Genomic DNA, 120784 nt, shown 5'->3' on the forward strand with positions numbered 1-120784 from the left:
TAATGAAAAGAAGGACTGGAAGAAATATGACAGCAGTGTTCCAATAATAGATGGGCTACCACAAAGATGAGGGAGTCAAACTATTTTCCAAAGCACCAAAAGGCAGGACAAAGAACAATGGATGGAGAACCAAAGAACCAAAGAAAGAAGCAACCTAGAACTAAGGAAAAAATTCCTAACCAGTGGAACGGCTTGCCTTCCAAAGTTCTGGGTGCTCCATCACTGTAGGCTTTCAAAAAGAGACTGGACAACCATTTGTCTGAAATGGTATAGAGTTTCTTGCTTGAGCAGGGGGTGGAAATAAAAGACCTTCAAGGTCCCCTCCAACTTCTATGTTCTAGAAACTATATTGAAAGTTCAGAGTAACTCTCTCTTGACCGCAGTACAAAGAAGCTGATCTCACCTATTCCAAGAAAAATAAAAATCCTACTTGATTTTTCCTATTTCTCCATTTTCTGGAGGTTTTTGAGCAGAAGCATTTGAGCAGAAGCATGAAATTCCATGCCAATAGTTGCATTGACTTGCCTTCTTCCAATTCCAACATCTGTCCTGATATGCTTTTTCTTATCTTACAGCCAACTCTGATCCTCAGCAATTTATCTCTCTTGACCTCCAATATCTCACAACACATTAATGGCCCTCAATTACTTCCTCATAAAATGGAATGCCACACCCAGAATACCATACAAGTTGCTTCTAAAATGCAATTTTGTAAATATGTCTGGAAACACCTGACTTACAGTTTTCTTCCTAGGTAAACATCTCTAACCTTAAAAAAAACTCTAGAAATTCTAGTTAAAAGTCTTTGCTTGCTTGCCTGCCTGCCTGCCTGCCTGTCTGTATTTCTGTCTGTCTATGAAATTTACTTGCTGCCCATCTCATGGTTCAAGGTGACTCTGTACAAGCTTACTTATCAAACCACAGTACACAATTATACAGACTTCAACAGGTCAACTCCTGATGTTTGACTGTGTTACACAGTTCAACATGGGATATTTTCAAGGCAGATACATCTCTGAATATTGCCTGAATTTTTAAGAACTATGGACTGTGTCTCATTAATATAAATGCCCTAATAAATGCATTTCATGTTTAAGATGCATCAAGGTGCATCCTTTGTTCTTTCTACTTTATGGTGACCTTTGAAGCCAATACTCTTTCTAAATCTTGTCAGTCTCAGAAATTATACATTTAAACCTAAGGTGTTTTGGCTCCTTAAAAAAATCCTTGCTGTCACAAAAGGCACAAGCTTAGCACTTTGCAGCTAGTTGATCAGGATTGGTGGTAGGGGTAGTGGAGGGGCCCACGATTCCTTTTGGGGGGTCTTAAGCCTTGCCTTTCAGAGTCAAACAAAAGACAAGACTTTCCATCACTTCCCTGCCTTGTTTGCATATGGAACAGAGATGGGCAAAATAGCAAAAGCGTAAACAGCTGCAAATGGGAGGAGGAAACCAGTAGCGGGGGGGGGGGCATATATTTATTCTTCCTGGACTGAATCGGGAAGGAAGTTTGGATCGTTGTTGGGGGAAAAACTCTCCAGCTCCGCACAGGTTTTCTTCCTGTTGTTTGCTTAGGGAATAGAAGGGGGGGGTGATAAAAGGAAGAGGCAGGGGCAGGGCAGAGTCGCGGGGGACCCAGGGAGGGGGGGAGAGGCCCTGAGCACAACGTGCCCAACCAGTAGCCTTGCCTCCCGCGGTCATTAACCTTGCTGGGAAAGGCAGGGGGAAGCTCCTCGGCGAGGCTTGTCATTCAGAGTGTGAGCCACGGCAGGGACCACAGCAGACACGTTTCCGGCAAGCTGCTCCTTCGCTGCGAGGTGAGATAAAAGAGCGGGTCCCCGTGCGTGCGTCCGCCCACCCGCCCGCCGACATGAGATTCCCGCAGCTCCTCCTGAGCTGGGTTTTGCTGCTGACGGGGCTGCTTCTGGTCAACGGACAGAGGCCAGGTAAGACTTGGGGGTTTCTTGCCTGGCTCTCCCCGGTCAACGGGAGAGTAAGCTGAGACAGTAGTCGCTGCTCCTTCTGCACGGCAAGCGCTCTCGCAGAGCGCTCTTTGCTTTTTCTGCCCGTTGGACGATGGCAAATTCAGAAATCATCCCGGGTACATCAGCCCCCTCCGATACCTGCGCGTACCCTGCCTGGTGGGGGTTTAAGTACGAGAGGTTTGTGGAAACGGTCGGTTTTAGATCCTCTGCTCATCCTTAAGCTCGGTTGCTCTCTTATGACTATGGAGCTTTTAAGAAAATATCTTAGTTGTGTTACTAGCAATATACATAAGTGATTTTTCTGCCCAGAACCTTTAAGGGAACGTATATATATATTTTAAAAGTGCTGTAACTGCATGCAAATCTGTATTCGAAGTTTCTAATGTCTTGCAAGCTTTCTACTATTGATTATAAATCACCTGTGCTCTTCAGATAATATCACCCGGGACTGTTGCTTTATTGCTTCCTGTGATGGCTAAACCCTATTAGGCTGGTCAATGTCAGTGAGAAGTGACTTAATTTGAGCCTTTCAATTTATTTTCTTTTGCTTATTCAAATTCACTGACACTCTCTTGATTTCTATTGCTCAACAAAGCAATAAGAAAACAGCAAAGGTAACATGGTTTAGATATATGGATTGTCTGACAGAGTAAGCTAGCTCTCTAGCCTTCTGCTGACTTTCCAGCTAAAAAAAAATTCATCAGTCAGTTGACTTTTCAGAAGGGAGTTTAGCAATCCTACAACACTGACTCCGGTGTGGTCTCATGAACTCTAAATAAAACAAGAATTTGAAGATGCACCCTTGAGGCTGCATGGAGACATGGGACTCCTTTAATTCCAGTTGGTGACAACTTACATTTCCAGTTCTCTTTGGCTGAAAGAGAAAAGAAAGCAATAAGACTGGGAGCGGGTAAGGGATATTTAACTATTACCACCTCCCATTTCATGCACATATGAAAAGCATTCCACAGCAGGTGAACCAAGTTTGTTTCTACAGGAAAAGCAGAGCTATGTATGCATATTCTTCTTTTAAGATAGTTCCCCATAGATCTGATGAAGTGGACTGTGCTCCATAAAAGATTAGATAGTAGTAGCTGTAAATGATTCTGGGATGTCACAAAACTTTTCTGTGTTTTTCAAAGGAACATATAGTCCATAAGTCATTTGGTAGTCTGATCCAACAATGGGTAAGAGAATAGAAAAGAGCCTTTTAGTCTCTCTCTCTCTCTCTGTGTGTGTGTGTGTGTTTGTAGAGACAGAGACACACAGAGACAGAGACAGATAGAGATGTAGATACACATACAGACATAGATACATAATATATCATTGCACCTGTAACTGTCCAGAGGGCTGAAAAATTATAACAATGGCTCTCTTGCTGTCTTCAGAATGGGGTTTTAAAAAAGGCAATATGGCAGCCACAACAGTGCAGTAGAAGCTCTGCCTATTCTTTAGGGGCATCATGTGCCCTGCAGACACTCTGGATACAGGGCAAACCTACAAAGGCCAGAGCAGCAATATGGTGTGGATTCATGTTCTACAGGATGTTGGACCAAATTGTCACACTATTTCTATAGTCCAGCTAACATTTGAAGAATGCTTGATTATGATATGATGACATTATTCTTGGCTTAGTTTCAAGCATAGAAAAATATCAAAAAGTTCAAGCAATTGTTCATGCATCTTTATATCCTTGAAAGTATGTCCATTGGCTTTAGGAAAACTATTACATTTGGATTTAAGCTTTTCTTTAAAAAAAACATGGCACAAGAGGCAGCAGCACCTAACTTGGCCTTAGCCATCTAAAAATTGCTAACAAGTGAGATGTGGCTAATCCATTGGAAGGAAGATCATCAGGAGATTCCAGGTATAGACCAATTTACCAAAAGAAATGGCAAAACATTTCCATATTAGTGCAAAGAAAAAAAAATTAAGTGTGTAGTCACAAGGAGTAAAGTTGACCTAAGAGAAACTTACTTTAATTAATTATTTATATAAAGAACATAAAGAAACATTTTAATTACACAATTCTCTTGAGAGAGGAGAAGTTAGCAGTTGATGAGCATCCAGGCAAAACAGGACATACAGTATTTCTGTCTTCATACAAGATTTTTAGCAACTTAAAGCTCTTTGCAATGCATTTTGCTTTCCACTCATGATACACCAGCAATTATTCTTCCTAAATGTTTAGATATGCTTTGCATATGTTACAAAAAACCCTCTGAGGCAGACCATTATTATGAGAGGCTGAAGCAGAAAGAATGAATAACTGTCTGCTCATTGCTTTTCCAATTGTGAACAACTGTCTGCTTAATACTTTTCCAATTGCATTGAAATGAAAAGCTGTTCATGCCTTAGGATATAATCCAACATTTCCTACTCTGGACCTTTCCAACATACATTAGATTTCATCTCCACAGACAGAATACTGGCTGAGATTAATAGAGTTTCAGTCTAACACTCTGGGAATGGGAAGGAATCAAACTGGAAAAGCTTGAAGTTTAGAAATTAAATCAAAACAATTTGCAGGCTTAGGCCATTTATATTTTCAAAAATATTTGAATTTATTTTACACAGTGTTTTTTTATTCATGCAAGAAAACCAAAGAACACAATCCAGCCACACATGCAGTCTCTAAAGCTTATCCCATTGCACTATACTGGCTGTTTACTCTTTAATGTAGTTACACATCATGTACAAATTATGTGGGAGTTGAACACCATGGGACATACTTTGGTATATCCAGGCATTAATTATATAATAAGGCTGCTTGCTGGCTCATGTTTTTAAACAGGTGATAGGTCTATATATTTTACTAGTCTAACTAATGGTTTTATTATAGGCAAGTATTTATAAACACACAGAGAAACATACACCCATACTTTTGAAAGGGAAGTTTTGCTAGAGGTAGCCCAGTGCTGTGATTCAAATATATGAACGACCGGTTCTCTGTGTGGATGCCACTTCTGGAAGTCCATTCTGGCCCTGGGCATCAAAAAATTAGCTACCAGTTCTGCCGAACTGGTACGAACCGGCTGAATCCCACCACTCAGGTAGCCTATTATTTTAACAGGAAATTTGTCTTTGGACTTGGAACAAGCAGACACATTCAATGTTTCTTCTAAAGTACTTCTGATAGCAAGCTGAAATTAGGATTGCTTCTATCTTGTATTAATCCTAATATCATGATACTGACATCTCAATACTCTCTTTCTTGTCTTCCAGCTAACTTGGCCAACAGACGAAAACTACACAGACATCACTGTTCCCACAGGAGATGCATGCCCCTTCATTCCAGAGTGCCCTTCCCTTGAGGTATTTCCAGGGCTGGGACTCAATTTAGGCAAGGAACAATCAACACACATTTGGTAATGAAACCAGGTGTCATTAGGGTGCAGGCATCAAAGGCTGCTTCTCTCATGTTGGAAGGACTGGCTGGGTGGCTGGCTGGGTCACCAGAATATTTCTCTTTGCAAATTACATTTCCATTTTCAAAACATTGTGTTTATGGGGTTGGGGGGGGAGGAGAGATTTGATTGACCCCAAACCACGAACAATTTCCTTTGGGCTGCTCCCATTGTGTTTTTATTTGCTCTGAAAATAAAGTAAGGAAGAGGGAGTACTGGGGGTAGGGTGGGGATGGGAATAAACTAAAGGGAAGAACAGAACAATAAAAGTACTTGTTTTATGTGAACCCCTGGGCACAGTTCCAAATGATTGAGTAGCACTGGGCTCTCTGTCAATTATTTCACTCTCTGAAGCTGCACAGAGAAAGAGACTCATTCGAAACCCTGCTGTCCTGCTGAAGCTTTCTGCTCACCAAAGGCCAATATTTCCTCTTACAATGAAAATGCAACTATCTCATCCCTGTTAATGCTGCTATTCAAATCTCTCACATATTGGTTCATACAAGATTTTTAAATAATAGCATTGGGTTTACATGGATATTGATCAAATGTAAAAATGTTTTATTCCTGTCCACTTAGAGCAGGACTCATATGTAACCACGTACAGATGAAATGCTAGCTTGAGAGGACTGTCATTAAAAAGGACAGAATCGTTTTGTCCTTTAACTTCAGGCCATATAAATACAGCAGCCAATATTTCTAGCTATGTAGTACAGACAATCCTTGTAATTTTAAAGGTCAACCTTATCAAATAAAGTTTCTAAACAAATACTAAATGAAAAATCATAAGCAGAAGTAAATTTCTTTGCCTAGTTGGTCAAGGAATTGCATTGGAGTTTGCTTCATTTGTCATATATTGCTCTCTCAGTTTTGGAAACAATAAATTTTAGGATGAAAGGCTTTAAAATCTTCTCTTAAATCACTAAGGGAGTCTTTTGTCCTGGAATGCACGCGGTGCTCACAAGCTAAGTAGTAAACTAATATCGTATTAGTTATTGAATGGCAATTTAACATGTATGTGTGTTAGTTAACCAATCAGGAAAAACAATATTGATGGAGCTTCTTTTCATCTTCTTCCTAGAGTTGGTTTTTTTTCCTAATTGTGTCTAAATACCTCAACACATGGACTATGTTAATGGAAATACTGTTACAGCAAATCCTTCATCTAATTAATTCCCTTATACTAGATTGTCAAAAACAAAGTGACATTATTATTATTATTATTATTATTATTATTATTATTATTATTTAAGACTGGGAATTTTTGTAGATGTTGCTAATCTAGAACTCCCGATCACTCTGCTGATTGTGAGGGATATTGAAATTTGAAGTTCAAGAGCATCTGGATCATTACAGATTTTAATTCCAGAAAAGCTGAAATTTGCTGATGACCATCTGTTCAAAGTTTCAATTTCATGACAATGTCAGTAATACTGAAACAATAGATCTGGATATGGCTATGAATTATTTAGCTAATAAATTTAATATCTAATCTAAGTCCCCAGAATAGATGCACATTTAATTTAGGTGTCAACTCTTTGTGGCCCGTGACAGCAGCTCATGGGGCATTTTGTTCAGAGAGGTCACTAGCAAGCTGTTGCCATGAGGACCTGGGAGCACTTTAAATTTTAGATTGCATTCCAGCAATGTATAAGGCTAAACTCCTGAACCCAGTTGGGGTCCTGCAGCTTAAATAATGGAAAGTGCAAAGAAGCAGGACTGCATTCTGTGACAGCATATAAATGCAAACAGTCCAGAATGATAGAATTAGGACATACTACTAGAGCAAGGATCAAAAGAACGCTAAGCTCTTTTCTTAAGGAAGCATCCCATCTTCAGATGAATAAAACATGTGGTCAGACACTTTGCATCTGGAAACATCTTTTGTTATATGTAGGCAACTACACGGCCTTTGATACTCTAGCTGCAATAAATAAATTTTAAAAAATTACAGGGGTTGTAATCCCTGTCACTTCCCCTAAAGGCTCTTTACAATGAGTAAGACCCACCTCTGAGTAGTTTTAAGTGGTTTTAAGTTATCTTTAAAGGAATGTTTGCTTTTTCTAGGCACTTAAAAAGCCAAACAAAGACCAAGTACTGAATTTAGTCAGTGCCTCTACTCCTTTGAATCCTGTCTGTCACAGGGTTGGGAGAAAATGGCATAGCAGAAACCTTTGCTATGGTACCTCCTGAGTACATATGTGAGTTTACATGGTTTGTTTCTTTACTATTTATTTGCATTGCAGAATTAGTGAATCACTTCTCTGCCTTAGAGGGAAATTAGATTCTAGATCTTGGATGTAAGAGTTCAAAATAATTCAGAGAACTTTAGCTCCTGGGTGACATCTAGCAGCTGTATGGATTATTGAAGCCCAGATCTGGTAAGGCAAGCTGCTTCTTCTATCATATTGGTTCAGTAGCAAGTAATCTGGGATGCTGCAGCCAGCGTTTCCATGATGAAGAAAGCTGAGAACTGATTCCCGCTCCTAAGTCTGGACTTGTTCATTGAGAAAAATCAGTGAGTGAACTCACAAAACATACTAAGCCATCAATGTTTCACTAGCCCTACCCAGCAAATCAGATAATTGATTTACCTTTTGTACCCCCTATTAATTGATACAATATAAATATTTAGATTAAGGCAGGCAATGAATATTTCTTCTGTTCCAAAGCAAACCCTAGTGGGAGCTTTCTCCCCAAGAAATTAAAACATAAATATCTTATTAAACAAAAAAATAATTTATCCTATGTAAAATAATAATAATAATAATAATAATAATAATAAAGTTGGAAGGGACCTTGGAGGTCATCTAGTCCAACCCCCTGCTCAAGCAGGAAACCCTACACCATTTTGGACAAATGGCTGTCCAGTTTCTTCTTAAAAATTTCCAGTGTTGGAGCATTTACTGCTTCTGGAGGCAGGTTGTTCTACTGATTAACTGTTCTCACTGTCAGGAAGTTTCTCCGTAGTTCTAGGTTGCTTCTCTCCTTGATCAGTTTCCACCCATTGCTTCTTGTCCTGTCTTCAGATGCTTTGGAAAATAGCTTAATTTCTTCTTCTTTATGGCAGCCCCTGAGACACTGGAATACTGCTATCATGTCCCCCCTTGTCCTTCTCTTCGTTAAACTAAACATACCCAATTCTAGCAACCGTTCCTTATATGTTTTAGCCTCCAGTCCCCTAATCATCTTTGTTGCTCTTCTCTGTACTCTTTCTAAAGTCTCAACATCTTTTTTACATCGTGGTGACCAAAACTGGATGCAGTATTCCAAGTGTGGTCTTACCAAGGCATTGTAGAGTGGCATTAATACTTCACGTGATCTTGATCCTATCCCTCTGTTAATGCAGCCTAGCACTGTGTTGGCCTTTTTGGCAGCTGCAGCACACTGCTGGCTCATATTTAGGTGATTGTCTACTAGGACTCCGAGGTCCCTCTCACAGTTAGTACTATTGAGCATGGTGCCACCTATGCTGTACTTGTGCATTAGGTTTTTCTTGCCTAAATGTAGAACCTTGCTTTTTTCACCATTGAATTTCATTTTGTTAGTGCCCAGTGTTCAAGTCTGTCCAGGTCCTTCTGTATCTTAAGCCTGTCTTCTGGAGTGGTTGCTAAATGCTTGTTCATCATGTCTTAGAATAGGAATATATTTCAAAGCTGCCTCAGCACTGTCCCTTACTTTTTCCATGATCCAGTTTAGTTAGATCATTAGAGTTTAAATGATAGGAGATCAAACAAAACAATTAGGACTTAGGCTTATCTAGGGGTTAAATTCAACTCATAGCAGATTAGGAGACTGGTGGTGTCAGCAGAAGAATACCTAGCCAAAGGAATTAAATCTGTTCACTCACCACATAAAGTGTAGTCACAGTGTGGAATTTAGATGGAAGGAGAAGCCTTGGGCCATTCCTGCAAAAGTGAACCAATCATCTCTTTCCTGCACATCTGGCACTTCCTAAAGTCTTTATTGTGCATTGAAATATAATGCATGTGAGTTACTGTGAAGACCTGGGTGATAAAAATGTACTTAGGTGGATTTTTCTTTCCCTACCTACCCATTTATAGAATAGCTATTTGTAACACTGAAAACTATTTTGTAGCTAGTTTCATTTATGGAGTTGCCTGCTTGTAACAAAAGGCAGAGAGCAGAAGCACAAACTCTTAACTATCACTTTGTATATGGTACATTAACTGAAGGAAAGATTTAATAGAGTCAGTATTTCTAATTTATTTCTAAAACCTTCTGTGTTGTAAACCAGTGAAAGGCAGCCTGAGATTCTACAGCTAGTTATGGCTTGATCCTAGTTTTGGTGGGTCTATGACAATTCACTGCAGTTAACTCATCACAGCCAACTCACTGTAGGACAAGAGTAACACTAATACAAAAAAATGGTTGAATAGAATCATTAAAGAAAGAATGCAAAGAAGGGATAAAATGAAATGTGAATGACAAAAATTAAAGTAATTTCTTAATTACTTTAAATAATTAAATTGAATTGTTGAACTGGCCCACAGTGGCCATGACACCATGAATGTGGTAAGTTGTCCCATTCCATGTTTCGGTAACCCTTGGATTGTCTCTCATTGAAATTCCAAGATGTAATTGAACCAAATATGGCAAGGAGATGATCTGCATTTAGAATCACTTGTAGAACATAGAACAGAGAAGGAGCCGTAGAGGTCTTCTAGTCTAACCCTGCACCCATGGCAGGAGATTGTATACCATTCCAGACAACTAGCTGTCCAGTCTCATCTTGAAACCTACACTCCCACAAGTTCTGGAGGCAAGCTATTCCACTGATTAATTGTTCTCACTATCAGGAAATTTCTCCTTAGTTCTAGGTTGGATCTCTCCTTAATTAAATTGTTTAATTAAATTAATTTAATTTTTGAATTTGATAATAATAATAATAATAATAATAATAATAATAATAATAATAATAATAATAATAAAGTAAAGTTGGAAGGGACCTTGGAGGTCATCTAGTCCAACCCCCTGCTCAGGCAGGAAACCCTATACCATTTCGAACAAATGGCTGTCCAGTCTCTTCTTAAAAACTTCCAGTGTTGGAGCATTTACCGCTTCTGGAGGCAGGTTGTTCCACTGGTTAATTGTTCTCACTGTCAGGAAGTTTCTCCTTAGTTCTAGGTTGCTTCTCTCCTTGATTAGTTTCCACCCGCTGCTTCTTGTCCTGCCTTCAGGTGCTTTGGAAAATAGCTTAATTCCCTCTTCTTTATGGCAGCCCCTGAGATATTGGAATACTGCTATCATGTCCCCCCTTGTCCTTCTCTTCGTTAAACTAGACATACCCAATTCTCGCAACCGTTCCTTATATGTTTTAGCCTCCAGTCCCCTAATCATCTTTGTTGCTCTTCTCTGTACTCTTTCTAGAGTCTCAACATCTTTTTTACATCGTGGTGACCAAAACTGGATGCAGTATTCCAAGTGTGGCCTTACCAAGGCATTGAAAGTGGTATTAATACTTCACGTGATCTTGATTCTATCCCTCTGTTAATGCAGCCTAGCACTGTGTTGGCCTTTTTGGCAGCTGCAGCACACTGCTGGCTCATATTTAAGTAATTGTCCACTAGGACTCCAAGATCCCTCTCACGGTTACTACTATTGAGCAAGGTGCCACCTATGCTGTACTTGTACATTTGGTTTTTCTTGCCTAAATGTAGAACCTTGCTACAATTTGTATTATAGACATGCAAACATTCCCAAAATCTGTTTATATGGTTTAAAATTGACCAGTAGGGTGTTACTGTTGTTTCTTAAGGCTATTACAACAGACTTTCCCAGTTCCCAGCTTACAGCGCTCCAGATGCGTTGAGACTGCAGCACCCATACTGGCTGAGTACAACTGTCAGGAATCAAAAGGAGTGGGCAAGGCCATACAAAAGTAACATATTTAAAGTTAGTTACTAAGAGAATATATATTTATAGATAGCATTCTATTTCCAATGACAGTTCATGTAGCTCTGGGCTATATTTCTTATTAACTACTTAGAAATAAAAGCGATGGAATGGGAGTTTTGAGGGAAGAAAGATGTTCCATGTCTACATAAAAGTTATTGCGACTGAATCTAATTTAGACTAGTTTAATAAGGAACATCATTTTGGTGTACTTTGATCATTTTCTGTCTAAGGAAAATACTTAAGATTTAATGAGAAAAAAACCAAGTTGAGCTCTAATATATTCAGTTATTGCACTGGCCTAATTTTAAAAATTTAAAAGATTTTTACTACAGCAGAAGATTTATCACATGTCTTAAAAATCCTGGTCTGCAGTTTAATGTAAATAGATTTCCCTCTGTTCCTTAACAAGGAACTGGAAGCCAATAAATTATATTTTTACAAAACCACTGTATACCTGCCGTCCTATATTTTTTTTATATGCTTATATATGTAATGTAAAATGCTTATTGGACAGGAAGATCAACACAGTTCCACTGATTCCACTGGACTGTCTTTTACAATGTTTTTTTTCTAACGTTCATTACATTAGCATTATATAATTCCACATTATTATATTTTATTTTGTATAGGATCCAGAATCTCCTGGAAGTTGTCAACAAATATTTTTAAATAAATAAATAGTGGTATAATTCAGAAAGATTATGGTACAAGTGCATATGAAACAGGATTTAGTAGACACAGAAAAACACATGCACTATTTCATGTTTTCCATCCTCTTATCCTCTGTCTGACTGCAATGGATTGTCTAGCATGGCAGAAAAGAAGATAGGGAGAGCATATATGCATGTAAAAATGCCATTTTTGTTTCTTGTTTGCCTTTTAAAGTGGATTCTGAATTTCAGATGGCTAAGATTTATTCTAAGCACCATACATCAGAGCACCAAAAAGTGCTCTAATCATCTTCTCTGTTTTGCCCAGTTCTTTTATTAAATCATGGAATTCCGACTGGAGAATAAAGTTGTATGTAATTGTGTAGAGAAATTTTAGCTGACCATATATAAAGATTATATTTCTTGTAAAGATAAATATACAGTGTGGGTTTTTTACAGACAGGAAATGAAGCCAAATCAGAAGTGACAAGATGTTAAAATCACAGAAGGCGCCAAATGCATATTTTCTTCCTGACAAACAAGCAAAGTCTTTGGACATATTGCAATTTACATGTTTATTCTGTATTACCCTTCCAAGGCTCTCACTTCAGGACAGCTAGACTTGTAGACTCCTCTGAGCATCCACAAAAAGAAAATTCTGTTTGACTAAAGTACCAATTTAACTAGTGGCTAAACATACAGAAGCAAATGTATCCTGTTTGCTCAGTTTTAATCACTTGGTCCAAGGAAACAGGTGGATCACAGCTTCTCTATATTCCCATAGGAATCAGCTTTCCAGATGATAGTACAATTGAGCGATGACTTTTTTCTCTTAAGCCTTTTTTACACAGCAATAAGCTGCATGATGCAAAGTTGTGCAAAACACAACTTAAAACAATGAAAACACTTGGGGTAACATCTAATCTCACATCTATTTCCAGCACAATACTGTCCTCAAACATTTCCAAACAAGCATATTTTGGTAGAGTGTCCCAAAAGTACTTTTTTCAAAGCAACTGGACTTTCTTTCACTTCTCATCCAAGAAGCTTCTTCAGTTCTGAATTGAAGAAGGTTCTTTGATGAGAAGTGAAAAAAAGTCCAGTTGCCTTTTGAAAAAGCATCTTTGGGACAACCATGACCTGGATGACTAAGAATCTCCATAGACTATTTGGTAGGGTATTTAGTGGTGAATCTGTTCTACAAGCAATAGAACTTTTTTCCATGACCAGAACTAAATCAATCTATTAAGATTTTGCATAAAATTGAATGGGTCCCAAATACTAGTTCTTCCCTGAATTTCATGTAACTGTCAACTGCTGTGTGTAAAATTTGAAAGTCGTTGCATGATTTTGCAGTTCAGACTCTCAACATTTTAATATTGCACTTGCTCATGGTGCTTTCTAGTTCTGCTGGGGTCTAAGAAACTCCGTTCCATGATCCCATATTTTTATTGATTCATCTCCACTACATTACTGAGTTTCTTTTTTTCAAAGGGAGGGAAGAATTACCCCCTACACATCTACAAAAAAAATGGTTGTTTTCCTGAAAATGTAGTATGCCTTCCTTAATTATTTATGATCATGATCTGACTACGTTGGCAGCTGCATAAATTTAATGTTAATATTTTTATGGACCATCTCATTATGATAATTTTAAATCCAGTCTGGTTCTGTCTTTTCTATAAAATAGTTTCTTCAAATTTGCTGAGGAAAAAAAAAAGCACCGAAGTCCAGATGACATTTGATAATGGCACACTTATGATCTACAGAGATATCTCACAAGCCATCATCAGGAAACAGAGAAATCATATGAGAAAACTGTTGGAGCAGGTTTTCCTGGAGCTTGGGGATTCTTTAAGAAGAAAGAAATAATTATCAACCAAAAGATCTTATCTAGAAGCACTGGAGAATCATCGGTACAGTATATCCACCACTTTTCTTGGCATCTCAACATAGCAATCTAGTAGCCAGAAAGCAAACATTGCAATGTTAGACAAATTATGTTCTTGAAAAAGTTTTTGCTGTATTAAGTGTCTCTTACTCATGTATCTTTTAACACTCTATTAAAAATATGCAAGAGTGAAATTAGTATTTGATAAACAGTATGACTGCTTAAAGCCACAATTATTTAATTGGTTTCACTATTGCTTGATGACCAGGATGCTCTGTTTTATTCCTGTTATGTCCAAACATTTCTCAGGCCGGCACTCCTTAGTATCTTGGCCTACTGTTCCAGAATTACCAACCACAACATGTCAACAGGGTGCCAGGTTAGATAATCTGGCTGTTTTTGAAGGAGGAAATTCTTAAATATTAACTAAAATTAACAGAAAAAGCTTACAAGCATGTTTGAACCTTAAAAATCACTTATACCAGTGGAAATGCACTGTATGATAAGGCTTTGTGTGATCAGATACTTAACAGATCAATACTGTAATGTATATCTTGCCATAGTCCTTGATACATATGTAGCAATTTTAACACTACAATCAATTTAGATCATATAGTGATTCAATAATTTCTTAAAGCATGTTTGTAACTGTATATGTTGTACAAAATGTATTTCAAGTAGTACTGTCACATTAAATATTCATGTATCTTTTCACATTTTTGTATGCTGTATATTGAAATCATCCACTTTTATAGAGAAGTAAATTCTTTGCTTAATTTCATTTTAAGGAATCAATATAAACAGTAATGATATATCTACCTAAGTAAAAATATACATTAAACCATTCTTTTTAAAAATGTTAACCCACAATTACTATTAGAATTTAATCAGATAATGGCACATTAAAGAAACTGTAGATTTCCAGTTCCAGCAGAATAAAAATTATATACCGGTACCTTTTTTTGGAGAGAACTGCTGAAATTAAAGATCAATATTTTTAAATATCAGTGTGCTATGTTGTGTGCCTATTACAATAATTTATCTGGATGTTAAACACAATTTATCTTATGATTAGATTAAGTGAAATAAATAAAATCATTTACACAATAAAGAATATAATTGAGATTTAAGATCTGAAGATATAGAATCTTCTATAGATCTGTTCAAAAATACAAACAACTTATTCCCAGATAAATGCATGTAGGTATTAGTATGCACTCAAGTTTTTTTAAAAAATACTATCTATGCCAGATTTTGGCAATAATTATTAAAGCTTCAAATAAGTCAAAGACATACAATTTTAAGTGTGCAAATAACTAAACATCAATGAAAGGGATTTAAAATATACAGGTTTCTTCAAAAGTAAATAGAAATGGGAGTGCAGAAAGGAAACAAAATACTTTGAAGTCCTTTAAGAAAAAAATAGAGATCAAATACTTAAATGATATGTGAAATGTCTTAGTCTTTGTGATGCTTCAAAACCTTTATTGCAACTAAGCTAGTTGCCACAAATGATTTGCTTCTTCCTACAAGACCATTTTTTCAAGCAAGAAATATTTATATGTAGTTTTTTTTTTTTAATCTTGCAGTACTTTTGATATTTGACACTGGGTTCTTAGACCCTCCTTTGCCCTGATAGATTCTGCTGTCCAAACTGAGGAATTAAGGAGAAATGCCAACAGTCCCTCTATTTGTGGTGCCATGGGAATGGGTTTAAGAGTGTGTGGTCTCTGTAGGGGCTCCCCTCTTTTGGAATAGCCCCCCTCCCCAATTGAGGATGCTTTCCATTCTTCTCATGTAAAAAATCTGGCTTTTCCAATTGATTTTGTGTGACGCATGAATAATTTTATATCCTTTCTATTAAATACAACCAATCATTATGAATTGTATAGAATTGCTGTATTCTATATTTGAACTGTGTACATGACTTAATGTCTGCCTCCAGACTGAGGCAGTAAATAAATTGCAGGGAACGAAGGGGGGTTTTGGGTGTGTGTGTGGAGGAAGGAAAGCCTGAATTCCCCTGAGCAAAAACATCTTCAGGTTCAGCCAAATACTTTAAACATATTTAATGTTCAAGACCCTTGTTTGTTTGTTTGTTAAAGTATACTCATCTAGCCTGATTCTAATCTAGTGCAGTGACCTCTGTAAATCAACTAATGTACAAGTGTTTGAAAAAACTGGGGTCAAAGGGACTGTGTACATTGTAGTTTAGTGCCAACCACAGTCCAAACAGCCAGATGTGGGAAGGAAAACTTTACCTATTGGAAAAAGCCATTGATATTTGCTCCCATTTGCATACTGATTAAGGTTTTCCCATTGTATAATATTTACACTCTGGGACAGCAGAACAATTTGTAGCCCAGTTCTGTCTCCAAACACATTGTTATGCATCAGAGACACTTAAACCAGTCAACATAAAAGGACCGTCACTGTGGGAAATGTTATCTCAGGATTAGGTTGTTGATAGCATTATCCAACCAGATTGCTTTTGCCTTTAATTACCCATCACAGTAAAAAGAAGTATTGACTCTGCTGTTTCTTTTCATGTACATTTCATTCATATTGTTTCCAGCCTTAAACATTTATGGGAAATTGATTCAGTTAACATAAATTTGAAAATTCTTAAGTGGAAAAAAGGGAATTAAAAGCAGTCCAGAAACACTATATATCAAACCTTATACTTTCAGCTCAACTTATCTTTTTTTAAAAGGAGCTATAAATATCCTTGATATAGGGTACGTACCTGAAAATATTCATTTTTGTTTACTTACATGCCATAGTACAAATATATACCAAATGCAAGATAGCAAGTTCTCTTTATATGGTATTTGCAAGAAAAGAAGTCTTTGCTGATATTCAGATCATGCCTTCAATGATCTTAAGGTGGAATGTGGGAGTACTCAGAAAGCATTTTTCAGTGTTAATTTCAGACTTTTTTTCCTTGTCTTCCCCACTTTAAGAATTATTTTGTCATTTAAAGTAATTTTAGAAGCTTGCCCTTTTTGTGAGAAATTTCGTGAACTTTTAAAGCAGATAGGATGCTCTAACACATTTTGAAGATTTTCTTGATCACCTTTAGTTTTTGTAATGTTTTTAGATGTTTTCTCTTTATTTTCCAAACACTTGAATTATATTACAAATTATACTGATGCTACTTTTTCTCCACGTGATATCAACTCATTTGTGAACTATTTAAGTACTTATGCTACTGAGCCATCAACATAAGAGATGGTGTTGATTAGGAATAATTTTGTAGTATTTTTTAAACATTTAAAATATTTGTATTTTGATTTTTTAAAGTTCACCCTTACTTTTATTTTCCATTTTTATTTATCAAATACTGAACGTTCCAAAAGAATATAAAAATACTATAAGGAATCACAAGTTACTGTGTGGGAAAGGCTATCAGAGAAGGAAGGCTAGTTTGCTTCATCATCCAGCATGGTTATATCAAATTTTATGCATTCACAATTGTAGACACTCTTCTCTATATAAAACTGCCTGTATAGAACTTAATGGGTACTCTCCTTTATACAGACTGAATTGTGACCACTTGGGAAATGGGAAGATTCCCAATCCTATAATTGAGCTATCCATAAAGGAATGGAGAATGTCAATTTATGTAGCGTCAGATGAGGCTATGCAATGGATTTGGTTTTTGAGATATTTCCTGCTATAAGCCTCTTACTGATGCACAAAAGTCATGCATCTCGTACGTCTTTATCAATACATGCTTTGGTGAGAGTCATGACAAGTAACAGTACTGTAGATACTGATCATTAAATATTAGGTGGAAAATCAGCACAATAGCCTAAGTCTTAAGACTAGATTGGGAAACTAGAAAAAGAGCAAACTGTGTCCAGATTATTGTCAAATAAAATGCATAGGTGAATCAATGTGGTCAGCAGGAATAAAGCTTGTCCTAACCTTAGTAAGAGAGCAGTTGCAGACACGATGGTTAGATACTATCACTGATAAGGCCACACTTGGAATACTGCATCCAGTTTTGGTCACAATGATATAAAAAAGATGCTGAGACTCTAGAAAGAGTACAGAGAAGAGCAACAAAGATGATCAGGGGACTGGAGGCTAAAACATAAGAAACGGTTGCTGTAATTGGGAACACTCTGATCCATTCCCCAACTGGGACGAATTGGAGACATTTTTTTCTCTGCATATTCAAACTGGTTCAACCCCATTTTAAAATCAGATATATTGTATATAGTTTTTGCAGTTTCTCCTCACTCTGGTTCAGTTATTGGAGTATTGTTTATTTATTTATTTATTTATTTATTTATTTATTTATTTTATTAATAAAATTTATATGCCACCCAATCCCTAGGGACTCAGGGCGGCGTACAAAATTAAAACAATAAATATAACAATAAAACAATAAAATAAGTGCATTCATACAGCATGTCGCAATCATATCCTGCCCCCCCCCCCGGGACATCAACCCCAGGCCTGCCGGAACAGGAGAGTTTTAATGGCTTTCTTAAAGGCTGGCAAGGTGGGAGTAGTTCGAATCTCGGGGGGAAGTTGATTCCACCAGGTCGGAGCCACCACAGAAAAGGCCCTTCCTCGAGGGCCCGCCACCGACATTGTCTGGCCGACGGGACCTGAAGGAGGCCCAATCTGTGGGACCTCACCAGTCTCTGGGAACTATGCGGCAGTATGCGGTCCTGTAAGTAACCTGGTCCTAAGCCATGAAGGGCTTTAAAGGTGATAACCAACACCTTGAATTGCGTCCGGAGACCCACAGGAAGCCAGTGCAGCTCGCGGAGGATAGGTGACACGTGGATGTACCTTGGTGCACCCACAATCGCTCTCGCGGCTGCATTCTGAACCAACTGCAGCCTCCGAACGCTCTTCAAGGGTAGCCCCATGTAGAGCGCATTACAGTAATCTGGTCTTGAGGTAATTTATTATTCTGCTAATGGATGGACAAATCAGCAGATATAAAGGAAGCAAATACAAACAAAGCATTAAATTTAAAGAAAGAGACTTCTTATATGGCTTGAGCGTTTTTATTTTATTAGAACTGCATTCCTCTCACTGGGAATTTGGTAATTCTAAGATATTATAGTTCAATGCATATCTGGGGACTCAGTCTGAGGCAGCCAATCCTTTAAATGAATTTAAAGGTATTCTGTAATGCACTTAAAACCCTTATCCCAAAGTGGAATTTACTAGGTGCCCTGAGCCAGTAAAGATATGTACTCCTAGATAAAATATGAACTTGAGGTGGAGGAGGCAATTCAAAATGTACACAGAGCGTTTGAAACAGAGAGGGTATTAAAAGCATTAATTTGTGACTCAGTTCATAGATCTTGCACAAATTAGCAAATCTTCCAAAGTACAAAGGAAATTAAATGGGAAAACTATTTACCATATCATGAGGAAAGGATGGATACTGTGAAAATAAAATAATTATAGCTGAACTGGAAGGATGGAAGCTTTGTGACTGGTAAAAAAGAAACAAAGTAAAGGTTACAATCTTTGGCATTTACCAGATGCTCCACAACATCAAGCAACATTAGCATGTTTGGCTCAAAACAACAACAGATGAAAAGCATTGTTGTACAGCTGGAATGCCAAAGGTTGCTTACTATACATTAACCCAATGGCTTTTCAAACTTGGCAACTTTTTGATGGTGGGGAATGGCTGGGGAATTCTAGGTGTTGAAGTCCACACAACTTAAAGTTGCTAAGTTTAGAAAAAAAAAAGCAGCACTCTAAATCTGCAAAACAAGTAAGAACTGTAACTGAAAGAGCCATAATAGCAAATGTTTCTATTCAATTCAACTAATTATTGGCTTAAATTAATGCACAGATGTTTATATTGTTATCTAATATTCCAGACTACGTTTTAGAATTTTTTAAAAATTCCTGTTGACATTAATAGAATCATAGAATATTAGAGTTGGAAGGGACCTTAGAGGTAGCACTTTCCTGCTGCCAATCACATTTGATAACAACATGAGTGCTTAACTAGGAAACTAGATCTGATAAAAACATAATTTTTTCGCAGGCATATTGACACAGGGTTTGAAGAATCTTTAGATACCGATTGCAATAGATTAGGATTTGTTGCATTTATTAACATCACATTTAATACAAAAGGTAGAACAAGTTACATACAAACTACAATATGTTGAAATCTAAGTATCCTTTAAAAGGAAAGCTCATCTTCTATATAAAATCTTACCTGTGCTTAAACCAGTCTAAAAGACATGAAGGAATTAGAAGCAGTCATGTTACTTTGTACAATATGCATGCATACATATGTTTCAGTAAGCAGTGGATGAATAATCAGTTTGTATAATTTATAACAGGATGGTATACTTTTGTTCTTCCCCAGATAAGATCACAGAATTATCAGATTTGTTGAAAAGTATGCCTTTCTGTAGAAATACTAACTACAGAATACACAAAAATTTGTCTTCATTGGTAGCAAAAAGACAGAGCAGGCAATTAACTGTTAACTGAGAAAAAGTAAATTAACACCTTTAGTCGAGCAGATCGCAGCAACTAATTTTCATTGAATTCAATAGGAGCTTTTATCTATTTTGTGCAACAGCTTTTGGGGGAGAAATCAGTAAGCCTGAGTATTTTCAACAATTATGATAGGTTTAAAGGACAGAGGAAGTGGATTTTAAACATCCAATAAGCAGGGATTAAAGAAGTAGCATTTCAAAATAAAGAAGCAGGTCTTAAGAAAAACTTAAAAGCCAGAAACTAATGTTTCTTCACATTATAAACAATACCACACCATAAACCTCTAGAATAGAGATAGATAGATAAAGACTTACATGCAGCTTGTTAATATCCCCCCACATTTAAAAAATATATTCACACACTTTCCCATTTTTGCTCATTTGATTGTAAGATGCTGCTGGCCCATACACATAAGCGAGGCAGAAAGGCAATATTAGCTTCATTTTGATATCCATGATTTTAAAAGGCTTAATTTATATTTCCCATATTATATCTACAATGTCTTTTCAGTTTATGTAGAATATCCTCATTTTCCTCTTTCGGATATTCCTTTGCATTCAGGATTCTATTCTATTATCACTGTACCTGCAGAAATGGAATCTCATTGATTCTGCACAGTTTTTTTTAAAAGGTTTTCCAGATGATTCTTCACTATTACCATAGTAACTGTATTCATCTCTGAGAAAGCAGAGATACTAATAATCCTTAATTTCTTTTATAAATGTATCCAATAGTTTAACTGATAACATTACAGATGTAAGGAAAACTGACACTTAAATGAAGATGTTTACTTTGTTGTATTTTTGAAAAGAACTGAATCCTGAACTACCATACAAATCTTTGGCACTTTAGAAGAACAATCTGCAACTGACATAGAAAGAGAAGTTTTCCCTACCTAAGGTCTGCTTCCTGCACTGCAAATTTTTTTAGGAGAGATAACCATTTAAAAATATATATCCTTTTAAAAAATAAGCTTTTCCAGTGAGCCAGGAGTGATCCAACTGTTATTCAAAACAGTTTTTCAGTACAACTTGGTTTTCAGAGAACGAATCAACACTAGAGATGTTTTTCTTCTACATTGCTGTCTTGAATACCACTAGCTTCTGTTCTGCTCAGACATTAATGTCAATAGTCTCTTGCTAAGCAAGGCATTGTGCCGCTGAAGGTATTCAATCACATCACCTTGCTTTTCAACTACTTCTTCCAAACTTGAGATTTCCCTGAAAAGCAAAATATAATAATAATAATAATAATAATAATAATAATAATAATAATAATAATACCATCATCCTAATTACATTGTCTTTTGCTATTTTAATAGGATTGTTCTTCCCAGCACTCTAACCCTCTAGAACAGAGGTGTCAAACAGCTGGCCTACGGGCCGGTTTCATCATACCGAAGCCGTGCCCACCCCATTACCAGCAATGCAAAGAGTCGCGATACGTCGCAACACATCAGGTGATGTGGCAAGTTTGACACTCATGCTCTAGAACAAAGGTCGGGAACCATGGTCCCTTTATGAGTTGTGGACTTCAACTCCCATAGTTCCCCAACCCCCCCCCCCGCTCTAGAATAATGAATCATGAGATTAATGTACGAAACAATCAGAGCTTAAAAAGCACAGGAGTCAGTGCCAAGGATTTATCCAAGTTCAGAAAGTTTTATACAAGTACCTGAATCCAACTTCTGAGGTAACTTGATTAGGGTAAGAATATATCTTCTCTTCTTCTATTATATCAGGTCTTGGCTTTGCTTGGTTAAAGTTGCTTACTTTCACTTTGAAAACAAAGAAAAGATAAAATGTATTCTGCTACTATCAAACTATATTCAATTAAAAACAAACTTAATTTATAGAAAAAAAATCTCTTCTGTTTCCTCTACAAAATGGAACTGTTCAAAGCATTTACCGTATTTTCCGGCGTATAAGACGACTTTCTAAACCATGAAAATCTTCTCAAAAGTTGGGGGTCGTCTTATACATCCAGTCGTCTTATACGCTGGAAAATATGATACATCAAAGTAAGCTCCCCCGTATCCTGCGCCGCATGCTCCTCACCCCTTGGCATGGGGATTGACTGTCCGGATGAGAGTTTAAGAGTCCCACGTAGCCAAATAGTCCTAGAAAAGTGTCCCTCCGAGAAACAGCTGGGAGGAAGGGGCAAGGTTGGAGCATTGGCAGACCAATGGCGGGAGAGGAGCGCTGGCGGAGAGCCAGCTGAGTAAGGGTCAGCTGGCGGAGAGCCAGCCAGTGTTGGGTCAGCAGTGGGGGCTTCCCAAGAAGTGCCCCCGCTCGCCTTGCTGCCGAAGTGCTGCTCAGCGCTCGCAGAAGGCCAGCGATTTTGCAGAAGCGTCTGCCCCCCAGGCGGGGATCCTGCCCCTCCCAGTCTAGGGTGGTGGAGGGAGGTGGTGCGAGCGGGGCTTTTCCTCCCCCGGGGAAAGCCCCCACCAGCCTCTGCTCGGGTGGCCGGCAGGAGCAGCTGGTGGGAACCGGCGCCTGCGCAGAGGGTGCCACTTCCTTGGGGTTGACCACACCCGGTGCCGTCAGGCTGAGCGCCAGAAGCCCTGGGACCCCGACGGACAGACGCTCAGCGTTTCCTCCTCCGTGCTCAGCTGTTTCTTTGGCAACCTGTCGCCGTGGCTGGTGCTCACTGCGCAGATGACAGAGCGATCCGCCCACGGTCTGGCAGGCGCCTCCACCGACGGACTTTAGGATGCGCCGCCTTTGCCAGCCCCACCTGGCGTGGGCAGCCTTGGGGGTTGGGCAAGTGGGAGTAGAGGGTGTTTTCAGATCCATTTGGAGAAAATGGATCCAAAGTCTTTACCTGTTGGACAGCTGGGCTTGGCTAGCGCCGCAACCCGCTTTCCTCCCCCCTCCCGCCTCCTGCTATCCTTTAGTCCTCGTCATATACTGCAAAGCTTCACAAATGCACCCCCATGCTTATTATGGGATGTTACCCAGCTACATTTGTCTTCAGCATATCAGGAACAAGCAATGAAATATAATGAAATGATAATGTGTTTAGGACTTACATTACTTTTATTAGAAAGTTAAAGTACCCGTATTTTCCGGCGTATAAGATGACTTGCTAAACCATGAAAATCTTCTCAAAAGTTGGGGGTCGTCTTATATGCCCAGTCGTCTTATATGCCGGAAAATACGGTAAATATAAAACAAGAAGCATAAGAAAAAAGAGAGTTGTCTTATTATTCAGACCCAGAGAAAATCAGAGAGCCCAAACGATAAAGTTAAATAAAATGACAAAATCCAAGATTAATTTAAAAGGAATTTTGTAGCATAAACAGAGAACATAAATATTCTGCTTCCAAAAATAAAAATCCCTGCACATATTTCATTAAATGTGCCTCTAAAGGTAATTAGTTATGAAAAAGAATCACAGCAACTAAATATTCACATGAATGAAAACAGTTCTTCAGAAAGCTTTATCTCAAGATGTTTAGGACTTTAATCTAAAGCAAACAATTTAGCAATTCTGGAATATACTCCATACAAAGCAAGAATAGGAAGTTTTTTCTTTCGCCTTTTCTCTAAACCCTCCCCTTCCCAAAAAGGAATAGTCACTTTAAGTCCAAACATGTCATCTTAGGGACAAGGGGAAAAAAACCCTCTACAATTGTGCAGTTATTTTTTTCTTTATATAATGCAATCACCGATCCTGTTTTACATAGCATGTTTATTGGGAAAGGGTATTGATATATTATAACAGGAAAACTGGGATAATTTTTACCCAGTCAACTGAAGAGATTTGGACTTAGTCCAAAATATCCTGAAAAAGAGCCAGGTTATATTTAATAAATTCACCAAAGAAAGAAAATTTTTTATATCTGGAAAAGAACTAGACTTAGTGGACCACTACCTATAGATTGGCCAATGGATTTCAATGGAAGGTGATACAATAAAGGAAACTGAACGGCAGGTTAAATGTGGTTGGCAGGCATGCGGTGAGCTAAGCATAATTTTCAAGAACTTCCCTCTATGCCTGAAAAGTTTTCGATCAGTGTGTGCTACCTGCTCTAATATATATGCTGGACACTAGCATCAAAACAAGACAAGATAGAAAGACCTGCACATGGATTCAAGAACAAACAAAAGTATACAATATCATCAGGAGAGTAAAAGAATTCAAATGGAAATGGGGTAGTCACATAGTAAGAAAAACTGACGGCAGGTGGACCAAGGCAGTCATAGAATGGATCCCACTTGATAAGATGTGTCCATGAAAGAGACTAAAACAAGATGGATTGACAGCATCAACAAGTATTGCGGGCCCAATTGGCAAAAGAAAGCTCAGGACCGTATTAGTTGGAAACGTGGAAGAGGCCTTCATCCTGAAGTGGATAGATAATGGCTAAAATGATAATGATGATTCTGGATGAATGGGGAATACATCTTTTGGATGACTATGGAGTGTTTGTCTTAACTGATATTATTCTCAACATTCAACAGAGATAATGTCCCAGAAAAGCCCCATGTGAAAAAGACCTGTTTTGGTGTTCCATCAGTTTTCTTCCCCATCAAATTTAAAGAAACCAGGAGCTGGATATGATAAACAGTGGCATCACTATTTTCCCCCTCTGCTCAAGAAAATAATATGGGAAATGGGAACAGTGGGCAAACTCTTCCAGCGTGCGTTGTGCCAATGGGAAAACAATCAACCAAACAAGGCTTATTTGTTATCGGTGAGCAGAAATGGGTGAACTGGCTAAGCAAGAGGATTGCTAGGTAATTTGTCATGTGAATACAATCATAATATATTATTACTACTAGGAAATGCAATGAGGAGAAAAAAATGGAGACAGGTATTAACAGGGAAATACCATGTGACCGTTTCAGCTATTTTTACACTTTACAGCAAGCTAACTATTCACTTGTTAACTCGGAGAAAAACCTTGTCAATTGGGTTATTTCTGTGATGGGATATTTTGCTAGGAAATATGGAAGTATGGCTTATGTAGCATTCTTACTCTAAATTGTTTTAAAGGGCCATGAGGTTGGAGTCCTATTTAATTCCCTTAATTTTTTTAAAGGAGCATTAAAAGGCTGTTTTGAAATGGTATGAATTAAAGTAGATATGCTTACTGAGTTGATGGGTAATGTATTCCAATACATTGTGGGGAGAGGGGGGAAAGGGTGGAAAGGATCTGGCTAGGAAAAACTGCATAAAAGTATCATCATTCACATCCAAGATTTGGTTCTGCAAATATGTTTTCAGAATGAATGCTTGAATACTTAGTCTTTAACCAACGAGGAGTTAGCGAATATAACGGAGAAGATTGTTTTTATTTATTGGTCTCACATCAACACAATGCTTCATTCTCATCTACTCAATCAACAGCTCTGTGTGAACAGAAAAACTCTTCCTATCTGTACTAGAATTGCTTTACTAGGCCACCTGCTATGTAGGAAGAGGGCTGCATGACTGATCAGAGGAATAACTAAAGCAGGTGTGTCTACAAGCTGTAAAAAGCATTAGATGCATTTAGCTCTCAAGCTGCCTTAGAATTCAGGTATCAAAGTGCAGATCAGATTACCCCAAAGCACACATTCCAAACAATTGTCATTTAAAAGGTGCCTAAAGGTGGGCAGTGGAGCAGAATCTTAAACGATGGGTAAGCTAGTGATTTTGTTACTACACCTGTAAACAAAGCATTTAACTGTGCCATCTAAAAATAATATAACTATTTCTTTCTGATTATAAGTCAGATGAAGAGACAGGTGAGGATGATTAACAGTACAGAGTGGAACCATGGGCATCTGCTGGGGCACAAAAGATGGCTCTGCTCCATTTGTGTGTTGTTATATTGCACATAGGTATGTAGGGACAGAACCTGCATTCTGACATCATGACACTCATTTCGACACTTTGTCAAAGACATTGATTCTTAATAGAACCTAGACTAATAGAGTTGGGAGAAGCTGTCCAGTTCCTTGCTCGAGCAGCAGACCTGATGCCATTTCAGACAAACAGAACTAAAGAATTGTGTGGCACATAAAAGACTAGCCAATGCGCTGCATTACATATTTACAGCAATTTGTGTGCTGTCATACACATTGCCAGTGAAAATCAGTATCACTGACCAAGAAGCAATCAAGGAAAACACTGACAAAGTAGAAGAAAGTAAAAAAAAAAAAAAAAAAAAGAACAACTGTGTAGATCATGGGTGTCAAACTTGCCGCATCACGTGATGTGACATAGCATGACTTTTTTCGCATTGCCAGAACTGTATGATGCAACCGGCCTCTGTATGATGCAACCGGCCCATGGGCCAGCAGTTTGACACCCCTGGTGTAGATGAAGAATGTAGATTCTATGGCTATGCAAAAGTGTGCATTCAAAGGGCAAAAAGGGATCCTATTTTTGCTTTTTGAATTTGGATCTCTGCACAGACTTATTATATAAAGTAGTAAAGAATTAATGGGCCAGGATACACAGCATGATTTTTGTTAACCCTTTTAAATTTTCAATATTTACACATAAATATGACCTAAATGTTGAGAATCATTTTCTTCAATAAATAAATGAACAAATGTGTTTTTTATTCATGTACAGTTTTAGGAGTTGTGTGGAGATAAGATCATGTTTTAAATCATATTTATGCAGAAATATTGAAAATTCAAAAGGATTCACAAACTTCTAAGCACCACTGTATGTATTTAGCTATTTCAAAGTGCTATTTTGCTTCCATCACATTTACAAAGATGCCTTAGAAGCTAGCTAAAATCTGTGCTTATGTTGCCATTATGTGTTAAATGAGACTATACACAAGTCACATACTTTTTTGTTGTAGGTTCTAAATTTTATTTCTTTAATTGTGAACACTGGGAGACTCTGTAATGGGTCAGAGAAACAGAAAAAGCAGCAAGTCCAATACAAAGCCACAATACTCGAAAGCCAACTCCTTTGGCCCCCACAGCAATTTACAGATTATTCACATACACCAGGCATGTCAAACTCGACTTTTCCCCCATTGCTGGCAATGGGGTGGGTGCGGTTTCATCGTGACGCATCTGGCCCGCGGGCCAGCAGTTTGACATGCCTGACATACACTTTAACTTCTTAAAATACAGATTCCCCAGCATGGCCTGAAAAATAATAGCATGGTGTCATTTTTGCCTTCTTTGCTGCAATAACTTATAACATTATCTTACTTTACTGTCAATGCTACATTCTCTTGACAGTTTAGCTTTTTTCATCCTAAGAAAGAGACTGGGAAATTTTATTATTCTTATAAGGCTGCATCTTGTGCTTGAGTTTCTCTAACACTCTCTGAATTGTGCAAATATATCTCACAATATGCATTTTGCTCTTTCCTTCCTTAGCTACCATGTGCACAGTAAAAAATAAAGAGCCTTGAACTATTCATGAAGAGATGTAGCTGCTTATCAGTGCCAGGCAAAAAGCTTCTCAAAGCAGCTGCTTTGCCACAAAAGATGGCTCTCACTGCCAAGGGAGGAATTTCTTTATCAACAGCTGCATTTTGTATGCTCTATTTTTGTGCTGTACACTGCCCCAAGCCCTTGGGATACACCAGCGTAAAAGTTGAAAGATGTAAGTGTCATGCAAACAATTGCAGCTTACAGTTCCACCACCACCACCACCACCACAAAAGTTAAGTCCAGTAACATCCGCATCTTTGTCCTCTTCTAAAGTTAACATTTTTTTTCAAATGTATTAAATTACATACTTTTTCTTAACACCGTATAGAATAACACTGAGAAGACTGGTGGTATGATTTCCTATAATACAAATATTAAGCTGATAGCTTGTAAACTTTTAGCAGCCCTCTTAACTTAATGTTAATAGTGCTTTAAAAAACACGAGAATGAGTGGCTTAGTCATCTTAACAAGGCAAAGATACAATTCTTACCTGTGTAGACAACTAGACATATCAATGAACATATCAATTCCATAGCCAAGATTCCCAGCATGAAGCAGAGATACATTTTATTGTGATTAGGAAACGAATGTTGCAATGACACTATCAGCAATAGAGCCACATTTCCTATTAAAAACAAATAGAACACATTAGAAACAGAAATCTGGGTTAGCTTCCCCCACAAAGCCACAATGATTAAAAGTCAAGGTCCTGGGGGATGGCCACTAAACAGTGAAGGGTAATCTAGATTTTTCCAAATATAGCTCAAAATTAACCCTTACTTAATAGTGGCGCAATAACTTTAAACTAAATTGCATGCAAGAGATAGCCTTGATCAATAGGCCATTAAAATAAATCCATATACAGCTCATTCTAATGAGCTAAAATAGAAACAAACAAAGAAAATGTATTAACTGTCTGCAGGGCTAGGGCTAGGGCCTGAATTCAGTTCTCCCCTTCATTATGCCTTCCAGAACAATTCAGTCAGATTATCTATGTAAGAGTTTTGGATGAATCTTTACAGTAATGGGCTAATCTTACTGGAATGATATATGCTATTTATTTTTATTGGATTTCCACCAGTCACACCATCTTTTAGGAGTAATGTTATGAACATATATAAGACTGTTCTTGGTCAAATTAATATACAGACTGATTGAGTACTGTCAAATCAATGTCAACTTTTAGTAACCATAGCTGAATTATCTTTAGGATGATTTATTTTTACCTTGGCCTTTTAGGTTGTTTAGGGATGTGATAATTTTAACAATCACTACAATCATTTGCTTTCCGTATGTATCCAAATACAAGAGCACATTACCATTGCATTCTTTTCCACAATACAAATATTTTGTTGTTGTTCTCCCCCCTTCCCCCTCACTCCAATCCTTCTTGTATCAGTTCTGTCTTACACAGACAAAACTCAACAGGTTCTGCTTTTTATACAGGTGTCTGCTCGATTTAGCTGGGCTGCTGGGATGACCTTTATATCTTGGGTGACTGTACTGAGAAAAAAAAAACCATTTTGGCTATACCTTACCATCCTTCCCAAGAACATTCACCCTATAAGAATGAGTCAGCGTAGCAGGACTTACAAGTGAAATGATTATTAGCATAGTGTAAAAGGACAGTATTTTTGTTTCATAGCAGCTTAGCCCAAGCACTAGATCTTAAAGAAAATGTATCCTCTGTTTAAATAGTTATGGGCCATCTGGCCAATTTTTCTATCTCTAGAGCTCTATCTAGTGGCCTCATTCCAGTGGTGCACATCTAACATATTCATCAATCTGTAGATCAGTGTTTCTCAACCTTGACAATTTTAAGGCATGTGGACTTCAACTCCCAGAATTCCACAGCCAGCAATGCTGGCTGTGGAATTCTGGGAGTTGAAGTCCACATGCCTTAAAATTGTCAAGGTTGAGAAACACTGCTGTAGATTGTTGATTGGTTCAAACTGCAGTTTGTGTATATATACACAAACAAACACACACACACAGAGAGAGAGAGAGAGAAATATGTCAGGTGCTTAATTTAGAAATAATACAATTTTTTCATTAGAGAAGAAATAGACTTCTTTTCAAAGGGTGCTTATTAACTTTTAATATCTGGAAAAAAGGTTTTTCATTCTACTCAGTTAAGCAAGCTTAGAATTGCTCAGTGGCAAGTGTTGGCCCTTCAAGGTAGTCCAGAGAAGAAGTGCAACCAGGAGCACCAGATTATTTTATTGCAAGGTTCCATTAAACAGAATTTTGCAAGACTGAAAATATTCCCCCCTTCTATCTTATTGGTCTCTGGAAAGCTAAAAGGGTTCCCCTTTGAAATGCTTCCCATCCTTTCCCCCCACCTGCAAACTAAGCTGCCTCTTATCAGATGTTGTCCAGGCTGCTAGTCTTCCTCTCCCAAGGTCATCCCCAACACTATCATATAACATGGGAAAACTGGGAGCCACAACATTCTTGTCTTGTTTCATAATTAGATAAACAAGGAATATAAATATAACGCATATAATGACAGGTTGAGTTAGAAATATAAATTTAAAAATGAAATTAAGCAGTACTACCATAAGAGAAAAGAATCTCTCCAGTTTTGTAAGACTGCATCTTTTAATACTTATTTAATATTTGTTTTATGTTCACAATGCATGTCATTTTCCATCTACATGCTACATGTACTACTTATTTCTACATGCCAATGAACGAACTGATAAAAGTGGACATTGTCTTACTAGTAGGCAAGATCCAAACCAACAGACCCAAGATAAAAGCTTTCAAGTAAACATTAATCTAGATAATATAAGCTATTTGACACTAGACTAGAGTATATTAAAAGTTGATAAACTTTCATCCTTGAAAGCAAGGCCAAAATCTTATTTTTCAGGGATGTTTCAAATCAATATCTTATATTTATCATGTATCAGAATAGAAGTTTCCAACTCTATTAATAGTACCCCGGCACTTGCAGTCCTAATGAAAAAGTGCCTTGGATATATGCTTGATCTCTAAAGCAGTGGTTTTCAACCTTTTTAATACCGCGACCCCCAACTGGTCATAAGTCGAGGACTACTCAACTGGTGCAGCACCGTTTGCAGAATGGGACTTTTGGCGGACTCAGCAGGGCAGAGACAGCCTGGACAATTCCTATTGGCTTTTGAAAGCCAATAGAATTGGACTCTATTCAAGAGAGTCTATTCTATTGGCTTTCAAAAGCCAATAGAATAAAAGGGAGTAGCACAGCCAAGGAAAAGGGGGGGAAAATGGCGGACTGCATTGTTTGGCGACCCCTGTGAAATGGTCATTTGACCCCAAATGGGGTCCCGACCCACAGGTTGAGAACCACTGCTCTAAAGAATTAGGACCACTGGTGTTACTGCAAATTTTCTATGCATGTAAAGAGGTAAAAATACAGATATGATACTCATATCTATGGACTTATTTACCTCATAGTGGCCCTGGTACAATTAAGACAGCACATTATCGCTTTTCATTGTAGAAAATATAATGTGACCATTACTTGGTAGTGGCTCTATTTGAAAATATGCTGCAGTGTAAAATGTATTAAATGCATGAAAAATAAAATCATATTTTTAAAAATCTTTTAAAAGTCTGAGCAAGATTTTATACTTTTTATTAGTCATAGCTATAATAGTGACTTGTTTCAATTTACTAGAATGAAAGTTTCAACTTGTCAGAATAAAATACATCACTACAAAAATAAGTCATAAAAATTTCCACCCTGGATATGTAACATCATTACTGCATACTGAAATACCTGAATTTAGATAAAAAAACATTAATTACATTGAATTAAGCATTACTTAATTAAAATAAGCAAGTATATTCTGGTTCACCTGTTGACTGAATTAGTAGGGGAACCCTTTTAAGATGTCTTGTAGTTCGGTAGATGCGGAGGTAACCTCTGCTTCTAGCTTTGCTGTGATGAAAGTGAATGTATCGTTCCAGGAGCAGATGAAGAATCCAGAGAATTACCTTGGCAATTACTATAATAGTCTGCACTTTAAAAGGATAAGTGTAGTTTTCAGGGCACGTGTCTTCACTTGAATCAGCATAAGAACAAATCACCCCTGTCACAAATGCCAACACAACGAAAGTAACCTAAAAATAGAAGATATTAAATAATTATATGTACTAACGAAGTATTATCAGTCAGGTTTCATACAAGCTATTTATTTCTATTTAAGCGTCCTTATATTGTTTTTGTTATGAGCTGAATTACTGTTTCAACTGGGAATGCTTGTATTTACCAGTTCAGGAACAATACCACTATAACCCAATTTTAAGCATGACAGAATATTCTAATGCAAATATGCACCCAAGATATAGCTATGCATACATTTAGGGCACTTTATAACCAGTTGAAGGGTCATGAAAAGTCTGTAAAATTCAGCTTTGGCTTTCTTCAAAAGAGTCACTGGGGTTGTTCAACATCCTCTTTAAATAGCACAAAGGCATTATGGTGAGTCCCCAACTTACAATTATGTATGTTATTTCATTAAACTTTTCAAGATACCAGAGTTATATTTTCTCAGTTCAGGAAGTCTGGGTGTGCACATAAGGCCGGTTTCCACCAGCCTGTTTCTGGCAAATGATATAGCCATGGGCTATATAAAGATTCTAACAGGAAACAGTAAATTGAAGATAAATTTTGAGGGTCAGAAGCTCTTTATTACAGCCAACATTCCAGTATTCAAGGATTATAAATCACTACTGCCAGTAGATGTGTATAGCCATGGGTTAAAAATTATTCAACATAAGCTAGCAAAAACACCTCAAGATTCTAGTATAGTTATCAAGAAGCTTTGGGATAATTGAAATTTGTGATACTTAATATCCAAACTGACAGATTTAACTTGCAGCATTGCATCCATTTTAACACGAAAAAGTCTATTTAGGTGACTTGCAACTTGTGGTTTGAATTAAAAAACTGTCCTGCTGAGAAATATTAGAAATATTTAAACTTTCACTTCAGTGAAATAGGAACTCATTCAGAAAAGGGGAAGTACAGCTTCTGCTTTATTATTATTTTTTCCACTTCTATTGTAATCTATCCTGAACATAATGAAGGTAGTCACTATGTTAATTCACTTGTAAAGCAAAGAGAGTTACTTAATCTGGTTTTAATATGTGTCACTGCTTCCGTCATCAAGCTCTTAGAGTTATGTTTTCTTTCTTCCCTCACCCTCTATACTGAAGCATCTCTCTCTTTTATTACATCAACAATACTGCTTGACATATGCAGAAACCGTTTTGATTGCTCTATTTCATTTTGTTAATAGTCAGTAAGGAGACATGGCAATTCAGATTCCAGTACTGTAAGAATAACAAAAGCTAGATTTATTAGTTATGGCACCAGAAATAGGAATCTTCTGCACACTCCATTTTGTTTTTAATTTTCTCAGTTGAGGTATGATCCCCACCCTGAAAGTTGACAAAACTGTAACTGTAAATACAGTGGTACCTCGGTACTCAACATTAATTGGCTCTGAGAGGCACACCGAGTACTAAAAAATACGAGTGCAAAACAAACAAGGTGACTTTCCATGTGACTCTTTGTTTTGGCCAGGAAGAACTTTCTATCTGTCCTTTTTCCGATGCCAGCAACCTTCCCAGCATGGCCGACTTCCTCTCTGCCCTCTGCAGCTGGCCCCCTCTTCCTTTTGCAGTGTGTCAAATATCAAAGAAACTATGAGTACCGATACAACATTTTGTGCATCAAAATGCATCAACTACCGGTACCAAATTTGACAGGTTTTGAAGCAGTCGAATACTGAGGTACCACTGGAATAATGATAGGGCAACACTGTCTTAAAATGATACTAGATGCCTCTGCCACTTTTAAAGGACCAAGAAGGAAACACTGATATAAATTTGTGACATATCTTTCTGCTGGGGGAGGGAGCAATTTAGGTGGCAGAGAAAGAAGTTGGTATTCCTAATTTGTAGATCAGCCAAATGAAATAGGCACACTTTACCATTGGTCTTCAGACAAGCTAAGCTGATCATTTGTAGGACTCCACATCTCTTTTTTTCTTCAACTTACATGCAAAAGCAACAAAACATTGGCAACAAAGACTGTAGGTATGGCACAGAACTCTGGATGCAGCCTGGAATGTAATGTATGGCGTGGAAGAAGGGGTGCATCAAGTAGAGGGTCATCATCCATACTCTGTGTTACCTCCAAGGACCCCTGAAACAGATGACAAAATTTTTTAAACCTGAAAGTCAAAATAACTTTTACATATGCAGAAATCAATTATGCTATTTGTGCAAGTTGTCTCACACTAGAAAGATCTGTAAATTTCAAAAAACAAAATATTTTCAACAAAATCCTATTTGTTTACTTGGATGTACCTCCTACTATGCTTAATAGGATTTAACATCATCCACAGAGAATTATAGTTATCATCTAATTTTAGAATTACCCGGATTATAGCAATGGAGGTTCGGAGTATGGGAAAAGACCCCCTTCTCCAGGAAAATGTTGCTATAAAAAACAGTATAAATCCAATCAAAATATTCACCTCAGCATCTATAAATTGCACATTGGGCTACATTATTTGAAAGCAAGCAACATAACTGAAAAGTGAAAACATGTGATGGTAAATGAAATTTAATTTTCTTAAGCTAATACATGCATCCTACAATATGTTTCTAGGTTTGACAGGAGTGTAGCTATATGTTTCACCTGTAGGGAGCAAAACCCCCCAAAGTATTCCCTGAAAAAAATGCACATCTGACACTGGAAACAGTTCCTTTCCCCCATTTACCTTCTCTTCACCAGCAATGCTTTAGCTAAGAAGACAATTCCTCAACCTTGATATTTCTCTGCCCACAGGTAAAAATAACTCAAGTTTTGGGTTTTTTTATAGATACTATTTTATAAAAATCAATACACACTAACATAATTTACTGTTTTTGACAACAAATTCTGTATGTAGACCATAAATTCTTGTTTCACAAATAAAGTTTTAATACATTATAGAATAAGTAAGTGAGCATAGAGTATCTCATGATCTGAAAAAATAAATACCTCAAAAGTCACTTTTGGAAATACAGGCATTCTTACTCTTTACATTGCATATAACTCTTGCCAGCCAGTGAGAAGCAATTTGATTTGCTTAGATCTGTATGTGACCTTAAGGAATAATACCCTAACATATTAGGAACTTTCTACTAAGAAGCATGTTCTCCCCATTTTCAGATGCTTCAAATATAACACTAACTAAATACATTTCTCCCCAACTTTGATTCTCATCCTTTCAGATACTTTTATTTTGAATTTTGCAAGCCTCCCTTTGAAACCCTAAAAATTCAGAGTTAAAATTATAATTCCTGATCAAATTTGTCAACATATTCCTGACAATTTCCTCCGTCGGGGGGGGGGGGGGAGAAGGATTTTTTTTCTAATTAACCTATTTATAATTTAAGTTTTAAGAACCTCTGGACAAAAAAATATTTAAAAATCCATCAAATACATACTAATATGTCAACAAACAGCTGACAACCAAGTATATAATCTTCTGGCCACAAGGAGGCGAACACAGCAGTTCACTTCACATTAAACTGAACACAACGCTACTTTTGTGTATATTTTTCAACATAAGATCTTTTTAGATTTGTTTACCGTTAACAATTGCAAGCATTTTTTTCACTCTTAATATATTCATTCTACAGGAACCAAAAAGACCTTTAAAACGGCAGGACTTCCGGTTTTGTGCCCACAGCGCATGGCCGCACGAAGGCAGACCTCCGCTCCCATGGTTAGTTTCTTTCTGCTTGGGGGACCTAGATGGGTCCGAAGTTGCCCCGGAGAGGTGACCATGAAGGAAAGGCGCCCCGTTGATCATGAAGCGACGGCAATTGCTTCGTTTGATTTGGGGAAAGCCCTCCGAACCCCACAGGAGAAAGGCTAGCATGAGATCAGCGTCTAGCCCAAGCTGCTTGCAGCTGAAGTCCCAGAGCACGAACCTAAACATCGGTGAATAGCGTGCTTGGAATTGGTAAGATATTGATCTTCTTCCTTCTATCTACTAACTAAATCCTTGAAAAGATCCCCAAAGCAAGAAAACCTCCAGAAGTGAAGGGAGGAGACTATATCTCCATTCCCTTACAGATGGAAGCAGCAAATTAATATTAAAGGAGGGAAGAAATATTAAAATTTGATTTAAAATACTTCAGTCTGGACAAATTTAGGAACTAAAAAACTGTCAAGATTATACTCTAAATTTTTTTTTGTTGGAATTATAAAAATATATAACAAAAATAACTTTTTGATTGAAAGAAAAATTGAAAAAAGAAATAACTGCTGACATCTAGTGGAGATTCAGAATAGAACACTAACAATAAGGATTCAGAAACTGGCAGAGTGCCTAGAAACAAAGAAAAAGTTGTTCCTTTGAATTGCAAATAACCTTGAAGACAGCTGGGAACAAAGGAAGAAAGGGGAAGGGGAAAAAAACCACCTGGACTGTTGCTTAAATTTAAGAACTGTTTATGGAAAAGAAAAACCTTGGCTTTTTGGCTAATCTTTTAGAGGAGAATCTGTAGGAAGGATTTAAAATGGCTTAACATACTGAACTGTAATTTTGACTGACTGATAAACTGACTTTTGAATTAAAACACTGATGAAATATTATTTGAAGGGGGGAGACAACACAGATATCACATATGTATCAAAAAATGACAGGATGCCATATTCAATATTTTCTCCTGAAAGATGTAGCCTGGAAAATCAAGGGCCTCCAGAAGCAATACTTCAAGGCAAGATAAATACTTCCCAGGAGGAAATATATGTAATATTAGGACAAATACAAATGACAAAATAAGAGGAAATCCGAAATAACTTTGATGATTTAAATAAGCATATTTCCAATCTAAATTTACAATTGAAAAATATCCAAGAAATAACAAAAAAGGCACAAATAAATCAGACAGCAGACTACAAATTAGAAGAGTATGATCAAATTGATGAAACAACAAAGGAAAAGAATTACAATTTGACATAAATAGGAAAAAATCTTCAAGGTTCTGATACAACAAGAAAAATGGAGTTATCAGGAGAACCATCAAAGTTTGGGAGACAGAAAGTATTTATCTTACTTACTTCATCTTTTGTATTCCCAACAACATTTGTAAAAATACAGGGTAAGCGGATTACACCTTGGAAAATTACTTGGCAAAAGAAGAAGACCAGAGACATATACCGGTACAAGAGATTTGACTCACCTACCAGATGGACTATTACGTGAATAAACATTTGTTTGAATATGGCTAAAAGAACAGAGAATATTAAACACAAAGGAGCCTTATAACAAGAAGAATAAGAGATTTAAGTAATATGTTTTATAATATATGAAATGTTAAAATAGTAGGTTGATGTAACTTATTAATATATAAGTGAAATATAAACTGATTAAAAAGATGTTGTATCTAGATATTATAAGATAGATAAAAAGTATAGTATTTTTATAATGCATGATATAAAATATTGGGAGGATGTACCTAAATGGGAAAATTTGGACAGTTAGATGACAAATATGAAGAAATTATGACTGATAAGAATTGGATTGAATATAAGGGAATTTAAGCGAACAAAAACTATAAAAATAGGATGTATACTACTCTAATGAGATGATGGTTATGAGAATATAAGCTGAAAAAATGTTATATAGAGAGATTATAATTATTTGTATAATTATAAAAAAATGCCTATATCTAATCATTTATATATTGAAAATATTAAGAATTATATTTTGGCTGAAGGAGGAGAATACAAACGGGAGAAGGGAAGATCAAAGAAATGTATCATTAATTAATATATTAATTACGGAATTATCAAATTTAATTATTATTGTTAATTATTATTGTCCTTTTTTTCTTGTTAAAATACAAACCAAGACAACACACTGTACACTAGGCTCCGGAGATTGTTATAGTTAAAAACTAATAAAATATCTGTTAAAAAACCCCCAAAAGATCTTTAAATCTTGCTTCAATTTTCCTATTCAACATGAGATGTAACAATCAGAAATAGACAAAGCAAATATGTCAAATAGATAGCTCTTTTCTGAGAATAGGTTCTCATAAATTTACTTTATTATTTATTTTTTTATGCAGCCACTTCACTCAAATTCATTTCTTTCTGGGCAGAATGTATGTATGTATGTATGTATGTATGTATATAAACTAGAAAAGATTTTAGATACTCTTGGCCAGGGAAGTATTTTCTAAATTAATACAATAGGCTTTCAGAACAAAATATTTCCTATTTGTGCTACAGTAATATGTTTTGTTTCTAATCAATAAAACAAAATATTGAATTGGAATGTAGGTATCATGGAAGTTATATTTTCAAATAAAGCAAGTCAATCCCTATTGTTGAAGAGAAACAGCATGGTCTTCAAAATCTTTGGGAAAACTGTCTGGTTTTCATGGGCATCCTTTGTATTTCAGACTTTTTAAAAGGAAATGCCAACACTGTAGTTCAATATTACCAGAAAGGAAGGTGTGGTGTTTAGTGGTTTAAAGACACTGGGGAAGGTCTGTGATGGTTCAAGTCCTAGCTCTTGTGTGGTGGGGTGAGCTTCTTCACTTGCCTCAGCTTCTGCCATCCTAGTAGTTTGAAGTAAATAGGTACCACTTTGGTGGGAAAAATAACAGTGCTAAATGCGGAAGTGTGTGAATCCAACCAGTGTTTGATCTGCCCGAATGTGACCTCCCGCTAGTTTGCTCCCTGTGATGTACCAAACAGATTAGGCAGTTAAACAACTACTCAGTATTAACACTGTTGTCTCCTGGCTAATGTACCATCACCATACGCTAAATAAAATAATGGGAAGTAGTAAGTAATTAGTTTTAAGAGTGCTAACATTGTAATGTATAGATGTCTATTGAAATGTATATTCTACCTATTGGATAAAATTTATATGTAGGCTCAAAATATAATATATCTTAATTTCACATTTGTTTCACCTTTCACAGAGAAAGAAACCAAATTATCATTCCCAATGGACAAAGGATCATGAGCCGAGGTGGCGCAGCAGTTAGAGTGCAGTACTGCAGGCCACTTTAGCTGACTGTTCAGCAGGTCAGCGGTTCAAATCTCACCGGCTCAAGGTTTTTACTCAGCCTTCCATCCTTCCGGGGTAGGTAAAATGAGGACCCAGATTGTTGGGGGCAATGTAAATATATATATACATTGCTTACTGGTGTACACCGCTTAGAGAGTGCTTGCACTTAAAGCGGTATATAAGTCTCATAAATAAATAAATAAAGGAAGGAAGAAAGACAACTCTTCCCTCAGTTCTAGTCAGCATGACCAACAATGAAGAAAAGTCAATTCTTATAACTGGAGACCAATGAATATTTAATCTGTTCAATGTATTTCACATTGTAATTTTTAATTTACAAAATTGTTTTTCAAATACATAAATTTTAGAAAACTAGCACAAGACACAGGAAAGCAATCCTTTTGACAAAAAGGTCAAGATTCTGCACAGAACTTATTTTCAGTGCCAGAATCAGCCACAGCAGATAGGCAAACAGAATCACTTTCTCAAGTATCTTTAGTTTTGTCTTGAAATCTATTATTGATCCTACTGAAATCCTAGCAAACTGTGTGCAAATTCATCCTGGGGGATAATCCTGACATTTTATATTTGTACTCTTGACCAGTTTTATAAATTTTGGTAGAACATAAAACAATTTATCTAACAGTGCTTCCTAGCACTGTAACTTCAGCATTTGTGCAGAAAGGATTTCAAGCCAAAATAGGGAAGGGAGGAAACAGAGGAGGAAAACCGGAACACCGTCCTAGGATATTAAGCAGACCTATAACTATGCCCGACACAAATTCATCCCATTGTCACATACATGCCCATTTCACAGGTCCAACGGACAGGGTTTGGCTCGCTATATTGTGAGAAAGTTATTGGGGAGATCCTAAAAAATTAACTCCCAAGAGCTCGAGAAGCGAAATGCATCCTGTCTCCAAAGAGAAATGAAAGAAAATCAGTGCCATCACATGATCGTGACGAGAAGCCTTCACGCTGGGGCTCTCCAAACCCGAGACTAGCCCTCCCGGAATCGCAACTACTAGGCTCATCATATTGGTTAGCTACGACAGCAGCTGCGGTCCGACTCATTTGCACAGCGCCGGGCTGAGGGCAATAATCAAGCGAGGGGGGTCAGGGCGAGCCTAAGCCAACTGCTGTAAACCTTGGGAAGTTGGGAGGTCTGGACTCCCAACTGTTGCAAACTCCGCACCGTCGCCACCCTCCCCGACTCAAGGCTCGCCGTTCACAGAAGCGTCCGTAGTAGCCTCCAAATACTATCACGCCAGGGAGCCCAGCACCAAAACTCACATTATCCAGCGAGCGCAACTGCCGCCGCCCTCCTGAAGCCAAAGCTCCCGCCATCGTGGGCTGTCCTGCAGCTGCTTCCGGTGGCCCGCCCCCTTCGTGGCAATGAATAAAGGAAACACTCCGCCTCCTCCGTTCTCGAGCACGACGTAGCGCATCTTCGACTTTTGTTTTCCCTCCAAAGTTCCGCCCACTTTCTGACATTGGAGACACGTGTCTCTCAAAATAACCGCCTCTGTCTCGAGGACCCCGCCCCCCACGGGTTGTCCGCTAGGCTGCCCAAGGGACAAAAGGGAAAAGTGCTATTTACTTTGCCGAAGGAGCAACTTCTTTTACCTGCTGATTACGTGTTTGAGGTGGGTGGGCTCCTTCCGATTTTCAGGAAAGGGTATGCCTAAAGCGAAGGAGAGCAGAAGGATGAATTCGAGAAAGGGGCAAAAATGCATTTCTGAAAGCAAAACAACCACCGTCTTCTGTCAGGACTAAGAGAACACGACGATGAATGCGGTGGCTGATTTATTTGTCCTACATATCTGGCAATGAGTTTAAACGTGACACAATCTTAACTTCGATCCCAGATTTGCCCCTTAGCCCCATCTCGTATCTAGCCCACGAGTTAGCTTCAGTCATCATTAATTGTCCTGGAATAACACGTTTCTTCTTATTCTGACATTATCTAAGAGTTCCCTGTCAGCTTCAAAGGGAGGCAAAATGCACTAATATTTCCTAACAGAATAATTAATCAATGGAACGAGTTGCCTCCAGAAGTTGTGGGTGCTCCACAACTGAAATTAATGATTAATGCCTTAATAGAAGAGAATTAATGTGCAATTTTGTCATATTTTTTAAAGCAGCATCATGTGTCTTTTTTATCTAACATACATTTTATGTTAAAAGTATAATTGAAAGAATAACCTGTATTTTTGTAAGCATACTAAAATCTACTGACCCAGAGATGGTGCAGTACAGCACACACACAATCATTTATATTATATTGTATGTTTAGGTGTGTGTCATGTATGTGTTTCACTTTGAGAGCAGGCAACTAAATTTCATCTTTGATGTGTGCCGTTGTGCCCACAGTAAAAAAAATGACAGTAAAGGTTATCTTATAGGTTATAAAAACATGCAATGATTTTTAGCATAAGATAGTAATCTCTATATTTTCTTATATGGAAAATAATTATTCTCAACAACATTTCAGTTATTCATTAAATACAGAGTGAAAATTATAGCAATTTTTATTTACAAACTGAATCCAGAGAATTTCAATCTTTGGGTCTAGATGGGATTGTACTGCAGTTTGGGAGTCATCCTGAATTCATGTCTCCTGGTTGAAAAATATGTAGCAATCATGACACAGCTTTAATATAAATAATGTGCCTGTTGCACCTATTACTACACTGGGAGGCCCTACTCAGAAAATCATGGCTTAGTCATCTTCCTTTTTGATTGTGGCTATGTGGATATGTTTTTGCCTTTGAAGACCATTCAGAAGCTACAGCTAGTACAGAATGTAGCAGCATAAGTAATTTATTTATTTATTGTATTAAATTTGGAGGTCACCAACTCCAAACTGATTCTAGATAGTTTACATCAGACATGTCAAACTTGCGACGTCACGTGACATCGCGCAATGTATCGGAGCTTTTTCGCCGTTACCGGCAATGGAGTGGGCACGGCTCCGGTATGATGAAACCGGCCTGTGGACTGGCAGTTTGACACCCCTGGTTTACATTATAAAATGAAAAACAAATCTGTCCTACGAAATTGCATTTGAGAATTGGATAGGACCACCTTTCAGAGAACTTTTAAGAGGCAGCTTTTTACTCAAGGCATGTAGTCATAAGATTGTGTGCCTCTCTTGATTGCTTTAGTGATATTTTTACATTAGTTGAAGTTGTCTCAGATATGTTATGTTTTATATTTATAATGTGCTCTTTGTGATTTTGTCATTCAGTGTTTATATAAATCACATGCATGTTATATAAAGTGATGCTTGGTGTTGGAAGATTAAAAATATGCTTGGGTCAATATAATTGCATGGTTAAGAGATTTTTGTTTGGAATACTGTATTTGAATGCCATTTTATAATTCCTGTTTTGGGGTATTTTGCTTTTTATGAAACAAATATGCAATTCATTGTGTTTAAATTATAACAACGATCCTATAGAATACAGATCCATATGGCACACCATTAGTTCTACCAATTGATTGTAGTTTAGTTGTAAGTATTAATCAATCATTATGGTGATAGACCAGCATAAAGAAGATGGGATGCAAACAATTTTTAAACTAAAAAATATTAAAACAAAAATTACACAAACTAAAAAAAGAACAAAAAGTACATTATACAAGTAGTCCTTGACTTAAGACCATAATTGAACCCAAAATTTATGTTGCTAAGCGAGACAGTTGTAAGTGAATTTTGTCCCATTTTATGACCTTTCTTGTCATAGTTAAGTGAATCATTGCAGTTGTTAAGTTAGTAACAAGTGAATCAGGATTCCCCATTGACTTTGCCTCTCAGAAGGTTGCAAAAGAAGATCACATGACCCCAGGACACTGCAACCGTCATAAATACAAGTAAGCTACTAAATGTCTGAACTTTAGGCAAAATCCGTCTCTAAATAATGCTTCACAATCACTTTGATTTTCATCACCCATTTGTCTCACTTCCAATCTTGACCATCTCACTGCTTACTCCAAGTTAAGATCTTGGAAATTTCAATTTGGCAGGAGTCTTTGTTTCATGTGTTTGTGAGCTTATGCAAACACTAAAAATAACAAATAAGTAACAGAGGATCCCATTGAAAGAGAAATGTTCATTAATATAGTTGTCTTGGATGCAGGGTACACCTATCAGTGTTCACAAGTGTTCATGATTTTATTTTACATTATTTCTTTTATCTATTTTTTGTCATTTATATTAGTGCTCAAAATAGGCTTATAGGTGCTTACTTATGTATTGTGCTGCACAAAATCATTTAATTAATGTTACAAAGCATTGCTTCCAGGACTTACTAGAGATTTCTCTTCTTAACTTTCCTTCATTGAAAAAAAGTTTCCTTTTTTAAAAAAAAATCAGCAATCCATAAAAGGCAAGATCCTCTTGTTGTTGTTGTTAATTGCAAAGTCGTGTCCGACCCATCGCGACCCCATGGACAACGTTCCTCCAGGTCTTCCTGTCCTCTACCATCTTCTGGAGTCCATTTAAATTCACACCTACTGCTTCAGTGACTCCATCCACCATCTCATTCTCTGTCGTCCCCTTTTTCTATTGCCCTCAATCTTTCCCAGCATTAGGCCCTTTTCCAGTGAATCCTTCCTTCTCATTAGGTGGCCAAAGTACTTGAGTTTCAACTTTAGGATCTGGCCTTCTAAAGAGCAGTCGGGGTTGATCTCTTCTAGGACTGACCGGTTTGAACGCCTTGCAGTCCAAGGGACTCGCAGGAGTCTTCTCCAGCACCATAGTTCAAAGGCCTCAATTCTTTTGCGCTCAGCCTTTCTTATGGTCCAACTTTCACAGCCATACATTGCAACTGGGAAAACCATGGCCTGGACTATACGCACTTTTGTTGGCAGGGTGATGTCTCTGCTTTTTAGAATGCTGTCTAGATTTGCCATAGCTTTCCTCCCCAGGAGCAAGCGTCTTTTAATTTCTTGGCTGCAGTCCCCATCTGATGTGATATTTGAATCCAGAAAAATAAAATCTGTCACTACCTCCATTTCTTCCCCATCTATTTGCCAGGAATTGAGAGGGCCGGATGCCATGATTTTGGTTTTCTTAATGTTGAGTTTCAAGCCAACTTTTGCACTCTCCTTCTTCACCCGCATCAAGAGGCTCTTTAGTTCCTCTTCACTTTCTGCCATTAGAGTGGTATCATCTGCATATCTTAGGTTGTTGATATTTCTCCCGGCAATCTTAATTCCAACTTTTGATTCATCTAGCCCTGCCTTTCTCATGATGTGCTCTGCATATAAGTTAAATAGGCAGGGCGACAGTATACAGCCTTGCCGGACTCCTTTTCCAATTTTGAACCAATCAGTGGTTCCGTGTTCGGTTCTCACTGTTGCTTCTTGACCCGCATATAGGTTTCTCAAGAGACAAATGAGATGGTCTGGTACTCCCATCTCTTTAAGAACTTGCCACAATTTGTTGTGATCCACACAATCAAAGGCTTTTGCATAGTCAATGAAGCAGAAGTAGATGTTTTTCTGGAACTCCCTAGCTTTCTCCATGATCCAGCGTATGTTGGCAATTTGATCTCTAGTTCCTCTGCCTCTTCGAAATCCTGCCTGTACTTCTGGTAGTTCTCGATCCACATACTGCTGGAGTCTAGCTTGTAGGATTTTAAGCATAACTTTACTAGCATGTGAAATGAGTGCAATGGTGCGATAGTTTGAACATTCTTTGGCATTGCCTTTCTTTGGAATTGGAATGTAAACTGACCTTTTCCAATCCTGTGGCCACTGTTGAGTTTTCCAAATTTGCTGGCAAATTGAGTGTAGCACTTTTACTGCATCGTCTTTTAAGATTTTGAATAGCTCAGCTGGAATACTGTCACCTCCACTAGCTTTGTTGTTGCTCAGATTTTCTAAGGCCCATTTCACTTCACATTCTAGGATGTCTGGTTCGAGGTCAGTGACCATCTCATTGTGGTTATCTGGGATGTTAAGCTCATTCTTGTATAGTTCTTCTGTGTAGTTTTGCCATCTCTTCTTAATCTCTTCTGCCTCTGTTAGGTCTCTGCCATTTTGGTCCTTTATCATGCCCATCTTTGCATGAAACGTTCCCTTCATATCTCCAATTTTCTTGAAGAGATCTCTGGTCCTCCCTATTCTGTTGTTTTCTTCTATTTCTTTGCACTGTTCATTTAAGAAGGCATTCTTATCTCTTCTAGCTACTCTCTGGAATTCTGCATTCAATTGGGTGTATCTTTCTCTTTCTCCTTTGCCTTTCGCTTCCCTTCTTTCCTCAGCTATTTGCAAAGCTTCCTCAGACAGCCATTTTGCTTTCTTGCATTTCTTTTTCTTTGGGATGGTTTTAGTTGCTACCTCTTGTACAATGTTGCGAACTTCCATCCATAGTTCTTCAGGCACTCTGTCTATCAGATCCAGTTCCTTAAATCTATTTGTCACCTCTACTGTATATTCATCAGGAATATGATTTAGTTCATACCTGAGTGGCCTAGTGCTTTTCCCTACTTTTTTCAATTTAAGCCTAAATTTTGCAACGAGAAGCTCATGATCTGAGCCACAGTCAGCTCCTGGTCTTGTTTTTACTGACTGTATAGAGCTTCTCCATCTTTGGCTGCAGAGCACATAGTCAATCTGATTTCTATGTTGACCGTCTGGTGATGTCCATGTGTAGAGCCGTCTCTTGGGTTGTTGGAAAAGAGTGTTTGTTATGACCATCGTATTCTCTTGACAAAATTCTATTAGCCTGTGCCCTGCTTCATTTTGTACTCCAAGGCCAAACTTGCCTGTTATTCCGGTTATCTTTTGGCTTCCTACCTTAGCATTCCAATCCCCCATGATGATAAGGACATCATTTTTTGGTGTTAATTCTATAAGGTGCTGTAGGGCTTCATAGATCCTCTTATCCCATGACAATTAAGTTTACTCAAGAACCTTGATGATGAATTTTGTCAAAAAGTACTTGAAAATTCAAGTGTACTTTCTTGATAGTCACCTGTATCCGCGTGCTTGTTGGCTCTCTCAAAAAACTTTATAATATTAATAGAATTTACCTTTACTTAAGCTTGTTCCTTAATGTGCTCATTTTTTTTAGTAATAAATAGTAACCACTTTGTACCTATTTGTCTGGAACAGACATTACATTGATTGGCTTGTAATTTCCTGGATCACTCCCAGGCCCATTTTAAAAATTAGAAATCATATTGGTATTTCTAATTATCTGATATTGAGCCTATTTTGAGGTACAAGTTAGATACTTTGGCTAAGAGGTCAGCAAGTTACATCTGGTTGAACTATGTGCAATGCTTTACATCTGGTTGAACTATGTGCAATGCTTCCTATGAGAACTGATGTTAAAAACAATTTGAACCTTCAGTTGATCTCAATAGATGGAACATGTAAGAGAATCCACAGATCACTGCAAACAGTTCAGGTGACTGAAAAGTTTAGCTGACACTTCTCAAAAGGTCTACAAGTACAGCATTGCTTACACTCTGAATGGGAGACCTCATCATAAAAGTCATTTTCTACTCTTTCATTCTTTCTTTCAAATCATTTACAACCACTTAAGACATCTATGAAGAAAAAAACGTGAAGAAGAACCTTCGGCCAACTGCTAGGCACAATGACCTGGTACCATTGAGATATTGTGTTTGTTAGGGATTCACAGACACATCCACTTTGAGAAGGATTGCCTACACTTTTGCATGTAGGAATTACACCACTTATGGCTGAAGTATAAGTTCAAGTAAGTTTATAAACAACCCTGTGAGATTCAGTAGGTTTAACTAAGAGCAAATGCTCCAAATTTAACCAAGGAGCTTTCATGTTTGAGAGTGAACTTGAACCTGGGTTTCCTAGATGCTAGTCCAGCAATTAAACTGCCCCATCACCACGGCTGCCCTAGTTCCAGGACCACCATCCCTGCTCATTGTGAATGTTACTGTAGAAGTTAACTTAAAATGTCTGTAGGGACCTGATATGAAGAAAGCTGAGGACGCATCTTCAGCTAGTCATTTTCCAATCGGCAGAGAACCACGCTTAGCACCAAATAGGATTTCCGTGTTTCACCTCTTCTGCCTCCACCCCAATACCAGCTGCTTCTATTGCGGCCCTCGTTCTCGCGTGCCCCTTAAGACAGGCAGAGGAGGAGGAGGAGGGGGAAGACGTGGAAGTCCGTCCTACTCCCCCCCAGTACGTGTTGACGTCACATTTTTTTCGGTGAAGAGGATAAATCGGGTTAAGCTTGTCCAGACCCCGGAAGTAGAGGGTTTGCAGGCTTGGAGGAGATCGTGAGGCTTAAGTAGGCGCTAACATTTGGCTCCGCTTGAGCGGAGGAAGGAAACTATAGTAGGTTGCGCCGGGGCTGCGTTCTACGGGGAGGCTAGGCTGATTTAATCTAGGAAAGTCTTGCCGCTCCCTGGGCTTTCTGCCGGGAGAGTCCCAGCGTTTGCGGCTGGCATGGTGCTGGCGCCGGCGTTCGGTGCTTGCGTTTTTCGGAGGGAGCAGCCCGAGCGGAGGAACCGCGATGGAAATGCTGCTGCTGCAACCGTTGGGGTGAGTCTCGGGGCCCGGGTTTCCCCCGTTTGATATCTTCCGGATGTGTTGGATTCAACACCCATCGCCTCCAGGCTTGCTGAAAGTGATAGGAGTTGAAGTCCAGAGCACCCGGAGGACTTCCAGTTGAAGAGGACTGCTAGATAAGTGAAGGTGGGCCGGGCACTCTCCTAATACCGTAAGGTTTCTGGAGAGAATTGCCCCTTTGCAGAATATTATCTTCGAACAGGCCTTGGTCCTATTACTAAACTGGAATATCGCATTTGTTTCTAGAACCTACGTCCCAATAATCCCACCGTATTCTGAACATGTACAGAGGGCATTATATATTTTATTGTAGCTATGGTAAAACAGCAGTTCATTTCTGGTTTTAGATAATTTGGTCACTCTGCCTGGAAGGGCTGTTTCCAACCTCGTTATCTTTAGGGTTTGGCTGTGGTCAGTTTGAAGTTAGAAAACCACCGAACAAACAGTCAGAGATACTCCTTTTGCAATTTATATACTGTATTCCAAAACAGGCCCTTGAAATTCCAAACAGCTTCTGGGTGAGTTGTGGCTTAGTTGAAGATTTGAGTTACTTCAACCAAAGTTGTCAGCATATATTAAGAGAGCAGCTTTTTTAGGTAGGTTGTCTTTACTTTGGTTATCCTTGTGCTAAGTAATTTAAGTATTTGAGGTCAACTGGGACCCACTGAGAGAAAATCCTCAGGAGAATGCAGATTAATCCTTGTTTGCTGCTTTTCTCTGCATGGAGAAAATTACTTTTTCATTCTAGTCACAATTTGAATAACCAATAATGATAGTTGAATACTAGCAATGTGACGGCTGAAATGAAGTTTTTACTGTCATTTGGAATATCTGTCATTCTTGGTTTTGTCCAATAATCACTGGATGAATAAAAAGCACCTAATATGTTTCCATCATTCTAAATTGAAAAACAAAGGTAGAATAATAACTTTATTGTCACTTTGAATGTACGCTAATTGGCATACATTAAAATGAAATCTTGTTGCATATAGCTCTCAAAGGGTCACAACCTCCAATATACATAAACATGACAAATAAATACATAATTATGCATATACCCACATATATGGCATAGAGAAACAACACAGTCTACTTCGTATTATACATGTGCATGGTGAGAAAAATGAACCTTGAGAGTTTATCAGACGGATGGCATAGGGAACAAAGCTATTACAGAATTGGGTAGTTCTGCTAGAAATACTTCGAAACCTCCTCCCAGAGGAGAGCAACAGAAACAGACTGTAAAGTGGGTGTGTGGGGTCTCTAACAAAGCTTTGAGCTCTAAGCACATAGCGCTTATAAGCTGCATCCTGAATACCAGGTAAGGTAAATTATGTTTCTGCATTGGGAGTTTTCAATTTTAAAAAGTTCTAGGAAAAGTGGAGATTCATGACCGAAGAAATTTATGTGCACATGAAATGTTACTTTTAACTTAGTTTTTTCAAAGTAAGCTCTCCCCTGGGGTCTGTGCCAACAGGTATTGGATGAGGGTGGCAAGGAAAAGAGCTTTCCCATGATGGCATCTTAACTTTGGGATTCTTTCAGATGCTTATTAAGATTTAAGCACCTGATCTAAATTTGCTTTATTTGTCCAGGCGTTAAATGATTCAGTGAACCTGAAGCTGTTTTTAAATATTTTATTCTTAGTAAATGCTGCTCTTATTTTAGGTGTTTCATTTTAGAGGCAATGTATTAATGTTATTTTGTTGTATTTTACAGTACTTTAAAAAGAAATAAATTTGGAACATATAGGTCTTTCACTACAATCTTCCAAATTTGTCTTCTAGTTGCATATAACTCTTCTGCTACTGGGCAGCTAGCTATATAATTTTTGTGAGCAGCATAAAAAAGCCGTATTTTATTAGATTTTCTTGTTACATGGAGTCCTTTTCCCCCCTCTGATTCTAATTACATTTTCTATTGGCTTTAGGTCTGACATGAATTTTTGTGAAGAAAGTTTTGGAAGATGTTTCCTAACATGGTTTCCCTCTAATGTTTTAGATTTTACTTCAGTAAGATATGGAGCATGTGCCAGTGACTGCAGAATAATTAGTACTTTAGTGGCATTAAGCTCGAAAAAATTAGGGATTTTCTGGTCATTTCAGTGACATGAAGTCTTTTCTCACTTGATGGGAATATAGAATTAAGTTGGCATTAATGAATTGTTATCTGAACTGTTAAATTACAGTACACTAGTAAAGAAAAGAAATATGTTTTGTGATCTTCATCTTTTATTTTAAGACTCGGTCCAAGTCTGGTTCCCAGGAAAACCAAAAGTGTTAGAAAAATTACATTTGAAATTAAATGTTAAAACAGTCCCAGGGTTTGTTTTTTGGGTAGTTTCTTCTGTGAAAAGTAGTGATATATGATAATATCAATCTTTTATGTACAGGATAATGAAGATGTTTGGAGAATTATGAAAGAATAGAGGAACTTTTCTTTATTAGAACCTTGGGTATTTTAGTACAGTATCTCAGCGTTATCAAATTGGAGGAGCAGCAACAGGCAATCCCATAGCTAATTGTATAAAGTGCTTGCACATTTCTCCTGTTCACCACTTCACATGTGTAGTTGCTGTCTTCTAGTCTAGTATTAGTTCTAGTCTGTTTTTTTAAGGAATTTGCTCATTCTGAACATAGAATCAGCAGGATAAAATGCTGGGTATTTTAAAAACAACCATTTTCATGTACTGGAATAGTGGGTATATTAAAAAGTGGTTGTCAATTATGCTTTAGTTTTCATTTTAAAAAATCATGGAATTGTTTTAAGTTTAAGACTATGTCATATATGGGGAAACTACGTGTTTTATTTTAATAAGACAAAATTGTTTACTTGAGATATTTTTGTCTTTATGTCTTAAATTTGGGAATCATGTTTTTGTTTGCTTTTTGCTGTGCACACATCTTCAACAAGCCCATGACTTTCAGACCTGTTGAATTAAAATTTCCAGTATTTCCCATCATGCCGATGATTAATGATCATGCAGACTAGCTATTCTGAAAGATATACTTGAATACATAGAATACATCAAGTTGGGAAAACTTGTTATTTCCTTATTAATAGTTTTGATTATAGAGCAGCCCCATTTGATCAATATCAATAAGATATTTTTAATCAGATTTGCTATTTCTGTGATGACTCATTTATTATCTTTGTTTGAATGTCTTGCTGTAATACATGGTTGGATATATTGTGATGCTGCAAGTACTGCTAAACTACAAAAGCTTGGAAGTCCAGGTAGCCAAGCTAGTGATAAAGAATATTTTAGGAACTGCGCTTCCCTGTTCCTTCTGTAAGACCTAAACCATGTATCAAGATATAAGTTAGGTTACAATATTGTTTTTGGTATAATGTTTGTTGGAAACAAAAGTAACATTGGATTTTTTTTCTTTCAGATTTGGTTAATGGACAAATGGTGTTTCACCTTTTTTTACTGTATGCTGTTAGCGCTAACTTCAGTTTAGTGTGTTTCAATGTGCCTTTAATTGTAGTTAGTTCGGTCTCTTATCAATGATTTAATTAGATGTTTAAACTTTGGCCTTTTCCTAGTTTGAATTTCACTTGGGAGTTGGGTTGTTCATCCCAAAGCTTAAAGGCATAGTCAAAGCTAAAAGCACATTTTCACTTGGCTTAGTTGCAGAGCTGTAAGTGAATATGTACAGTATGTAGATATTACAAGCTTTTGTGCCACTTCAGTCAAGGACTCTAAAGCAGTTTATAAGGCTATATAACAACAACAACAACAACAACAATAATAATAGAGTTGGAAGGGACCTTGGAGGCCATCAAGTCCAACCCCCTGCTCAGGCAGGTAACCCTATACCATTTTGGGCAAATGGCTGTCCAGTTTCTTCTTAAAAACTTATAGTGTTGGAGCATTCACCGCTTCTGGAGGCAGGTTGTTCCACTGGTTAATTGTTCTAATAATATAGTGGAACAATAAAAACACACATACACTAATCAGTTTAGCAATAGTAATAATTAAGTTGGTTGCAAACTCTCATGGTTAACACATTTTCTTTTTTCTTTTTCTTTTTTTCAGATGTACCAAATTATGCCAGCAGAAACCTCTGGATTTAAAAGATGATAATACTGAAAAACACTGTCCTGTTACAGTGAATCCTTGGCACATGAAGAAAGCTTTTAAAGTTTTGAATGAATTAAGAAGGTATTGTTCTTGAAAAGTAGGCAGTATCTTTAGTAGTTCTCCAGATTTTGCTCTTATTGGAATATAATGTTGAAAATGAAATTGCATTATTTAAATAAGATGCTGGGCTGGCCATTACATTTTATACAATTGTTATTTTTTTCTCTCCAAAGCTGGTCAGTAAGATTTTGAAGGGGAAACTTGAACTGCCTAATACAAGTTTTTTTGGATGGCAGAAATTTCAGCTCTTTATTAATGAAAAATCTGTTTTCAAATGCTGATAGTGGCTAAATGTTGTAGATTAAGGATGTCATGTCATTCCCCCACCCCTGAAAAATTATGAAAATATTCCTGTGAGAATAAAATATGTGGATAGGCCAATGATGGGATTTAGGCTTTGAGAATAGGATTTTATCCTCTTAAGGTGGTGTCTCCTCTTCAGGAACAAAGTGGTAAAATATTACTGGACCACCATTGGGTCACTACTCCACTAATTGTGCTCTTGTCCCATGTTTTGTAGTGCTGCTATTTTGAATTAGGTCCCCTACTTTTTCTTCACTATCTTGTGCTAACTTGAAAAATATAGGCCTTGCATCTTTCATATCTCCTATGCCTCACTCGTTTTGGCATATGGCTAAAACTATAGTCATTTTTTGTTATGCCATTTATTTATTTTAAATGTTCCTTCCTAATGTCCGATAAGCTGTTACCTATGATATGTTGAGATCTGGCCATCAGATTTTGCTGTATTGCTATGGACATCTGCAAAAGGAAAGCTAAATATAAGCAGTATCGCATACCATGCCCCAATTAAATGAACTCTAACACCATCATAAGCATTTTGTACACATCCATAAGTGCATCAAATAATGCATCAAACAATTAAAGAGACAAGGTCTTATTCCATTAGTGAAGAACCATTCATTAACCATTCTACATAATCTTATACTTGGTTTGCTTCCATTGTATTCTGCTCTTTCTGCATTCCACAATCAATTTTCAACTCCACATTTGTCCAAACATTCCACAATTCAAGCACTTTCATTTTATCATATGCTTTCTCTAAATTAGCAAAGTACACAGCACACATTTCTTCTTCATACGTTCCTCAGGGATAGCAAAAATCTTGTCTATATACCTACTGCCTGGTATAAAGCTGTGGTGCAGTTCCTTGCTTATTGATAGAATTCTGATCTACTGGTGCATGAGGTAATATTTTCCCTGACATACTTAACAAACTAATTGCCCTTCTTTCTGCATTCACTCTATGCCACTTTTCAGTAGAATGCCATTATTTTTCCTTTGTACACTTGACAGGTAGAGATGCAGGTCTCCAAAGCTAGTTTGCACTCATAACACATGCAGAATTTGCTGTTAAAGGAAAGGACAGCACCTGGCATAACCAAAGCCCTGCTTTACCTTAAACATCATTTCACCTTTCTAGGCAAGATAGGATCTGTGATCAAAAGTCTATCTTGTGAGCCAAAATACTGTTGCCTTCGTCTCTTCTATTCTTCTAACATGGTTCTCTGAAAAATTAGAATAACAGTTCCAATTAACATTGCACCTTCTGGTTGAGAGCCATGGTGAGCTAGAGATCGCTTTTGTAGCAGGATGGTGTTACAGTGGAGGTTAGAGTGGGATGCATAATCCTGGCTGTTGAAATTCTCTCTGGATCTTTGAAACAGCCTACGTGGTTCCATACAGCTGCCCTTTGTGAGCAAACTACAGGAATTTTAAGTAAATTTACTTAAATTATGTACTTTGTGAATGAAGAAGAAAGTGACTTTTTTCTTTTTTTCCACATTTTTATATTTTTCTAATTTATATAGCTTTTATTCTTTTTATTGTAGTCTTTAATAAATTATTTGAAAAAATAATACCAAGAACTTCTATTCATCAAACTTATAGATGTGGACTTATATAAAACCCTGAAGAGGTTTACTTCCACAAAACTATTTAGAATACAGTGTTGAGATACTCTGTTCTGGAGCTGCCTTGTTTGTTCATTATACTGAATGCAATATCCATTTATGCTTTTCAATTAGAGACCAAACTAAATTTCATTATTTGCTGTTGACACTTCATTTTTGAGTATTATTCAGTCATAACAAGATTTAACCATGACATCAATAATTCCTTGAGTTATTTCCTCATGAACATGATTAGAAAAGTGATGTTAAGCAAAATGATTTCACAACCTAACATTTTGTTGTACATCAAACATAAAAATTGGCTTTCTTAATGGGCCTGGCACTACATTGTTTCAAGAGTAAGTGTATATTATCAAGGAGTAGAAGCTTTCTATGAAATTATACTGTAAACCTCCTTTTTGGATACTGTAAGTCTATTTCTTTACCACTTCTGCTAAAACAGGTAGTCCTCGACTTAAGGATCACAATTGGGACCAGGGCCTCAGTCGTTGAGACAAGTGGTTGCCACAATCCCAGCACTTCTGGTTATGATTGTTGATTGATTGGGTCATTAAGCAAATGGAGCAAAGGAACCACCTGCTGAGTATTGCTTTCTTCTGTGTATGGAAGGAAACAACTCCAAAGAGCTGCAGGAATGGAGCTCAGATCTTTGAGACTTGACCACCGTTTTTGCAATTTTTTGCAAGAGTTGCCCTCCTCTCTGTGTGGGGAAAGAATGGCTGCAGGAACAGAGCCCAGATGTTCAGATATGACCTTTGTTTCTGCTGCTTTTCAGAGCAGTGCCCCTCCCTTCCATGTGCTGAAGGGAACTCCTTCAAAGAGTTGCAGGAATGGACTTCATCAGCTGGAGTTGTTCCTGTCCCTTCAGCAGGAACTCCTTTTGCTCTCAAAGGGCTTCCTGGGGTGGGGTGGGGAATCTCAGATCACAGGGAGCTCAGATTCCCTCCCACCTGAGAATCCCTGCCGGTGGGCAGCCCTTTTGTAATCTTCTTGGCTGACTTCTTGTTGACTTTTTACAGGAGCCAGCAGAGGTTTGTAAATGGTGATTGCATTATTATGGAGCACTTGGTAATTGGTTGTAAGTGCAAACAGGTTTCCCATATTGTGATCGTGTGACTGTGGGGATCATGGTGCAGTGTTTTGTGATGGCTGGAAGTGCTTTGTAGGCCATAAAGCACCCATTCTGTTGGCGTTGTAATTCCAGATTATCATTAATTGAATCCTCATAAGTCGAGAACTACCTGTAGTAGCATGACAAGGTGGAGAAAACTGTAGCCTTTATATAGTATTGAATTACAATGTCCATATGGCCATTTGTTACAGATACTGTAGATCAGGGGGGCCCAACCCCTGGTCCATGGACCAGTACCAGGCCTTGGCATGCCAACAACCGGTCCACACAAAGAAGCAAAGCCCCATCCACGGGATGCAGGCAGCACACAAAACCACGCACTCTCCGATCTGCGGAAAAACTTCTCTCCGTGGAACCAGTCCCTAGTGCCAAAAAGGTTGGGGACCTCTGCTGTAGATTATAATTCAAGTTTCCAATCCTGGAATTAAAGAATAAACTCTGCTTAATTTCTGGAAAATGTCTTTGGTTTTGGTCTCACATGCTTACTGTACTTATGTGGTAAAAGTAAGCTTGTTAAGTCAAAATATGTGAGGGAGGGAATTGTATACAGAAGCAAGGTTCTCAAGCTTTTTACTGTTGTTGATAATGATAAACAAATTTATTCCACCTTCCTCTGATAAAAGAAATTATTTTTATCAGGGATAAGACTGGGTAAGAAATAATGTTCCTCTTTTAATTATTAAATTTTAATCTTCCTGTCATGGGTTCTTATATCTAATGGAGCTTGCACAGAAAAGGTGGGGTCCAAAGCCTGAGGTGAGTTTTGGTAGCACTTAAATTTTGCCTTTACAAATATGGTTAGGTTTTTTTTAAATAATTGCTGGGTTTTTCCTCAATAAAAAGAGATACGCTCAATAGCTCTATTAGCAAGGAGAATGATAAGAGCCTGAATATTAATATTTTATTAAACTTGTTGAATATCTACAATAGCCTGTAACTAATAAGGCAATGCTTATCTTTCCTGTGGTCTAAGGTTATTTTTGTTGTCTTTCTTAATAGTCAAAACCTATTATGTGATGTGACAATAGTAGCTGAAGACATGGAAATTGCAACTCATCGAGTTGTATTAGCAGCTTGCAGTCCATATTTCCATGCAATGTTTACAGGTACTTTTTTTCTTCTTCTTGTCTCTTGCAGTTGAACTATCTCAGCCTATTTTGAAAGGTTAATGGGTATTTCCTCAAGACATTGCTATGCTATATGCAAATATGCACAGTGTATTTAAAGTACTTTAATAAGTAAACTTTGTTCCTGAAGCTGATTCCTAGAAGTAAAAGCTGTGCCTTGGAAGGTACATTCTTGCTAGTACTGCTATCTTTGGTGTCACCATTAGTTGGTAAAATGTGTTCTTTAAATTGCTGAAATACTGTAGCAGAAAAAATATATGGATTGAGAAACTATAGAATTGAAAGAATGGATGGAGAATGATAGCTTTACATCTTACATTGGAGTGCTTTTTGGGCCTAATTTCAGATGATTGGACCATGTGTTTTGCCATGATGCTTTCTATGCCAATTGGATATTTGAATGTTCATGCTCTGTCCTGTGTATCCAGGATAGGTATGTAAATTGGTTTGCAAGTAATTGTTAATTGTTAATTCAGTTTAACCACATTCAGTTCATTTGAAGGAACATTCTTTCATCTGTAATAATTGTATTAAATTGAAAATAATACAAACTGAAAGGAAAATGAAGGAAAAAGTGTATGAAAGCAATAGGGACACATATCCTTTACCCCTAAGAAAATGACTTTCCACCCTCATCATACCAAATATAAACAATTCTATAATCTTTCCACCTCCTTTTAGTTAACAAGTATAAAATTCTTCATCCCATTATTTCTTTTAACAATATCTCCAATCTGATTATCAGCAAATCATTCAATTCTAAAATATTAATTAACATATATAAAATTCAACAAGCATATTCTGACTCTTAACTGTAATAAAATACCATTTAAAAAGCATAAAATGGTCCTTTTATGCTAATATAAACACAATAAAACAAAAGTTTAACATTACAAAAATAGATCATTTCTCTATTATAAAAGACTGTCTTTTATACACATTTTCCCATTCCACACACCAATAATTCTGAAATCCTATGCCAAATAGCAATTTGTACCATTAAAAAAAATTTCAACTATAAACTACAAAAATTTACATGTCAAAAATATAATCTCAGCATTCTAATATAAACAAAAATTAAAATTTAACATAACAAAGAAAAATAGCTTCTCCTTTAATGAGAAAAAATTTCCAATTTTCTTATTTTGAATAAAAAGTTAAGTTTATCTGTCTAAAGCTAAGATACATAAACATACATAGATATACAAAAAAAACCCACGAAAACATGTTTATGTATTAACATACATAAACATATACACATGTGGAGAAAACCTTAACACTATATTAAGTATAAGCAAACCAGTATATCACATTTTTTAGTTAAGATACCAGTAAAATCTAAAAAGAGCTACTCAAAATGACAACATACCCCATTTCATCCCTGGGGAAATAAACAGACTTTGTAGTCCTTTTCTTTACAGTCTTTCCAAGCCAGTGATGGCAAACCTTTTAGACACCGAGTGCCCAAAAACTGCCTTGCCCCCACTCCCGCTCACCCTGTCTTGCCACCCCACCAACCCTGCCCCACTCCACCCCCTGCCCCCCCAGCCCGCAGGGCCACCTACCACCTCCATGGCCCATAGCAGATCACCCATGCGGCCCTGCAGTGCCTTGGCAGCCATGCCCTCCACCTGTGTCCCACAGCATCATCTGCACAAGGGCAGAATCTTGTCTCTGCTGCCCAGCTGCCATGTCCTTGGCTGCGCTGCTTTGTGTGGGCCATGCCCAGGGGCGACTCTCCTCCAGGGGGCTGCTGGTGAGGTGGCTGAGGGGGGAGGCAGGGCTCGGGCAACAGCACGCGTGCCCATAGAGAGGGATCAGAGTGCCACTTTTGGCACGCGTGCCATAGGTTCACCACCACTGCTCTAAGCCATTCAGATGGTTATTAGTCCTCATTGCAAATTTCTTCAGTACTTTAATCAGTCTCATGAATCCAACAAAACGTAATTATTCCGATTGCTCTCTAGAATTATCATTTTTATCACTTTCTTAATTTTTAAAGTCCCATACAGGATTTATTTTTCTGTATATCTCATGATACATTCTTATTCGGTTTCCTTCATATTTTTCTTGGATAGATTTTGCTGCACATCTTGTTCTGCAACATTTTTTCCTGATAACAGATAGTTTCCAAGAAGCCAAAACATAGCTGATATAATTGAATCAGATTGCTGATGCAGATCTCATTCCTCAAAGATATCTCCAAGCACCATAATAAGTTGTTTCTCTTATTACGTCTTAAATCTCAAAAACAATTTTCTCCCCACAAACACGCACTCTTTAAAAAATAATTTTTGAAGCCTTAATATTCAAAATCCAATGATTCAACATTTTATGAGCCCCTTTTTCTGAAGCCAAAACCTTGTTTTGTGTTTTGCTCTTTGTTTGTTTTTCAAAAGGTCTTAAGGATTATAAAAATAGATCTTCATGTTCTTATATTAAGGTTTGAAGGCATTCACCCATCTTTCCAGCCTTGTTACTTTTCTTTTAATAGACAATTTTCAGAGGTAGTTAGCAAGGAAAATAAACAAACTTGGTGTCCTTTTTTAAAAAACAACTGTTTGCAGCTGGAACATTTATGGCAAATTCCCCAGTCTCCTAATTATCCCCTGTTCCAGAAACTGCCATCTTACAATCTTTTCATGAGGGGCAGCCATAAGGAAAAACAGCTTGGGCAATCTCACCTCTCTCTCTTTTTATCCACAAATGTTAAAATGTCCACAAACACTTGTTTCACTTTTCCATGGAGCTGCCTTTAGTCCACCATCTTCTCCCAGAAGATCGAACAAATTTTTTTTTTCATTAATACTTTTGAGTAATAGCATTTCTTCAACCAAGTGTCTCTTTTTTAAAAAAAAACAACAAAAAAAAACAATTCTTCTTTTTCAAACAGTAATGAATTTTGGCTGCAACGTTCCTAAAAGGTATTTAGATAAAAATGTAAAATGTTAGATTCTTGTAAAGGATAGGTAATTTCTGCTTTTCTGAGGTGTATATAAATAAAAGTAACTGGGTGTGATGACAGGTGGTCAAGGTCTAGTTAGTTTGGGAATCAGCCAGCTTCTGATGTTATAAAGCTAGAGAAGGATTTGTTTTCCTTAGTATTGCTTGAAGTTCAAGTTGTTATTTTAACACGTTGGATATTGTAGGCATTTTCCATTGTTAACCAATAGATTTTGGATATATATCAGAAAAGCTCCTCAGAGCTGAGATTTGCTTTAAATTCTCTTTTGCAAACATTCATTCTGGCACTACAAATAGTTCTATACCAAGCTCCATGAATTGAAAAGGTATCTTGTTACATTTGCAAAGAGATGAAATTTTTTTATATTACAATAAATCAAAATGCTGCTGCTATTAAATCCTCTTGATTAATGCTTGCAATTTATTTTGAAACTTTTTTTAAAAAATCACTTTACATATAAAATGAATTGACCAAATTGGTGTACATTCCTCTATTTATTAAACTCTGTTTTTTCCATACACTGTTATGATATGGTACCATACCATATCTAGCAACTGCTGGCAGCCAGACTACTCTGTAGATTTTTCTGGCTTTCAAAATACATGGCAACGATGTTAGTCCATGTATGATATCCTATATGACAGATTGATAGATAGATAGATAGATAGATAGATAGATAGATAGATAGATAGATAGACAGACAGACAGATAGACAGACAGACAGCCAGCCAGCCAGCCAGCCAGCCAGACAGACAGACAATCATAGTATAAAATAAGTATGTAAATCCAACAGTGCTTAAGCTTCCAAGCAATCAGGTTATGAGCAATAGTGAAACATATATGTACCTGGCCTTTCAAAATATTTATGTAATTTGAACAGGAAATAAATTAAGTTTGATTACTGATTTTTTAATTTCTGATTTATCCTTGTAGAGTAATGCTTGAGAATCAGCTTATTTCTCTTCCTTAAGAACAGAAAGAGCTTCCTTTCTGGCCCCTGGTGCTTTTGAATTATGGTTGTACAAAAGTAGAAAATTATGAATTCTTGTCTAAGATGTCAAAAATTCTGAAAGACATTCAGTATCTCTTGGCTGGTACTTTGGTATCTGTGGGTGTTATATTGCCATTTCCTCTTTTATTACTGTGGAATTACTTTTTTTTTTTTTTTTTGCTTCCAGATAAGATCTTTTTACAGCATGTTTATTCCACTTGCCAGTGTCTGAATTAATCTGTTTTGCAGGTGAAATGAGCGAAAGCCAAGCACAGGAAGTTCGAATCAAAGAAGTTGATGGTTGGACCCTTAAGATGCTCATTGAATACATTTACACAGGGGAAATTACAGTTACAGAAGAAAATGTTCAGGTGAGTGAGATGATTATATTCATTTATCATAAAATACTTATAGCGGGACAAATCTCTCTCTGGGTTTGGCTAGGGTGATATTTATTTCTTAGCATATGACTTAAAAAAATGTGCATCTTTTAACAATATTTCTGTGGTCTTCTTGCCCTGTTGTAGCACAAAACAATGAGCATCTTGCATGTGCTTGCATTTTAAAAAGATCTGCTGAGTTGTACAGTCCTTGACAAAGTACTCTTCATTGTATCAAGCAAATGGACAGAAAGGGTTAGGGTTGGAAACCATTGAAAATCTATTGTTTGAAGAATACATCTTAATATATTTTCATTTCAGACTAAATACTACTGTGGGCTCTGAAGGACTTACTTTTGGGTAGGGCTTACTTTTTGCCGGTTCTAGCAGGCTGTGAGCGTGCGGGGGGTGGGGCCTGCGCATGGGGTGGAGACACAATGCGGTGGTGAGAGCATGGTGGCGGACCAAATACCAGTGCAAGCCGGTGCCAGGCCAGCCCCTGAAACCCTGGGGTGGCTATGCTAGGTGGTGGGAAGGGTGCCAAGGTGGGGGTGGCCAAGCCAACCCTCCTCTGGCTGGAGCGGGGGCCTTTGCCCTGGGGATCTGAGGAGACCACCTACCTGGCCTGGCCAGACCTGCCTGAGAGGTGAGCAGGGAGGCGGCAGCCCAGACCAAGGCAGCAGGTGGACTGCTGGAATCTCGGGGGGAGGAAGGGTGCTGAAGCAAGCGGGTGTCCTGCCATCAGCGCCCATGCTGGCTGCCCCTTCCCCATGGAGCTGGAAAGCTTGCCACACCACCACCCAGATGTCCTCACTTCCCCTAGGAATTGCATTTCTTTGCTTACCTGACTTCCAGCCCTGTCCTGTTTCTCCTTCACGATCCTCCACGTGCAGGGAAACAAAAGAAGTTTGGGGGGGGGGAAGGTCAATCAATTCCAACTTCGCCAGATTTTTTTTTTTTTCGTGAGAAGTTGAAATTGTTTGACTTTTTTCCCCTCACAAACTTCTTTTGTTTCCCTTCACGTGGCAGCAGAGGATCACAAAGGAGAAACAGGACGGTGCTGGAAGTCAGGTAAGCAAAGAAATGCAATTCCTAGCGGAAGTGAGAGCATCTGGGTGGCGGTGTGGCGAGCTCTCCAGCTCCATGGGAAAGGGGCAGGCGGCATGGGTGCTGATGGCAGGATGCTCACTCGCTTCAACACCCTCCTTCCCCAAGGCTCCGGTGTTCCATCTGCCACTTTGGTCCTGGGCTGCCGCCTCCCCATTCACCTCTCAGGCAGGCCCAGCCAGGAAGGTGGCCTCCCCGGATCCCCAGGGCAAAGGCCCCCTGCTCCGGCCAGAGGAGTGTTGGCTTGGCTGCCCCCATCTCAGCTCCCTTCCTGCCACTGCCCAGCACAGTTGCCTTGGGGCTGCAGGGGCTGGCCTGGGACAGGAAGTGTACGCGCCCTGACTGCACTGGTACTTGGTCCACCAGGCCTCATGTTAGCGGCATTGGGCGCGATGTGCGAGGCGTCAAATGGCCACTGGCAGCAAACAGATTCCTTTCCCCCATTGACTTCGCCTCATCGCAGAGGCATTGGCAAGTCCCCCCCTTACCTCGTGCCAGAATTGGCGTCCGTCCGTTTGTGCAGGCTCTTAGGTAGGGCTTACTTTTGGAGGGAGGGCTTATATTAGGCCCATCCCCCCAAAATCAGATGGAGCTTGCTTTTGGGAGAGGGCTTACTTTCGGAGAAACACAGTATACTTATATCTATAACAACAGAATTTCCTAGTGAAAAAGTGGGCATATTTTATATCATAGTAAATAAATGAACTACCAGTACACTTATGTGCATATTTGTGCATCCTTTGTGAAACCAGAAGAAATATAATGCTGTGCCTGTTCTTTTTTTTCTTTTACCCTTGGGCCCCAAAGGTTATAAATTTAATTGACTGCAGAAAAGTATGTCCTTAATAATGAGTCCACCCTAACCCATAGAAAACACTTATGTTGCTAGGCAGATTTAATTTAAAGAATGGGTTGGACACAACCTTGTTGGTTAAGCAATCAAGGGGCAAAAAGATATTTTAAGTAATAGTTAATCTTTTTAGGAGTTGTCAAGAACTAAGACAATATAATCTATTACTAGGCTGCATAATTTTTCTAGACTGAGGGCCATACTTGGCCTTTGACAGCTATGTCCTACTGTTGAAAAACTTTTAAGTGGGAACAGGCAAAAACAAAATGTAATTTAGTTTCATTTGAAATCTATTTTGTGAGTAGTCTCCAATTACAGATTTAAAAATAACATTTTTATCACATTAAAATTAGCTGTTAACAACTTTTGAAAGCCACACCCAATACAATGATGGAACCTTGGTGTATCTCTGCCTTAGACCAGGGGTGTCAAACTCAGTTTCATTGAGGGCCGCATCAGCATCTCGGTTGCCCTCAGGGGGCCGGGTGGGTGTGGCAAGGGTGGATGCAGCCTACTGTTTGGGCGTGGATGGAGTGGGTGTGGCCTACTGGGTGGGTAAGGTGCCCTTGGGGGCCTGGGCAGGAGTGGGACAGATCTGAGGGTCTCTGGCAGAAGGGGGTGGGACCAGGGCAAGTGCCAAGGCATGGTCCACTGGAGGAGCCTCACCATTCCTCTCAGGCCATGCAGGGAGGGGGGCTTATGGAGCTAAGACTGAATGCATTTCAGCATAGATGGCCACCACAAAATTGTACATTGGCCCCCAGCCGGCCTGTACCAGGGCCAAGGCAGCGGGGGCTGTTCCCTCACTGTTTCCAGGATGGCTTCGTGAGCCACATGAAACCACTTCGCGGGTCGCACCCGGCCCCGGGGCCTTGTGTTTGACATGTCTGCCTTAGACGATGCATGTGATTAACCAGTCTTTCTCATCCAAATCCTTGTTCCCATAGAATCAAAGTAAAGGCATATAAAATGCATATTCCAAATATTGTTCAGTGTATCATAGTTTGTTAAAATCAATACATTAGAGGGTGTTGTCTTCCACAGCCTCTGTGAGAACTGTCAAGCTATATATATTCAGGAAAGGAAATTAATAGCTGGATCGTTAAGATGCTTATTAAATACGTTCATACAAGGACAATTATAGTTACAGAGAAAAATGTACAAGTGAATGGTAGAACTCAAGTAAAATTTTATAATGCTATATTATTTGGCAGAAGTTTAAAATGAAATGGTATCAAGATCTTCACAACACAAGGGCTTGCAGGAAAAAGTTAATTGTTGATCAAATAAAACAATAGTTTTAGTCTTGAAGAAATAATATGTTGCAAAATTTCACAATTACCACCAGTTTAAAAATCAAAAACAATGCATAGTGTAATAAAATATAAAGGAAAAAACCTTATCTTAACTTTTTAATACTATTCCAATTGGAGGGAGAGACAAACAGCCTGGTAATTTGGGCTTAACCTTTTCCATATGATTTCATGACAATAGATACCAAAACAAGGTCTTTTTTAGAATTTTGATCACTCTGCGTGTATTCTGTCTATTGAGCTTCTGGTAGTTCCAGAACTTGTCAGCAATTAGATATCTCGAGTGCTGTTGATGGATGGCTTGAGTGTCCTTGAAGAAAAGTTGTCACTGAAGTTCAAATATTGCAAAATTTTAATGATTTTTGGAATGTTTTTATTTTACATTAGATGAGGTAAGTAGATGTTATTTGGAGTGCAAACCATGTAGATGGTTTCCAGTGTAGGAGTTTATTGAGGTTTGACATTGTCTCATAAACTAAATATTCTTTATTCTTTATTGGCCAAGTGTGATTAGACACTTATTTCTGGTGCATCTCAGTGTAGATACAAACAACAAAGTGATATAAGATGCCAATAGGAGAAGGTAATAGGAAAGATGAGAAGGATAATAGTAATACAACCCTACCACATGGGTAAATATGCTTGAGCATAAGACAGGTCTGTGGGAATTAGGTGTTTAGCAGAGTGATGGTATGGGGGAAAACTGTCTTTGTGTCTAGTTGTTTTGGCATGCAATGCCCTTTAGTGGCATCCTGAGGGGAGAAATTGAAACAGTTTATGTTCAGGATGTGAGGGGTCCATAGATATTTCCTTAGCCGTCTTTCTGGCTCGTGTAGTATGGAAGTCAGGCTGGTTGCAGTTGTTGTTGCAGTCATAACTATCCATTGAAGTCTCTACTTGTCCTGTATGGTTGCTGTACCAAACCAGACAATTGTAGAAGTGCAAATGACAGAGTCAATAAGTCCTTTGTAGAACTGTATCAGCAACTCCTTGGGCAGTCTGAGCTTTCTAAGTTGACGCAAGTAGAACATTTTTTTTAATGATGGTTTTAATGTTAGGTGTCCATTTCAAGTCCTGAGAGATTGTAGAATGTTGAAATACATGTTAGAATGTATTTTGTATTGCAACAACTACAAAATTATTCAGCCAGTAAACGGCAGTGGTTAGTTTGCATCTATAGTTATAAACTGTGGTTCCTTTGTGTTCTAAAGTGAGTTTCCTGTGACAGTTGAAACCATTAAGAGCAAGGCCCATGGTGACTGTACACTGTACACTTTATTTGATCTGTATGGCTATGTAACCATCCTCTGCTACCAATTTTTATGGCTATATAATAATCCTTTGCTACCATTTCTATATAATAAAACAGAATTTCTAATATAGAACCTAGAAGCTTGAAGGTCTCTATTGCTGATATTGTGTTGTCTAATATTGTAAGACAAAAATACAACAAAAAACGACAAAAAAAGAATCCTTCTCTTCCTCTCTCATTGTTTTTGGTAAAAAACTGCACGCACTAAAATGGGAAGTAGCTGTAATCAAATCAGACCATTCATCAGACCATTCATTTAGTATAGTATTGGTTGCAGAAGGAACTTTGCTAGCAGCTGACACCCCACAATATCCTCCTTTTGCCCGGTTAATTGAATTTGCCAGAGATCAAACTTTGCAAGAAACGTATGCTAAATAATCAGTGAACTATGGTACCTTTATGTTCAACATGATTAATTATTGCATAATTATATCAACAAAATGCACTTGAAACAAAAACGGTTGTTAAAATCACATTGCAATTCTACTTTGTTATGAGACCCTATTAAAATTGCTGTGAAATATAATTTCTTCTGTAGTTCCATTACCCTACAAGTATGAAATATGACTAAAATATTACCACAGGTGGTCCTCACTTAACAACCATTCATTCAGGAACCATTCAGATTTGTGATGCCACTGAACAAAGTCCTGGTCATTTGAGTTCCAGCCATTGCAGCATTCCTGCAGACCTGGTTACAGTTTGTGACTTTCCCTGCAAAAGCTTCCCACAAACAAAGTAAATGGAGAAGATGTGTAAGGACCCTCTTGAATCCCACATCTCAAGAAAGCATAACTCTTGGAAGCAATTTCTTCCAACAGGAACTTTTATTAAGAGTAGTTGATAGCAGGCATAATAGACAGGATCTGAGGGATTCCTTACAGATCGATACTTTAAAGTGTCCCCAAGGAAACCCCACCCCACAGTTCATCTGGACGGTTCAAAACTGGCCAATCCCCAGGTATTAAATCCATGTGGGAAAGGGGAGATAACATTGGTCCGGCTCTGGTTGCAGCGTGATGTTCAAGCAGCTTTGCACCTTCTTTTGGGAACGGAGAGATAAGCCAGGCTCCGGAGGTTGTATTTCTTCCCCCCCCCCCTTTTCCTAGCTGATAGGTTAGAGAGAAGAAAGTTCAGGGAGAGATACAGTGCAGGAAGCAAATTGTTAAATTGTAGTGGGCAGCGGACACAGAAGCAATAACTTAAGCAAAAGGTTACATTGTAGCGAATAGAGGAAGGAAAAGCAACAACCCCGCAAGCACATCCCCCTCCCCCCTGGGAGTATGGCAGAACCCAGGGAAAGGTGAGATTTGTTTTTGGATCAGAGGGGATAGGTAGAAATGAAATAGGAATGGGTTCTGACAAGATAGCAGAAAGTGGGAAGTCTCGGTCACATGAAGTCCTCAATGAGGGCATCTGTCAGAATAGCTATTGGTAAGTAGCACAGTCACGTGACATTGCACTTTATGACCACATCACTTGCCAACAGTGATTCCAGTCCCAACTGTAACCAATTACTACCTGTAAACCACCCTTCTCAGTTTTTGGGCAATCAGACCTTATACTCTAAACATTAGAGCTATGTTAAACATTTCGGAAGGGTATTTCAGAAAGCCCTAACTGTGAAAATATTAAAATAGTTGCAGTCTTAATGATTAAAGGAACATTAAGGCACTTGTATCAAACAACAGGCTGGCTTTAACTGTTGCAGTGAAAGCACAATTTCTAGCTGTATGCTCGGGCAAGCTCAGCCACTTAGTTTTGGTGGCAGTCCCTGTGGAAGCATTGCTTGACAAGTAGTGACTTCATTTGCAGCAGATGTGAAAGCCTTCAAGAGGATGTGGATCTTTTGTCACTTCAAGGAGGAATCCTTCACTTATGCTAACATATTTTGAGAGTGTTCAATGCTTTGCCTAGGCCAGTGGTGGCGAATCTATGGCATGGGTGCCAGAGGTGGCACTCATAGCCCTTTTTGTGGGCACGCGTGCCATCGCCCCAGTCCTAGGCCTTCAGCTGGGTTTTATAAAACCTTTTTGCTTTAGGCCTCCACTGCTGTGTGCAAAAAAAAAAAAAAAAAAAAGGTTCAATCAATCAGTCAATTTCAACTTCTTGCGGGAAAAAAGATCTTGCAAAGTTGGAATTGACTGATTGAACTTTGTAGTTCCACCCAGTCTGCCGGTACTACCGCAGCCATGCCGACCCAATGGGCCACGCCCACCCAATGGGCCACACCCCGCCAATGGCCACACCCACCCGGCACCCGACAATGCAGAAGTGAGTTTTGGGTTGCAGTTTGGGCAGTCTCTAAAAGGTTCGCCATCACTGGCCTAGGCTAGTAAAGGCCATTAAGCTACTAAACAAGGTAGAGTGTAGTCATAACAGAAGCTTTTACTGAGAGATGTTGTCAGTCGCTCACTACAAAAACTCTTAAATTGCCATTTAAAATGTTTAATCTACAGTATGCTGTTTCAACCTTTTTCTGATCCCTCAAGAGTATCAATATAATATACAACAGTTTTTTGTTCCATGGTGATATATAGGCAGATAGCAATTATCAGAATTCCAAATGCATTCTAGGAGCCGGAATCCTGGCATATCTAGAGGGCAGCAATTCATTTAGTGATTGTTCGAAGTTACAGTGGCACTGAAAAAAGTGACTTATGACCATTTTTCATACACGACCGTTCCAGCCTCCCCATGGTCACATGAATAAAATTTGGATCCTTGACAACTGACTTACATTTATGACTGTTGTTGTGACCCAGAGTCAAGTGATCCTTTTTTGCGACCTTCTGACAAGCAAAGTCAATGGGGAAACCAGATTCACTTAACAACTGTGTTACAAATTTAACAACTGCGATGATTCAATTACCAATGTGTCAAGAAAAGTCATAAAATGGGGCAAAGCTCACTTAAGAAGTTTCTCACTTAACAACATAAATTTTAGGCTCAATTGTGGTTGTAAGTTGAGGACTACCTATAGTCAAAGTGAAAATTATATGTGTAAATATAGAGTCAAGGCTTTTTCATTCCTCATGCTTTCTTTTTTCACAGAGTTAGCTTCAGGAAGATTAATAGTGCATTCAGAAATAATGTAATACCTTATGACTTGTTGTTTACTGCATAATAGGGGAACTTCTAACTGAGCAGTGTAATATTTTGTACTTGCAGTCTGTTTTTATCCGTGGGCTGTACCTGGATTATACTATGGTATTGAGTAATGATTACTACCCATTAAGCAGAAGTGTGAGTCCAAGAGGATCCTCATATTGTGCAGTATCCTTGAATAGGGAAATACAATCCCATCATAAGCTAAAGATGGATTATTCCAAGCCAATGAAGGAAAATATTTGTAGCTCAGGGTTGAAATGCCTTCCTTTGTGCTCTCTGAGCTTGTTTGTTTTCTTGCAGATGTTTCGTTACTCTAACTAGGTAACATCATTAGTGCTGGTAAGGAGTGCTGTTTGCTCTCAGTTTATATTCTGGTATCTTGCCTGTCTGGGTGGGTGGGGGCAGTCTTAGGAATTCTTTGGTTGGGCTAGAATGCCAGGGAATTTCTAGAAGCCTGGCACTCTTGACAAATCAGCCATCAATAGAAACATTAACAACATCTATAGACTATGCAAAAGAGACTATCACCCAGTCCAAAAAAGAACAAAAAGATTCCAGCACCTCTCCACCAGCAATCAGCACTCAGGTCAGCGTACATTAACTCCAAGGTCAACTTCAGACCAACAATCAAGTAAGCAATATCCCAATCAAGAAATTGTCACAGAGCCATTAGTAAATGGCCCAACTGAAGAATCCCTAAGACTGCCCCCATCCACACAAACAGGCAAGACCTCAGAATATAAACAGACAGCAAACAGCACTCCTGACTAGCATTGATGATGTTACCTAGTTAGGGTAATGAAACATATGCAAGAAAACAAATAAGAGAGCACCAAGGACCCCTCATTCCAAGCCCAGGTGCCCCTAATATCCACAATCACTTAGCCTTGGTAGGATTCAGTCAGAATCAATTCCCACCATATAGCCTCCAAGCACTGGGGCAGAGCTTTGACAGCCTCACTTAGCTGGACTGGAGTCCTAATATATTGAATCCAAGAAGGGTGGATTATCTCATTCAGTAATTTCCTGTAGGTACTAAAAAGTGGAGATAAACGTGTCAAGCCGTAATGTACCCCACAAAGGTAGGCATCCCTTGCGCAGCCAATATCATCTGGAATTGATCCTGCAGGAAGGAAAAGAATTACAGGTAGTCCTTGATTTATGGCCATTTATTCAGTGGCTGTTCAAATGGTGGTTACAACCAGTCCTCAGAGTTCCAGTGTCCCAGCATTCCCATGGTTATGTGATTGTGATCTGGGTGTTTGGCAACTGGTTCATACTTATGACCTGTTGTAGCAACCCATGATCATGTGATTGCCATTTGCAACCTTCCCTACTGGCTCCTAAGAAAGGTCCAGGTCACTAGGGTAAGTCCTCAGCCAGACACAATTTTTCGGCCCATCTGCACTCATGCTACACCGGCTACTTTCACACCATCTCCAACTTACACCACACCCTATTACAACCTCACACTCCATCCCTGACCTGCAGCACACACCTCTCACATAACCACCCCAACCCAGGCTGTGTCTATCGCACACATTCACACTCTTCTGCATACATTCTGACTCATGCCGCATCTCTCATGCACTCTGCCCAATCCATGCCATAGACTCACACTCTCACACACCTTCCCTGAACCTCCCTTGTGTCATCCCACACTCTCTCCACACCCTGCGCACTTTCCCTCTTGCAGCTATCAGCAGCCACTTACATGCCAGCCTGCATTTACAAATTCCTGCCAGATTCCCCACTGACTTTGGTTGTGGGAAGCTGGTAGGAAGTTTTGTCACCTAATAATTAATTACAGTAACCAGGACTGCTAAGCAATACGCTAAATAATGCAGACCACTTAGAGACTTAAATTCTTGTTTCAATTCTGCCATGAGTCAAGGACTAGCTGTACCAAAAAACAATGCCCCCAATTCCCAATCTCTAGAGTTAATCCAGATGTTATCAAAAGCTGCTGAGAAATCAAAAGAGCACAAGAATGGATGGACCACCTCCATCTCAGCTTGGGTATCGAACTCGATCGTGTCATGTGATATATCGTGATGTAGCGCGATGTTTTTTGCCTTTGCAGAGCCAGGGTGGGCATGGCCTGTGCATGACGCATTCAGCCCGTGGGCCATCAGTTTGACACTCCTGATCTATAAGTAGGTCTCTTCTAAATACCAGACTGAAATGTGGGTAGATGCATATTAAGAGCATGTTGTGGAAGCAACTAAATTTATTTTGACAGAAGATCTTTTTGGTTCCAGGATGAGATGAGAACATGTCAAAGCACCTATGTGATTGATTCCCAAGTTCCTTTTACTGTATGCTTTACTTTTCATAATTTAGATTTTCTATGGTAAAGACTCCAGTTGAATTGAAATAATATCGAAAGAAAAAAACAGGTAATCTAAGTTTTTCTGGTTTGTTTTAAAAAGTTTCTATGTCTGTAGACACTTTATGAAGAGCAAAATATTAGTATGGTGGAAAGAAAAAAAATAAGAAATCTGGTAGCACCTTTTACCCTTATCTCATCCGAATGTATATCCTACATCAGCTTAGCCACTCTGTGAGCTGTGGCTCACAACAGCTTATGCCTGTTAATAAAAGTTGTAAACTGGAAAAGATGCTTTTTGACAATGTCTGCAGACCACTTAAATCCCCCAAAATGCAAATGGAGTTTGGGTCATTAATAAACAGTGTTCTGTATGTATGCTACTATAGGTACTAGGACATTTTATAATATTGACCCATCCTTGTGTAAATAATTGTTCGGTGCTGCTGAACAATGAGCATTTTAAATCTATCTACTATGTCTATAAATTTTATTTAAATGTCAATTGTTACTTTAGTTAATAACTTAAATTTCCTGTTCTAGTAGACCTCAAGATGCAACAAATTGTTTCTAAAATCATTTACATCTGAAATGAATGTTAATAGCCTTTTGGTGTGAAATGTAAAATATTAGCCTTCTGCTTTGTGGTACCGATGTCACTTTGTATTTTTAACTTTCTTTACTGCCACCTACCCACCATTGCAGCTGTTTATGTTGACTCATATGTTTTTGAAAGACATTCACAAGTATAATCACAAGTATTTTTGCTTGAAGTATCTCGGCATCTTTTGTATCAGTTCAATGGACGTATGGAAATCTCACAGATTTTTTTTTACTCTAGTCGTGTAGGAAAGAATGAATTAGAAAGCTGATTTAGTAACTAGCTCAAGTTCTCTCAGTTTATGTTAAAATCAGAAATTTTTGTTACATTCAAATTTTTAAATAAAGCATAGAAATACTTATGACAGTAGAAAGCCATACAAAGTTTAATACAAGGAAAAAAACTTCTTGAGTTTGTCTTAAGTTAATGCAAGCAAATAATAGTGTTCCATTATTATGAAGGCTTTATATGTCAGGGGTCCCCAATTCCCTTTTCTGGAAAAACCTCTCTCCACAGAACTGGTCCCTATTGCCCAAAAAGTTGGGGACGTCTGTTATATGTGATGCTATGCCATGTTAATCTTTTATAAATCTGCTGGGATTTCTGATCCTGTAGTTGTTCTGTTCCCTAGATCAGGGCTTTTCAACCTTTTCACCCATTGTACCACTTTTAGGATATGGCAACATCCGAGTACCACCAGTCAACCTAGCAAGGTGTCAAAAACTTGATGACTCCCCCCCCAAAAGGAAAAAAGTGATAAAGTACAGATAGTCCTCGACTTACAACAGTTCGCTTAGTGTCTCTTCGAAGTTACAGTGGCACTGAAAAAAGTGCCCCCCAAGCCACAGCCGAGCAAGACACCTGCCTGCCCACCCAGCGGCGCTCTTCCTCCTGTCCGAGGTTTTCATTGTTCTGAGCATTTCTGTTGAGGATTGGCAGCGGGGGTGGGGTGGGGTGGTGTTTGATTTTTATTCCCCCCGCTGCTGGGTGGTTGCAGCAGGTTTTGGTCACTTCACATGATCCTGGGACATTGTGACCGTCATAAATATGAATCAGTTGCCAAGCATCTGAATGTAAATCACAAGATCCTGGAGATGCTGCAACATTCCAGCTGATTGGTGCTTCTTCAAGGCTTAGCAGAAGCACCAGGATCAGTGCCAAGCTCCAGCTGGAGCCTGGCGCTGATCCTGGCGCTTCTACTGAGCCCTGACAGCCCTGCAGCTCCAGCCGTCTCTTGCTCAGGCTTGTGCGATGCTGCCACTGGTTCAGCTCATTCCCCTCCCCTGCTACCACTTTTCTAGGATGGTTACGTACCACCTGCCAGGTGCCAATGTACCACAGGTGGTACCTGTACCACTGGTTGAAAAGCACTGCCCTAGATAAGTAAGTAATAATTCCCTAGATCCAAATACAGTAATACAGTAATACAGTAATAAAGAGGCTGATGGTGACATTACTGGGTATCATGCCATAAAATGTTAGAGTAATATTGAACAAAGATAAATGACATTTGGTAGCTGTTTGTTTTAAGGGGAGAAAACTGCTAAATTTGATAGCTGGTTGCTTTTTTTTTTTTTACATCTATTACGCTATTCACAAAGTAAAATGAGAGTGAAATTGTAGACTATCAGAGGGGCAGCCAAAGAAATAATAAAGAGCCAATGTATCAAACTGTAGTGAAGACTAGAAGGCCCTCTAGTTGCTATTTTCTTTCCATTCACATTGGAATACATTTTGTTAGCCAGTCCTGCCTGTCTGAAAGATGTTGGATGGTCCAATGAATAGTGTACCTGAGCTAGTTTCTCAGGTAATAATAATTGTAAGCTGCCTAGGGTCATCTCTCAGTGAAATAGGCAACATGTAAGTTTAATACATATAAACAAAAAACCCCAAACCATTGCAGTTTTTGCAACCACTACACAATGAATCTTTCCAGACAAGATAAGATATGGAACTATCTCTTAAATGTGACTTCATATCCTAACCTTGTTTGACAAGTTTTAAGTATGGTATACAAGCAATTCCCTAGACCAGGGGTAGGCAACCTCGGCTCTTTTATGACTCATGGACTTCAACTCCCAGAATTCCTGAGCCAGCTGGCTCAGGAATTCTGGGAGTTGAAGTCCATGAGTCATAAAAGAGCCGAGGTTGCCTACCCCTGCCCTAGACTGAGTCCCTGATCACTACAATGAAAAAAGTGTAGAGAAGCAAAGCACATATACACGGATATTATGTATATCCTATCTATTGAGTCCAGATTCATTTGTCAAAGTACAGCCTACAATTTAAATAAACAGCTGTGTTACTGCTGTCCTTTTCTGTCAGTTCTTCATCACTACCCATGATGGGTAAAGATACAAAACAGAATTAAGATAGAAGCATAGTGAGAATTTGCCTATTAGTTACATAATTAACCCCTTACAGACTGTCAAAGACTTAGAAATTCCTTTTTTACCTTTCTTGCTAATGATACTGACTCCTTTAATTTTGGTTATTTTAGGTACTACTCCCAGCAGCTAGTTTGCTCCAACTGCAAGATGTAAAAAAAAGTTGCTGTGATTTTCTGGAAACTCAGCTTCATCCAGTCAACTGTTTGGGCATTCAGGCATTTGCTGATATGCATGCCTGCATTGAGCTTCTAAACAAGGCCAACACATATGCAGGCAAGTGCTACTTCAATTCTAAATACGAAGGTTATAGTACTATTTTTAACATTGGGGAAGCCTTTATATATTGCCCATGTGAAAGAGAATGTAAATTATAATAAAGAAATTAAAGTTGTAAGGGTAAATAAACAAAAATTGTTTTATGATTTGATATTAGCAAGAGGCTGAATGAATTTCAAAAACTAAATTTCAAGTTTGAAATAGACCTTTAAATTTAAATAAAACAGTATTAAATCTTTGAAAACTGGCACTTTTTCCCTTTCTCAAAATATTAATGTAGTAATACAATAAATAGGATTCAATCTGCCAAAATAAAGTAGGAATTATTGTTAATGTGGAAATTCAATAAACAGTAATTCAGTTTCCCAGAATACTTCAGCTATAATATTGATAATATGGCAAATGCAACTAAAATTTTATCTGGCCCGCTATCATTTCTGAGAAACGCTCTATGTATTTTCAAGGGCCTGTGTTGAGAATTATTCTCCTTGTATTAACCATGCATGTATGCTTGCATCTATGGAGTTCACCTTATGGAAAGCAATTTCAATACACTTCATTTCATATGTTAATTTTATATATAAAAATAGTGAGTTCAGACATATAGTAGCAATAGCACTTAGACTTATATACTGCTTCACAATGCTTTGCAGCCCTCTCTAGGCACTTTACAGAGTCAGCATATTGCCCCCAACAATCTGCCTCCTTATTTTACCAACCTCAGAAGGATGAAAGGCTGATTCAACCTTGAGCTAGTGAGAATCGAACTGCTGAACTGCTGTCAGCTGGGAATCAGCAGAAGTAGCTGCAGTACTGCATTCTAACCACTGTGCCACCACGGCTCTGTGGTACTTCATGTAGTAATATTTCTAGTTATGGATTGGGTGTTAATGTCTTTCCTTTGAGAAAATACTGCATAACAATTCCAGTCATTTTTATAAAAATTAGACTCAGCCAACTGTGTTCCCTTCTAATATAGGTTTTCACCACTAGTCTATGCAATTTGGCACATAAGCCTCTAGTTCTGCAGCAATGGGAGGTTGCACTGGCCCAGCCCAGGTAACCCAACCGGATTATGGGAAGTATGTTTGGGCTGGTACCCAGACAATCCCCTGTCTTCGTGGGTGCCTATTTTCTTGAACTAAAAGGTGCAGACAAGAATGACAATTAGCAACGCTCCCTTCCCAGTGTTTTTTTCCGACATGGAGTTCTGCTTCCTCCCTAATAGTCAGCATATTCAGTTTTTCCTTCTTAGAATTTGTTTGTCCCCAGCTATCTTTACTTAAATCATAGAATTCCACCATGTTTTCTCTTATTATCTCCTACGAACAAGCAAGCACTATTATTTCAGCTACATATTTATTGGCACATATGCCCAAATACCAGAAATAGGGTTAATTATGGAATACTTTTCCACTGGATATCTGTCAAGCTCCTTCCCTTTCTTTATTTAAACAATGATTTGAAACTTTGTACATCAACTAGCATCCTGTAGGAATGGTGCTCATAAGCTTGTGAACATTTTTGAATTTTCAATATTTATGCATAAATATGATTTAAAACATGATCTATTCTTTATCAAATCCTGAAATTAGCTTACAGTATTTATTGAGGAAAATAGTTTTTAAGCACCACCATATGTAATGTATGATTTTGTTTGTATGATTTCTTGTATGATTTTACAGAATTAGAAGATATGTTTTAAATTGGATATGGTTATTTTGCTATCCTGTGTTCTAATGTTTATTTATTTATATTGTGCCTTTATTATTTTTACAAACAACTTTTACAAATACAAGGTGGCAAACATATCCAACACACCTCCTATTTTCTCCACTAGAACAACCTTGTGAAATGGGTTAGGCTAAGAGAGAGTGACTAGTCCAAAGTCACCCAGTTGGCTTTCATGACTAAGGTGGGCCTTGAACTCACAATCTCCCGCTTTCTAGCCTGGTGCCTTAACTACTGCCTCTCAAATAATGTTACCTTATTCATTTATTTTATAAATTTATATGATTTTATAACTATCCACTACATGCAGGTGATTATGAGCGGCTTACAGAAATCAAACAAACCCATCAAACATAACAGCATCCATGGATAAATTGTTAATCCCACTTGCCATTAATATTAGTAAAGTTCATCTATCACGTTTGCTGATATTTGTTTATATATGCTTTTGGTATATATAACATTATGCATGCTTTGTAACATGCTCAAATGTGCTGAAAAAAAATTATAGACAGGGTGTTCTAAAAGTCTTAGTATAGTTCTGCACTAAGACTTTGGGACACCCTATATATGAAATAGGATTTATCCAGTCACAGCCATGATTTCAGTCTTTGAATCTTATTATGTATTACATGTTTCTGAACGAAGATCTTATTGTCAGTCTTATTTCCCAAATGTAGTGGCCTTATTTTGGAAATTATGATGGTAGTTGCACACAAAGTCTAGTTGGCTTTATAAATGAGATTTCCACATTTTAAATGACATTACTCTTTCATAGTCATGACGTAGAGAGGAGCTGTATATTCTAGCAATTTAACTAGAAAGGAAACTATTCCGTATCTCTATAAGGATAAAGTGCCTTCTTCATGTTGCTTCTGTTGCTGCAGTCTATACATTTATATATATATATATATTTTTCTTGAAATAGAACAGCACTTTACTGAGGTTGTACTAGGTGAGGAATTTCTCAGTCTTGGTGTAGAACAGGTGTGCAGCTTAATATCCAGTGACAAACTAACAGTAGCATCAGAAGAAAAGGTAAGGTAATATCTTCCTTATTTGGACATTATGGTATGTAATCATGTAGAGGTGTGCAGACTGTTTTAGATGCTAATGTTTAAAATTTGAGTTTGAAATGAGGGTTCTGTTCTTTTTTGATCTGATTACTCAGATGCTATGTCTTTTTTTTAACCAGAAATTTTTGATCTGATTACTCAGATGCTGTGCCTTTTTTTTTTTTACCAGAAATATTCCAATATCAAACAATTCCAGTAAGCTCAGAAGTGTCTAACTTTGAGGGCTTCCAGTTATGGCGTTGCAGTGAGGCAGACACTGGAAGATGAGGTCCGTCTTCCGTGTTTGACTTCGCCCCGCTGGGGGACCTTGAAAAGGGTCAAAAGCTGCCCTGTAGAGGTGGCAAGCAAGAAGGGGACCCTCGTTTGATCATGGGGGGTGGCAGCCCTCCCATTTGATCTGAGGAAGCCCTCCAAATTGGTGGGGGGAAAGACTGGCTACATTCACTTAGCCAGTCAGAAGCTGATGTAAAGGGAAGACACCAAGCACTACTAAGCAAGTGTACAGCAATATGGATGAAACTGGGTGAGATCTAAGCTTCTCTTTATAAATTTGAGAACTTTTCCTGAAAATCTGCCCTAAGCACTCCCCCCAAAGAGAAGGGAAAGGGAACTTCCATCTCATTCCCTTAGGAAAGCAGCAAATTAATTACCTAGGGAAAAGGAGAAACCTATAAGACTAACTTGGAACTAATATATAAATATGACTTGGAAATTTGGAGACTAAAAGTGTTTTCTAAGACTTTTTTTTAAAAAGGCTGGAAAAGCTTATAAGTTTTGGTTTTAAAAACTGAAAAAAGGCATTGATGACATCTAGTGGTGAATGTATGGCACTACAATTTATTTTTGCCTAAAGCAGTGATTCTCAACCTGTGGGTCGGGACCCCATTTGGGGTCGAACGACCATTTCACGGGGGTCGCCAAACAAGGCTGTCCGCCATTTTTTCCCCTTTTCTTTGGCCACGCCCCTGGCACCCGGTGATGTATAAGTGGTTGGGGGTCACCACAACATGGGGAACTGTATTATGGGGTCACGGCATTAGAAAGGTTGAGAACCACTGGCCTAAAGCAACCTGGCTTGAAGCCCAGAGTGAGATAAGACTTTGGCTGGCCTTGAAGCTCTAACTTTTGAGATTTGCAGCTGAGAAAATGGAACAGGCCTGGGACTGCTTATCTGTGTGGTAGAGACAATAATATCATTTTAAAATTGGCCTGTCTGAACTATGAACAAAAATACTGACTTCTAGAACTGTATTGTGGATCTATTCTCCTGAAGAAGACATATATACTATTGCCGGATATGATGGAACACTTTGGAACACTTTGGATTATAAATCTTGATTTTTAAACAACTTGTAATGGTTCTTTTTTTCTCCCTGGACAGAAAAATTTGAACTTTACTTATATCTGCTTAGGGGAGGTTTAAGAATGGCTAGTTGGTTAGATAAACTCATAAAGACTACTTACAAAATATAAAATGGATGTTTCCTACTTAATTTTAAATGATGAAAAACCATCTTTAACACTTATCTCCAGAAGCCTCAGTTTGCCATATTACCAAGAAAATACTGATGAATCACAGAAATAAATTCTCTCCATGTTGAAATCAATACAAGAAACAATTGCTTTAGCTCATGATGAGTTTAAAAGAAACACAAAGGAGATAAAAGAACATTTTTTTAATTTTAATCTACAAATCCAGAAAATAAATAGAGAGAAGGAACCAGCAACTCAGAAAACAGAAGGAAAAATAGAAAATGCTGACACAAACATTGGGGATCTGAAGGAAGAAAACTGTGACCAGACTCAGATAAATGAAGATTTAGAAGACACAATGAGAATATTGGAAATGGAGCAGAAATTCTACAAATCAAAGTCTCAGAACTTACTGGAGGATACGGAAGGAGAGATGATGGAATGGAAGAGAAAGCTGTCAATAGAACTGTGGGGAATTGGAGAAGGAGAGAGGCTGTTTAATGAATATCAGTGGGCTGGTTCTGCCCAAAATACCTTAACGAAATTGATTCTCTTGACTCAAATAATATATACAAAAATAGAGGAAGAACTATTTGATTATCCAAATGTACTGACTAGGAAAGTTAGTTGGCAAAGGAAGAAAGCTAGAGTAAGGCTGAAAGAAACAGAAGCTTTGACCTGTTAAAGGGGATGTTACATTATCAGTTTGATGTTTGAATATGGTTAAGAATAGATTGTTAGAAATAGAAGTATTATTATAATTAGATAGATAGGATTTGAAATCAGAATATCATATCTTGGTATAAAAAGGAAAAGAAGAATATGTTAAGAATTTTGAATAGGGAAAACTTTTGGTTACCCAAATATAACTTGTTTTGAAATTATAAATGATTGGGATATTTTGAACATGGACGGGGATTTAAAATTGTAAAAAGTGAAAATAGGATTTAGACTGAATAATTGGATATTGAATGCAAATGCAATTAAGATATGTTTTGGTTAGAAAAGCTATTTTAAACTGATATTATTGACATTTTTAGAAAAATATAAATATCAATAGGCAATTCTATAATTACTTACAATAAAAAGAATTGTATTTCTTAGTGTGGAAAAATGTTTATTACTAGAAGGGAATTAGAACTGAAAAAAGCAAAAATAGGATATAGATTGAATAAATGGATAATGAATGTAAATGCAATTAAGATATGCTTTGGTTAAAAGATATTTTAAACTGACATTATTAATACCTTTAGAAAAATATAACAAATGTTAATAGGCAATTGTATATTTATTTATAACAATAAGAATTTTATTTGCTTAGTGTGGAAAAATGTCTATTACCAGATGAAGAGAGGATGTATTGGAGGGTGTAACATTGGATTAAGTATGAAGAAGCTTACATGTACCACGAAATTACTAATGGATCCAGTCATCACGTTGTTTAATTAGGCACTTGATTGTAAAAATAGAAAATCAATTATATATATATTACAAACCTTTAAAATCATGGAATCAGATTAGAAGGGCCATTGTTGAAATATTTATCCGTTTACAATACAGTTTGATAGGAGAATATAGGAGAAAGATGTTTGAATGTTTTTTTTTTCCTTTCACTCCAGTCTGTTCAGATTTTTTTTTTTTCCAGTTGTGGCTGCCAAACAAAAATCTGCAAAACTCAAAGAATTAACTGGAACTAGGGTTTCCTATCAGTATTTATACTTTTAAACTCTTATACCTGTTTAGCAGTATGTGTATCATTATATACAGTTTGAGTCTGATTGCTTTTTTCACAGTTGGTTTTCCTTGAGGAGATAGATATTAGCTCTACCAGCTTATTAATAGTTGGTGATAATGTAGTAGACCCTTTTCTTGCTTAGAGGAAAGTCAGAAAAAGAATACATAGGCGAAAAAGAAATTAAATGGCAAGTTATTGTTACATTTTAAAACACGTTAATCTGGTCTAGATAAGTTAAAACTTTATATAACCAATATGTCTTCACTTCTAAGAAATGAATGGGTGGAGACAATGGAGAATTAGACAAGGCAGTTCCAGCTGGCTGTTGTTGGAAATGTTCTCCCACTCTTTCAATCTGGATTCTAAAATGAACAAAATAATAGAGTTCTATATCTATCTGTCAAGCAAACCATACGCAGAACTTATGATGTGTCTTTATTTTACACAAGGTATTTGAAGCAGTGATTGCTTGGGTTAACTATGACAAAGATGTGAGGCAAGAACTCATGGCACGTCTGATGGAACATGTTCGATTACCTTTGCTGTCAAAAGAATATTTGGTCCAGGTAATTAACTGGAGGCATTTCATTCGTGGTCTTGTTATACTGCAAAATAAAAGCTTGTGTAATTGGGTAAACATAACAAAGGGTCTAGGCCAACTTGCTGCAACCAACCCCCACCACAAGACAGTTCAATTGTTGTATTAATTGTTTCATACTTTTACTATTGTTGACCGCATTTTTGTCAAAATTATTGTAACTCTTGTATTTCTGTATTGACTTTATTTATTTTATTATTATTATTTTATTGATTTTCCAGTTTTACATTTAAATATTTGAAAAGCAACGAACAAATTTTGCATTCGTATATCTGGGCTGACACCCCATTCTTTTCTGCAACCTCTTATTTCATCAGTAGCTGTAAGAGTAGTTTGGTAAATTTCTTTCAGCATAGACAAAATTTGTTCCTGATCTTCCTCCATGTTCTCTTAGTAATGTATTAGAGTAAAAACTTTACAGTCAGAGAGTGTAAAAAAAAATTTTTTTTCAGTGAGTATGGAACACAGCTGGGCTTCACAGCTGATAAGTGTGTTAGCCAAGTCTCTTTTAAACAAAACAGATTGTAGACAATAACAAATTGTAATATCAGGATTAGCCACAAGATGGCGCCCCTATATTTAAAATTTCCCAAAGTATTAATCCTTTCGGTTCTACTTCTTTTTTATAATTAAAAACTCAGATCTTCAATAAGAATAGAAAGTCTTTTTAGTCCACAAACTTTAAAAAGTCTTTTAGTTCACAAACTTTAAAATAAGATCAAGTTATTCTTGCAACGTTTTTAAGCTCCCCTTGATAGTCACTCGCCGCTGTTTTTAGAGGGAGGGGTAAAATATCCCTTCCCTCTCCACAGGGGGGGAAGTCCTTAAGCAGCGTATGTAGGAAACAAAAGTAATTAGGGTTTAAGAGAAGTAAATCTCACCCAGTCTCTTCTGCACTGCTTTAAAGTTGCCTGATGGTAAGTGTGACTTCGGCTGTCTGCAGCCTAGTGATGAGCCATATTTCTATGGCTGGTCTTTTGTCTGCTGGTTTGGAGGGCTGCCCCAGATCAAACGGAAGAGCTGCCGCCCTTCCGCGATCACAGGGATCCCCTCTTTGCTGGTCGCCCCTACAGGGCAACTTTCGACCCTTTCCAGGGTCCCCCAGAGAAACAAAACTGGATGTGGAAGACAAAGCAGGCCTTCCAAACATCCATGGCGACTGCCTGAGGAAACCGGAAGTCAACTTTACTTATTTTATTATTATTGGCCATAGTTCCATCGAAAATTTAACTTTTATTTGTTGAATTGTCCCGTGGCAAGTTGTCTTGTGGCAAGTTGGCTGCAGCAAGTTGGCCACGATTTCGGATAAAAAAATCCCCCAAATTGATGCTTTCTGTAAAAGTTGGATCAGTCTTTATAATCATACTAGGCAATTTATGCTTTGTTGGGTCATTGTTTCGTAGATATCTCCTTGCCTAAACAGAGAAGCAAAATGACAATACATGGGGGGGGGGGAAATCAGGGAGAGGAGAGCAACTTCCAATTCCTATTGGCTTCCCCCTTTAATTTCTTTGTGGGAAGTTGACAATGAGTGTTGGAAGTCAATCAATCCTCCCTCCCTCCTTTCCTCCACTGTCATTTCTTCCTTCCTTCCCTCCCTCCTCTTCCTTTTTTCCTCTCTTCCAATGCAAGACCATTCATATATACAACTGCTGGGGAAAAAAGTTTTGAGTTCCTGTACAAAGACGGGATATGGATAAATGTGCAGGTTTGGGTGGCAGATAAAGGGCAAGTAAAGAGTGAAAATATCCAGGCCTTTCTGACACAGTGAGTCAATTCCTTGCTGCTGGTGTTACAGAAGTGTGCTCTTAGGTTCAGCTTATGGTCACTCACTTAGACACTCACAAGCCTGGAAAATTGCCACACTCAATCCCAAATCAACTGAACACTGAGGCACAAACGGTTCTTTAAAGTACACAGAGACCCAGTGAATTTAAAATAACAGCAAACTTTTACTGATATATTTTTGCTTTTACACATACACATACACAAACTCATCCACACTTACCCAGCACCCACTACTAGGCTGCCAGGCACTAGCCAGAGGGATGGAAACTGCCAAGTCTGGGATCCAAAATGACTCAAAGACTGGGCAGACTTCAGGACTTCTTTTTATCCCCAAGAATTGGTGGGGAGGGGCTTCCCATGCAGGCCCAACTCCTTTGCTGATGAGACTTGGGGAGGGGCTTGCCCTGTGCTCAGACCCAACTTTTGTCCTTTTGTTCCCTTAATGACTTGACTCCTTTCCCTGAGGGAGCTTTTCCTGGCTTTTGTCCACCCTGCTTACATGCCTTCGCCACTTTTAGGTGTGGTGGCTTTGGCCTAATCTCACACTGGGTAGGAGAGGGAGTGAAGGATTGCGAGAGTGTCAGGGAAACTGTTACAGAATGATCAAAATGACCACCATGTGACTGCAACATCAGCCCAACCATAGCAGCAATTTGAAGAAGCCACAACTTCCCCAAATTTCATTCCCTCTAGATTGGATTTTGGATTTGCATGTTAATCCATTTGAGTTATCTTAGTTCAAATATTGTCGCCCTATGATGCATCCTCACCCAGTAATTGGTAGTGACAATGAGAGTTTTTAGTAGTATTGTATATAGATTGGGCTTCTAGGTTTGAGGGTTATATGACCTAAGGGTACCATGAATGGGATAGCTAAATTATATAAGTATAAAGCTATAAAAATTATAAAGTAAATTTTATAAACAAATAAATAAAAATAAAGTCTGAGTCAAAGTTCCCCAATCTAGACAACCTCAGACATACAAACTTCAGCTTTCAGAAATCTTTGGTCTCTCAAGATGAGAATTCTGGAAACTGAAGTCTGCACAGCTAGAAGTTGCCCAGGCTGAAAAACACTGAACAATATCAATAAAAAATATTTATTATTCTTTTAGAAGAATACTTGAAAGAGTACTTCACAAAAAAGATACATAGATTAGATTGTCATTATCTCTGTTTTTGAACTGGTTTGTTTTCATTTTAGCAAAAATTCTTGGAAAAAGAGTTATTTTAAAGTTCTCACTGAACCAATTCAAAACGAATAACTACATAAAAACTAAATTCATGCAAATTAGTCAGTGTGTTCTTTCTTGCTAAGACTGCATCACTATGGCTAATTCACAGAGAGTTGAAGAAGAGATACTTGTTAAAAATAGCAATGCATGTAAAGATTACCTAATTGAAGCAATGAAGTACCATTTGTTGCCACTTGAGCAAAGAGCTTTGATGAAGTCCATACGAACAAGGTTAAGAACACCTTCCTGTCTTCCAAAGGTAAGCATGTGACTGATAATGTACTTCCTTTTTGAATTGTCTTGCACTATATGAAAAAGTCGTGGACTCTTTTATATATATATATATATATATATATGTAAAATTGGAAGTGTCTTGGCGACGTTTCGACGAAGTCCCATTCGTCATCTTCAGGCTGATGCTTTCAGCTTCGTGCTTTGAGCAGCAATGTGTGGTCGTAGCTGTTTATTCCTTTTAACTGCCAGTGGGGGTATGAACTGATTGGGTGGGAGCTTGGCTGTGTTCTGATTGGGTGGAGGTGTGTTCTGAATGGTTAGGGGCTTGGCTGTGCTCTGATTGGCTGGGGGAGTGTTCTGTTTCGTTGTGCTCAGGTTAGTCTGAGTTGCAGAGGGGTTTAAGATTTTGGGCTGCCTTGCTATTTTCTGGCTTCGCGTTCGTGGTCGTGTCTCCTCTTCATGGAGGGTGTCAGTTTGCTTCATGTATGGATTGGAGGGGTTTAAAGTGGCTAATGATGCAGCTGTGGTCTGGCTTCTGGTTTGTGGTCGTGCCTCGTCATCGGTGTGGTTTGGGTTTGTTTTTTGCGTGGATGTGTGGTGGTGACATCCTGTGTGGTTTTTGTGAGTGTGGGTCTGGTATCATTTTTTGTGTTAGGGAGTTGTTTGTCAATAAGGGCGGGTTTCCAAATGGCTGGTAGGCGGGAGGTATCATCTCGCTTGTTCATGCTGTGTGGGCGTTTTTCTATCTCGATGGCTTCTCTGATTATTCTGTTATTAAAATGTTCACTTTTGGCAATGGTTCTGGTATTTTTAAAGTCAATTTCATGTCCTGTGGCTTTAAGGTGTTGGACCAGGGAAGATGTTGGTTCCTCTTTTTTGACTGAGTTCTTATAACAGAATAATCAGAGAAGCCAAACCAAATAGAACACTCCCCCAGCCAATCAGAGCACAGCCAAGCCCCTAACCATTCAGAACACACCTCCACCCAATCAGAACACAGCCAAGCTCCCACCCAATCAGTTCATACCCCCACTGGCAGTTAAAAGGAATAAACAGCTAAGACCACACATTGCTGCTCAAAGCACGAAGCCGAAAGCACCAGCCTGAAGATGACGAATGAGACTTCGTCGAAATGTCGCCAAGACACTTCCAATTTGACGCAGGAGAAAACCTGAATAACCAAAGATCTACATATATATGGAATAATTGAAATTAAATACAGAATTATAGAGTTGGAAGAGGTCAATGGGTCAATAAGTCAAATTTCCTGTTCAATTAAACCATACTTAAATCTGTCTAGTAAAATTAATAAAGCAGCCAGAGAGTCTTCTCAGTATTCACCTGTATAGAAAATGTTATTGAGTTGTGTCTACATTCTTGTTAACCTAGGACAGGGGTAGGCAACCCAAAACACTCAAAGAGCCACTTGCACCCGTTTCCCACCAAAAACAAATCACTGGGAGCCGCAAAACCCTTTGGATATCTAAAATGAAGCTAACACTGCATATATCCTTTTTTACCTTTATTATGAGAGAGAGAGAGAGAGTATAATAACGGTAAGAAGGATATATGCAGTATTATCTTCATTTTAGACGTCAGAAGGGTCTGTGTGTGTGTGTGTGTGTGTGTGTGTGTCTTTCTCTCCCTCTCTCTCCCCCCCTCTCCCTCTCTCCGATCTTCTGCTTACCTGGCAAGTTGGCTTCAAGCTGTTCTCCAACAAACTCGGGTAGGCAAACCTCGGCTCTTTTATGACTCATGGACTTCAACTCCCAGAATTCCTGAGTCAGTGTAGCTGGGCTAGCTAGCTCTCTCTTGCCCTTCCTGTTTCCTGCTTCCTGCAGAGAGGCAGCAAAGGGAGGAGCTCAGCCCAATGAGCTTTTCAGTCCACTCTCTTTTACACACAAACACACATACACACAGAGAGAGAGAGAGAGAGAGGGAGGGAGGGAGGGAGGGGAAGAGAGAGAGAGAGAGAGAAGCAGGGAAGTGCAATTGCCCTCTCTGTCTCTGTCACTCTCTGCAAATGGCAGAGGAGGCTGGGAGCCGGAGGGGAAGGCTCAAAGAGCCACATGTGGCTCCGGAGCCGCAGGTTGCCAACCTGTGACCTAGGACTTTATCTTCTATTTAAGAAAATTTGAAAGCTATTTAAATACAGATTTAAATAGACTTATAATTCATAAAGAAATGACTCTCTTTACTAACAACACTGCTATGTAGGAAAAGGAAAATACCCTCTCTGTTTATCATTAATGGGAATTTTTGGGGTATAGCATGTCTTTTTTTTTTCAGGGATAAGTCAACAAAGGCTGTAGCATATTCATATTGGCAGGGCTTTCCTTGAACCTTTTGAACCCATCCTGAATAATGCCACTGCGAGAAATGAAATAACTGCAGATAGGATTTTTTTTGTTCATTGTCAGAGACTGTTTGGGTCCCCCCCCCAATTTAATGAGTATCTAAATTTATGATGTTGCTTCTGTTAAAGGTGATGGTAGTGGTAGGAGGGCAAGCACCAAAGGCTATCCGCAGTGTGGAGTGTTATGATTTTAAAGAACAGCGATGGCACCAAGTTGCTGAACTGCCTTCCAGAAGATGCCGGGCAGGTACCAAAACACTTTAAATTGATGCTTCCTGCATGCAAGCTTCAATCTATGTCAGCTATTTCCTTTTTACTTATATAATACAATGTTTTGTTGTTTTTTTTTATTGAAAATTTTTAAAATTTTACAAAAAAAATTTCCCTTCCCCAGACCCTCCCAACCCACCCCAGCCCTCCCCCAACCTTCCCAGAGCTGAATACAGGCTTAATTAAAATTTAAAAGAAAAGTTTTAAACACAAATAAATCATATACAAATTTGATTACAATAATTAAACAAATTATAAAATACTTTAACACCCATATTTAGAAAACAAAAAGAGAAAAAGAAAAAAACAAAAAGGAGAAAAAAAGAAAAAAAATCTTAAACTTTAAATATAAATTATTCAAAAACTAAGTAATATTTTTTATATCATATTTATATTGTATAAAATTTATCCATCTTTTCCATACCAAGAGGTACTTCTCTTGCGATTGATTTTTCAAGAAAGCCGAAATCTTTGCCATTTCCACTAAGTAGGAAACTTTAAGAAACCATTCTTGCAAAGTAGGCAAAGATTCCTTCTTCCAACATTGCCCTACTAACAACCTAGCCGCTGTAATTAAATTTAACATTAATATAGTTTCTCTACTGTCACAATCAGAAACAATACCCAGCAAAAACAATTGTGGAGTAAATTTTATCTTTCTTTTAAAAATTCTTTGAATATTCCACCATATCTTAATCCAAAAAGCTTTTATATTTTTACATGACCACCAAATATGATAATAAGTAGCATCCAAGCAACCACATCTCCAACATTTAGGCTGCAAGTTTGGATACATACGAGACATTTTTTGTGGATCAAGGTGCCATCTATAAAACATTTTATAAAAGTTTTCCCGTAAGTTTTGGGCTTGTGTGAATTTAACATTCCTCACCCAAATAGTCTCCCAAGTATCTAATGGAACGATTCATCAAAGTTTTGTGCCCATTTAACCATACAATCTTTAACTAGTTCTGCTTCTGAATCCAATTGCACTAACACCCCATAAATTCTTTTAATATGGGTTCGTCTTTGATCTTTTATTTGTTTTAACAAATTCTCATCCTCTCTGAGCAAACCCACATTGCAATCTATCTTCCACCTTTCCAATAGTTGTCTGTACTGAAACCATGAATAAATAATATTTTCTTGTATTAAGTCTTCCATAGATTTTAGTTGCCAATTTTTGCCATCCCATCTAAGTAATTGTGTATAAGAAATACTATCCATCTTAACTCCTCTCCTTATCCCTTCTATCGCATGCCATGGGATAGCCCATAATGGAATTCTAGAATCACTTCTATAATATTTTTCCCAAACCCAAAGTAAAGAAATTCTTAAAATGTGAGACTTAAAAACCCTGTCAACCTTTTTATTAAAAGTTAAATAGGCATGCCATCCAAAAAGTAAATCCCATCCCTCCAGGAGGAGTACATCTACATTTGTTAAGTTAACCCAATCACTAATTAATATTAACACCACAGCATCATAATACAATTTCAGGTTCGGTACCTTGAGTCCACCTCTCTCACGAATATCTTGTATAATTTTAAGTTTTACTCTTGGTTTTTTCCCTGCCCAAATAAATTTATTGATACCTTTCTGCCATTCATTTAAGTTAGCCTCATTCTTTAAGATAGGTATCATTTGAAATAAAAAAAGAAACTTTGGCAAAACATTCATTTTAATCGCTGCAATTCTCCCCAATAGGGATAATTGCAGCTTCTTCCAATTTTCCAAATCCTTTTGTATTTTAATCCACAGCCTTTCATAATTATTTTTGTACAATTTTGCATTGGAAGCAGATAAAATAACCCCCAGATATTTTACCTTATTAACAACCTCAAAATCTGTCAGCCTAACTAAAGTCTCCTTATCCAAATTGGTCATGTTTTTAGGCAATATTTTAGTATAATACAATGTTTTTATCAATTAGACAATTGACCATATCAAACACGAGCATCGGTCACAGTAAAATGCAAAAAAAAAAATGAGATATGATACAGTGAAATGAGATAAAATAGCTATAATGAAATAATATAGAATAAAATATAGTAGGCAATAAAGTGAAGGTAAAAGAATATGATCAGAAAGTATAAAGTAAAATGGAAGAAGAATGTCAGAGCATGCACACTCTTATTGCACTGAGCTAACCTAGGAGCAAACACAGTAAACAGTGGTTTGTATTAAATGGTGGTTTATCTTACACGATGTACAATATCACACCAGGAACAATATACATACACGTGTTAATACAGCAGGTTCCAACACGCCACAGCAGTTACAGCAGGAAACAAGAGAGACAACACAGCAGCAGAGCCTTCCCTTTTATACAAAGGCTCTTAAAGGGACATAGATGTAATGCTGAGATTCTCATCATTACATCATACATCTCACATTATACAAGCTGGTTAGCTGTTAAATTATTACCTTGACAAAGAAGAAATGCTATTTCTTTTTTAAAAAAATATGGCCTGGTATTCATGATATATGAAAAGACTCTCATACTATCAGATTTTAGAAAGTAATTTATAGACATCAACATCTTGGAACAGGTGACGAGGTGGACACTTTTTTTTTCCAGGAGTTGTATACATGAATGGTCTTGTCTTTGCTGTTGGTGGCTTCAATGGCTCCTTGAGAGTTCGTACTGTGGATTCTTATGATCCAGTAAAAGACCAGTGGACAAGCATTGCTAGCATGCAAGACAGAAGAAGCACTTTGGGCGCTGCTGTATTAAACGGGCTTCTATATGCTGTAGGAGGTTTTGATGGGAGTACAGGTATATAATTTTATACAGTGACATCACTATACAGCCCTTCTTTGTATAAGACATCTAGATTGTGGAGTGTTTTTGTTGCAATCATTCTCACTATCTCTCTCCCTCCCCCCCCAAAACATATTTCAGCATCTTTTTTCTTAAATTCAAAACGGAAAACTCCATTATCAAACATATTGAAATGCTAAATGGAAATAATTAGAAGTAGGATATTTAGAAACCTTTTGAAAGTTTCTTTTCTAGAGTATATCTTCTCATGGGTCTCTTTTCATCTGAAGAATATTGGAGCCGAATCTGAGGGGAGGGACATGCAGGCATGCATACACACACTTATGTGTGCTATTTCAGCAGGTGGCATTACCAGTTGACTTAGTTTGGGCTTCAGGCGAAGCCAGATTGGATCTGGTTTAAAACTTGGATGGAAGATCATCGGAATTCCAGGACTGCAGGCTAAATTGGGAAGTCAAAAAAGTCATCCTAAAGAAAGCAGTGGTAAACCAGTGTTGTTGCATAGATACGTCTATGAAGTCATCAGAAGGAAAAAACTGCCCAAAGGGACTTTTATTTATGAAGAGTATTTAACCAGCTTATTTAGCCAGTTATCTTTAATGGTAGCAAAATGGTATGCCTTTATATGCTTATTATTCACTGTAAAAAACAAACAAATCTCAAATTCAGTAATACTTCATTTTGATTAGGTTTCTTTATGCTTTATTACAGGTTTATCCTCAGTAGAAGCTTATAATATGAAGACTGATGAATGGTATCATGTAACTCCAATGAACACAAGGAGAAGTAGTGTTGGAGTAGGTGTAATTGGAGGTAAATTTTCTTAATCTGAGCTGACTTTTCTCTCTTCATGACTCAACCTTTAAGACAGCTAATCCTAAAGGCCCTGCTTATTCAAAGAAAACATACCTTCTAAAGAATATTGAGAATGGTACGAAGGCAGAGAGGAACTTTATTCTAAATGGAAGGCCTAGCAATGCTGCTTCACTGTTCTGCTCTACTTTTTCATCCTTCTTTCCTATCCTTTTTTGTGCTGCGGCTCTGACAGTATTTTCTTGGCTTATTCTAGAAAATAAAATTATTCCTTTTATGAAATGGCTAGTCAGATAAAAGGCTTTATTGAAAAAAAATTCTAAAAAGATTTGCTACTGTGAAATGTGATAATGATTTACATTATAAATATTCCTTCTTCATTGAATGAACAGCCTAATTAGGATATTTATTTTTATCCATAAAATATTTGATTCATAAAATAGGGAAGTGGGTTTATAAAATGAACAGAATAATATATAATTTAAATCATCTTTCGAAAGCCATTAGAACAACACAATACTTTTTCTATTTTTTAAAAAAATGAATAAATGCTGTACTTGTAATTTTCAAAATGTTTACAGCTAAATTATTAACTTAAAAAGAGTACATTTGTCCTTACAACATAAAGAAGCACTTACTGTCTTCAAGAGTATAGCATGTAAACTGGAAGAAACAAGTTTATTAATACAAAATAGTGTTAATTCTCTAACAGCTCCTATGAAAATGCCATATATATATATATATATATATATATATATATATATATATATATATATATAGGAGCTGTTAGAGAATTAACACTATTTTGTATTAACATACTTGTTAATAATTAACACTATTTTGTATTAACAATCCTATAATTATTATAATTGTATATTAACATACAATAGCAATATTCATATATATATATATATATATATATATATATATATATATATATATATATGAATATTGCTATTGTATGTTAATATACAATTATAATAATTATAGGATTGTTTAGCAATAAAGCTTAACCATTTTCTATATTTGTCTGTTAAAAAGGGAAAAAACCAGAAATTGGACTTTTCTTCTTCTTGAAATTGAAGGAGGGATACAAGAGAAATAAAGTCTATGTTTTGATTCCAGAACACTACCTGAGATACCACATCCCACTTGTTGAAGGATAAAGGCATGGGATAATTTCTATATTCTCGGAGCAATGTTTTTCAGCCTTAACAACTTTAAGATGTGTGAACTTCAACTCTCAGAATTCCCTAGCCAGTATTCTGGGAGTTGATATCAAGACATCTTAAAGTTGCCAAAATTGAAAAGCACTGTTGGAATATGTGGGCTTTTGTTACCCGTTTATTACAGAGAGGAATCCCATTTTTCTTACATGCTTTCCATCATGCCACCATAACTGGACCAATGTTTTCAGTTGCAATTTGAGGACTGGATAATCTGTGTATCACTAAAACTCTCCTGTCTGTTTGATTGTAATCTTAAATTGGACAAAATTAGAAGGTGTAAAGCAACAATTATTGAACCAAAGTAATTCAACTTAAAGGGTGTTGGGACCCATGACTCCTGTGAGAATGAAATTTGGGGAAGTTGTTGCCACTTCAGCACTACTGCTCTGCTGCTGTTCCGTGTTACTGTGGTCATCATGTGATCCTCATTTTCAATGTTCCCTGATAGCTTTCCAAAAGTAGATGGGGAAGCCAAAAGGAACTGATACAATCGCTGATGCTTCTTGCCATCTTCCCACTAGCAAAGCTTGCAGGGAGAAAATAAATGGAGCACCCAGCAAGGAAGGTTGATTAAAACTGAAATCAGGGTGATTTAATTAAGGTTCATACCTTATTATTTGATCATAAATGCTTTGCCCAAGCCATCTTCCCACTAGCAAAGCTTGCAGGGAGAAAATAAATGGAGCACCCAGCAAGGAAGGTTGATTAAAACTGAAATCAGGGTGATTTAATTAAGGTTCATACCTTATTATTTGATCATAAATGCTTTGCCCAAGCCATCTTCCCACTAGCAAAGCTTGCAGGGAGAAAATAAATGGAGCACCCAGCAAGGAAGGTTGATTAAAACTGAAATCAGGGTGATTTAATTAAGGTTCATACCTTATTATTTGATCATAAATGCTTTGCTCAAGCTGGGAGCAGACTTTTCTGGTGAAGTTTCATTTTATGTTAGGGATCTCTGGCTATTGTGAAGAATTTTGAGATGGAACTAAACCAATTTGAACTCTCTGGAGCACAGAGGTTTCCAACATGAGATACAAATTTGATATCTATCTGCTCAGTAGAGCTAGAAGGAGTTATTAATTTATTTTATTAATCAAATTTATAGAGCCTCCCAACTCATTCAGGGAGACTAGATTCATGCTTGGGTCTAGATTCCTTAACTGGATTTGTTCACCTAGAGCAGTGGTTCTCAACCTTTCTAATGCCGTGACCCCATAATACAGTTCCCCATGTTGTGGTGACCCCCCAAGTGGGTGTGGCCACCAATAAGAGGGAGTAGGACAGCTAGGGAAAAGGGAAAAAAATGGCGGACACCATGGTTTGGCGACCCCCATGAAATGGTCGTTTGACCCCAAATGGGGTCCCGACCCACAGGTTGAGAACCACTGACCTAGAGTGATTGGAACTGTTTCATTACAACTTTCTGCAAAGTTAATTAGATAGAAAATATATTGTATCTGTTTTCATTAAGATTAATTACATGAGATCACATTCTGTATCCATGTCTTCTCTTTGAGATCCTGAATTCCTTTTAATTGGCAGAGTGATAAATAAAGTATGTGATTGTCTTTCCTTTTCCACTTTATCTAAGTCATTTCATTCTGAGGCATATTATACAAACATATGGCTTGTACATCGAACATCTTCATCCTCATCTTGCTTTTCTTCCTCTGTATGTGGGGATATAAGGTTTAAGGAGTCTTTTGTCTCTTGAGATTTTTAATCTGTTTGTAGTACGACTAATAATTAAAGAAGTTAAAACTTCTGGTTATAGAATGTCAACAATGTTCAGCTGTTCGGTTGCTTTAAGTGTTTTCAAGATCCCAGAACTGCTTCTATGCCTCTTTTTGCCCATAGGCTGAAGCAGAGAAAATTATTTTAAGAATGATCTTCTTTCTTTACTCTGATAAATAATTTCTGAAGGCTAAGGTAACGTATTGATGGGAAAGAGGGAGCCTTACATTCTCCTTGCTGACTTATCTCAAAATTTGTCACGGCCACATCAGTAGTTTCTGCCGCTGCCTGGATATAGAAAGCAGCTAAAAAACAGGTTTGGTATACTTTGTCCTTTTGAAATGTATTTTCTCTAGGTCATGTTATGAAAATCAGTCAGTTTTTTCTTCTGTTTTATAAGTCAGTCATGGAGAATTTCCCTGTCTGTCAGACAGGCATGCACTTTACGAAATGCCTGAGACCAGGATACAACCTAAAACTCAACCAAGGCTGAGTGTTGGCTGACCCAATGTTTCAGCTACAATTGAAAGTGCTGGTAATAATCTATAAACTCTTTAATGACTTTGGATCTGGGTATTTACAAGATCAGAATCCTTTCTATTAACATTTGGAAGCTTGTAAAGTCCTCTTTGTTGGATGAGCATTCAGGGATTAAATAAGCAATCAAGTATGCATCTGAGATGTTTATGCTTTAATTGTAAGCTGTCGAGAGTCATGAATATGAGATGGGTGGCTTTATAATTGAAGGAAGGAAGGAATATTTGGATATATGGAAATATTTGGATATATGGATATTTATTTTGTAGGTATTATTGTTTACATAACTTTTGGAATACAGAGAATCCTTCAATTAAAGCAGTATAAAAGCACCCAATATAAATAGATATATAAATAAATAGCTTGCTTTTTATCCCTAAACCTTTTACTAGGTTCCACTCTCCCTATTGTCTGGAAGGGGTGGTACATCAGTTTAATCTAGATGATGAAAGCTCAAACCTGTGTGCAAATCAAAATTGTCTACAGCAGCAGTTCTCAATCTGTGGGTCGTGACCGCTTTGGGGGTTGCACGACCATTTCACAGGGGTCATCTAAGACCATCGGAAAACACATATTTCCAATGGTCTTAGGAACCGAGATGCTGCCAAAGCTGCCGCCGCCACCTCAGGAACATGCAGTGGACGAGCCAAGGAAAGGAACTGAATGAGGAGAGGGGGCGTGCCTGCCTGCCTGTTTGTGTGTGCATTTGTGTAGAGTCACTATTTTCAACTCCCAATATTACGAAGAAAAAAAAAGATTGATGTGAATAAAATGTGGCGGAAGACAAATGCTGTGTGTGTGTGTGCACGCGCGCGGTGTTAATCATATTCTTTCCCTCGTCATGCGCCTTGAGCCGCAACGCCAATAACCATCTGCTCTCAGTTTGTGACGAGTGGGGCTCTTCTCTCTTTTTCCATCCCTGCTTCGAGTGAAACATTGAAAACCGTACGACACTGAGAGGCACGTGTCCCGCTGGGCAAGGCTCAGGGGAAGCGCCGGGATCAGCGCCCCTTTCTGCCTGATCGATGCTTCTCTGAGGCCGGGAGAGCTGAGCCCCTTTCCGCCTGATCAGTGTTTCTCCGAGGCCTGGAGAGCTCAGGAGAAGCGTCAGGATCAGCGCCCCTTTCCGCCTGATCAGTGCTTCTCTGAGGCCGGGAGAGCTCGGACCCTTTCCACCTGATCAGTGCTTCTCCAAGGCCCGGAGAGCTCAGGGGAAGCGTCAGGATCAGCGCCCCTTTCTGCCTGATCGGTGCTTCTCCTGGATTGGGAGAGCTCAGGGGAAGCGCCAAGATCAGCGCCTCTTTCCACCTGATTGGCGCTTCTCCGAGGCCAGTTGAAGCATTAGGATCAGCTCCCCTTTCCGCCTGATCGGTGCTTCTCTGAGGCCGGGAGAGCTCGGCCCCTTTCCGCCTGATTGGCGCTTCTTCGAGGCCAGGAGCGCTCAGGGGAAGTGCCGGGATCAGCGCCCCTTTCTGCCTGATCGGTGCTTCTCCGAGGCCGGGAGAGGTCGGCCCCTTTCTGCCTGATTGGCACTCCTCTGAGTCTTGGAGAGCTCAGGGGAAGCACCAGGATCAGCTCCCCTTTCTGCCTGATTGGCGCTTCTTCCACAGCTGATCCTGGTGCGTCTCCTGAGCCCCAAAGAAGCACCAATCTCCTGGAAAGCGGCACTGATCCCGGTGCATCTGCTGAGCCCTGAAGAAGCGCCTATCACCTGGAAAACAACATTGATCAGGGCCAGCGCACTCACACACACAGAAACACATGCGAGCAGTTACAGCTGAAGGCGTTTCAGCCTTCAACTATGACTCCCAGTCCTCTGGCGCCTCATTGGCTCAGGCCAGCCGTTCCATTCCACGATTGGCTGGCTCCGTCAACGCGTCCCTCCCTTGCAGAAAGGGTTTGGCTCTTCATGCCGGCTTGCCCCCTTGCGGGGCTCCTGATACTGTAGGCCCCGCTAGCCGGGAAGGCGTACCGGAGTCCCGGCTGCTGGTAAGGTGATTGACCCACTCCTCTCCCATTGCCCACTCTGCCTGGCTCGAGCCTCGCTTGGTGCTTCCAAAGCTGGCCACTTCAAAGTCATACGGGCAGCCCTCGGCTTCTCCCCTCCCCTCCGCGCCTCCAAATCAATCCCCAATTGGAGAGAGAGAGGGAGGGAGGAAGGGAAAGAAGAAGAGAGGGAGGGAGAAAGAGGGAGAGAGAGAGAGGGAGGGAGAGAAAGAGGAAGAGAGGGAGAGAGAAATACAGAGAGGGAGAGAAAGGGAAAGAAAGGGAGAGAGAAAGAGGGAGAGAAAGAGGGAAAGAGAGAGAGAGGGAGAGAAAGAAAGGGAGAGAGAAGGGCAGAGAGAAAGAAAGGGAGAGAGAGAAAGAAAGAGAGAGAAATAGAAGGGGAGAGAAAGGGAGAGAGGGAGAGAAAGAAAGAAAGAGGGAGATAGAGAGGGAGAGAGAAAGAGGAAGAGAGAGATTAAATTAGTAATATGGTTGTTAAGTGAATCTGATTTCCCAACTAACTTTGCTTGTCAGAAGGTTGAAAAATGGTCATAAGTCATTTTTTTCAGTGCCGTTGTAACTTTGAACAGTCATTAAGCAAACTGTTGTAAGTCAAGGACTACCTGTACTTTATCATTTTTTTCCAATTTTTTTTTTTTGGTTAAGTTTTTGACACCTCGCTAGGTGACTGGTGGTACTCAAATGTTGCCATATTCTAAAAGTGGTACAATCGGTGAAAAGGTTTAAAAGCCCTGATCTAAATAATAATATCAGTAGGAGTGAATCCACTGTTTTTCCAACAAGATTGGAAATACTTTTATTTTTAATGTGATGGTGTAATAAATTCTAATCCAGGAACTCTCAGTTACATTGCTTAATTTTCTTTCCATCTTACTGCTTATCTTCAAACCCAGTTTGTTTTTGTGATTAATCACTATGTTTTAATTATGTTCAATTTGTAACAATGAAAATACATCCTGCATATCAGATATTTACATTACGATTCATAACAGTAGCAAAATCACAGTTCTGAAGTAGCAACAAAAATAATTTTATGGTTGGGGGTCACCACAACATGAGGAACTGTATTAAAGGGTCGCAGCATGAGAAAGGTTGAGAACCACTGGTCTACAGAATTATGGTGATTAGAACTGTAAATAGTTTCCATCGTATTCCTATGCTGTAATACAGAAATCCAATTTCATTGCTGCCTTGCCTAGGTATTTTACAAGGGAAATCGAGCTTTTTTAAAAAAAAAAATTAAAATATTTAAAATATACTATCTAGTGCAGTGGTTCTCAACCTTTTTAATGCCGTGACCCCCCAACCGGTCGTAAGTCGAGGACTACTCAACTGGTGCAGCACCGTTTGCACTGAGTGTTTCAAAAGCCAATAGAATAAAAGGGAGTAGCACAGCTAAGGAAAAGGGGGAAAAAATGGCGGACTACGTTGTTTGCTGACCCCCGTGAAATGGTCATTCGACCCCAAATGGGGTCCCGACCTACAGGTTGAGAACCACTGATCTAGTGAGTAGATAGATTGTCACTATATGTTTATGTATATATAGATATGTAGTATGTGCACATTTGCACACATATGTCTCCTAAACCTATTTCCAGGTATGTTGTATGCAGTTGGTGGCTATGATGGTGCATCGCGTCAGTGCCTTAGCACAGTGGAATGCTATAACTATAATACAAAACAGTGGACCTATGTTGCAGAGATGAGTACTCGACGTAGTGGAGCTGGTGAGCAATCAGAACTTAAATTACATTTGTGACAGAAAATGTATCTCTTCCCCCCCCCCTTTCTCTCTTACTCTCTCTTCCTTTGAGTTGGTTTTAACTTTTGGCAAATGCTCAGACAATCACTGCAATTTTTACAGCAAGATTATTTTGGAAGTAGTTTGCCTGATTCTTATTGCTGAGAGAGAGAGAGAGAGAGATTCAGCTAAGCTCCCTCAGTTGGCTTTGTGACTAAAGCAGGACTAGGATTCACAGTGTTCTGGTTTCTAGCCTGATGAATTATTTCACTAAACCAGCTCTTTAGTAAGTTCTCTCATAAAACTTACCAAACGGCCTTTAGCAAATTACACTGCCCATTTACTTACGAGTTAAATACAGTTTAAGTAGCCAAAGCACTGCAATTCAGCTGGAGAAATTTGACTTTTGACATGCCTGGCTCTGGGTCAACCCAGGCTAAAAACTAAAATTGGGCTATTTTAAAACAAGTTTTATTTTAAAATAGGTATCACAGTTCATTTTATCACCTCTAGATATTTATTGCAGAAGGAAAGTTATGTTGATCTTTGGTAGCCAGAGAATAAAGAATCTGGCAGCAACTTTTGAGATTAAGAAATTTAAACCCTAGCACAATGGCTGTTTTTGCTTTGGCACTGGTGCCAACCAGTCCAAGCCACATCAATTCATTCAAATATATGCCATATTCTGTGCATACTTAGGCCTAGAGTATTATTATGATAAAATAATTCCCTTTGATCAGTTAAGACTATAACTCCCATCACACTCAGTCAATGTAGCCTATTACTGAAGGGCTCAGAGTTGGGGGAAGCTGACAAACAAACAAAAGCCGAAATGTCTGATGCAAGCAAAGAAAATAGAGACAGATAAATATGCCCTGATTTGTTTATTTTTAACATTGCAAACTGCAATGTTAATGTTTAAACATTGTTAAAACATCTGATGCAGGAATGCATTTTGTTCCTTGCTTTCAGGTTGTCAGCTCCATGTCTAGCAATGACTTCTTTTTAACACAGAGATGTCTTTTTTTTCCCCTTCTAGCCCATTGTTCAGACACATACAATTTCTCTGGGGAAGACTATGGCACTGCTGCCACTCTGCAATTACAATTCATTCAACCAGATGCCCTTTTTAATTTTCTTCTCTGGGCAGCTAATTTTCAGTTAGCTGCCCAGAGTCATGTATTTGAGATGGGTTGCTATATAAATTTAATAAATATATGCACACTGTTTAGCTTTTCTTTCTGATGAGCGATTTCTTTCTTCATTCTTCTCTCCATCCTCTGTCTGAAGATCTAGATCAGTGCTTCTCAATGTTTGTGTGACGGCGACGGCGGTGCGCATGCGCGGCGCCCCCATGTGCGACGCGCATGTGCGACGGCCCCCCATGCGCGACGCGCATGTGCGACGGCCCCCCATGCATGATGCGCGTGCACGACACCGCCCTCATGCGCGACGCACATGCGCGGCGGCGGCCCCGTGCACGGTGCGCATGCGCGGTGCCGCCCCTGTGCACGGTGCACATGCGTGGTGGCGCCCCTGTGCGCGGTGCCACCCCCGTGCGCGGCGCGCGTGCACGGCGCCGCAAAAAATGGCGGATCGCCACCTTTGGCGACCCCCGAAACATGGTCGATCAGCCCCAAATGGGGTCGCGACCCATAGGTTGAGAACCGCTGATCTAGATAATACCTGTATCATTAATTAATATATTAATTAATGGAATTATTAATTATGGAATTATCAAATTTAATTATTACTGATTGTTAATTAATTATTATTGTCCTTTTTTTCTTGTTAAAATATAAACCAAGACAACACACTGTACACGAGACACTGGAGATTGTTATAGTTGAAAACTAATAAAATGTCTATAGATAATACTTGCGGGACAGCCATTCTCCCCTCCTGATTGTTATAATTCCACAAAGGATTATTGAAGAAAGTAACCTTTCTTTGCTTTTTCAGGCTTACAGAGTGAGCCCATCCTGATCCTGTAGAACATTGTTTCTCAACCTTGACAATTTTAAGGCATGTGGACTTCAACTCCCAGAATTCCACAGCCAGCATTGCTGGCTGTGGAATTCTGGGAGTTGAAGTCCACATGCCTTAAAATTGTCAAGGTTGAGAAACACTGCTCTAGAAAACTGTATGCACAATCCTTATATCTAGCTTTCTAGGTCAAACACCTCTGTAATGCTTTAAACTACAAAAATCCTAGCGCAGGGAGTCTTCCCTATTTATTTCCTTTGACACTTTTAAATGGCGTTCTGTTTCCAACCAAAATTTTAGAGACTCCATGGAAGTCTGCTTTGGTCATCTGTGTTAACCACTAAATGAGGAAGACCCCCCCCCCTTTTTTTTTTTTGTCTGAATGTGGTTTGTGGCTGTTACATCAGTTTAGGGATAAAGGTCATAGCCCCTGCATTCCGAAGGTTAAAATATGCAGTACATTTTTCTATTTAAGAGATAAGCTTTGTTTCATCCCAACTTAAATCCTACATCTAGCACCTCCATTCATCTGATGAAGTTAGCTGTAGCTCATGAAAACTTAAGCCTTTTCAGAACATTTCTTAGGCTGAGAAGGTAGTACCAGATTCATGATCCATAATATATAATATTATTAAATCTATTTAATATATTTCACATTAAAAATCATAATTAGCAGCAATTTTTGGATTTTTATACTTAAGATCTTAGAGGAGGGCTTATAAATAATGTTCTCATATTTAAAAATATTTTAGTCATATGATCTCAGTAACGTTTTAACAACTAAAATGTTGTTGATGCAATTATGTCCTTTTATTATTTTTTTTAAAAGTTGATGGCATTTGAGAAAACAATAGCCCCTTTTCTCTGATTTCTGAATCTTTTTATTTTATCTTTGCAGGTGTTGGGGTTTTAAATAACTTATTATACGCAGTTGGAGGACATGATGGCCCTTTAGTTAGAAAAAGTGTTGAAGTTTATGATCCCACCATCAATGTATGGAAACAGGTTGCAGATATGAACATGTGTAGGAGAAACGCAGGTAAATATTTGAAGTCATAAAGGACTTTTTAATGGTCAATTTGAAAAAGCACTAGTTATCATGCAATTTTAAAAAGTCATCAATACAATCATAAATAAGGCAAGGGAATATGTTAAAAGTAGCCTTTTATGGGAATATGTTAAGAGTAGCCAAAGGCATAAAAGTATTGGTTCATTTTCTTAATGGATATACACTCTGACAACATTATAGCAGTTCCCAGCAATTTTAAAACTACAATGCTTTTTATTGTTTCAAGGTTAGCACATCAGCAGAAGACAGAAAAAGAAACAAAACAAAATTATAGTTCTATCAAGACTGAATTGATCATTTTTAAATTGGTCATACTTTCTGTTTTGTTTTTATTTTGTCTTAATTGTTAGTTGCTCAGAATCATGTATATCAGTGGAGGAGAACCTATGGCACGCATGCCAGAGGCAGCACTTAGAGCCCTCTCTGTGGGCACGCATGCCATGCCCGGGAGATGGCAACCATCTCTCTTCAATCAGCCTCCTGCTAACTCGCTGAGGTCCCATGTGGCCAGATGCATCCCGGCACTGGTTTCCCTCCCTCCCATCCCGTCCTTCCTGGTCTTGCATGCTCTTCTTTTCCTGGGCACAACCCACTGCATCACCTCCTCAGCCGTCAGCCGGCCATCCAGCTCAGAGGTGGCTTCTTTGAACTGCTAGCGGCGGGCTGTGGAGCTCCAGAGTGTGCTGGTCGAGGGGCCAGCAGGCTGTGGCTGCTGACGGACACCATCGGCCCCCATGCGCTCGCTGGCCTGTGTGTGGGGGGCGATGATGTCAGGCAGCAACCACCCCAGCCTTGCCTTGCCCCATGCTGCCTCACCTCAATCCGTAGGATGAGCCTCCTGTCTACCACCCCACCTGCCAGAGACCCTCTGGATCTCCCCCAACCCTCCCCACCCCCCACATGCATCCCTCTCCACGAGCAACATTGAGGTGACCACGCCCACCTTGGCCACACCCACCCAATCTGCCATGACCACCACAGCCATGCCCACCCAGTGGGCCATGCCCATCCAGTGGGCCATGCCCACTTGGCACCCGGCGATAAATAAGTGGGTTTTGGGTTGCAGTTTGGGCACTCGGTCTCTAAAAGGTTCACCATCGCTGATGTATATCAGTCAATCAATTTATTACAGCCAAAGGCCATACATAAATCAAACATTCAGATAAAACAAAACTAAACAGAACCATCACAAGTGGACATAGCAATACATCACAATCAGTGATGTAATCAATGAGTGACCAAGGTCTGCCTAGTTTACAGACAGTATATCAAAAACAAGCTAGCTTCAGAAAAACTGAATCATACTGATCTGACAATGAAAATACATTGAGTATAGTCTAAAACTGGATAAAACAGGTAATAAAATCTATTATAAAAGATTATTAAAAAGATCTAAAATGATTATTTATGTTTCTGGCGAATCCCCAATGCTGCTGCACTGAATCTAACCACCTGCACCATGATCACTGCCTACTCATCTTTAAGCAGCCACTGGAGATAAATACTTTCCGAACAACCAGGATGCTTATCAATTATGGGGAGGATATGGTTTTTCCAAATGGCTCTGTAGAAGGAACATCGAAAAAGTATGTGTCCAATGGTCTCCACCTCCCCTGAGCCACAGGAGCGGTGTCTTTCAGACAGTGTTGTCTTTGTATACTTGCCGTACAGGACGGCCGATGGAAATGCATGGCACTGTGCAAGCGAGAATGCTTTCCAGTGGTTTACTGACTCCAACTGACTAAGATACCTGGCAGGCGTAACCATGTATCTAATAGAGTCTGGAGCCAGAAACAGCGGAGCCATACCTAAGTCTGCTTGCCTCTCGATGTCCTCTACCCTTTGATGCAAGGTTTGTTTTGCTTGGTCGTAGTCCAATTTGAGAATTGAGGCTGACGAGAAGCCTAGTTTGGCAAGGTTGGATTCGACTGCTTTGATCCATGAAGAGGAAAATTTATCTTGTAGAATTAATGGAGCAAGGCCTTGTGGAAAGCAATTAAGCCTTAGCCAGATGTTTAAGGATTCTTGCTTCGACTTTTATCAATCCTGTCTCCAGGCACAGAAATGCATTTGGGACACAGCGCAGCATCTGGATAATTGTTCTGATAAATTTGGATTGAATTTTTTCCAGTGGTGTAAAACACAAACCTGAGGGTCCGAGCAAGGTCCCATAAAGAAGCTGTGCTACTGACTTGGCCAGAAAGAACTTAATTGCAACTGGAACATAGTGTCCTCCCTTTGTGCGGAAAAAAATTAAGAATGGCATTCGCTGATCGTTGGCCAGAGGCAGCTGTGTATTCTCTATGGGCTTTTTGTGAGCCAGTGGCATGGGTGACTACCCCTAGGTATTTAAAGGTGGTCACCTGCTCTATTTTGTGGCTTTTTAGATACCATGAGTACCATTTTGGCCTTTTTGCAAAAGCCATAACCTTTGTTTTCTCATACTTTATGTTCAGTTTATTATATTTGCAATACTGGACAAGGGCTCTCAAAGCTCTTTTAAGGTCAACTGGAGTCCTGGAGAGAATCACAGCATCATCTGCATAGAGCAGCAGAGCAATGCTTCGGTTTTTGGGGGGTGGTAATTTGGATTATTTAACCATTTTACCATATCATTTATGTAAAAATTGAAGAGCAAGGGGGGCAAAATGCACCCGTTTAACCCCCTTTTGAGTTTCAACTGACCTCGAGAGAGACCCTTGAGGGATGTTTTGGTATGTAAGGCATGTAACAGATGGAGGAGTCTGTGATTAATTGAGGCAGCTTTCAGCTTCTCCCATAGCTTAGTCCTTGTAACCGTGTCAAAAGCTGCCTTAAGATGTATAAAGGCAGCGTATAATGATACAGGTCTTTCTGATGCATATTTTTCAATCAAATGATGAAGAACTAAGCACTGATCTATGGTGCCTCTCCCCTCTTTAAACCCGGCTTGTTCTTCGGCAATCAGGTTCTCAAGATCCAGCCACTCCTTTAATTTATCTTGAAGGAGATTGGCATAGAGTTTGCTGGTTATATTTAGCAGACTTATTGGTCTGTAGTTGGCAGGGTTATCTCTCTTTCCCTTTTTATAAATTGGGACAATTGCCAAGCCCCAATCCTCTGGGACAGGGCTGCTGGAGTCAATATAGGTGAATAGCGCTGCCAGGATGGGTATCCACCACTCTATAAGTAATTAATAATTCAGCCGAAATAAAATCTGCTCCTGGAGCTGAATCATGTATATGAGATGTGTCACTGTATAAATTTAATAAATATATGCATACTATTCAAGTAAACAATGCATATTGTTTGCTTAAGCATTTCCCATTAAAATTGCTCCCAGAGATGCTTACAAATACGAACTCAAGCCACTTCTTAAATATACTCATGGGATGTTTTTAATTTAATTTTCTTTACAAAAAAATACACAAAAAGCTATGAACAAAGCAGACTGAAAAACCATAGTACACTTGCCCAGTAGATGACCTAATTAATTATTAAATTATATTACAAAAAAAGAAAATAAAAATAAAAAACTAAACTAAAAATTGTTTAAAGAATATGTTAAATTCATAACAATTCTCTAAATATATCACATCATGTTTAATAATAATCTATAAAATTACTCAAAGATTTGTCTATTGTAAAATATATGATTCTGCCAAATAGAAACATAACTCTGTTGTGAGTTTTTTTTAATTAGTAGAAAAAAAATGCCTCCTTAAAAATTGATGCCGAATAATTTTTGAACTCTAATGTCTAAAGTAAGTATTTTTCCAGTTTAGTATAATTATTTAGTTACAATTTCAAACTTTGGAATACAGTTCAAAATAATATTCACAAATTTAACACATTGTATTAAAATATTCTACAATAATGAACAATGGACAAAAGTAAATAATATGGAAAAAAATCTTATTTCTAACAAGGAAAATCTACAGGTAATTCTTTCTGATGTATTCTTTGAAGCCTCTGACAACATCTTGTGGAATAATTTGTTTTGATGAATTAAAGAAATAAACCTAATACCTTTTACTTCCATTTATTGATGTTTCATTATTGGATATCTCAGCTTTATCTCATATGTCATAAATGTCAATTATTTTAACATAGTTTAAAACTTATAGATACAAAATTTATTTGATTTGAAAAGACGATTAATAAAAAAATAATATCTCAGACTCTTTTGAGGCAGCTGTTTGGTTCTGCTGAGTTTGAGTTTAGTAAAGGTGGCTGAGTTTATTATATTGCCAGTGTTCTATATTAGGCAAAGAAAATTCCATCTTAAGTTGTTGAAATTCGTTAATATAATTGATTTAAAGTAATTATTCCAGATTCAGCCCATTCTTTCCAATAGAATGTTTTATCACCTATTTCTAAAGTAGAATTCTTCCATAAAGCTTTCAATAAACCCAGCATTGAAATCCAATCTATGTCACGGTAAGGCCCAAATATATCTAGCTGCTCTCAAACTAGGAAATGAAGGGCATTTTTTGTTATATGTTGACCCAAGAATTGCCAAGATGCTAACAGAAAAAAACATTCCAATGAAGCCTATAACTTTGCATAAATATAGATTATAATATACACTTATTTGTTTATTTATCAGTCAAACGTGCATGCCATCCACCTCGCCAAAGGCAACTCTAGGCAGTTCGAATAAAATGCACTATAAAATATTAAAACAGTAAATAAAGATCTTAAATTTAAAAGTCAATTAAAATAAAACCAAGATGATCTTTCATTGAAAGATGATCTCAGTTTAGCCAATGAAATTCTTAGTAATATAAATATGTCTTCAGTAATTTATCGATCTGAATAAAATATCTACTTGAAATTAACATGAGAATGCTGTTAAATATAAATCAATTGGGGCCGGGGGATAGTAACCATTTCAGTGAGGTTAATCTTACCCCATCAACCTAATGGAATTTTAACTCTATAATTTGAATCATTTGTGGCTCTTGTGAGAAGTTTGAGTGAATTTGTTCAGTGATCCATTTGTTTTCTTGGTTTTCCAAATTATTCTCTGTAGTCAGAAGTGTCAATACTTTCCCTCTCTTCCTTTTTCAAAGTCCAAATTCTGTTTCCATAGAGCAGTGGTTCTCAACCTGTGGGTCGGGACCCCATTTGGGGTCGAACGACCATTTTACGGGGGTCGCCAAACAACGCAGTCCACCATTTTTTCCCCTTTTCCTTAGCTGTGCTACTCCCTTTTATTCTATTGGCTTTTGAAAGCCAATAGAATTAGACTCTCTTGAATAGAGTCTAATTCTATTGGCTTTCAAAAGCCAATAGGAATTGTCCAGGCTGTCTCTGCCCTGCTGAGCCCGCCAAAAGTCCCATTCTGCAAACAATGCTGCACCAGTTGTGTAGTCCTCGACTTACAACCGGTTGAGTAGTCCTCGACTTACGACCGGTTGGGGGGTCGCGGCATTAAAAAGGTTGAGAACCACTGCCATAGAGGGTCAAGGAGACTACCATTGCCTCCAGGATTCTGATTTCTGTAGGTATAAATACATGATGGAATATTAATATATTTTCCAAGGCCTTCATGACTACTGTACTGAGTGCTAGTCTGCAGTGTGTTCCTTTATTGTTGATGGTTGATCTTAAAAGGCAGCAGCTGTGTATTACTTCAGTCTCTCCACTTTCAGTTCTAAGGCTGGGTACTTGTACCTGTTGTCATAGTTCGGTCTTCGTATTTATTTTAGTCTCATATTTTTACTTGCTCCTTGGTTTTTATTATTAAAGCTTCCAGAACCTTTGCACAGCAGGTATTATTATTTGGAGAGGACAATTTCTTTCTTTTTTGTTCCCTTCTGGGTTTGATTTCTTTGCCATCGTGTTTTTGTGCTGTAAACTGTAAACCACCCTTAAGTGCTGGGAATAAGGTGACATATACATTTAATAAATTACTATTGTTATTACTGTAGCTCTTGTTTGTTCCTCCAATTTTTCTTTCAAAACTAAACTAGCAAATATTGCCTGGCTGGTGAGCAACCAAGTGACAATGTTTTATTTCTTTTTCGTATTAGGGGTTTCTGCTGTAAATGGACTTTTATATGTAATTGGAGGAGATGATGGCTCCTGTAACTTGGCCACAGTGGAATATTATAACCCGATGACAGATAAATGGACAGTTGTATCATCATGTATGAGTACAGGAAGAAGTTATGCAGGTATTGGAAAATAAATTTGGAAAATACTGTTCCCTTCTAGAACAAAACTTGATATATTTTCCAGCTCAGGAATTGTTTTATCATCATCATATTCATCACCATTATTTTAAGGATATGGGGAATGGAAGGAAGTATGGCCCCGACATTAGCAGAATGGGCAGGACCTTTTACTTTTTAAATGGAAGTCATACCGGTTATAGCATATGGTGCAAAAAGTGAATAATTGTGGAATCATTGATGTTTGGTCAGGCAAAGAGAGAGGCAAATGACAAAATGCATATTGTGATATCACAATGCATATTTCATTATTTTGACACCATCACCAGATTTTGTGGGCAAGTCTGTGAATTTGGATAGCGTATATTTTCTCAGGTTCAGTACCCCATCTTCATCAAGGTGGTACTCATGATATGTATTACAGGTATATGAAGCATTTGTGAATAAACCTTCTCCAATATTATTTAGCAATGTTCCAGTATAAATAATTGATCTCTTGCATCTCTCTTTCTAGGTGTGACTGTTATTGACAAACCATTGTGAATTGGTGCAGATTTTCCCGTCTTCATTATGCACTTAAAACCAAGCTTTAACAAGTAGTATTGAAGTGATTAAGCATCAAAGCACTTCTCAACTTGTGGCTGTGCACTGACACATGTTGGAAACTGCAATTAAGGTTTAAAATGAAGATTATTCCAGGTTGAAGCAAAGTGTAGCATTATTCCACAGTAGGCTGCATCTACTGGAGATGTACAAAACTGTATGGACCTTATTTGCTGGTTTCTAGACAAAACTCATTTTCTTAAGAGCCAATCATGTCTCCCATATGGTTGACTATAGATTTTTTTTCCTGGTAGAACATAAAGTAATGTGTTCTGGTGAAAGTAAACAAAATAGAGATTTTGGGGAGTAAAATGTCCATGAATAGTAGGTTTTATGCCTGCATTACTTTTTCTCAATCATCTTTGGTCATATTACAAATGTTTGCATATTTATAAATTTTCTTCATATTTGTTAGGGACTTGCTGATACTATTTATAACTGGCATGGTATTCCAATACTACATTGTAAAACAGAGGTGTATATTTTGATATTTACTAATGCCATGAAACTGAAACCGCAAAAATCTCAATTAAAAAGTGTTTTAACTTATATACTGGTGATTTCTAGTCAGCAAGATCCCTTTGTTATGTTTTGATGTATTTATCTTAATTGTAATTGGACATGGTAATAATTATGGATTAAAATGAATGTATGGGGTTATTTTACTTGCATGGCATTTAAAACTCTTCCCGTGTAACAATATTTAAAGTTTGTAATTATTTAAAACTGTTAGCTGCTATTAATTACTGCTATTAATTATTATATGTGAACATATTTGTACAAGAAATATATTAAACTGGATGTATTAAATTTGACCCAAAGTATTGTCATTTTGATCTGTTTTCTTTAATAAAAATTTACATACTTTTCTCAAGTTTGAGGTTGCTTTTTTATCTGGTTGCTCTTTCATTGGCAGATGACTTCACTCTCATAGCTAGAAAAATGTGGGATAGACAGGATCATCACCAGATGGATTTGTAACTGGCTGACAAACTGTACTCAACGAGTAGTCCTTAATGGTACTGCATCTACATGGAAGAAAGTAAGCAGGGGGTACCACAAGGTTCTGTCTTAGGCCCTGTTGTGGTTTGGATGAGGAGTCGCATGTGGAGGGGGAGCCTGGGTTGGCATTGGAACTTTTGGAAGGCTCCGATTGAGCAAGAGGCCTCAGAGGCGGAGCCAGGACCTCCTGCCCATGCTTAGGTGGAGAGGCAGCTGTTTACATGGCTTGAGCTGAGTGAGGAGGAGGAATAGATGGGGCCCGTCCCCGATGCATGTATGCACAGAGAGGAGAAGAACAGAGTGTTACAGGTCGGCTCTTAGGGAAAAGAAGGAAATGTTAGCCATCCTCTCCCTGGCTTGAACATAAATAGAAGGGGTTTGGGAGTGTGTCGGAACCCATATTTTTAAGGGGCTCTTTCTAATTCTAATTCTACTTCTTTCTATTCTTCTGGGTTCTGCCATACTCCTGGAAGAGAGGGGAGAAGGTGCTGTGGGCTGCCTCTTTCTTTTTCTTTATCACTACAATGTAACTCTTTCGCTGTCTCTGCATATACATTCTTTGAACTGTCCTTCCTTGATGTCAACTAGGAAGGGGGGGAGAAAGGAATACACCTCCAGGCATCCGGCTTATCTCCTGTTTGGGAGGGAAGTTGCGAAGACTCAACAAACACCGCTATAATCCTGAGATTGACTGGCATTAACAGTTTCCCACAATGGACTTAACACTTGGGGATTGGCCCATTCGAACTGACCAGATAAACTATTGGGGTGGGGTTTGCTTGGGACTCTTTTAACCTATTGACCTGAGGGGAAAACCTAAGATCCTGCCTATCATGCCTGCTATCAGCTTCTCCTAATAAAAGTTCCTTTTGTAAGAAACTGCTTCCAAGAGTCCTGCTTTCTTTAGGATGAGCTTTTGAAGTGGGCCCTGACAGAGTGGCTGTTTGTGACTGTTCATGTTACTGCATACTTCAATCAGTTGGATTTCTTTGCCAAGGTTTTTTTTTTTTTTGCCAAGATTCAGGTTTGCCGGGACTCTTTGGGTCTGAAGTGCTAACTAAGTCTCCCTGCTGGGAGCCAATTGACATTAAAAGTGCCTTAGCCATGTGAGCTGGGGCTGCTGATGCTTGATCAAGCATTTAAAGACTTGTTAACTAGGGTTCTTCCATGAACATAGTTTGTTGTTGTTTTGTAAATAAAAGGTTTCTACTCATGATTAAGCAGTTGCTTAGTACTCGCAAGGGCTGGGTCAGAACAGGCCCAGTCTGACTCTTCAATATCTTCATAAATGATTTAGATGAGGGAATAGAAAGGGAACTCATCAAATCTGCAGATGACACTAAGCTGGCAGGAATAGCCAATATCCCAAAAGACAAGCTCGGGATCCGAAAAGATCTTTTTATTTTTTAAAAAAAGTTTATATTGATTTTTTCCCCATACATTCAGCAATATGTATTCAACAAACATGCTGTCTGAGTTTACATTCACTAATACATATTTAGTTCCTAATCCTTTATTTTTTCATCTAGCCATCGATAAAGTAATCCCAAGTTTGGTAATATTCCGTTTCTTCTTTTTCTTTCAATCTCATAGTCAGTCTATCCATCTCTGCACATTCTAGTATTTTTTTAATTATTTCTTCATCTGATGGTATTCCTTCATTTTTCAAATATTGTGCAAATACAATTCTTGCTGCTGTTGTAACATGCAAAGTCAAATATATACTTTGTTTATCAGTCTTTTCTGACATACCTAATAAAAAAAGGTCAGGTATATATAACTCCGTCGGTAGTCCATCTGGCCCTGGTGCTTTCTTGTTTTTTTGTCTTCTTATGGCCTCTGTTATTTCCATCATTGTTATTTTTTCCTCTAACATAGTCTTACAGGTTTCTGAAATTTTTGGAAGATTATTTTCTTCCAGATATTGAACCATTCTCTCTCTTGGAATTTTCATCTATATCATACAGTTTCTTGTAATATTCTTCAATTATCTTTTTTATTTCTTCATTTTTAAATTGTAGGCAACCCTTTTCATCTACTAAATCAGTTTCTTCTCCTTTTGTTTTTTAAGTTTATAAGCTAGCCATCTTCCTGTTTGTTTGCATTTTCAAAAAAGTTTTGTTTTGCTCTTTTTATTTGCTGTGTCAATTTTTCTGAATCCAACAAATTTAATTTGTGTTTTATTGTTTCCATTTCTCTTTTTAGAATCTTCTTTTGCAGATTCATTTGCAGTTCTGATTCTAGTTTTTCATTTTTTTCTCTTAATAGTATATATTGCTGTCTTTTCTGTTTGTTTGTTTTTTTGCCATGTATGTTATAGCTATACCTCTAAAGTATTCTTTGGCTGTATCCCATACGTTTTGTAATGTTGTATCTTCTTTATTTTCTTTGAAGAAAAACTCCATTTCTTTTTTGCTAGTTCTATAAATTCTCTTTCTTTTAATATAGATTGGTTCAAAGTCCATCTTGATTTTTTTGATATTCCTCTTTTAAGGGGTTGTGATCTGCCCATGTGCCTGGTTCTATCTCAATTTCCTACATACTTGTCCTTAGTTCAGTACAATATCACTTCCTAACTACAAAGCTAATTGCAAAAGGCATAAATTTCAGATGGTGAATGCCAGAAGGGATCTTAATCAACTGGAATAATAGAAGATACCGATTGGACTCAGTTTGGAAAGCAGAAGACTTTGATGAAAGAAATTGAGCATTCTTAGACATCTGGTTTTAAAAGATTGTTACAAAATTTTCTTTTAAAGATCTTTGTAAGTTATTTACCCTAGAAATTAAATCTAATTTTTTTTCCACGTCCTATAAGTTAAGCAGTCTTTCTCTGAATCAATCTAAGTTCGATTTTTAAGAATTCTTTTATCTCCTTACCCCTCCTGTAATTGCTTGCCGCTTTTAACTCTCTTCTCCCCTAGTCCTTCTTTACTTCATAGCTTCTTCCCAGTCAGGGGATCAACATTTCTAAGTCCATGAGGAAAATGAGTAAAAGAACAGGCTCACCCAGTTTCAGCATGCTGTTGACAATCAGCTGTTTATCGGACTGCCACGGCTCTTCACTTTCCTTCCGGCTGGTGATGACTTGGGCTGTCTGGGTTTACCTAGCAGCTTTTCTTCCATCCTTTTGGAAGGTTTCTTAAGTCAGTCTGGATCGACTGCTGTCTGGTCTGGACTCCCAAAGCAACTCCTTCTTTGTTGCTCCTCCAGGGCAACTTTACGATCCTTTGGGCTCGCCGGGCCGAATAAAATCAGGCTAAGAAGCCAGAGCCCTGGCTTTTTCCACCTGTCTCATCAAACGCCAAACCGGAAATCCGGGATCTGAAAAGATCTTGACAGACTTGAACAATGGGCCCTATCCAACAACATGAAATTTAATGTGGAAAAAAGCAAGGTTTTATACCTGGGCAGGGAAAACCAAAGGCACAAGTACAGGGTAGGTGAAACCTGGCTCGAAAAGAGTAACTGAGAGGGACCTTGGAGTCCTACTGGACAATCATTTAAATATGAGCCAGCAGAATGTGGCAACAGCCAAAAAAGCTAATACAATCCTTGGTTCTATAAAGAGAAGCATAGAATCAAAATTCCATGAAATATTAGTAGCGCTTTTTTAAAGCCTTAGTATGGCCATACCTGCATCCAGTTTTGGTCACATTACAAAAAAGATGTTGAGACTTTGGAAAAAGGGCAAAGAAGAGCAACTAAGATTATTAAGGGCCTGGAGAATAAAACATATGAAGAATGGTTGCAGGATTTAGGTATGGCCAATCTGGAGAAAAGAAGAACTAGGGGGGACATGATAGCAGTATTCCAGTATTTGATTGGCTACCACAAAGAAGAGGCGGTCAATTTATTTTCCAAAGCACCAAAAGGCAAGACAAGAAACAATGGATTGAAACTAATCAATAAGAGAAGCAACCTGGAATTAAGGAGAAACTTCCTAACAAATTGATAACAATTAACCACTGGAACAGCTTGCTTTCAGACATGGGTGCTTCATCCCTGGAGGTTTTTAAGAAGAGACTGGATAGCCATGTGTCTGAAATGATATAGGGTCTCCTGCTTGAGCAGGGGACGATTAGAAGACCTTCAAGGTCCCTTCCAGCTCTATTCTGATTCTGATTCATCATCTCCTGGAACAATACCAAAAATAGATTATGGAACTAACTAATATAATATTGTTGGAAGAAATGACTTCATTGTGGTTCAGTCCAAGCTGGGGATAAGCAACACGGCGACTGCTTTAGAAAGAAGGTTGCAGTTTATTGAAGAGGAGAGCCAGACAGAAAGTTGGCTCTGGAAGAAAAAAGAGGAAAAGGGGCTGAACACATGTAAGGGGTGGGTTTTTATATCTTTGGAGCCTTTTGTTTGGAGTTGCTTCCTGTTCCTGTTTTGAGGCTTTGTATTTCTTGTATCATGCATTTTGACCAGTGTCTGGGTGTGCCCTTTGGCATCTCTGTATTAATCCTATTATGTCCTGTCTTAAACTTTGGGTGGGATATGTAGATTTTAGGTGTCTTTGACTACTTGATCTTCTAGCTGGGGCCTCCATCTGCATTTCTACAGAGCTGGTTTCTGCTTGGGGGAGGGAGACCTGGGGCTATTAATAGAAGCTGGCCATGCTTTCTGCCTCTTTAAGATTCTTTGAGGAAATATATTTTTCTGCCCTTTTAATATTCCTGTCTCTGGGGGCTCACTTCCCACAACCCCCCCTTTGCGCCATAATAGTGTGGGTGACACACTTTTACTGGCACAAGATTAAAATTGATCTGATCAGGGAGACTTGGTAAAGAAGCTTTAAACTGTTAAGCCAAAAAAAGAAGATACTAATGGAGGCAAACAGAAAAAGATCCCTGCTTCCAACCCATAAAGTTCTAAAAGTCAGGGCAAAAATTTTGTTAGGTGGAAAAGAAATTTATAGTATCCAATATTCTGTGCCCATAATTTTCAAATGTTGGATGTCACTTTGAGCTTCCAGTTAGGTTTGCACATTCCTCCCAAAATTTTTCATAGCCATGGTTTGCCTCAGTACATAGCCATTGGCTGACCATTTTCAAGGGTTGTTTCCTGCCTTAGCTCTTAGTTCAGTGCATCCAGGTTTCTAATGTCCAATTGAGGTTAGCCAGTATGGAAGCCAGGATATTACATTTTCTTAAATTGCACATAGTGAGCCCTAGGACTCCCAATCTGAATCCACCAGTGCAAGATATTCAGGACTTAGGTTTGGAGATCTCTTTTTTGCTACTTCCCAAGTCAGGGCATATGAATTGCAAATGACCTGACAGGGCCTGTTTCCCTCCCCCTATGCAGGGCTGAAAGACATGAGAACAAGATCTCTGTCCCCCCTTACTGGGTGGACTCTCCCAGGAGAGGAAGACAAAAGGCATGGTGAACAAAGGATAAGAAAAAAGAGAAGTAGATGGGGGTGGGTAGCTTGCAGGCAGAGTTTGAAAAGGCATTAATACTGCAGTGGTTAAAGAAATAGATAGGCAGACAAAATGAGGAAATCACATATGAGGACAAAAGAAATGCTGGGTTCTGGTAAGAAAACATAAATGAAAGATCTCATTTCTGAACTGAACATTTGTAACTTATTAAAAAGAACTTGCAACTTGAAAAGAAAATGCTGGGTAGCTTGAGAATGCCAAAAGCTCCTGTTGTAGAATTAAAAAACTTGAGTCAGCTCTTTCCAGGAAAGGGAAGTTTATTGCGTAGGTTCAGAGAGCCATCCTATCTGAAGAAATCTGAACAAAAGCCTGATCATTGATGACCATTTTTATAACCCTTCAAGCAGAGTTATTTCCTGAGGTCACATTCCACACATGGTTACATAGAAAAACTACTAGACAGATCTATAATCGATAGCTCCTCGTTTACATTGGAATGTTTTTAGCAATCAGCAATATATCAAGTGTTAAGCAATTTAGATACACCATGTGACAAGCAGTTAGTAATATATCATGTGCAGAGCTGGGAACAGGATGTCTGGCCATCCTAAATTTAAGAGTTGTCTTGTAAGCAAAACAAACCTCCCTTTCATACACATTCTTTGGTGGGCCATCTGCTTTTTACCCATATTCTTTGTCGGACCATCAGTATTTTTCCAGGTACCACTTTATTCCCCCCTGATGAGACTTATCTATTCAGATAAGTTTCATTCCATAACACTTGGGTCTGATGTATGTATGTTGTTATACTCTTGTCTCTGGAATTCCCACATGTGAAGAACCACCATTTAGGTAACCATATGTTTGCATACCCAAAAGACACTGTTTGGAAAGATGTGCAATTTAGCTTTTCTTGGCTCACTTTCAGGCAATGAGGTGAAGGTGTATTCTGCTCACACCCTGTGATATGTGCACATTGTAGGTCTTCTGGAATGGCTACGTTAGGAGTATGTAAAGCTAAAGCATCAGTGGGTAGAAACTTGGAAATGTGACCCCAGCTGTACATTGTTTCATAGCCTATATGTTCTTTAAACTCATGGTGACTGAACTCCTTGGCTGCTGTGACAGGAACACATACTGGTATTAAACATGTGGACAGCAAATTTTCCATGTCATATGCTTCAGAAAGGCAAAAATCAGTTGTGTTGGCTAGTTTAGCCAATTGGACCCACAAATTATATTGCATCCTTGACTCCAATGGATGGGGCATATCCTTATTCTGCTGGGACCTTTTACTTCGCTTTCTCTCTGGGCGCTTCCTCGGGGGTCGTTGGATAGTAACTCCTAATTCCCCCGGGATTACATGTACGATGCAAGTCCCCTTCCATCCCGTCTTCAACTGCGAGACTAGGGTGACCCGCTCCCATCCCCAGAATAAAGGAGGCCCACACTCCAGAGTAACAGGAAGAGGAGGCTTCTTTAACTATTCTGTCAAATGCTTGGGGAAATTGACAAGGATGAGGCCAGATACCATTCCAGCATTCTGGGGAAAATCCAATAGGGGGTGACCTTTACAAGTGCCCGTGCCTATAGCATAAGATTGGATAAGGCGTGGAGCTTCTTCTGGCTTGCTCCATTGGCCTAAATCAGAAAGACAAACATTATTACATGCAACAATAGTACTATATAAAAGCAGAAGGAAGCCTTTCATCCTTTCTTCTCCCATGCGTAGAAAGCCAGCTTCCGGGTGTGGCTTAGCAGGGGGTTGAATTTCAGCCAGACAGCCGTAGATATATGTGCAGGATACACTTGTGCTAATACAATATCTGGTTTACAAATAATAAAATATTCCTTAAACGTTTCTTCTCCCGTGCGTAGAAAGCCAGCTTCCGGGTGTGGCTTAGCAGGGGGTTGAATTTCAGCCAGACAGCCGTAGATATATGTGCAGGATACACTTGTGCTAATACAATATCTGGTTTACAAACAATAAAATATTCCTTAAACATACTAAACACGTTTAAGAGTGAGTTTGGTGGGAACCTTGGGGTCCCTGTTCACTGTCCACAGAGGTTCTGCAGCTGCTTTAACTCTGGTCCAGTGAATCCAAGATTTAGATTCTGCAATCTTTATTGCTAAAGGGGAGGCCATTATTACTTCATAAGGTCCTTTCCATCTCCCCTCCAGTTGTTCATGTTTCCAATGTTTTACCCACACCTTATCCCCTGGTTTAAAGGGATGACATCTTGTTATTAGTTTAGGAGGTGTTTGTTCAACAACATAATTCCTAAGTTTTTCCACTTGCTTATTCAGTTCCTGCACCATTTTCAGAGCCCATACTCCCCCCTGATGGCCCAAATCAGGCCATCCAGCCAAACTTCTTCTCAGCAGCATAGGAGGACGCCCAAACATCAGCTCATATGGGGATAGGTTGTATTGTCTACGTGGAGCACATCTCACAGCGTAGAGAGCTAAGGGCAATGCATCAGGCCATTTCAGGTGACTTTCAGCACAGATCTTAGTAATTTTCTCTTTCAGTGTGCGATTCATTCGTTCAGAATTCGAACCGGACTGAGGATGAAAAGCACAATGAAACCGCCATTTGGATCCCACAGCAGTAGCCACTGCTTGATTAACTTGATGAACAAACTCAGGACCATTATCAGAGGAAATAAAAGACGGGCAACCAAAATGAGGTATTAGTTCTTTTAACAATAGTCTTGCCACTTCCCTGGCTTGTTTAGTCTTTGTAGGGAAAGCCTCTGGCCAGCCAGTGTATTTATCCACAAATACCAATAAAGCTTTGTATAGTCCACATATTGGCATGTCTGTAAAGTCAACCATGACAGAGTCCATGGAAAGTAAGAGACAGGTATGGTTCCAGGTGGTAGTAGGGGCCCTTGTTGAGGATTGACCTTAGCACAGATGCCACATTGTGAAACCACTCGAGCAGCTATCCCAGCCGACCCATGTACATAGTAATCCCTCCCAATAGCAGCATCCAATCCAGTTTTCCCCATGTGTGTTGTTTCATGTGCTGCCTGAAGTAAAGTCCATGCTGAAGATTGAGGGACAAAAATACGTCCATCAGGCAAAAGATACCACCCATCCCTAATAGTAGCTTTGAGATCATTCACTGCTTTCACACACTCCTGCTGAGAGTATGTTGGTTTACTGATAGGAGGCAAGTCCCCTATGTCTATTGCCACACATATTGACAGATCAGGAATGGGCCCTGTTTTCATTGCCACCTTCTTAGCTTCCAAGTCAGCTCTTCTATTCCCCTGAGCCACCCAATCCACCCCTTGCTGATGTCCTTTGCAATGCATCACAGAAACTTTTGCTGGTTTCTGCACAGCATCGAGAAGTCGCTTGATCAAATGTCCATGCAACACATGTTTTCCCACAGAATCCCTGAATCCCCTTTCCTTGTACACAGCCCCATGAGCATGCAGAGTCAAAAAAGCATATTTACTATCAGTCCAAACATTCAAAGTTTCCCTTCAGCTCTTTCCAATGCCCTAATTAATGCCCATAATTCTGCTACTTGAGTAATGCAGCTTGCTCCTAGCGGACTACTTTCCACCACTTCCTCATCATTCACAATCGCATATCCAGAAACCCTCCTCCCATCCTTCATGTAACTCGAGCCGTCTGTATACCAATTCAGGGCAGCAAGCAGTTATGTTCTGAATCTACTTCTGTGGGCAATAGGGTGGCAGGGTTTAGCCGGTTAGACACCACTAATTTCACTTGAGGATTTTCAATCATCATCGCCTGATACTTAAAAAGCCTTTGACTGCTGATCCACAAATGCCCTTTATTATCCAAGATAGAATGGGACATGAGAAGGTCAATTTATTACAGTCCTGTAAAAGGACTGCTATAGCAGCAAGAACCTTCAGGCAATGTGGCCAGCCTTGGGCAACCCCATCTAATTGCTTAGATAAGTAAGCCACCGGGCGTTGCCACTGTCCTAATTGTTGAGTTAACACCCCCAAGGCAACATTCTTCCTGGTATCAACATACAAATTGAAAGGCTTTTCTAAGTTAGGCAAGGCTAAAGCTGGAGCTGATGTGAGGGCTTGTTTCACTTCCCTAAAGGCATTGTTTTGTTCTCCCTCCCATTCAAAAGCAAATAACGGCTGGCTAGCCTTGTGAATAGGAATCGTGAAAAAAGCATCTTTCAAATCCACAACTGAAAACCACTTTGCTATGAACAAGTGTATACCTCCTTTAGGCTTCCTGATTAAAATTGTCCACACTTGATAAGAAATGCTAACCACCAAGATGTCCCCAAATGTCAATTTTAGATAAAAATGCCACTGGCTGCCTTTCCCCCCCACGCACACACTTCTGGGTAAAAACCTCCTCCAACCTTTGTCCTTGTTTATAAATAAATTACCTAGCAAAGAACCAACAAAGGAGAGCTCACCAAACCCTGTTTGCATTTATTAACACAAGCTCTTTTTCTAACACAAGCTCTTTTTCTAACAGTTTTGCATATAAATCTTTACTCAAAACAGCATAGTTATTTATAATCCCAAAATTTTTCTCAACTTCGTTCTAACTTCACACAAAAAAATAAACAAGTTTAATAAGATATTCTGAGTTACTGAAGGTTTTTTTTTCCTAAACTCTAGTATTGCTTTTAATATAAAGTTAGTCAAATTCCAATTTAATCAAATTCCATTCAGATGGAAACAGATTTCCATTAAATTTCCATTAAATAGGGAGAACATTTACAAATCTAAGCAAACTCTTTTGGTTGATATTAAACAATTTAAACTCAAAAATTTCCCAAAAAAAATTGTCCGTGTCCAACAATTACTGACTCCTCTTTTGAATAAAAAAAATTGCAAAAGTGGGCATTAAATTTTCACAGCCACCCAACCTTTCTCAAACCTGAATTCTAAGCAGAGAAAAAGTTAAAAAGATCAACCCCCCCTTTTCTCCTCTCTCTCTATCTCTCTCAAAGCAACACAGCCAGAAAAAAAGCAGGGGGGGAAAGGGGGTTGTGTCTGCAGATAGAGTTTGAAAAGGCATTAACACACTAACATTTGCAAAAGGGAGAGAGCAGCATAGGCAAGAAAATGGTATAGGATTTCCTGCCTGAGCAGGTAACTTTGGGCTGTTCTTAAGAGGGAGAGAAAAAATAAATAAATAAACAAACACATCTTCCTTCACTTTGTTTGTTGGCCAGACAAACAGAGTGAGGTTATTTTTTTTGGTATCTTCTTTTCTCTTGAGGTTAGTAACAGTCATATTTACTTCACACACAAAGACTCTGCTTTCAAATCCACAACTGATCTTCCTGCTCCAGTATCCACCAAAAACGTTGTCTGTTTGCCCCCTATATTTAAAGTAACCAATGGCTCAGGGGGGGCTTCCTCCAAGCCAGGTCCTCGTCAATCTGACCCGTTAGTTCCTGCCAAGCCAATTCCCTCAATCTCCCTGTCTCTATTCCAATGTCTCCCATTCCTCAGACCATCTCTTACATTCCCTGGACCATCTCTCACATTCCTTGGAGCCCCTCTCTGCCCTCTACCCATGAAGGGGGAGTGCATGGGGGGCCCACTGCCAACACCTCCAAATCCTCTGCCTTCTCTTCCTCTCCAACCTCTACCTCGCATCTGCCTTCTTGGACATTCTCTTTGCCAATGACCTTCCTCCTTGCAATTAGCACACTGGTTGGGTCCCAGCATGATCCCTCCTTGCAATGCCACCGCCAACAACTCAATTTTCTTATGCATTCTAGCATCTCTTTCCTGTTTTTCCACCTTATCCCTATTAACAAACACTTTCCTAGCCACCTCCAACAATTCTGTAGTGTTCTTTCCTAATGCTCCTTCTAACCTCTGCAACTTCTTTCTTATATCTTCATAACTCTGTGCTATGAACCTCTCATTCAACATTCGCACATTGTCTGCACTCCTTGGATCAACCTGTGTATAAAGCTCATAAGCCTCAATCAGCCTTTGCAAAAAACTTTCCGGACTTTCATCTGCCTCCTGCATCACAAAAGACGGCTTTAACACATTCACTGAAAGCTTTCCAGCCTTGCAAAGAGCCTCTACTACTAAATTCTGATATTCCTTTAACAAAGTCATGTGTGCTGGATTTTGTGTATTCCATTCAGGGTCCTTTTCTGGTGCCCTGGCTTCCATCTCTGGCTGTATATCCCGCACAGCCGGCAACCTATCCTTCAAACACTGCCTAACAGCAGCCTTCCACTTCTCCCTTTCCTCGGGAGTCAACAAAATATTCAACAATTGCTGTACATCCTGCCACGTCCTCTTTACTTACTTCTCCCCTCACATTTACAGAGACACCTTCCAAATCCCCTTCCTCCTTGGGGGCTGACAGCCTCCCCCTTTCTGTTTTCGTCTCACAGCTGGCTGCCTTTCTTCGGACACAGCAGGGGCAATCAGCCCTTCCTCCGGCAGAGCGGCTGCTGCCGCAGCCGGCACTGGGGGGGGGAGGGGGAGAAAGGTGGAACGTAGGGAGGAGGTCTGAGAATCAACTCCTCTACCTCCATCCTTATCTCCTTCTTAGCATCTGACACCTTAGTTTCTGAAATCTTCACATCTTTCACTCTTTTAGTTTGTACTTGAAGCTTTTTTTTCTTTGGGTCTAGCCACACACAAACGAACCATTTCAGCCTGACATTGCAATAACTCATCAGCTCGTCCTGCGTCCTGCTACTGCATCCCCCCACTGATCTATATACTGAAATTGGTTAGGATAGTTTTCTTAAAAGTCCCCTCTGGGGGCCACCCCACATCCATACTACGCCCCCCCCCATCCTAACACACTGCCAATGACCTACAGCGCCGGCGGTCACTAGTAGGGAATGCACTGGCTTAACCACCCACACAACCTAACACGGACTTCATTAGGATCGCCGTCCCGAGTCCAGGGGAGTGATCAGGCCCCCTCTTCTATCTTCAAGTGAGATAGGTACCATTACTTTAAACACATACTCGCCTGCCTTGTAGTTACACCCATTCTGGCCAGGAGTTGGTTCAGACTTCCTTTCCTTTCCCAAAGGGTTCTTGGACTGGCCTTCGGTACTGTCGGCTCTGCTGAGAAGCCACAGCTGTCTCCTGGAGGAAACACACCCCCATGGCGCCTGGAGAATTGTTCAGAGATGGCTTACCAGCACGTCCGAAGGGTCCAGCTGTCCTCAGCGAAATATCGCCTCACTCAAGCTCTTCCCGGCCAATGCACCAGAAAATGTTGTAGAATTAAAAAACTTGAGTCAGCTCTTTCCAGGAAAGAGAAGTTTATTGCGCAGGTTCAGAGAGCCATCCTGGCTGAAGAAATCTGAACAAAAGCCTGGTCATTGATGACCATTTTTATAACCCTTCAAGCAGAGTTATTTCCTGAGCAGGTCACATTCCACACATGGTTACATAGAAAAACAACTAGACAGATCTATAATTGATAGCTCCTCGTTTACATTGGAATGTTTTTAGCAATCAGCAATATATCAAGTGTTAAGCAATTTAGATACACCATGTGACAAGCAGTTAGTAATATATCATGTGCAGAGCTGGGAACAGGATGTCTGGCCATCCTAAATTTAAGAGTTGTCTTGTAAGCAAAACAAACCTCCCTTTCATACACATTCTTTGGTGGGCCATCTGCTTTTTACCCATATTCTTTGTCGGACCATCAGTATTTTTCCAGGTACCACTTTACTCCAAGTAATTTTAAAAGCCTAATATTTTAAGGTGTGCAATTTGCCAAGACCAGAAGAATCTACTCTTAACATTTATTCTAAAATAGACCACATTATTTTAGAAATGCTTATATGTTCCAGGATTAGCTTCATAGTAGTTTCACCAATTAGTGATAG

General features: G+C 38.6%; 3 protein-coding genes across 5 annotated transcripts; 2 read left to right on the top strand and 1 right to left on the bottom strand.

Moving 5' to 3' along the window:
• Positions 1-1647: 1647 nt before the first annotated feature.
• On the top strand, positions 1648-14565 carry APELA (apelin receptor early endogenous ligand). Its single transcript, XM_039347439.1, has 3 exons — positions 1648-1945; positions 5210-5299; positions 13651-14565. The coding sequence occupies exons 1-2, from the start codon at positions 1870-1872 to the stop codon at positions 5296-5298; spliced, it is 165 nt and encodes a 54-aa protein (XP_039203373.1). The 5' UTR covers positions 1648-1869; the 3' UTR covers position 5299; positions 13651-14565.
• Positions 14566-19924: 5359 nt separating this feature from the next.
• Positions 19925-40270, bottom strand: TMEM192 (transmembrane protein 192). The gene is made up of 6 exons (XM_039347438.1): positions 40128-40270; positions 33806-33952; positions 31596-31860; positions 28241-28375; positions 22027-22129; positions 19925-21572 (listed from the first exon to the last, which is right to left on the bottom strand). Exons 1-6 carry the CDS (start codon positions 40179-40181, stop codon positions 21449-21451), a joined length of 828 nt encoding a protein of 275 aa, XP_039203372.1. The 5' UTR covers positions 40182-40270; the 3' UTR covers positions 19925-21448.
• A 6764-nt stretch (positions 40271-47034) lies between these two features.
• Positions 47035-107408, top strand: KLHL2 (kelch like family member 2). 3 transcript variants are annotated; one of them, XM_039347441.1, is made up of 15 exons: positions 47035-47381; positions 51451-51576; positions 55621-55727; positions 59954-60075; positions 73208-73370; positions 76033-76142; positions 79838-79954; positions 83119-83268; positions 85729-85846; positions 88451-88648; positions 89366-89467; positions 96576-96704; positions 99603-99743; positions 105791-105934; positions 106446-107408. In XM_039347441.1, exons 1-15 carry the CDS (start codon positions 47353-47355, stop codon positions 106472-106474), a joined length of 1785 nt encoding a protein of 594 aa, XP_039203375.1. In that variant the 5' UTR covers positions 47035-47352; the 3' UTR covers positions 106475-107408. The 3 variants fall into 3 exon arrangements, with proteins under 3 accessions (XP_039203375.1, XP_039203376.1, XP_039203377.1); XM_039347442.1 differs by lacking the exon at positions 47035-47381 and adding an exon at positions 54813-54997; XM_039347443.1 differs by lacking the exons at positions 47035-47381; positions 51451-51576; positions 55621-55727 and adding an exon at positions 56088-56181.
• Positions 107409-120784: the final 13376 nt, after the last annotated feature.

Source organism: Crotalus tigris, unplaced genomic scaffold (assembly GCF_016545835.1).
Source record: "Crotalus tigris isolate CLP2741 ecotype Arizona unplaced genomic scaffold, ASM1654583v1 scf7180000018073.2002930, whole genome shotgun sequence".
NCBI classification, from domain to species: domain Eukaryota; kingdom Metazoa; phylum Chordata; class Lepidosauria; order Squamata; family Viperidae; genus Crotalus; species Crotalus tigris.

Coding starts and splice junctions, on each gene's coding strand:
- APELA (XM_039347439.1), top strand. CDS start 1,870: ATGAGATTCCCGCAGCTCCTCCTGAGCTGGGTTTTGCTGCTGACGGGG. Junction 1,946..5,209: donor GGTCAACGGACAGAGGCCAG/GTAAGACTTGGG, acceptor CTTGTCTTCCAG/CTAACTTGGCCAACAGACGA.
- TMEM192 (XM_039347438.1), bottom strand. CDS start 40,181: ATGGCGGGAGCTTTGGCTTCAGGAGGGCGGCGGCAGTTGCGCTCGCTG. Junction 33,953..40,127: donor AGTTGCGCTCGCTGGATAAT/GTGAGTTTTGGT, acceptor CATCTGTTTCAG/GGGTCCTTGGAGGTAACACA. Junction 21,573..22,026: donor ACCTCAGAAGTTGGATTCAG/GTACTTGTATAA, acceptor TTTGCTTTTCAG/GGAAATCTCAAGTTTGGAAG.
- KLHL2 (XM_039347441.1), top strand. CDS start 47,353: ATGGAAATGCTGCTGCTGCAACCGTTGGG. Junction 47,382..51,450: donor CTGCTGCTGCAACCGTTGGG/GTGAGTCTCGGG, acceptor TCTTTTTTTCAG/ATGTACCAAATTATGCCAGC. Junction 96,705..99,602: donor TACTCGACGTAGTGGAGCTG/GTGAGCAATCAG, acceptor TTATCTTTGCAG/GTGTTGGGGTTTTAAATAAC.